The sequence below is a fragment of the Seriola aureovittata genome, chromosome 12, assembly GCF_021018895.1.
Source record: "Seriola aureovittata isolate HTS-2021-v1 ecotype China chromosome 12, ASM2101889v1, whole genome shotgun sequence".
Taxonomy (NCBI): domain Eukaryota; kingdom Metazoa; phylum Chordata; class Actinopteri; order Carangiformes; family Carangidae; genus Seriola; species Seriola aureovittata.
In genome coordinates, this window is record NC_079375.1 from 13693514 (window position 1) to 13837692 (window position 144179).

The window sequence follows — 144179 nt, forward strand, 5'->3', positions numbered from 1 at the left end:
TTTCTTTAAAATTGAACTGAGAAACAGGCACTCGGCAAGACTGACAAGCTTAACTGATAGGTGACAAGTGCCAAATCACTGAGCGAGTTAAGTTTGGAAATTCACGGCAGATTGTTCAAATATTCTTGAGTTGTGAAAATCCAAGTAGCATAAAGTACATAATGCCGAACCCCCTTCAGTCCAAGAACACATGCAGCCTTGTATGGCAAAGCTATTAACATAAACATTGATAATGACTTCTCACTGAGGAACAGGGGCCTACAATGTGTTTTCCATAACAGCTACACCATCCAATTATCTACAGATGTCAACTTCACAGAATGCTGGTTCACCACATCTGTTTGTTGGTGGGAGATCTCATTATAACAAGCCTGTTTCAGACCTCAGCATCAAGCGCTGTTTGGCACATTTTATTGCAGCATGTTAAGCATTTACGACAAACATTCCTGACTGCTGTAAAAGTTTGCATGTTAGACTAGATGCCCTCCAACAGTCAGTAAAATTCTCTTCATCGCTGCTGATTACAGTCAACAGTTTCCACGTCGACCTTTCCTCCATGATGTATCACTCCGTCTCAAATAGTCACACTGATTTTTTCCACAAATATTGTACTCCACAGGATATTTTTGTAAAAAGATATGAGGCTGAAATCCAACATGATGAATAAACTAGGGCTGCAACTAACAATTATTTCCATTATTGACAAATTCTTAATTGCTCAATTAATTGTTTAGTCTATAAAATGTCAAATGATAGTAAAAAGCCCATTACTACCTCCCAGAACCTGAGGTGATGTTTTCAAATTACTTGTTTTCTGCAACCAACAATACAAAATCAAGAAATATCCAGTTTAAAAAGGTTATAAAACATAAAAACACAACAATGGTAATGGCTGTTTATAACCTCGGGTTAAAATGTCTGTATTCTGTCTTAACAATCAAGCTTGTTTTTAGCAATGTTTCCAGACATCAGCTATTCACTGAGTGACTACATTGTTGTGGCTAACAATATGGTGACCAAACTCTCAGTAACGAACTGTAAACTCACAGTTATTATTTTGATTCAACAATAATGTAAAAAAAAAAAAAAAAAAATATATATATATATATATATATATATATATATGTCGTCATGGAGATTTAACTGATATTCAGAGAAACTCAACAACGAGTTTTGCAATGTCGAATACAACAGAGTCAACCCTTGAAATGGAAGCCAGGGTTGCCTGTCCCCAGTGGGGAACTTTCACCGCCATGGTATCTTTGAAAATACACTCCTCACCCAAATTACAGAAATTGCAAAGTAGACATTTCCAAACGTCAAGGACACAGTGGGAGCATGTGTGTGAAACCTCCTTTATTTCATTATACCATCAGGACATGTGATGTCAAGTGGAGGTCCCATGCTGATAATATAATTGGCTTCTTGTATGGCAGAAGCAAAAGCATGACACCGTGCACCCCATGAGAAAGATGAGGATATTGAAAAGGAGCAGGAAAACCTTGCTGACGTGCACACGTGCATACATCTGTGACAAGTTACACTGTTAGCAAGCAATTACTGTGTCTACAACACAAAGAAAGCGAGAGTAAGCAGTGAGACAAGAGTTAGAAGCTTGTACTCATTTACTCTAAAACACTTAATACTTGTAATGTCAGTGTAGTTTTAAGAGATCTCTCAACTTCTTACTGCAGATTCCACACACAGGACCTTGGAGACACCACGCTGCATTTTACACGCCCATTCTGAGTCAAAACCGAAGCCCCTCAGGTTCACGGCATAAATCACTGTTGAGTTGGAGGTTTGTGATGAATTTACACACTCGGTTTGCAAACGGTGCCCTCCATAAGGATCTTGTAGGCATGGCGGCAGCAAAAACATGACCTTTAAAAGCTGCTTTGTTGAGCAATCCATTCTTGCACACACTGCAGTACCCAGCCTCCGTGTCCCCTGTAGAATCAGGTTGATTGAGCATGGCCTAAATTGGATCAACCATATCTTGCAAGCCGGAGCCCAGGGCCCGTTAAATCGCCTGGGCTACGAGGCAGCCAAATACTTGGCTATTTAGTTGGCGGGACAGTTTCCAATCCAAAGGCTGGGAGAGTTATAAGCCCATGAGTCTCTGAGAATGCTTGCTGCCATATTGCATTGCTCATTTTAGGTATGATGTCTGGCTGCAGATCATACTCAGTCTATTGTTATTGTGCAATATTATTATGCTGTCAGAAAACTTTCTGTTCGGTGTGACTATCATCAAAAAAAAAAAAAAAAAAAAAAAAAAAACCCTCCAAATTTACATAGCAGCAGAATTAACAAGAATGATCTCATGCCCTGGAAAATTTGAAGCCCTTTCTTGGCCATCTGTCAAACAAATAGTCCGACAAATAAAGTTTGCCATTCCAGCAAAATTAGCTGCATTTTGTGTCTGTTTATGCAATTCAGGAAATTACTCATCTCATTAGTATTGGACATCCGCGGGGGAAGTGTAGATGGACAGCAGTGGTGTATCAAAAGCTCTAAGCCTAACCACCCTCAAGAGTCACATTACATGAAAGAGAGCCAAATTTACAATCGCACTTGGTGCCGCACTGACTACTAACTGTCTGCACCAATAAAATAGCCCCTTACCCTCCCTAAATGTAACCGTTGTAGAAGCTATTAGTATCAATCAGATCTCAGTGGAGAAGGCCATTTGTGAGAAAATGAGGCTCAAATCAGCTCTGCAAAATAAAATTGATGTGCAATATCAAGATTTATCGCTGCTCTTCAAACACCCCACCCCCCCCACCCCCACCCCACACACACACACACACACACCTCCTTCTTTCTGTCACTTTCTAAACGCTTCCCTCTCTTTTCTCCCACTCCTTCCCTAAGTGTGCCCCTGTACAGAGTGCTAGGCCTGGGTTGGGCAGACAGTTGCACAGCTGGGGGCTAATGCAGAGAGTGATGGATGATGATACAGGCTTCAGATGGAGATGTGCCATGGGAGATTAATCCCCAGCAAAGTCAGAGGGCTCCTGAGATTGTAATTATGCCCCAAAAAAGAAGAAAAACAAGGGGGGGAGAGAGAAGTGAAAATCCCTCCCACATTAATAATTTATAAGCAGCAACAGAGCAATGTTTTCTATCTCAGCTGAGGGACTGTCGTTTCCCAACTGCGTGGGACTTCTGTTCGACCTGTCCTCACTCTGACTGTGACTGGTGGAGGTTAATGTTGTAATGATGGCATTCAATATAATAGTAGAGGACAGAAAGGTGAGAGAAGAACATCACAGGAAAAAGTGATTTGGTGTATGAGGAGGTAATAGCTGCACATGAGCACCTCTTTTTTTTTTTTTCTTTCTTTAATGCTGTCTCCAAATGTGTGTCTGAGTTCCTAATGAATGACTCTTCCAATTTTCTAACCTGCCGACAGTATCCATCCATCCATTAGCTATGCCACTTATCCTTTGAGGGTCTGACATTTGGCGAGAGGTGGGGTAGATCATGGGCAGGTTTGCCAGTCTGACATATAGACACAAACAATATTCACACCTATGGGCAATTTAGAGTCGCCAATTAACCTAACCTGCATGTCTTTGTAGGAAGCCAGAGCACCCAGAGGAAACCCACACAGGCACGACCAGTGCACCACCCTGCCGCCCCTCGGACAGTAGAGACAGACAATTATGTGGTATACTGAAGACTCTCTGAAAGAGCATATTAATGTTGACCGTGTTTTATCCCACTTTGTTGTGTGTATCTGTTGGATCAGTGGAGAACTACTGAGCCCCCAGGTGGGTGTGTGGGCTACTTGTTTAGTTCACTTTGGGATTAATAATGGTAAGAAAAAAAGAAAAACTTTCTCCTTTTAGTTGACACAAAGTGAAGACAGGACCAAAGTAGTTTTTGGTCCTTAGAGAGTTTTGTTTGGAGAAAAAAGTGACTAATATGCAGTAATGAAGTTTAGAAAAAGGCAAAGATGTGTGCGTAATGGTGCATAACATAATTTGCAATGCAAAATTGTATATTACGGCTGTATACAAGTGCCTTGTGATATTCACTCTAATTGTTTCCACTATATGGTGTCTGATTACATTTTATTAAAACTAAATGCAAAATCATTTAAATGGGAAAACACTATATGCAGCACGGCTCATCCACTTATATGCTGTTTGGGAAAGGTTTGTGAAAGTATATTGCATCTCCATGTGGGATAAATGCATGAATAAGTGCTATTTTAACTCTGGTAATTTGTAATATTGGAAAGAGGCCTTCAAGTACAAACGAGCTCATTTGTTTTCCCATTGAAAAGTCACTGCAACTGCTGCTTACAGAAATAATTTTAGCATGCCTCTAGTCTTCGTGAGGCCATTTGAATCCATTTAGTTATATCTACTTGGTCAATTACCGATAACAATTATCTTTATTGTGTTAATAAACCATCACAATTTAGTCAATATGTATTGGAGATATGCCTCATTGTACAGTGTGTGGGTTGACTGCTTAACAGCCTTCTGCATGATTTATTCCAAAGGGCAATTATGGCAATAATGCTGTAATGGGCTGAAGACAAATAGACAAATAATGAGACAAAGAAATCAATAAATAAGAAATGGGCATGAAATGAGCACATACACACAATTACAGAGAAACACACACCCACACACACACACACACACACACACACACACACACACACACACACACACACCGGATAAAGAAAATCAGGAGTTGATGTTGGCAGACTGCCCTGTCCTGTATTCAGCAGTGTGATGTGCGGACTGACAAAGAGAGACAAAAAAAAAAGCCTTTAGTGTGTCTGACTCATGCAACTACACATCCCTGCCTAATGGGGGCCACCATTGTTCGACAAGAAAAGAAGGGTGAGACATAAGGAACAGTGTTGGCTTTTGAGATACCATGTGAGTAAGTCATCCTCACCGTCATCCTCTCAACAAAGCAGGCAGTGTTTGGTCATGTTAAGTCAGAGTTTCATTTATTTATTTTACTTTCAGTGCTGGGGGAAAAAAGAACACTTTCGGATTGAGAGTTTGAAAAAATGTGCACCATGAGGGTTTGAAAGTGGCAGTGAGAGTACAAAATGATCATTTCCTGTTTCCTAGGTTTATACAAGCAACTTAAGTTACTTTCTTTCAAAATGTCAAGTATATAATCTATAGAATGACAGAAAGTATAAAAAAATCGATTTTTCATTTTCTTATCTGCTGACACAGAGCAAATTTGACTTGAATTTAATGTACAGCTGCTTTTCAATTCTAATTTCACCTTGTTAGCCTGAGTGAGCAGTGACAGGCGGTGCAAAACTGCATGTTTGAAAAAGGAACAAACTATCAATCAAAGCTTCACTGGACAAAATGTGAAGATTAGGTCTACCAAGAAAAAACGACCCCCCCCCCCACACACACACACACACATTTTTGACACTGCAGCTGAAAAAAAGTCAAGTGTTCCGGCTCGTTTGCATAAAGGCTATCAAAGCGAAGCAGCAGGAAGCACATCTTTGTCCCTCTTTGCTTCGCCGATCCCTCTGATGTCACATGTAAAGGTAGCTGCTATTAATTTGACCGACTGGGATGATAAAAGGGCAGAGGACTCTGGCTAGTTAAAAGTGGAGCTCCAGAATTAAAATTGGTTGAGGGGTGATAGTATAGGGAGCAAAGCGATTGGTTGGAGAGATACGGTATAGGACCACTAGATTGGACAGAGTGAGGAGTCTGCAGTTCAGGATGACGGAGGTGATGGAGTGCTGTGCTGTGTATGATGGGGGTGGATATGTCACCTGCCCTGGCTTGACTCTCCACAGGGAAAAACCATTACTATGATCGATTCCTCTTTGGTATTGGTTCTCTTGTTGTTCTGTCTCCGAAGGAAGAGCCCTGATATTGTGGGAGGTGGTAAACAAAGACACAGTAGCTACTTAAACACATTGCCACCTTACGACCCCTGCTTAGCACTCAGTTGTGTAAAGATATTTCCCATATAGGGACAGCTATGAGACTATTATGGTGTTTGCATTTACTCTACATAGAAAACAGTGCTGTCACGAATATCATCATTACCCTCTTCATCATTAGCAAAAAAGCTGTCTTAAGCTCATTTTTTTTAAAAATCATCAGTGAAGTACATTTATTTCGCATCGTATTGTACAGCACTCTCTACGGCTTTAAAACATTCAGATTACTTTTTAATCTCAGTTGGACCTTGAATCGGTAAAGGATGAAAGTAAATGCTGCATTTTATTGTTGGTATGTCACAAAGATAACAATACAGAACTGAACATTGCCCAAGCAAGGCTCATATAGAAGCCTTAAAGGCAAGGTATTGTGCGCGGGGGTATTAGTCAAGGCCAGAATATTCTCCAGCTGAAAGGAAAAAGGAAACAAAGCATTCCTACAACTGGGTCAGACAGACTCGCGCTATCAATGAGAATGAATCACCGTCAGAAGTGACAAAAGAAAGGATTCAGAAACATCTATTGAGACAAACGCTATAATTGATCGCTCTGAGATTTTTTTTTTTTTTAAATTAGCCTTGTGACTTGAATAGTCACCTGGTTGTAGGCCCCTTTTAAAAGCACCCAACATTACATTTCACTCCTCACTTCATTACATTGTTGCCTCAATCAAAAATGAAAGCCTTTGTATTTAAGCACGGCCTCTCTTCATAATCCGCTGGGAGTTGCGTATCAAATATTGCTTGGCGTGAAGGTTCACTGACTCCCGGTGGGTTGTATGAACAGATAAATCCCTTACAGTATATTTGTTGTAATCCTCTGCTCGTGATCTTTCCTCTCTGGACCTCCGGCACCACTGGCCTGCTTCTGAGGAATGGTGGAAACGATCTGCGCAGCCCCCAAAAAAGACCAGAGGAGATCAGTCTCAACAATGCTCCGCTGCCTCTCACACCCAAAGCTCTCTGTGGGACCCACATATATCACTTTGTGTTATACAGCAGCCCCAGAGCAGTTCCTTTGAACCGTCAGAAATCTACTGCACATCTCTTCATGCGTTTGCCTCTCTTTTTGCCTCTCTATACATCTGTTACCTTACACATGTTCCTAAATGTTCTGGCTATGTTCAGATGACTTCTTTGCCTCATTTAATTAGGGCAGAAAATATTGCAGTTTTATCCTAAAGATCTCTTCACTATTTTCTACAAGGCTTGCTGTTGTGAGTTATCCAAGTCAGAATCAGCGAAACCCACTTAAAATTGTATCAATTTGTTTGTTTCAACATGATGAATGCCACCTGTTCTTGAGTAGGTGCACATTTGTGAGATGTGATCGTGAGCATAATGGACGCCCACAAACTGTTATGTATGGCTTCGGTTTGTGGGCAAGTTATCAAAGAGTAAAAAGAAGGAAAAAGAACTTCACGCCACGGAGATCCAAGCTCTGCTGTCAGAAATCAGCAGATAAAAAACACACCAGATTTAACAGTGTCAGCAGTCATATCAAAGGTCTCGACAGAATTAGAAAATATTAATAAGCTGGGAAGAATGTAATTGGAGCGGCGCCATACTGCCACAGAAATGAAAAAAGAGAATAATTTGACATAAGGGTTAGATGCTGAAATATGTCTCATGCAAGCAGTGGAGTCCATGACTGAAGAATGATGGTGGTCAAGTGGACATGCCAGTCACGCAGACAGAAGATGAGAAAGTCGTACAGAAGGTGATTCTATACTTTTGAGACTCTGAGCCAGCGGTCGGAGTAAGAGAATTTCACAACCTACTGAACTGTAACGTGCAAGTTGTTAGAGCAGAATATGCCAATAAAATCATAAAATTAAAGAAAAGCGCTGTCGACCCTCTCAGTAAATTGGCAAGCCCTGATGATGATGATAATCATGATGGTGATATGGTAAACAGAACATCCATCATTCATTCTAGTTGATTTCGGTGCCATGATTTAAACTGCAAATTTCATTCAGATGAAAGCGTTATGATTCTTAAATCAAACAAGTGTTTTGGAGAAAGGCAGAAGTGCGAGAAAACTGGTGAAAGCCAAACTCTCTTAAATCACTTTTATGTACCACTTAAAAACAAATGTGATCGAAGGAGAGGTTCTTGCATGAGGCCCATTGTCTCTGGTTAATGAGAGATTTTCTCTGCTTATGTGTACCACTGTTTTCACATTCTTTCATCACAGCATGTGGATTCCAGTGGGCCTCTCTGCTTTATTTTTCTTGGATAAAAACACAGGTTTGCTGTTTATCTGTACTATCAGCATCTGGCACTTATTACGGAGGGATGGGAGCGCAAGCTTAGATTATTAGGATTACGGGTGGATTGGTAGAAGGACGGGATTCATAGCAAGGTTAATAATAGCAAATTCTCCTTTTACCCGCAGAACAGCAGCTAGGTAGCCCTGCAGGCTTTCCCTACATTATATACGTCTGAGCCCCCCCCCCCGCCCCTTTAGGAATACAGTCCATGAGAAAAATCCCCCCTAGCAAACTGCTCTGCTGCCTAAGCGAAGACTACCACACCGCATGCACAAAGACCATGTACCTAGAGACTCACACAAAAAAAAGAAAGTGTACATTTTACATACACATTGTTTTCACATAGACACGAAGATGGCTCATAATTAACAGTAATTCCTTTTAAAAATAGAAAGATCTCACTGTTTGTGAAGCACATTTACAGCTCCAACACCTCGCTGTTATATTTTTACCATCTTGCTATCTTGTCAGCACGTTGGTCTCCCTACCAGCCATGGTGTGTGTGTGTGTGTGTGTGTGTGTGTGTGTGTGTGTGCGTGTGTGTGTGTACTGTATGCGCTATTCCCCAAGGCAGATATAAAAGAATCGCTAATCCAGAGCGACAGAGGAATAAACAAAAATCCCTAATCTCATTGATCCCTCACAAAATCATTCAATTATACTCCACCACTGAGTATGGCACAGTGCACAGAAGGAGAGGAAGCAAAGGTAACAATCTCTTTCTCTCATTACAGAAGGAGAGAACCGGAACTCAATGAAACATGATAATGAAATACCACACACGAGCAGACAGATAGGCAGCTCTATTCAAAAGAGGGCTGCCAAGCTGCTTTATGACCATGAAAACATGGCAGTCCCGACAATGTAATGTGCTCTATAACCAGTAGCAGTAATACTTTGTGGTATCACTCCAGAGGAATGTAGTTACTCTTATCAGGGGTGGGTGGTAGGTGGTGGTGGTGGTGGGGGCTGGGGCTACAGAGGAGTGCTCGGGGGGGTCGGCGCTCTTGTTGGAAGGGTAAGCATTTAAAAAAAGGTCTGTGAGGTGAGGAGTGAGGGAGAGGAGAGGAAAAATTTAGAAAGCTCCACAGATATATGCACCACTAAGTGACCCAGTTTAACAGCCTAAAGCGTGCTACCTATTATCACAGGGGAAGCGTGTTTTTCTCCTGCAGCCTCAGCACGGCGGGCAGACCCGCTCTGATATCAGTGTGACAGCTACAGGGTTGCTGCTGCCTGCACATTGATTTAAGGGGTTGTGTTTTTATCCTGTTCATTAGAGCTTTCTAAGCGGTTGAAGCGCTTGTAGGTTTGTGACATTTCAGCTAGTCACATCAAAGGCTTTGGAAAAGAGGGCATACGTGGAGCAGCTGGGGGCACGAGGGCTGGGAGCCTAAAGGTGGAATTGGTTACATACACGCACAAATAAAAAGAAAAAAAAAAAAAGGGATGAACAAGCATTCCTACGCACTCTTTTCAATATTTCCCCCCAAAACAGAAGTACAGTTGCACCTCCGGCAGCGAACTTTGAAAAACAGGTATAAGAACCTGTTCTGCATCTGGATCTTTGCAGTACCCCCCCCCCCCGTAAAGCAAATGTTAGTTTTAGAAGTTAAGTTTGATCAGGCCAACATTCAGTGTATGGGGCGTGGAACGTGGAGGAGCTAGCCTGATGTATGGCACCAGCTGCCCGCTGCCAGATGTTGTACAGGCTGACATGCAGGTCTGGCATGAGGCTAGCTTTCAGGGTTGGCCGCGAACTAATTAATCTACTCCCGCCCTGGATTCACAGAAGGTCACAGTGAAAATATGCGAGTCTGTGAATATCTGAATGTCTGGGTATGTATGAGACTGCATGCTACGAAATGCATACTTTAACAAAAGCTTTTGTGTCTGAGAATGCACCCATTTCCGAGCATGGCTCACCATCAATGCGTGATTGTACAAGCACATGCCTAGTATCCTCTTTGTGGGAGTATATTATGGCCAAAGAGCATGTCTGCCAGTGAGAGGATAAATTGAAACAAGATGTGCTGGCCCCTCGCTCCTTTGAAGGTGTTCCACATCATACCTCTGATTCTGTGGAGGGTAGGAGCACTACCATAAAAGGACACTCTGTTTACCTTAACCTGCTAGCGTCTGCTTGCCAGATGTTGCAAAGTTTTTCTTTCATCTCCTCACACGAACCTTATTTTTATTTTTACTGCAAGTTTTGTTACTCTACATTTTGCGCTGATGGGAAAAGAAGAAAAGTCAACTTTCTTCTGCTGGAGGGAGGAGAGGCTGAATTTGAACATTGTTTAATTTGCCTTAGAAAGCTTGTTGAGATTGAAGGATTTGGGTGGAGAGGCAGACAAGGTTCAATAAGTCTCTCCTTCAGCCTCCATGTACTGATGAAGACATTGATACCACGGAGATGAGAGGCTGGGGCCTATAAACATGGCCTTTGGCGAACTGACCTACACATGTCAGACTTTCCCGCAAAGTCCCTGTTATTCTTACAGAAATGTTGCTTTCGGGTCACTTACAGGCTGATTGCTGATGACTGCTAATAGCTATTTTAAAGGCGTTTTCTTTTCATTTAGCACAAGGACACATTGCATAAAGGAAGTGGAAAACGAATGGAAATATTTAGTATCAATGACACTTCGATCACTTGACTTAACTTAGAGTGCACCATGAATTAAATCCAGAATTTGTTTACGAGTATGTAACATCTCTTTAATGAATAATTTAGCAATGGCTTTTTGTGAATGAATATAGTGTAGAGAAGTCTTGCAGCGTTACTCCCTTCTAAAAGGTTGTTTTTTATATAACATTTCACAGAGTTGATGGTTTATGTTATGATGCACGACTTGGGTTACTTATGTTACTGCTAGAGGGATGACATTCTGATTCAAATTTTTCAATGGTTGCTTTTGAACTGAAGGAACATGTGGTTTGAGGTACTGTGCCCTCAATATTTTCCATATTGTTAGGCAGAAACATTGGCACAACCCAGGAGAAAAAAATCCAAGCTTGTTTGTTAGGCTGTTATTTCATATGTTCGACAGAAAAACTGTGACAAATGGGGAAATACCCCAAGACAAATATGCACTCAAGCTTAATGTAAAACAGATATACTTTACCAGAAAGCATATATTGTTCGGACTCAGACACAGTTTGACAGCGATCATTCTGCCAGAGTTCCAGCCTTTATCGGGCTGTTCAAACACTTTCTGCAAACCTCCTCTTTTTTAGTGTAATCAAGAAGAACACTTTTTATGGAATTGGTTTTAATGCAATTATTTATAATAAATTCTTAACCTTGGGCCTCCAGTTATTTTGATTTGAAAGAGCCATTGAAATTCAGTGGCAGTTAAGACCAGTAATTACAAGACCCTTAAATGGATAGAGCAAAAAAAGAAAAAAAAAAGAGCAAGAATAGAAGGTCATTCAGTCTGGCTGCCTCATTGTCATTGCCGCTACCAAAAAATGAAAACACTGATGGAATAAATGTTTTGCCTGAATGAAGGTCTAACAATAGAACTTGATTAATTGAAATAGCACAGAACAGGAATAGTTACAGTGTACTGTTGCAGGAACATGTTGTTTGTTGTTAGTTTTTATAAACTGCCTGGAAAATAGATTTAATCCAAAAATATTGGGGTTTGATATTTGTGTGTAACAGTACAAGGCTTTTTTTTTTTTCTTTATAAAAAAGGAATGCAGTTTTAACAGAGGCTTTCAACAAGACTTACAAGTAAAGTGTATGGATGCCTTGATGAGAAAGAAGTACTCGTCAAGTGCTGGAAATGAGCTCAAGTGCACAGATGAGTTTGGTAATCAGCCTCCATTACTAATGCAATGATGACATCTCAATGTGGTGTAACGCTTGAGATTGGGAAGGTAATGGTAAAATATTTTTCTTAAGTTGGAGATGAATTTTTTCTGTTCTCCGGTTGAAAGGTTCATCATTTTCTCATGTTTACAGAGAGGATACTTCAAAGAAAGGCATTTCTGGCTGTGATCATAAATACTTCTGCTTTGATCTAAGAGATAATAATTACAAGCTATTGTTTGGTGAACATAAAAACATGTCAGCTTTTAGAGTACATTTGGCCACCCGAGTTTGCTTTGAATTTTCAGAGCACTTGCTGCTGATTTGTTATCACTTAGACTTTATATAGCTGGTAGAGAGGTGTTAAGTCCATTTTAACTGAGCTATTCGGTGAAGTGTTTTTTTTCCTGCCAAGGTCAGAGAGAGACACTGTTAATTGCCTGCCATTCAGCGCCCATATGACCACACTCACTTATCAAAAAAATCTAAATACAGGCTCTGACAAATTGAATACAACCAGCGTTCACCTTGGTTATCACTTAGTGGTTGCTTAGATGTTTACATCAATGAATCATGTCCATTATTCTACAAGACAGCCTGTATCCGTGCTGCCTACGCACAGCACTCTGCTGTATTTTGTTCTTTTGCTACATTCTTTCGCACAAAAACCTAAAGAACGGCTACTCAAAATAAATAAATAAAAATGAGAAAAGGAATCTCATTCTGCTTTTGTATTCCTATTTTTTCCAATGCCACCTGAAACCCTACTCTCAACCTCCTCTTTTTGCCGGGATAAAAGTGACAATGTTTTCAAAAGGCTGCTTGATTAGGCAAGAGTGCGGTAGTCGCTGGGCCCTGCGGCTGTTGTCAGGCTTGTCTCTGCACCACTGCCTCTGCTGGTGAGATTTATCCTGTTTGTTTTGGTACAGTAGCAACATGTCTCTCTCTCTCTCTCTCTCTCTCTCTCTCTCTCTCTCTCTCTCTCTCTCTCTCTCTCTCTCTCTCTCTCTCTCTCTCTCTCTCTCTCTCTCTCTCTCTCTCTCTCTCTCTCTCTCTCTCTCTCTCTCTCTCTCTCTCTCTCTCTCTCTCTCTCTCTCTCTCTCTCTCTCTCTCTCTCTCTCTCTCTCTCTCTCTCTCTCTCTCTCTCTCTCTCTCACTCACTATCTCGCTCTGAGCTTATATGCACCTTCACTCCCTCGAAAGAAAGAAGAAAAAAAAAAAAAAAACCCCAACATTTTCACAGGAGAAGAGAGGCGCAGAGGCGTGTACCTGCACTGCTTCCAGGAAGGATTTCTCACTGGCAGATACAGTACATAACACTTACGGTGCTCTGCTTTGAAGACACTTCCACACCTTTATTTATGTGAACATTGATTTATCCAGTAACACCTGCTGTATGATTATACAGCACAAGCACGAAAATCTTACATTACAGCTTGCTCCATGATTTCAGTTAAGACCGTGGCACTGGAAGTTTTATTTTGGTGTGTGTGTCTGTGTGTGTGTGCGTGTGCGTGTGCGTGTCAGAAGTACCCACACATGTATCAAGGTTGTGACTGAATATGTTAAGTGTATGCTTGTTTTCCCTTATGTTCATTCATGTCTGCATTGATGTTCACATAGAATATCATTGTGTATACAGTATTTCTCTCACAATATGGACGAAAACAAGTCTCAGTGAAGCAGGCTGCTCATGTGCTTCTCACCTTCTCCAGTGACGACAGGTAATTAAAATAATGTTTGACTTGTTGAGCTCGGCTTCTTGTGTGGAAGCCCGCTGTTCATTTAAATCAGCCATTGCAAAAACAAATGAAAGACACACCAGGTAACAAACAAATGTGATTTTACTGTGCACAGGCAGCTTGTTTTGATGCAAGAGAATACAAACGCGGTTTAAAAAAGGCATCACTTTCTGTGTACTGGCTCTTTTGAACAGACTTTATTGGCACTGTCAACCAGGACGGGTGCAACCCAAAGATCTGTTGAACACTTCTCAATTGCAGAGTACGAAAGCATCTTAAACCATTACAAATGTAATTTTTCACTGTAAAAATCAGGACTGAATGATAAGCAAGAAAAATCATGGTGCGATTATTTTGACAGGTACTGCGATTGCGATATGAGTCACAATTTTAGTGGAAATTTCTGCATTTCATTTTCACTTCCGTCTTTACCACTGTCTGGGTTCTGCAGAAAACATGCAGGTTTCCATATATCTGATGAATATGCACCACAATGCTTTGCACCACTTCATTTATAATGGTATGTTGTGACACATTTTACCTTAATCAATAGAATTGCAGCTCCTGCAATTTGGATATGTGGGAGGGTCAACTGAATAGTCAAATAACTTGTTTCTATGTGAAAATAACAGCTTATGATATATTACATTTTGTGGTGATTTTTAAATTACAGGGATATATATGATATTTGTGACTTTCTTATTTCACTGTATGCAACTGCCTGTGCACATACAGCCCAGATTTGATGAGTTTCTAAGCATTATTTCCAGGGATATATGAAAAAGCAGAAACTTTCATGGAATACAAAATATCATCCAAACAAACTACTTTTGCAGTGAAATATTTCTATGCAACCATCCATTTTATAAAATAGACATGTCACAGATATGAAAAAATACGGTTGTGCTTTGTTCTACCTCGCGTGGAGGCATCTCAGCTTTTGAACGCTTTAGTTCCTCCACTATAACAATTTATCAACTCCAGAATATTAGAGATACAAGCTTTAGGTAGGACATAAATGTCGGAAAATAAGGACAGACATTTATCTGACTTCAGTATTAACCCAGAGCAGTAGCAACCCTGGAGATGGCTGGGCCAAAGTACTGGACTGAACATGTATTAACTCAGTCTGTCTGATTTCCAAACGGATTCAAATTTCTCAGGAAAATGTCAAACATGATAAAAGCTGTGGCTGAAATCAGCGAGAGGAACATTTATCTACCCTCTCTACCTGCCATTCATATTTTGGTGTGGTTGTATTAGAACAGGAAATTTCAGGTAACTGTTTTCACTTGTGACAGTTGCTCCTAACAGGGAATGCCTCAAGAGAAACCATCTGTCCAGGCTTTGTCTGACTTTCCTAATAATCATGAAAACACAGGCGCTCAGCACAGCATGGGAAAGCTACAGCATTCTCTGTGATTCACATCACACAAGGCCAGCGTCTCTCATTAACGGTGCCATCACAGCCGTTGATGTTGCACTTGCCAGGGTTACCTATGGGCCACTGCCTGCCTGTTTTCAACAGGGGTTCAACAAGCAGTTGAGGCCAAAGTACTGTTTCTATCCATTGGCACACTGATGAAAATGAATGAGAGTCACTTTAATGTGTGGCTTGCTCCAGGAAGTAAAGGCTGCTACTTAGCATAAAGCATAAAAGCAGAAGGTGTATTGCCTCTTTGCGTGCATTCACAAATCCAGGACAAAGCGTGAAAAGACTGGAACTGGGGAGCAAAGAAGACAGAGCTTATCGCTCTGTGTGGCTGATCTTGCAAGGCTGACAGTCTGTGCCCACAGAGTGTGAATTGTTATGGTGCAGAAAGCTTAGCAGCTGTTCGACACTAATTGTGGGCCTCAGGTGAGCTGGCAGCTGATACTTTCTAAGACACCTGAACAGCACAAGTCAGAGTAAAGTCATCATCAGAGTATTTACGTAGAACTCGGAACCAGCTTCAATAGCAAACATGTATCAGAACTTACTTGCACATCATATGATCTGTATGTCTCCTCATTGTGTGACATTTGGACATCTTCATTTATGTCCTGTCCAGTATCTGGGTCAGTAAGGTAGTACAGTTCTATTTATTTGTAGTACAAAGTACTATTCTACTATTTTTTTTTTTGCTGAAAACAGGATGTCAGACCAAAAATAGCTTTTAATACCTTAATGGCTCGTAATTGTTTTGTTGTTACAGCGGATACTACAATAAAGACTGAAAAGGAAAAGGCGAAAAGCAATGCAGACAAATAAAAGAAAGAATCATTAGATATATTGCAGACATAATGTAATGAAATTACACTATCAGATTTTAAAAGTCACATTAAAATAAAAAAATATAAAAAAGTGTAATAGCAAAAGTGTGTTCGCCTAAACCCAATCTGTGTGTACCTGTGGTACACCAAAAACCTTAAACACATATGCGGGTGTTTCCCAATGTCACACACGAGTCCATAAACATACAGCATCATACGCTCGAACACAGCTTTCAACCATTGTGTCAACTAATTTTCTGTTGCTGCCAAATAAATGGAATCTGACAGAGCAGTGTATGTGAGCGGGAGACAAAAAACATAATTGCTTATTTATTTTCAAATTACATAGAGTCAAATAAATTGCATATGCCAAAGACGGGAATAAGCTTTTTAATCGAGTATGACCTTTCCAGTGTGGGTGTGTTTTTTGTCTTTGCCAAAAAAAAAAGAAAAGAGGAACAGAGAGAGAGAGAGAGAGAGAGAAGTGGGGGGTAGGGGTGGGGTGTGTGTGTCTTTGTGTGTGTGTGTGTGTGTAGGGGGGGGGGGGGGGGGGGGGTGTAATACTGTTTTGTATCCGCTACCCTGTTGCCCTGTGGCGATGACATGGTCTGTAGGAGTTTCTCCATTAGTACGCGCTGACCTAATGTAATAAACATCCAGGGCTGATTCCTCCCAGACCATGGGTACTTTATCACAGATGATAAACCCTGTTCTGGTAAGGCTAGGGGGGAGGGATACAGGGGGGAGGGTTGGGTGGGGTGGGGGGATGTGGGTGGCGGGCTTAAAGGGTGAGCACAGCCGTTACAAAGGCCAGAGACGGACTGTCATGCTTTTGCGTCAGCCTCAAACCCCCTTTCTCTCTCTCTCTCTGTCTGCATTCTGCTTCAGTTGTCAGGAAAATTGGCAAGCAGTGAGAATGAAAAAAGCGGATCAAGTTGAGCAAGCTCCCAACTCAGAGGCCATGCCCAGGCATTGAAAAAAAAAGAAAAAAGAAAAAGTAAAGGTCCTCCTCCCACTTGACAAAACAAGTGGAGGAGAAGAGAAAGAGAGAAAACAGGAGGGTTATTTTTAGACCAGCCTTTACAGCTGTGAACATTTATACTGCACCCTTAAGTTGTCAGATTTGACTTTAATGGGATCAGCATCTGAGCGTTCATAACCACACAGGGAATCATACACGATGAGCAGCACACAGATTAGTTTCTGTCGAGAGAAGTTCAATTTCCGTCTTAACATCACTGCACTTCCAGCAGACGGAAAAGTACCGGCCGACGGTGGTTGGTTCTGTTCTGTCTCTGCACGTCAGAGCAAACTGTCCTTCACGTGAATGCCAAATGAGCTGTTGAACATTATCACTCTGCTCAACTCTTCTTAGCAGCTCTCACTTTGAGAAGTGAGGGTGCGATACAAAATGTTAGGTATCTGTCAGGAAGGAAGGTGTTTATCTTAGGAGAGATTTTGCCGGTGTGTGCACAGGAAGAAAGAGGTTTAAACTCACAAACCTGAGGCACAACCTTAATTTTACACATATACACACACACATATACACACACACACACACACACACACCACTACACTCATCCTTTGAGCGCTGTATCAATAAAAAACACTCTGCCTTGTGTTGCTTAAGACTGACTCTTAGTCCTATGAAAACTAGACAGGTGGGTTCAGTATAAAAGCAAAGGAGGATTTTGTGTCCCTGTGTGGCTACAGCAACACTGAGCTTTAGTGATTAATATACCTCCCACTGCGTGCTCTCTGCTAGTGAGAACCGTGGGAAGCTCCGCAATTTGGTCAAGTGCTGGGCTCTTACTCGTGTATTTTCACTCTTTCACCTCAAGTCCACTCTCAAGGAGTCATTAAACATCTGACTTTTTGAACTGTCACACGCAGTAACTTGGCTGCGTCAAGCAGTAATTCTCAGTATGACTGCACAGCCATTTCTTGCAGTTTTGTTTCCAATGCTGGAAGTTAACTTACGATAAAGTAATCCCGCTGGGGACGGCTCCTAACTATTGGAAAGCAGTGGAAAACTGTAATTCATACCACTGTAATGTAGTTACATGCGCAACTGGCTTGAAACAGAGCTGATTATATTGGTTGGATTGTCAGAAGTGGAGTCTTCGCTTATATAAAACTAGGAGCACTCTACAGCATTGCCGCTTCTCTGTACAATGAGGCTGCAGTGGAATGGAAAAACACTTGTTGGAGGTCTGCTTGGCAGCGATCCAGCCAACATCTGCTGACAAGGAAACTGGAGCTGACAGTGGACGTCCACACACTACACGCCAACACTTCCTGATGACACTTTACAGCACCAAATAAAAGTCCAGGAATGTTTTCCTTTCCAGTTTAAACCAGTTTGTACTGTTTCTTTTAATAGCTGGAGTGGGCCACTATAGTAGGATGGTGCCAGGTGATACACACTGCGGCAAACCCATTAGGAGCCCTTGGTAACTAATTGTCTGACAGGGGCGCAATGCTCTGGATGAGTTCACTCCAAATGGGATCAGCTGAGTTTTCTCTACCGTGTGTGTGTGCGTGTGTGTGTGTGTGTGTGTGTGTGTGTGTGTGTGTGTGTGTGTGTGTGTGTGTGTGTGTGTGTGTGTGTGTGTGCGCAGCTAACACTACACAGCCAAAGGTTGGCCACGAACTCTGGCTCCTTCAAACACAGTCAGCTGACAGGAGGGAGATTATGGAGGGAGGGATATAATTAAGTAGATTGCTTAGATGCAAAAGGTGGAGGAACAGTGCATGTTCAGATTTGTTGATTTATCGACCGTGTGGATGCGGACGTGGCGTTCAGTGTGAGAGCGTGCATGCATGTGTGCATGGGTGGGAAGATTTGTTTACCCCCTGAAAGGATAATACAATCCACAAACATCTGTGATTAAAAGTTCTCCGGGAAGTTACTTTGTGCTTTTCCACGGAAATATACACAAACAGACGCTTTAATCCAAAGAAAACAAATGCAAAACTATCAATTTCATTATTTGCACACGGTCTTACAATTTTAAGAAAATAGCCACACACCTTAATGGACATTGGAGAGCCAACTGAAACACAAGTTTGGAAAAAGCAACAGAAATTAATTTACTGCATAATTGGTGTGTGATCATTTCATACTACATCTACACAAATAGGTATGATATAAGAAAGCCAAGAGTAAACGCCGCCAAGAAGCAGCTAGAAATCCACTTCTGGAGGCGGTTTGAGACACACTCTAGCCAGATGTGTAAAAGCTGTAAATGCATCCGTCTACCCAAGATCCACATATAACCTTTACTCCTTCAAAGTGCAACTGCAGCCCAGTAGGTCAGTAAGCGGTCAGTGGAAGTAGCCACACACGACTGTCCCATGTAAAAATGGCAGCTGTGAGTGACGCTGAACTTACACTGAAATTTCCCATCATTCTTTCTGCCACATACAGGGCAACAGGAAGAGAGCAGCTCCAGCGAGCCGAGCTGTTATGGTGTTTATCTGATCCCTGATCAGCGCAAACACTGAATGATCTGTATGGATGAGGGAACGGCGTGAGTGATTGTCCATGAAAACTAAACAAAACTTCCATCCGCCATCCATCACCATCATCCCGTGGACTGGTGTGATTTGTATGTCGGCCAAGAAAACCAAGACAGATGGAATCAGATTCATGATCTTGCATAGAGAGATGCATGTAGCTGAGTTTAACTAAATCACACATGGATGGCATTGTAAAAAAAAAAGAAAAAGAGTAAGTCAGTTCTGATTTCAAGTATTTCTGTATTATTTACAACCTAGTTGAATCAATATAGAAGATTGAAAACATTTGACAATGTTATTACACTATTATAACACCTTATTAACACTGTCTATTAACTTGCTATTATATAATGCTTTCAAAATCCATCTTTTCAAAGTCTTTATCTTTGCTTAAAGTCTGGGAAACCAATATTGACACTATTATAATAACGTTTGACAGTGTAATAATAACACATTATTATCAAAGCCTGCCACAATAGATTATGGCTTCTTGACTGATGTCAAAATGTCATGCCAGAACTGTTACAGGGGAAGGTAAACTTTGCATTGACAGGGACATTATTAACCAAATGACACTTAATCACAACAGTCATAAACATTCATTAAGTTTAATTTACGTTCATGTCATTTTCCCTGACGTTGTTATGACAGTGGTATGGCAGCTTTATGCCTCAGTGTTACCCGAACGGTTCGGTGCTAAAAAACCAGCTAGAGGCTCCCACTTGAGCTAGAATTCTTGCTGCAATCCTATCAAATCCGTCTCCGTGCTGGGTGCAAGCTGGGTGCACATCCTGCTGACATATTTGCATTTTCATACATCTTTTGACAAATCCCGGGGGACACAGGCCATTAGGAACCTGGGCTAAAGGTACTATACATGAATGCTAAATGAGCTGTTAAATAAAATCACCGTCCTCATATTTCCTCTCTGCAGAGCCCTGTCCAACTGCTAGTAGTGACATATTGCTCCGATGTGACTGAGTGGAACACATAGTATGTCTCACTTGCAAAGTAGGGAGGCCATGTTGCTCATCTTAATGTTCCTCTGGTCAATGTATATTAAGTGCGCATGCATTATATGTTTAAAAAGAAAAAATCTATCCAACCATAGCTTCATTACAGGCTACATTATCTGTAAGGAGGATCCACAGACTTTTTTGTATTCACAAGGCATCTGAGGACATATCGCACTGCCTGCATTCTCATTTATTATTAGTGTGTGTGTGTTTTTGTGTGTAGGTCGATGCATAAAAGAGACATTGATATAGTCGTGCTCGTAACATTTTTTAAAAAGAAATATTTCAAATGAAAAAACTACCACGGGGTTCTCATAAAACTCCTAGTCAATATACTGTCTTTGCATCACCATCAGCATCCAAACCTCCGAACAACAACCAAAAAAGAATCATCTTTTTTTTTTTTTCTTCTTCTTAGGTCTGATGCATCCTTGTGTGCTTTACATTTGCAATAACTGTAAAGCTGCCCTTGCTTTCAGTGCGTTCAGAGTCAGTCGCTGAGAATCAATAATTAAAGGTTTATGAAAACGACCTTTAGCGTGATTAGCCACTTTTCATCAATGCCGTTCTCAACTTTGAAAAGCCGTGAAAACTGTAAATTCAAACTAACTCGGCCTTGAACTTAATTTTTGCTTGCTCCCCTCTCTGTGTCTCTCCCCTCTCGCTACATCTACCCATCTAACCACACATCAAAGCGTAGGCTGCTGGAGCCCTGTGGTAAGTGCTTTAGAGGCCCAGCCTAGTCCACATCCACTGAGGTGTCTGCATGTGAGGAAAGTTCAGAGAATCACCAGGACTCTCAACAACTTAAAATCTTTTAAAAGTAGGATTATGATTTCAGATTCTCTTTTATATCCCTGAGTCTGACAGCGCTGTTGGCCTAATACCAATCAAAACAACCAATTGTCGAGTAGACGGATGGCCTCAGTCTCCAGTCGGTATCAAGGCCTGCTAAGGAAACTGAATTTGACAGAATTTCAACAGAATAAAGCTATTCATACACCATTGCCAAGGGGTGCAGATTAATAGCAGCCAGGTTTATATCCTTACATTTCTGAAGAAGGTTAATAAAACATTTTTTTCCATCAATTCACATCGGCAGTGCGTTTTTTTGTTGATCAAGTACACGCATTCACACGTTTTTCGCAGGCTAAATGAGGACTGCGTATAGAGGGGTCTATACTGCAATGAAACATAACTCAAAAGAAATATTCGTTACATTATTTTATTTTGGCCTTCAGACAACTCAAAAATGCACATAGGTATAAGTAGCTTGAAGGCATCAAAACATAATGTGAGAAATGAACACTCCTAAAGAGACGACATGAGAATGTTTTCTTTTTGCAACACATTTAAGAGCCTTACTTTTGAGTAATAGGCATCATCTAATAACCGTCTAACTGTATGTTAGTCTAGGATATGTTACACTCTTCATTACATGGATGCTGACCATTATCGCACAGCACATACTGCACAAATAAGAGTGTAATATTTTAATTTTTCATGTACTCATTGTAATTATCTTGACATGGTGGGTATGAAAACATATACGGGTGAAACAAGAGAAACAAGGGAGGTATTAAAGCCAGCGTGTGTGTGCCTTGAGGCTTGCATAATTTCCAGCTCTTTTAAAATATTCTGTTAATTGTGTTTCATAGGCATTATTCTGCCAAGTGCACACTGGCAAAAGACACACTCTATTCCTCATAACATACAGTCCTGTTTATGATGCATTTGATAAATGTAAAGCCTGACCATATGGACACATACTACCACCTACAGCCATATTTATGTGGCCTTTTGCTACTGCAGCTACTGTGTAGCAGATTGTGGGTTTGTAGTTTGATGGGAGCCAGAACTGTGTGAGCTGGATTGATGTAATTTACCATATATTATAGTATAATAATATATATATTATTATATAGTATAATAACAGCTTTTGTGTAATGTCTTAGACCAACATTGTAGAAATTTCAGAAATCTATTATTGACAGTGATAAATAAGTTGACATACTAATAAAATATATACATATAAACAACATGCTGGCTATGAACCTGTGCTTGTGCTTGGTGACTCACACATTTCAAGTTGTTTCGCTGGATTTGTAGAGAAACACACCAGTCACTTGACTGCATTTTCCTGTATTTTTAGACAGACAAAAATAGCCCAAAAATGTTCCTTAAATCTTCAGAATGCCTTTCAGACCTTGAAAAGCCCCTGGGATTGGATTATATTTTTAGTAATATGAGATATGTTTTTTCTCTTGGGGGAATTCTGAGAAGTAACAAAAGGTAAATTATCTGAAAGACGCCAAGAGCAGGCATGGTTGGCTCCTATATTTTTCATCTGGTTATCTCAAGCTCATGTCTTAATGTTGAGGATGCTGCTCTTGTAGCGACCAGCTGCAGGTTTTTCAGTATCTGTCCGTGTGTTTTACTGCTCTGTGCTTCTGTGTTATTGATGTTTTGCTGTTGCTCTCAGATAAGGGACAATAATAGTGGGGTGTAGCGAGAAAAACTACTGAGCAGTATCTTGTTATCTTGACATTTTAATATTAACCTTTATAAAAAATGTTATTACAGCATGATGATAAAACTGTTTCCGTCAGATTAAAACATAGTTAAGAAGACCATTATGTGATACGACTTAAATAAAACACAATTCGTTGGTTCAAACTTCAAAAGAGGGAGCATCTGTCTCCTAAAACTGAGTTTTAATGAGTCAAAGTACCATTTTTGACTTTACAATCTGAGATTAAAATTTAATTCACTCTGTTTCTCAATATAACAAATAATTGTGTGTGTTAAAAAAAGAAACACACTTTCCCTACACCATTAGCCCATCAACAGTTTCCTTATTCACCCTGCAAATTTAAGTATTAAGGCCATGTTACGCAACATGTTCCCAATTTCCCTGCAGGCATTGTTAAAAGTTTAATCTAATTTAGTCTAAGACAATTAGGAGAATTGTGTATTTCGACAAAACTAAAACTCACCTTCCTTCAACAACATGTACAAAACTGGTCTTTTTGAGTTTAACAGTTAAATTCGCAATATGTTGATTATTGAAAGTTGTCTGTCCTGAAATTGCATTAGATCTGACAATTTCTGTTCCTTTAATGAGACTGGTTGCAGCAAATAAACAACAAAACAAACAACACAGAGAGATATGAACAGGCAAAGTGCTGTATAGACCTGCATTAAAAATAGCTGGGAGCAGATTGTTGAAAAAGGCAGAATGGCAGATAATCCCTTCTCATTAAGTCACTACATTAAAATTTTCCATAAGTATCACCTCTAAAGATTTGCAGTTGAAAATCAGAGCTTGATTTTTTTTTTTTCCTGATGCTGTCATCTCACTCTAAATGAAGACAGACAGATTCATTTATTTGCATAATTTATTTCCTATATTAATTTGTTATTCATGGGATACAGCAAATCGGCAGGAGTGTTTCCTCGTCTGTCTTCTTCAGATATCTGCTCAAGTGCTGCGGATGTATTCCACTTTCTGATTGAATGACAGCTTTTTATTTTAATTACTAGGTCTGTCACGACATTTGTCCACTCTTACCAGCATGTTTACTGCTGGAGGAATCATGCAAGATGCCTGTTTTTGGGTGCTTCCCTGAATCCTGTTTAGTGAACAGGGTGCTACAGACCTGTCACATCTGCATAATAACAATTCAGAGTTCATGAGGCTCAGCCAAGGAAGCTCGGATGTTTTTTTTTTTTTTTTTTACTCTGGTATTTTCTCACTTTGATTCCAGGGATTGGGCAGAGGAAAATGATAACTTTTAACAAAATAAGATTTGACTGGAGATGTGCTTGTCATGACTCAGTGCCAGTAGATATCACTCTGCTCAGGGGTGGCAACCTCCATGACTAAATCATAGTGACACAGAGGGAAATGTGTTTAGCAGAGCTTACATGAAACAAATTGTTTTTCTCTTTTGCCTTTGGGAAAAGAAAGCATAGCATTTACAAGGAGAATTAATATTAGTCTCTAAAGTTCCACGTCTGGTTCTCTGATTTATCAGACCAACAGTGAACTTGAGATAGCAAAAATCAAATCTGAGATAGCATTCACAAGACAATTTTAATGGAAGAAAGGGTGACATCATGCATTATGATTTACAAACAAAACTAAACTAAAATGCATGAATTCTGCTGTATGCTACATCTTTGCCTTCCACTTTCAAAAGGAGTTAGGATTAATAAAGGTGAACAAGTGTGAAGCCACAGGCAGAAACACCTCAGCCTTTGTGTGAGCTTATTTTCTTCTGTTCCGACTGATGCGCATCGACCTCATTATCCATCTCTGAAAAGGCTCTGAGAACTTGGTTAATGTGAGAAAGAGAAATTCAGTCTTCCCCCCTTCCTTTCCATTTTCATTTCAATGCAGACAAATACCAGCAGAACATAAAAAAATTAAAAAATGCACTGAAATCCAAGTACAGTAGGCAGGTGCCCATCTTATCTCACAATGATAATTCTTCAGCTCATCCACATCAGAACACTGCCTCAGGGGACGAGGATGGGAAACACAGATAGAGCCTGTGTAGTTCTTTGAGTGATGCGTAGGGAGAAGATGAAAATGTCACATCAATCATGGCTTGTTTTTGGGTGCACCAATATAAAGCAACAAAATTACATTTTCCACCCTCTAATGAGACACACTTGTATATCAACAATACGCGGGAAAAGGGTCACCAGGGTCTGAGTGGGGATTTCTCATACATGTAATATGTACACATGACATGCAGCAGTTCAGTTGGCAAAATTATAACAGTTCAAAATAAATTCTTCAACTTGTTAAAACATTAATCACACTTTTTGTAACAAAGTCGCATATTAATAAACCAATAGCTATTGCAGCAAGACTGCAGACCTGTCAACAGCATCATTAGCGGTCATCAGTCTCACATTAAAATATTAAAAGTATTCTATAATATTATTAAATTATACAGTTAGATATGACTTAAACTACCAAGAATTTGTCAAAATGGCAACTTAGCCACAATCAGTAACAGCACTTTTAAACTCCATGACGACATTTGAGCCTTAATAAGTAATGTTAAGTCTACCACTACTGTATTTTTTTGGTAAATGTGAGTTAAAGTGGAACATTATCCTTTGGGAAAACAAGTTTAAAGTTGACCTTTTCGCTTAAGGACGGTTTAAAACAAGAAAACTGTATAGAAAGATGTCTAAAGGGTGGTACTGCTAAGGCTGTTCCCTTTTTCAAAAGATCCTGTTCAAAAGAATTCAAACTAACCTATAATTTGTCCAAAATGATTCAAAGAAAATCCCCATAGCCTAATACCATACTATGATGTAGACTTGATATACTGTCAACGCAAGGTGCCTCTGCTGTTTCAATCAGTGACCAGCTAATGTTACAGTATAGCAAACAGCCTCATCTTTGTCCACAATTTCTCCATCTTTCTGTCAAATCCAAAAAGCATCCATATATTATTTCTCATATGGATTGATCTGTTCAGCGCGGCCTGGTAGTTTTCTCAATGTTACATTAGCAAAGAGAACAACAAAAGCCTTGTTTCGTTAAATTGCTCAGATGGTCAAACTCGAAAAAATCAAGTCAAACTCGAGCGGATCAGCATAGCTCATACTATTCAATTTTCTGAGACAGCCCTGGCAACTGCATGTTTTATCTGATTCTGTTCTTGCTTCAACATTAATCTGTTCATGTAGAAACCAGCTTGTGACAATGCTCGGTACAATCATATCTTGTTAATTACTATGTAGACACAAACACATGTCTGGGATTTATTTTTAAGAAAATTATCGCAAATCACAACGTTGGTCAGACAAAGCACAATTACATGTCATGCTCAAATTGTTCAGGCATAATTATAACTGTACAATACAACACAAACAACAGCTTGCAGGTTCTTTGATTCTCTCAAATGACACATTCATATTCTTGCAAAAGATAAATATCTATTACAATAACAATATATAATAGGAATTGTACTGCAAGGTAAAAGCTAAAATCAAACAACAAAGGATTAATTCTATGCTGAAGCGTCTACTCATTTGTGCCACACACACACATACACACACACGCACACACATTCACACACTGGAAATAAGACGTATACAGTGAACTACAGATTTTGATAAGAACTTCTGCAAACACTCTAATTTCAAAACAGACTAAATAAATTTGAATTTCATTTTTATAAACCTCTCATGACATCAACACAAGAGCTTCATGTAATTATTATCTAAATTTTGATTTTCTGTCGCTTTTTGTGATTTTTATTTTTTTCAACTCACTGATCACGAATAGAGGGGAATATCTGTGTCACTGTAGTCAAGGATTTAGCATTGAATACAATAAAAGATTCAACGAGCTGTTGCTGCTTCCTTAGATTTCCTTCAACGTCCCAATCAGAGCAATAGGCATCATGAGCACTGATTCAAGAATAATTGTTCCATATAGTAATCTCTGACTACTGGTTATACAGACCAGTGGTTTAATATCTAATCAATCTGAATGAATTATGAGCTCCTGTCAGCTCTATTAGAAATACAGACTTGACCATTACATTTTTAATTAACCCCAAGTACAACATATTGGAGAGCTGTCCCAGATGTCACCATGTATAACTCTGGCTAATAGAATGAAATGGCCTCACATATTTCACATACTGAATTTGAAATCACATTGGAAAGTGAATGTCTTTGGCCAGGAGACGAGAGCAGGGTTTGTACTACTTATCAAGTGATTAAGGCAATCTCTTTATTCGACTCTAGTTTCCATGGAGACGTGGCTTGATTTGACGAGCACAATGTGTGCGTGTGTGTATATGAGAATATGTTTGTGCGTGTGTGTGTGTGTGTGTGTGTGTGTGTGTGTGTGTGTGTGTGTGTGTGTGTGTGTGTGTGTGTTCTTTAATTTGCACGTAAGTCTGAAGTGGGAAAGAGATACAGCTGAAAGTAAAGCCCAAAAACCATGTTCTTAGTGTAAAATGCACAGCCTCTACTATAGACTTTAGGATCCTAGTAACCATGGCAACCAGAAGCCTATGACGAACAAATACTTTTGATGTTAAAGGCTGTGTGTCGACTCTAAAAATACAAGATTGGTTTTGTTCATCTATTTACCAGGAACATTGTAATTGACTAAAACTAAACACAGCCGAAATCAGACACATGGTGTAAGTGGCCTAAGGCAATATACAGTGTCTGGAAAGCCAGATGTGATTTTAAGTGATAGAGGTTTTCAGTGCAATATTACAAACAAAAAACAACTTGAAAAAGCTGCAGGGTTTGGGGTTTTACCAGAGGCAAGTCTTGTTTGATGAATAATGCAGTCATCTATGATCAACAAAACTGCAGAAATCCTTACAGCACGTTTGCACACGTCTCTCACTCTAGCTTTTAATATGCAAGGCTATATGTCCAAACCATTTCTAAAATGGGGTCCACCACTATTTTTTCACAGAGGAAAACAAACTAGTAGAAATACACAAATCCAATACAAACCCACAATAGCCTATAACCTTAAAAAAATTTAAATTAAAATAGAAAATCAACACCTCTGTGGCAGTGTCAACAAACACGTCTTATTATCAGTCTCACAAAGGAAGGATTTATTACAAAGCTGTTGTATTAGATTGCACTTTAGAAAAAAAGGTGATATCAGTGTTGGTTATGGTAAATTCCTTTTTTAATTAGTGAATTTCCAAGTATATACACCTAAAAACACACCTAAAAGTAAAGCATATTATGTTATATAAATGATAATACGGACTCATTCTCTCACACAAACACATAGTGCACATGTGCACACATGCACTGGCTCGGCTAAATAAACTGTGAGAGAAATGGGGTCTGCCTGAGGAGATCCTGAATTCGCTTGATCCTAATTGCACTGTCCTGCTGGGGAGAAAATGTACATCATTACAGCCATTAGTTCTAATCATAGCCGATTAAGGCCAGAGCTAGCATGCACATTGGCCAGCCCATATCAGCTAACGTGGGCTCATGGACTGGAGCTGGCTACGCAACCGTCATCACATGTGATGAGCAGCAGCTCCTTGGCCAGGGTAATGTGACTGCTTGCTTCGGTTCCTCCGCTTTCCATGTGGGAATTGTGTTGTAAGGTGCAGAAGACATGGTATTGTTTCATGGAGTGGAGTGATATAGATGGTCGCCATGTGCCACAGGTTAATGACCATGGGTGATGGATTGTGACAAAGCTGGGTCAAATTTCCAGATCTTACAATACCTTTGAAGAGTGAGGCTTTGTGCTCTTAACTTCTGTCCATTAATGACAGATATAGCTTTAAAAGAAGTTGGGTTTTTTTTTTGTAGCTTTCCTTTATTTTGCTCTGGTGTTATCTTCATAAATCACATCCGAGCTTTAGTTGCCACATGAGAGCCCAGACTAATCCTTTGAGCGCATCCTTTCTCTGTGGTACATCTATTACACCCTTCTCTCAGGGTATACACAGCAACAGAGCAGTAGAGGTCATCTGTAGTTCAGTCTGCAATTAACTCTACGCAATTAATTGCTGATTTCAGGAGAATAAACTGTTCTGAAAAATAAGGCACACTGTGGAATTTGGAAGGCTATGGTTTGATTGGCTTTCATGGTAGCTTAGGCTGAAACGGTTCATGCATAATAGCTAACACTGTGCATTAGTATGCCATTAGGTCCCCTTTTGCATATGGGGATGAGTATGCATTTGGCAGGAATATATAATCAAATAAGCCTTGTATGTTTGAATTACTGTGGAATAAGGGGTCTCTTATTGTATTATTTGTCCAGGCTGCCCATTAGTTATCCTTGACTTTCATACAAATTAATTTAGCCTTCAGACCCGAGAGGAAGACACAGCTATTCAGTATGCATTGCCTGTTACATTGTGATTGTACAGTTTGTGTACCATCACAGGTCAAAGGTGTAGGTCAATTACAACGTCCAGTGGCCAAGTGTAATCAGCCTTACATGAACCTAGGTTTGATCTCTAGAGGCATGAGGAAGACAGGGAAAGACAAGCAGACTGTCACAGTCAGGGCCGTGAACCGAAAAAGAGAATTAGGCCTCTTTGTCTATTGGAAGGAAAAGACTTTGAGACAGAGCCATCCCTTTACAATTAGTTCAAGATCTGGCCTTTTTTTTTTACTAGGAGAAGAAAGGACACTGTTGATTAATTTAGACAGAAAAGAGTTTGCGGCCTATGAACCATTTTAGAAATGACATGGAAGAAACTAATCAGAAAAAATCCAGCAGCCTCAAAGAAATAGAGATGACAGGCTAATTAGTTTGGTTCCAGCCTGGTTCAGGATTGAGAGTACTGATGCTGTGCTGTGAACCAGGGTGTAATGATGAGAGAGCTAGAGTGTGACTGCCAGCGTGGCCCTGAGACCCAGAAGTTTTCGGGAGGCGTGGGAGGCAAGGCAGCCAAGCTCTCCCCCGCGACTTGACAATGTTTGTTTCACCATCTGATATTTGACATAATGAGCAAAAGTGTGTGCATATGTGTGTGTGTGTGTATTCATCTGTGGGCTAGTACTTTCTCGTAAGCGTAAACTGGGCTGGTGGTAATAAATGGGGAAAAAGAGCGCTCCATCTGGTGCTAGGCACTACAACTTTCCCTGTCAACAATCCCTAATCACTGGAGACAGGCCCTATTAAAGGACACAGACTGAGATGTCCGGCCCTCACCAGAGCCCCCTCTGAGTGCAAATCATTACTCTCCATGTGTTAAATAAAGAGATAGCTGTGCCCCTTATTTCTTGTCAGCACAGGTCATTAGCCAGTGTAAATATGTAATGCTCTGACATTTAGGCTACGGGACGGGGCGTAATGTAAAAGCAAATTTAAACTTCGGCAATTAGGAAAAAGAGAAATGTGGGAAAATTAAATGAAAACGATCAAATACATCCATGTTTTCCTGTCCAATAGAGAGAACCTAATTTAGTACTAACCTTTAGCAATAACTGTCTTTCTAATACATTTGTGTTAAGGATCTGGGATGTATTTAATCAAATTCACTGAAGGTCAAATAGGATTCATGGTAAGTATTCCATTTCTTAGATAACGTTCCAGTGATGTTAGTGTATTAGGGTTTTTTTAAGCAATTTTTTAAGTGCCATATATGTTATATACTTTGTGGCAATTTCATTATAATAATCGGTTATATCATTTATTGAGAGAGAAGAGGTTTCTTGGGGTTTCTAATGATATATTGGTTTGCTACTTGCAACTTTGACTGTGCACTGCTCATTTTAAAAAGGTACTATATGTGAGAATGTGAACCAATATAAATGTATTAATCGCTTTATTTATTGCAGATGGAATGGATGGTAACGTAACTTAAAAATTTGATCTTCCTCAACTTTCTCAGTTGCCTATAACAGGAAAATTCAAAGGATGTGATGTTTATGCTCACTCCCAAATGCCTTGCTTCAATGCCTCTTTTCCCAAGTTTTATCTAGTGAAGCCCATCTGACCAAACAGTAATATGACCAACATCAGGGGAAAACTAGGGTCAACATTACCCGATAATGTTAATGTAACGCTTTATAAATGCTAGCCTATTTCAAAAAACATAACATTAGTTGGTCTCCCACACTTTGTCATAGTGCTGTTCCTGTGCCATTGACGCTCCTTCCATGCACTCACCGTTACATTGTCACTGGTGTCTCATCGGCAGTCCCAATTAACCCTATCAAAACTCCACATGGTCTGGAAGCAATGGAAGTGTAGACTGCTACTTCTTCTTCTCCTTATAATCCTTAAATTAGCACTATAGTCCAACCACCATACAGATCTGACTTTCTTTTCCAGTCCAACTATCACTCCGGCGCAAGCAACAGGATGCTGACTGCAGTTCACTCCACGGCCATGTGTTGTTAATAACAAGGGTTTTCTGAATATCACATATAGAACGTTTAATATTTTAGTGACTGAAATGGCAAGGCCACTTTTTAAGAAGATGAATATTTTATTGACTACGAGATCACCAAGTTTGTCTTCTCAGTGAGATATGGTATTGTGCAATGCAAAAACTTTCTTGTTAAGGGTAAAACCCACTACTGCAGGAGAAGAAAATGTAGTCAATAAGTTAGAGGTATTATTACATGTGAGTTAGTTGTCTCAAACATTAAGCTAATGCCTATTTAAAATATAAATATATTTAATTGATTGAATCTGTGATCAATGAAGAATTGTATTTCCCAAGGATCAAAATGGGTTTGTGTCTGTCGATGCCATATGCAGCCAGTTTTCTCCTCTCTCGATCAAGTCCTCCATTTAATCTAGAGAGCTTTTACTTCAGGTTAATGTGTGCTATTGAATGGGAGAGCTTATTGGGTTGTGTGTAAGTGGATTTGGCTGTGACGATGACCAAGGCTCAGCACAGGAGATCTCTCAGACAACACATTTGGGGCTTGAGAAAGCCAGCTCTGACCACCTGTCAACTTAAAAGCCATTTAAAACAAACAGCACAGTGAGAGATGCGGAGAGAATATTGACTTGTACTTTACCCAGGGGACGGCAGGGTAGAAGGAAATAGCAGCGTGTCAAAGAAATCTGAAGAGGTGGAGACACAGGTTGTTTGCAGCAACTGGAATACTTTGGTGAGTTGTAAGACAAGACTTCTGCAGGAAAATAGTGATAGTTTCTCCTCTGTGGGAAAAGTGCCAGCAACCTGGAAACTTCATAAGTCATTACAGCTTGTGGTAACAGCAGCTCTTGTGTATTGTAGTCCAGAGGATTTACCGTCCCACACCGTATCTGCTCTAGTCACTCACTGCATCCATCCTTTAATGTTAGCTTTGCAGGATAAGCAATTTAGAAGGACAAAAAGGGCAGCCTGTGTTAATTCCGCGAAGCTCCAAACTTTTAATTAGGACAAGCCACGAAACAACAACAACATTAACAATAGAATACAAAACAATAAAAGGGTAATTATCGTGAAGCCATACTGAGGCTGCCAAGAACACCATAAAACTAATTACCAGTGTCTGACGGCAGATGGTTTGGGGGTGGCAAGTAAAACTGGGAAGGTATATGTACATCAGAGGATATGCTTGTGCATGTGTGTAAAAAAAATAAAAGTTCTTGATTCCAAACAGAGCCTTATTTGTAGTTCTCCTGAGTATATCTTTATTGCAACAGCAATACAGTAGAGTGACAGAAAAGTAAAGTGATTGACAGTTTCTCTTTAGAATTTAATTAAGGCACCGGACTGGCAGGATGTTTAGCTGGCTCTAACAAGAAACTATTCTATTATATGGATAGGAGATGAGAGAACACACATTAGAGAATCACAGACAGGATGGGACACTCGTGAACTTTAAACTTCACTGGTCTTGTCCAGCCACATTTTTAATTGCCTTCAGATGTTATGAAAAGTGACCATTACTGCCTGTGGACCCGGCAGAACAAGTTCAAGTGGAGGTAAAAAAAAAAAAAAAGTTGAAGAAAGTTCAACTAATGTGTCACTTAAAGAGAAGAACAAGCAAACATGACCGGGGTCAAAGCAAACACCCAACATCCTGGGAGTGATTTCCAGTTGACATAAATCAGTTTGATGTACACCATGTCAAACTATTACGCCCCGGTCACCCATGCAGCTCAAAATCTCCTCTAATGCAGAAACGTATTTGTGTTCGTCAGCAGTAGACTAATATTACATTGGCAGGTTGGCAGCCATTTTAACAAAGCCTGTGTTTCATTTAGTTTAATACTGTTCAGATTTTATCTATCTTGCTTTTAAAAATCTGACTTTGGTCTTTATATGGCCATGTGAGGCCTGTCTGTAACCTGGAAAAGAGTGCTACTTATCGAATTTCAGGACTGATCGCTCAGCCCCATTTAAAAGTCTGAACCTGGAACATGTTGAGGACACCACTTTATATTCCTGAAAGCATCATGGCTGCATTCCAAAAGCACTGGAATAAATGTAATTAACAATTATGGTCTGCCCTGCTTGACATCTCATTATTTGAGCTTTCCTGGTGTCCTTCGCCTTTCCTGCCTGCATCTCTTTCTCTCTGCCACGGAAATGTTTTAGTCAGTCAAAACACACAATGACAGCTGGGGTTGAGACAGACAGGAGTCTAAGGGAATGCTTGTGTTTAAGTACATTTTTGGCTTGGGCTTCAAAACCAGGGGCTGAAAGAACTTGCAGCAAACAAGTGGATTAGAAAATCCATTTGTGAGCCCTGACACTGTGCTGCCTGCTGATATTCTGACATAAAAAGAGTAAGTGGGTATGTGGTATGCACACATCAAACACAGAGTCAAACATGCCTGTCTGCGGCAAGCCATTAGGCCCAGGTGAAGTCGCTGATGGATGATATCTCTGTCTGCCTCGAATCACTCACAACCAGCCCAGTCCAGAGCGTGACTGGATGAGGTCTTGTAAAACTTCTCAAAGTCATAGAGTGAGATGATTGTCTCAACTAGCTCACCTTCCGAGCTCGGTGACAGCAACATATCTTTTCTTCCTGACTTACTGAAAAGGCTTGAAGTTCATAATGACATGCTTGAATTTTACATATCAAACACGCTGAGGAGGCAAAAAGTGGATTCAAGCAGTCCAAGCATGTACATGTAAAGACGTGTCTTTGCTCTTCTTTATATATTTATCTTATTCATGTCTCTTCTCATTAACAGTCAAAAAATATGATCCGCTAAGACTGGAGGACATGGTACCAAAAGAAAAAAAAAAAAAAAAAAAACAGTATAAAAAATGTAAATTTAAGCTAGTAGGCTGCCTATCTAAGGTGTCTGCAAGCTAAGAAAAACCTTGTCACTCACTCAGCAATCCCACATTAACGTCAGACTACCATTACTCACCATCGCCAGCCATGTGCATCAAATAAAAATTATGCATTACTGATGAAACGCTTGCAAAATGACTTTTAAGCACACCACACAGGGCTGACAGAAAGAAGCTCTAACATGGTCATAGAGAAGGCACTTCAGCACTCCAGACAAGCGCACTCTTTGATTTTTGAGGGCAATCCCACTTAAAAACTAAATTATTCAGTCTGTTTTGGAAAAACGTGTGCCTTCAATGTGAGAAAGGAGTGGGCATTCAAAAGAGGCCACAAAACAAGAAACTGCTCACCCTTCATAGCCCCTGCATGCTGGATGAAAAAAAAAAAAAACATCTGTTAAGAGTAGTTTCAAAAAATGGTAAGTATTTGTAGCAACTGATGTAGCCAGTGATCCAATCTTCTAATCACTGAGATTTAGTGCTCATATTAAGCACCACACTATAAATATCTTATTGCAACTTATAAACAATTTTACTTAAAGCAAGAAAATAAATGGCATGGCAACAGTGCACCAGTACTAATCTTATGATGAAACACCATATTTTTACATTTAAGGTGTACCTGCATAAAAACAAGTCTTGAATGTGTTAAAGAAAAGAATCATCAAAGACAGACTTTCACTTCACTCTGATCAACACATGAGATCTCTTTTATATACAATCTAAGCATTTGTCAGAGTTTTTCATTATTTGCATGAAGCACATTTTCTTGAATTCTTCGCTGCATATGAAGATGGAGACAGCAAAGGCCCAGGCGTAATGAGAATTTGACAAAATAAACCATATCCTGTGAATACAAAGCCCCATATCCACTAAAGTATTATTAAGATAATTGGTGATTTCATCATCCTACTTCGGCGCACCAAATTTCACATTTCATGCATGTAAAGCTAACAACCACAACTATCAGATTTTCTTACAATGATGCTCAATAATCCAGCATTTTAAATAAGCAGCTACATTTACACATTTAATGTTGTTGTTTTTCATTGTCAAAAGCCTATTATTCTCCAAACTGTACATTTCCAACATGTACATATCAGGTTGTAGCAATCCTAGACAACACCGTTTTATAACATGGTATAATATTATCTAATCAAACTGAAGAAATTTTACTCTAATACTACTGCTGCGTTCTAATACTACTGCTACTAATTACTTGTACTGCCCTGGAGGTTATGTTTTCACTGAAGTCTGTCTGTCTGTTTGTTTATTTGTTTGTTTGTCAACAGGATTAGACAAAGAGAACTGAAGCTATTTGCACCAAACTTGTTGGAGCGATGATGGATGAGCGAGGGAAGAATCCATTAAGTTTAGGTGCAGGTCCATCATTTTCCTTAACTTTGCGCAATGAGAGCATTTTTGACACCTAATTTAATTTAAACAGTGAATTTCTCAAGAAATAATTTTTGTATCTTGATGTAAAAAAAAAAAAAAAAAAAAAAAAAAGGAAATATTTTTAGTGTTGACATCTATGATTTTGTACAGTTTGGTGGACCTGACGTATGTAGGCGTGTGTAGGATTGTTTATCCTTGGCAGAGGTATGCACTTTACTGAGGGCCATTGTAGTTATTATTAATTTTCTTAATCCATCCAAAATAAAAAAATTTTTAAAAAAAGTGCGTGAACAACAGCAACAAGAAATGCTTCTGTAAACACAGTGCTGGTCAGGCATTTCACCTGTGACAGATTTCACTGTGCTGGCATGCTGCAAAAATATTTACTTGCAGTGCATCAGCTTTTCACCATTCTGCTCCATCATATCAATGTTAACAGCTTGTCTGGATGTAAGACGTGTGGCGAGTGTGGCCCAGATAAGTAGGGAAAGGAGTGCTTTCTCTCACTGCTACAGAAATCCCTGCTAAGAGAGAAGAAGAAGCTACACTTTAGGAGAGATCGATACCAGCTCGGACCAAAGTAAAATGGATGACTCGACTGACCTGCTGAACTTGTTGGAACAAAAAGTCATCAGACGATTATCAGAGCATTCGTGCAAGATGCCCAAAACGGTGGAGAGAGCAAGGACAGACCTTCAAGAGCAGCTTGCTGAGGACACACAGACTGCACTCAGTAGTAAAGAAATATTGCTAGCCGCCAGGTAACAATGCTGATAATAATAATAATGTCAGAAGAGAAACTAACTGGAAAAAGTCCAACTCTGGAGTGAAGAGTTTTGTCAAACTCCTGTATGTTGCCACAACTTTCCTCCTGTCATATTAGGCTAATGCATTGCATTGCTGCCAGTCTGAGTAATTGTATCTTAATTGATTTGATGGAGCCTGTTCATGTACCTTTTATCAAACATCCTCACTGTATTGATCAGGTGAAAATGTACAATTGCCTTGCACTGCCATAAGAGAGTGGAATCACTCAGGGGAAACTGTCCTATAATTAAGAACCTGCCCAAAACCATTAAACTGCTCAGTAGCTCAAGCCTCTTTAGTTTGGAGTGCACAGCCTCCGATAGTCCATTACTCTGATCTACAGGTCACAGAGGAACAAAACTCAATACGCTGGCTTAGATGGTGTTATGAGCTATATCAAGTTCAGTTTGGTGTCGGTTGGAAATCCATGACTTTTCTACAGTATATCAGCTGTAATTTCTCAATACGATGGAGAAAGGAGATAAAAATAGCTTAAGACTGTCACAGTGCATCAATTCAGTAATACAGCTGAGCGGCTCAATAGTGACAGAATAAATGAATAGGAAGCCCCAACTCCAAACAGCTCCATCTAAATCCCCATAAAAAGATAACTGCATTTCACCACATTTGAATTTCAGTCAGTTATTTGCTGATGGCGTGCCACACTTCAAACGATAAACCAAGGTTCTTGAACAGCAAGGACATATTGGCAGAGCTCTCCATGCCATAAAAATTTTACCATCAACTTTGACCATGAGTGTAGGGAGCCAAAAGCTACAGGGCTACGGTGAGAAAGAATAGAAAATACCAACAATTTGCTACACTGACCGGGTTAGATTTTATAATATAAGATGCAGATGTTTCACCAAGACTTAAAAAACTATTAAATAAGGTTAGAGAACCTTTTGGGGTTGTTTCTTACAGGAGGAAGGTCTTGCTGCTTTCAATCGACAAATTTCATGGGTGCTGCTTATTTCAAAAAGGTCATTTCATAGAGACTCATGTCCAGAAATGCACAAACTGGAATATCTGGTGAGATTCTCCCATACATCCTGACCACACAGCTCTTTGGACAGAGCTGCCAAATTCCTGTCAATCCCACATGCACAGCTCAGTTTAGTCCATTGTTCTATGCCAGGGCAAGATATGGTTTCACTTTATATTCAACTGTAATGATTGTTATTGGCTCCAGAGTATCATTTCCTCAAAACATTTTCTAGTCACGCTGTGTACGCAATTGACTTACCAAACCTACGATTGGGTTCCAGTAGCAGTTTGCTAAGAAATTGGAACCTGTGGCACCAATGTTGACATTTACGATGGTCGTTCTGTAAAATATTTTTTTTGGGAGTCTGCATCTTTTCCTGACAAGAGCTGAAAGAGGTAGGAGGATAATAGCATGGTAGGTGGTACATTTTTACAAACTGAGTCATGTCTCAAAATTACCTCACTCGACATCTAACTGTGAGGGAAACACAGAGGGGTGATCAGAAGGGAGGGACTCTTCTGTTTGCTGCTCTGATGCTCTCAGCTCAGATGCTGAATGCTAATAAAGTCAACAAAACTTCTTTTGAACCAGATGCTGGTAAAATCCCCTCCACTTGTGTCCAGTTTGAGTGATTCAGCTGGAGAGAGACTCTTTGGTGCATTAAGATTTTGTATCTGAACTATGACCAGGGTGCATTTTTTGTGTGTGTGTCAGTGTTAAGAAATCTGATGTTTTCATATTACAGGTAATGAAAAATTGGATCAAAACATGAGGCTTAGAGCTTAAACGTCCGACTCCAGATGTCGGTCTGAAGTGCTGACTCTGAGTCGACTCTGAAAATCCAGACTTGGGTAATACCCTATCCCTTGCCAAATATGTCCTCTCCCTGAGCATACACTTGCATCTGTGCTTGCACCCAGATACAAGAAACTAGAGCCCAAGTCATGTACAGTATTCCCTGTGACATTCTCCTGCAGCTTATGGTTTCACATAATTATGCCTCTTTCGTTGCAATGCGTGTCTCATATAATGATTCTGTTAGGTCTTCTGTGCATAATTCTGTGTTTTGGTTTCAAATTTTAGTTGAGTTACATGACCAGGATGAGTCACAGTCTGGACATGAAAAAGAAGAATAAACCACAAAGGTTTACAAAAATCTTTTGGGGGAATTATTATATTAGAAATTAGAAACTCCTTTTATCATTGCCGGCATGTTTTTCCTGAAAGTTGTGGTTTGCATAACAATGACATCAAATTCGTTGTGTAGTGTTGTCCACACTGCTGGAAACTTGAAATAAAAGAGGAGTCAGGGCAGAGAGGAACAAAAGGTCCAAAGCGTTGCTTTGCTTCACAAAGAAAGGTGACGACAGTGCAGGTTGTAATGTCTCTAAAATGGTCATTTCATTTTCATTCACACCATTAACATGCTGAAACACCTCTCTATGCAACATGGGCTTAAATTCCAGGAAAGCCATGTATTTGACACTCTACGCACCAACCAAGCAGCACTTCCTTAATATCATATTCTATAATAACAGCACCACACAGGCAGCCTCAGCTTTTCTTTGACTTAGGAAAAATAAATGAAAACATTGGTTAAACAGTGAAGCTTTTGTACACCTGAGTTCCATTTCTTCTTCCTACTGTTTCTACATTGTGTTCAGACTCACAGTCAATAACACAGTTGCGTTGACAATGTATAGGCTACCTGTGTAGGCTTACTATTTTCTACACAGAAAATTGATCAACAAACATTAAGGGAATTGATAAAGAATCGAAGCATTTACGCAGAATTGGTGATCAATTCCCATTCCTTAATTCAGCCTGTTTCATATTTCTACCTTTGAATAAAAGAGGCTGAGGACAAGAAGTGATTTGGTGAAGTGAAAGCTTACCATATAACATAAAAGAAAAAAGCTCAGCCGAAAGATTTCACAGTCTACTTCCTTGAATTGGCTGCTGTTTCAAAAGAATTTCACTTTCACAACCAGTGGCATTGGTAACAAGTGTTGCGGACTCACACCCCTGCTGACTGCATAATGTCTGGATATGTCCTGAACATTCAGAAATAATAACAATGTTAACAAAAAAAGCACTCAAAGACTGGATTACTTGAACAAAATGTATTTTTAACAATAGATATTTCACAACATGTGACCAAAATCTATTGAATTTTAAACAAGAAAATCTACAAAGGAATAGGACTGAAAACATCTCGCCACTGATGGAAGTAAAAAGTAGAAGTAAAGGAAATATCAGCAGAATCCTGAGTGACACAGAGTGCCATGGGGCCATAAGTAATGATTAAGTAGTATAATTTAGGCTAATGCTATTTCAAGTGGGCGAATCCTGTAGTCTTGTAAGCACTGCTGAGTACTGCGGTTTACACTGGCCTGTCGTCTGATCAACCCTTGATTTTTTGTGTTTTTACAGCAAATTTGCCATGAAATTGCTCCAGTTAACCAAACATAAAACATAGCGTTCAAAAGCTGTCGCGGACTGTAAGTTAGCATACCAACAAGCATGATGTAATGCTTCTTTTCAACCTCTCAGCTCTTGCTCCGCGTTGACGAACAAGGTAATGCTCACAGCTGTACTTTGAATTTGAACCTGGGTTAAGTGTCCGAGCTGATTCAGGTCAAACTGTTTGAGTTGAGTTGTACTCAATTAAAAATGAAATTACTGATATTGAAACATACAACAAGGTGGCACAATTACAGTAATAAATAATACCACAAAAGTGTGTCATAAAACTACTAGAGAAATACCTATGATATTTTCCTATCAAATATCTATTATGAGTTTATCATCTGGCTGAAATATCTACAGGCAACGTATGCACTGAACTCCTTTACTGTTTTCCGAAATCGGTTTTCCACTTTTCCCGAAGTTGGAATTAAACCCAGGTGATTTGTCTCTACAATTACCATCGCAAATCTGCAGCGGCAGTCGGAAAATCATTCTTTGGCCTCCTGCACAGCAGTATCATTATAATATCTGATTTCAGTGGTCTTAACACACAGCTACAATAAGTGGTAAATGATGCAAAGTTAGTCTCCCTACAGAGACGAACACTCCGACTACTGCAATGAATTTGCAGAAACCCTTGTGAGCTAATTATGTTATATTTCAGGGTAAATTCATCTTCAGCACAAAAACAATAGCATCTAAGGCACAATTTCTACTCTCTTGTTCCATTAAAAAAAAAAAAAAAAAAGAAGCAAAACGCCTGCCATCCTTTCAGTATTATCAACATTCCTCCACAAAAAGGAGTCCACAATAATTCCCCTCTGTCTACCAAATGTTAAAATCCCCTTCCCTTTCCTTTTTAAGAAACATTAAACTGCCTTATTGTTCATTGTTTTGGAGAGGTGGGAACCTTTACATTTTAGAAATGCAAGTCTTGATTGAATGTTTCTTCTTTTAAGAAATTTAATTATATCGTTTATGAGGTGAGTAGATTTCCCATGTCAGGTGAACAGCAATATCCTTTTCATGCTAGCTCCCTCCAGATCCCACCTGTCATTGCATGTGACAACAGCACCAGTATCCACATTTTAGTCTGAAAACGTAGGTTTTTGTAACGTCGTAATCAGAACTGTTCAGTGACAGCTTGACACCAAAAGACTCTCTGTTTTTCTTATCAAAAAGCCCTTTTCAACAATCAGCCTCTTGTTTTTGTTTCCCGTATCAGAACGGCTTTAATGATAATCATGCTCAACTAAATTTAGGCATCAAAATGTTTTGCTGCTCCTTTGAATGAGCCGTGTATATCCATTAACTGCAAGAGGCAGTGGAGATGTACAATACAGTATATCTCTTGTATCCAATGGTGGTCGGTCCATTCTTTTCAAGTCTAATTCATTCCAAGTGCTGTGACATTTTATTAACCCCAGTCAATTCTTTGTGAAAACTGTATTTTAAACTTAATCTTTACTCGGAGAAATGAGAGGTCATAATCCCCAGGGCAGCATAAAAATTAAAACCACGGATCAAAAGCAAAACTCTACTGATTTGTTAATTAGCTTCTTCTGGCTGTTTTGTTGTCTTTGGAGTGTAATGAGGATAATGTTTGGTGTGAGAACAGAAGAAAGGCATTTTCATATAATCCTTAAATGGAAAAACATGGCTCTAAATATCCCTGCTGTTCTGTCTGTATCAGCTGCCTTGGTGTTGGGGTCTATTTTTTCATCACTGCTGCCATTATATTAGAGAGATCCTAAGAGCCTTCTAACATGCCGTATACACAATTTTTTTTTTACGAATGGTTTTCATCTGTCCTTGCTGTTTTATCCTCCTGAGGTCTCATGTTGGTTTCTATTTTATCTGAATACTTGAAAATTGATGTTGCATCTCCTATCAAATGAGTCAATTATGTGTCATTCAAAAGGCTACAGTTTCAGGTGATCATTGTGGTTACGTAAAAGCTAATCAAGAGATAGTAGTAGATAGTTAAAAATAAATTCAGACTGGTATTAATGTTAAGTTCATATCAAGGTTAGGATGGGTTACCAAATAATCTGTACAAATCAACCAACAACAGGTAATGAGGGTTTCATACTGTTCAACAAGAATTAACACACAAATATGCACTCAAAGTCACTGAGGCCAATGCTATTACTGGCAACACAACAAGGCCGAGCTCCAACATGCCGTTGCTCAACTGAACACTAGGAAAAGCCACAATGCCGACAAAACACACAAGAGCAAGCATAAATATACAGCATAGCAGCAGAGTGTGTGATAAACACATTTCCATACAGCAAAGCACAATCAAGCCAGAGGGAAAAAGTAAAAAAAAAAAAAAATAATAGCTTTACTCACGATTAGAAGAACTGAAGGATGTGGGGGTGGTCAGCGTAGAAACACGTCTTGGGATAACTGTCCTTAGACCTGACGTTATAGCTGCATCCTCATGGTGTGAAGAATGGCTGGAAATCCTCTTTAGTGCAGAAAAGTATATATTTTATATGTGGCAGTGGAGGCACGATGAAGGCTGGTTCCACTAATTCAGCAGGGAAAACAATATGCATCCTTGTCTCTGTTCTTATACCGTGCATCATTCACAAATCAGCACGTTTTGCCTTTTATTTTACACAAGGAGTGGGCAACACTGTTAATTGAATTGGTCTGGTGGTTTATCCGTCTCAAAATCATCCATGGCCTGCGGTGGAAGGCAGCGAGTCCTGGCAGAGCAGCCGAAGCTACCTGCGGGCACGGAGGAGGGGGTTGAAAGGGTGCACCTGATCAACGCCAGCCGGTGAGACGACACTTTGGCGGCCACAGGTGTGTGTCTGTGGAGCTTGGCTGAATGTCCTCACTTGTTGCACTCGCTTTGGCCACAACTTACTCCTCAGCTGCTGCAGTACCCGCTTTCACACGGTTCTTTCGTTTATGTTTATGTCTACTTTTCAGGTTAGCTAGCTAGCTCTTTTCATAATAGTCTAAGCTAGCTAAATTGTGGTATGTAGTGCTGTTACATTAATTATGGCCCTCCAGGGGACAAAATCCGCACGACCTTAGGTTCCGCAGTGCCACTCTGTCCCAGGTCATTCGTTAATTTAATAACTTAAGAAATTTAAGCAATCTTTAGCTCATGCTTTGTGTGTGTGTGTGTGTGTGTGTGTGTGTGTAACGTCTGTTATTTGTCACCAGTTCTTTGGTTAAGTGCTATCCAAATGTCATTTTCTATTCTATTTCTCAAAACAACATCGCTTTCATGAATCCAGTTTTTAAAGATAAAGGAGACTCCCTCACTTCTGAAGAATGTATTCTGTGATGAATTACGGCAACTCCCCTACTGTCATCACACTGAGCTAAAACACATGTGACTGTTGGCTGCAGGGGCAGTGCCAGGTCAGGGAGGATGTGTCACTGCTGGTCCAAGGCATCAATAAAAGTACTCAGGCCAAGGCCTTTAGAGATATCCCCGGGTGAAACTGAAGCGTTGCCAGCACCACAGTTAAGTCTCACAATCGCTGAAATAGTTTCAGCCGGAACTTGAGTCAAAACTCAAAGTCAGGCCAATAAGGTGTTGAACGTTTTCAGTGTTTATTCAGCTTATCTGACTGAGATTACTTCAGACATGTTTGTTTTATGACATATTCCCAAAAGCTGCACCATTTCAAAGCAGGTAAGCGGGATGTTAGACTGATATCTGCTGTTTAAATCTGGTGCTTGTGAGTATAAGAGCAACAGAGTAGTAAATGCATGCTGCAAAGGAATGTGCTTTCAATTTATGTGCTTTTTTCCACTTCCACTCCATTGTAAAGTGAGTGGTCATTTCAATTTTCCATCTAAACAAAGGGGGATGGAAAATGTTGCTATATTGATGCAGTGCTGAATTATTTTCTGTCTAATAGGCCTGTGAAGTCTGAGTGCAACTTTTTTTATTCCCCAACTGGGAAATAATCACCTGGAAGTCTGCTGTGCAGTTAAGTGCTTCACCTTTGAGCATTCCTATACGCTAAAAGAGGCCAAGCATGGGGCCACCTAATTTTTCTGTTTGTGGCATGTCTCACCACGAGAGCTTACAGAAAAAAAAAAATCAGCAGGCAAGTTTCACCCAGCAAAGGTTAAGCTCTCTCATTCAAGGGAAAACATTTGTATTGCTTCTCACTCTCTGATAAAGCTTTAATGTAGGTTATGTGAATGTGCAAGACACATTTTCATCAAATAAATAGTAGATCAAGCACATTGTTTGTGTGCATTTCAATTATGTTCTCATAATGTCTCCATCTGATGACCACATATAATTGCAAAAATATAGAGAGCTGCTATAATAGTCCATTAGCAAATCAGGGGTGATTAGCCCATTGGAAGTGGTGGTGTTAGCTGCAACAAACAGTATGCAAATTCTCCAGGTAATTTGTTATTGCACCAGCATTAGAGATATCCCATTTAACAGAGCAGTAGGGAGGAGCACAAACAACAAATAACCGCAGACCCTGGCATGCTCTGACTGGACAGGATCATCAACAGATCAGCATGATGTTGATAGCCTCTCAGCCACATCTCCACTAACAAGGATAGGCTGCTCTAATTTGCTTATAAAAAATGCGGAAACCTTGTTATTATTGCTTGGCCTGCAACATTGACAAACGTTCATTTTGCAAGTTTAGAGGAGGTGCATGGACTTGGGTGTCGGTTGATGATTCTAGAGATGTTAACTCATTTTTCAATTTTCCTCATATGTCCTGTCACCCTCTGCACAGTGGCCGTAGAAGATTTATTTTTCTATATAATGCTGGTTATTTGACATTGGAGGCAGAATTTGGGCACATGTTGCATTTAGTAAAAGAAAACCTTTTGAAATAAGATGTGGCATTTTATCATGTAATAATCAAGTGTATGCTGCTGGAACTAGTCTTTGTCTTTTTGACTGCACAGCAGTAGCATATGTTTATACCACTGATACTTATTAAAACATCTGTTTGGCCTGACTGCTTGAGCAAACAGCATTGTCTGCTAGTGGAAGAAAATCATACCTCATAACTTCAGCCCAAATGCTCAACATCAATAGATCAAGACAACAAATTATTTTTGATATGACTGCGGAACTGTCTGCCAGTACACAGACAGCAAGATGTTTTCCACTCTGTTGGCAGGATTAATGGTAATCATAAACATGAGTATGGCCCATGAAGGACATTGGTAGGAGAAGCCTATTTAACATGTCAGTATTCACATAAGAAATCTAATTAGCTATTATAAGATAACACATTTTTTCCTACTTTGCATGCAGGGAGATGTCGCATTGTCCTTTCAAATCATAACGTGGGAATACAAATTAAATTAACATCATAATATTGCAAGGGCAATTTTCAGCATCCTATTCATAGCGTTTGTTATTTTTACCCAGAGCAGGGCTGAACACATCTCAGATGTCTTTTGTGTTTGAGCAGGAGAGGGAACACAGTAATGCATATGATAGAATGAGGGGGGTGGGTGGGTGAGTGGGTGGGAGGGGGGGGGGGGTGATTCTTGCAAAACTTCAGCCACATTTTTGACCTATTTCTCTCTAACCCCCAGCATAGGTTGGGACAGGACAACAAAGCTGTCCAGCTCTTCGGCTCAAAGCTTTGGCAGGCGCCAGATGATGAACACAGGGAGCCACAAAGTTTCTCCTCTGCAGAGTCATCATCTCATCACTTTCCCTCAGTCATGAAAACAGCTTTCATAAATGACTGAAGGGGGTTAAGCCTCATTTCATCATTTCAATCCTGTAAGTAACAATACAGGTTGAAACAAGGTGATTCACAGCATATACAACAGCATTTTAATAGACTAAAATCAAATAGCATCAAATTAGTTAAAAATAAAATTTAATTAACGTTAATTAAACTGAGAAGATAAACTGCAGTTTAAGAGCAGAAGTATTTAAAAAGAAACAGTTTGTCAAGGACAACAACAGTGAGAGAGCCTGCAACAAAAACAGGCTATTGAAACAACTGAAGGAGAGATCAAAAGGGCAAGTGTTACATGGACGTTTTCTTCCAAGTTTCTTAAAAGCCGATACTAAATATAGTAGATCATATGAAAGAGGTGTCACAGTTTGGGGGCAATATAAGTATGAAGGCACAGTCACCTTTTAGTTGCTTTCCTAGTTCCAGAATCGCTCAAAGAATTGCTAAAAATAAAATGCAGGTAATGGGAGGTGGTAAATCTAAGCTGGGCTCCTTCTCTGTTCTGCCACCATATTTTGTGATTCCAACATGATGCTGCGGGGAGACTGGATGTTAGACCCGTTCCAAGTTTATACTGTGGAAAGGGAGGTTTGATAAGCACAGGAGCTTTTTGGCCTTTATCCGATTGTTTCTGTGTGACATAAAGGCGCTATGGGTTTGTTTTCAGATTTCCAACAAACATGGTACTTATATGTTTGTATCTATTTTTATTAAAAAAAAAAAAAAAAACCTAACTTAAAATTTCACTTGTGGTTCACAGTGAGCAGTGCAAAGCCCGGAAACTTACAAAAATCACTGGGCTACACCGGCTGTTCCTCTCAGCGCTTGAACAGCATAAGCTTGTCAGGAGTGAACAGTCTCATCTGCTGACTGCCTCTCTCCACCTCACTGCCACCTTGTTTAGCCTGATCCGCCAATCTTCAGTAAGCTAATGCAAGATGACACTTTGTCACCAGAATCCTAAACTCCTACCCACAATACAATTTGTCATCACATTCAGGAGCCCATGACATTCATAAGAGCTTCTCTGTCAGTATCAATTTCAGTCTTATTTTAAGGGTTGTGAGCCCTGACATTCTCACTAACAGATGCTCAAAAAGTGTCCCCAAGGTTCATTGCCACTGAGTAAGCCAAGAGTGCCCACATCCCAGAATAACAGCTGGTCATATCTGTAATATAATATCTACATTTCCTATGCATTTTTAGGTCTGCCCCTGATTAAAACAGTCGATTTGAAACAAAAAAACAAAACAAAGAACCCTCCTATGTCTCGTTTGTACGATGTTGCTTATGGCATTACAATAATATATACATGTCAAAACATGCAATTATAACTGCATATTGATTATTACTGCATGCCCCGACCTATGAAGCTGAAACTTTGGAACAGCAACCTCCAATCAAGGTGACATCTGTCTAATTTGGCCCTCAAGGCAGAACTGAAATTCAAGCGTAATGATGCGTTTATGAGAAGTAATTTCTGACCCTCAAGGAAACAAAGTAAATTAGGCACCAGGGCATTAACATTTCAGCTCTTGACCTAGCAGCCGTTAAACTAACATTTACATTACTGCTCTCCTTATAGTATGAGAAATGTGAAGAAGGTTTTAATTGAAGGTTGATGTAACCTTTTTATGTGTAAGGTTGGGCGATCAGTCTTAATGTAGGGGGTGCAATGCTCGGTTAACCTACTCAGGTTACATCACGTCTAATATATCTGCTGTTTGCAATCTGCCTGCATTAGAAAAGCAAAGTAATGAAGTGAACAGGGAACCTAATTAAAAGTTGACTGCGAATCTGTATGTCAAAAGGTCAGCAGTCTGTCTTACTGTACACTGGGCTGCACAAAATTAACCTTGTCAAGTCATATTAGGTTAAAAATACTTATGGCGAATCGAGAAACACAAATATGACCAACTCAATGAGATCGATGTGAATTTAAAAGGTGAAGTCTTAACCTTCTGTAAGTTACTGCCTCCCACAGCGAAGCCTGGCAAAGTGATTAATCTTTCTATTTTTAGATCAGTTTCCTACTTATTTATTTCTTTCCTTATTTTTTTTTTATTTTATGCAGAAGGGAGACGGCAGCTCTGCCAACAGAAATACTTTGTCAGCAACTTGATTGCATTTACATGGTAGAGTGAAGCCAAAGCTGGAGCAAATTAGAGAGCTCAGCCATGGGCTGTGCTGAAATAAAAGGCACTTCAAGAAATGCCATGTGAGGAGACTTCTCAAAAATCAACACCTCAGGAATGTGATTTTTTTTTTCTTTATTAATATGCCTTGAAATTATTACTATTCACCATGTTTGTTTTACACAGCATTTCTTTCAACATCTTTGCCCTTTGATTTCATTTTCTACCCTAAAAGTACTGCAACGGGAGATGAAAATTGGATGCTGAGAACTGTTTACACCAGCAGATGGTGGACCACTTTCCAATTCCTCTGTGAATGGGAACATGGTCTCAGACTGTTGGACCCCACTGAAAATTTTAAAGTGAAAATTCATTGTGAGATACCAGTACAGTACATACACTAGATACCAAATTGTGATGATCAGGATATCTGAAAACAATTATTTTACATTTTGAAATTTAGAAGTACCATACATACATTGCTTTATCCATTTCACAAATCACAATTTGGGGATTGTAGCCTGTGAGGCTATGAAGATGCCCTTGCTTTCAGATTTAGAAGAGTTGATGACAAACCACTGATGTTTTCTGTGAAGCATTTCCACTGTGATGTGATTCCACTACCAAACATGTGGCAGCGCTGGAAAAATGTCAAGGTGACCTCACTTCACATATTCACCAAGCAACAGGCCCAGGAAAGTATTGTACATTACCAATGACTGTTTCAGTGTGAATTTAGATTCAGCTTAAAGTAGAAGTAACTCATTAACTGATTCCTTTTTAGGCCTCTGACAGCATAACAAATCACTGACTATCATCACCATTATGGCTAATGTGCTAACAAACACTTCCCTATGTACATATCCTGCAGAGATAATGCAACTTTAGCATTCATTTGGAGTTGTGTCTTGCACACCCCAATGAATGTGGGTCCAGTACTGATTCTTCTTTATGCTCTGTTATGGTATCCACCAACCCCTGCAAAAATCTGTCCCTTTTGCTGCTAAATGCTTCTTATTGTGCACCAGGAAGTTGTCAACTTTGTCTGTCAGCTTTTGTGTTGCAGAAAATAGCAGCCTGTTGCAGGTGGAAATGAGGTTAATGAGCGTTGAGAGTCAACTGAAACTGTAAGCTAAAACACTCTGCAGAGCTAAGTGCAACTGGATGAGTGATGATTCTTCAGCGACGCTTTTGACATTACACGTATTCATTGGATCGATTGTTCATATAAAACTATTGATTAGTGCAGCTTTAAACATAAAATATGCTTAGCATGTGATGCATTCAATATTTGTACAATATCTTTTAGCAGAGCCCACATTCACAAATAATTACACAAGTCGAATATACTAATATAGGACATTTCTGCAGCACATGAGAGTACATATAATGTTTTGTCATGTCTTGTGGTCTCATGGCACTCTTTTGGATAGAAAATGCATTGTACGACCTGCTTTTCAGGCTGTCCTTACAATGTGCTCATCAGATGCAAATCTGCCCATTTTGTCCACTAACATGTAATAATGTGTCTAAAATTGAATAAATCTGAGTTCATGGAAACACCAGTCGCCCATAAAAATCTAAATCAGACAATAAAAGCCCAATTTAAACTGCGAATTTGGATCATAGCACTGTGAATACAACAGTTGTGTGAGGCTGATTCATGTAATATCCCCCTCTCTCTGGCTCCAGAGTCCCGCTGACACAGCAGCTGTGAGCAATACGTACGTGCGCGCGTGTGTGTGTGTGTGTGTGTGTGTGTGTGTGTGTGCATGCATGCGCCAGTGCAGGTGGTAAGAGGGAGGGACAGCAATGCCTGTGAGCTGAATAACAAATCTAGCATACTGCACACCTGAGGAGCTGTCACTGTCATAATCAGCCGTTTATAATGCATGGCAGAAGGGGGACAGGAGTCGAGAGGAGGAAACGAGGACACAGTTGGTATCAAAGCTCTGTCTGTATTACATCCTTTTCTTCTTATCCTCTCTATTGCTGTATGGAGAATTGAAAAGGTGAGTGTATTCTTTCCTTTTTTTTTTTTTTAATTTTCACTCTCCACTCAAATTTCCTTCAAGTTATTGCTTAGCTCTCCCTCATCCACTGAGCCACAGATGTCACATATGGAAAGCTGGATAGCCAGCTCCACTTCCTCTCTGCTTTCATCCTGCCTCCTTCTTCACACCCCGTCTGGCCGAGCAGGTTTGTGTCCGGACACCTCCTCCAGAGAGCTCAAGGTGACACATGGCTGCTCAGGCACAGATGAGTGGCTGTGTCCCCGGGCCTCTTGACGACCGCCATTTGGCCCCTCACTTTTACCCCCTCTACAACCGTATGAGAGTCCCTGAGCAGTGGGTGCAAACACCGCACCTCCCCACCCCACCCCTCTTGAGCCTTTTTGCTCAACGCTAATCTATGGTTCTGCTGTGGGGGCCACAGCAGCGGCAGGTTGACGCACTTCCAGCTCACTGAAACAATCATTCAGCACTTGCATTGGGAGTGCTGTGTGTGTGTGTGTGTGTGTGTGTGTGTGTGTGTGTGTGTGTGTGTGTGTGTGTGTGTATATATATATAGCCGGAACACTGCCTGTTAGACAGCCGGGCTGATATTTTTTTGCAGGGTCAGCAGAGAGTTGGCCAAGCCAGCATCATGGAGGAGTAAATCAATGAAACCCAATTAGACACCAAGGAAGGTGAGAGAGGAATTGAGCGGCTAAAAAAGCACAGACTGAGACAAAAAGTGATCCTTGATACTTTTTGTGAAAATACCAGAGAGTAAATAAAACATCTTGCCACAGTGACACATGTGAGGGTGTTCAAATGTGCAAAGCTTGATATTAAAAAAGACACATCTGAATACCGCTACGCTCGCGATTCATGGGAGTTTTGAAAAGTATTGCGTGGGACATGCTGGAGAGGTTTGGACTGTGTGAGTCACATTGATGCATCATTCTGCTTCACTTTAACCAAATAAAGCACAGCTATAAGGTTATATTGCCCATGAGGACCTTTTGATATCACATGAGATATTGTCGCTAAAAAACGGTTCATTTCAGCCTAATATTTAAGATATATGTATTTAAATTGCAACAACATAATAAACTTAATGTGATGCATGTTTGTCAGTCAAACGCAAATAAAAATAGTAAGAATGAGATTTATATAATAAAACCCAATGTGTTTTAAATGCACAATAACCAGGTTTAGATTTATATTGCATAAACCTTGTTTTTCAGCATTTTATATACAATCAGAATCCATAAATTTTAGATATTAGGATAAAATGTTTTTTTGAGAGTACTGACCCTTTGATATTAGTCTTGCTGAATTCCCCAGCGGGTGAAGAGTGCAGTCATGTGGCTGTGTGGAGGGCGAGAGTAAAGGCAATATGTCTCATGATCACCTCCTGAGCGAGCCAAATGAAGCACCCTTTGCTCTGAGCAACCTGCCACTAACATCTGCTGCTTTGGCCGCAAATGCCCTTCCAAGTTGTATAAATCCTGTCTGCTTATTGGTTTTCACCACTGTCTATACTACACAGGTAAAAAAAATAAAAATAAAAAATAAATACAACACAAATACAACAGCACACCACTTTCAAAGAATTCCTCTTTTCTCAATTTCAATTATTAGTTTTATGGATGGCAGGACTTTACTTTAATGAAAGTGAACGCAAGTGGAATGCATGCAGCAACAGTGAATTTTAAACACGCCATATTGTTGGCATGTAGGTGTTTTATATTGCAGCAATTATCTGATTCGGATCAAAAATACAGCATTATTATTTTCTGAATTAATGAAAGAAAAACATCATCTTAAGCTTCTGATAACCTGCTGACTGCTAATGAGCTGTGGAGATAGCAGTATGCACTAGATAATAATCCTGTTCACATTGACAGGGAAAAAAATAGATACTAATACCCACAGGCAAGTATGTTGGAATAGGCACTGAGGCAATTACCATGAATTCAGATCATATTTTAATCTCATTAAAACACAGTATCTTGTGTCAAATCAACACAATTGTCTACTGTAAAACGGATAATGTCCTTAATATAGTTGTTGTCTATTAAGAGCTTTGCCATCTACATTATTTAGATATTACATAAAGTATGTGTTAGATAAACTGGCTATAAAGAGAACATACAATAATAAGACATTCTTATAATCCATGTTTAGTAGATTGTCTTTTATCGTACATTTCATCATGATTATAATCCTTCTAATGAACACACGCTACCTTTTTATGCAATCTGACAAGGACGGCCATTTGCCACCTTCTTAAACCCACAGTAATTATTAACACATTTTTGTAATCAGGCCTCTCTGCCATTTGCATGAAAGCAATCTAATAAATGTGAAAACTAAACTCTCCCAGCTGAAAACATTAGGATAACCAAAAACTCAAGCATTTATAGAAGTAACCTCCAATCTCATTACCTCTGTGATTAGGAAAAAAAAAAAAAAAAAAAGTGACTCATTCCCTGACTGCCTCCAAAATTAAGCTCTTGATAAGAAAGCCCGGTCTGAGACAGAGGAGGGAGCAGTGGTGGATCAGCAGCAGAAACAGCCTTCATATAAATCCATCCAGGCTCCATGTGCTCAGACAGGCTGTTGGCCCACTCCTAAATCAGACAGGCCAGACTGTCACGACCAGAGACCTTGTCTTCTTGCAGATCAATGGTGATAAAGGGAAATAAATTTTGAGCTGCAAATACTGAAGACACCAAAGAGGCACTCGGGTGGCAAAGAGCTCCATAGGCATCTATACTGACTTCTTTTTTTATATTACGGAGGAAATATTTCACTCTGAAAGCTGTGATAATGATAATGTCGACTTTGTTCATGCTGAGGATAACAGCAAGGGAAGACTGGGAAAAAAGTGTGATAGGTCACTTGGTTGCTGAGGCATCATGGTTTTTCTGTACTTTGGTGTCATGTGGAATATGGCTCTGCACTGATTGAAAACATGTCTGATAATAAAAAGCTATTCTAAACAACTCTAAATTGTTTACTTGTAGGGTTACTTGTAAGTACAAGTGACTGTGTATGTGTGTGTGAATGCAAGCACTTGACTGATTCACTTATCACGTACGGAAGATAAAGCTATTTATTAAAACAAAACTTTCCAGTTTCTGAAAGCTCAGATAACAACACCACAGCCATTTATTATTTTCTCATTCCGTGCTGGAGAGAGAAAAACAAACTTCCTTTCTCTTACTGTGTCCTCAGCAATTTGTATGGTAAATATTTTAGGTCATACTAATGGCTTGGTTTTATGGATAGTAATACTGGTTTGTTGTTCATTCTGACACTGAGGTACAAACTGAAATTCCTCAACTATTAAAAAACAAACTGCCATTAAAGCTTATGGAGACATTCATGGTCCCCAGCCAACGTATCGTAATGACTTCTGTAATCCCCTGGCGTCTGCTATAGCGCCACCATGTGGTTGACATTTATTGTTTTAAGTAAAATATCTCAACAGCTGTTGTCCATTGTCACAAAATTTTGTAGAGACATTCATGTCTCCCTCAGAATAAACTGTAATCACTGGTTAGGCCCTGACCTTTCATAGCGCCATCATTCATCGGCCAATTTCATGTTAAGTGCTGACAAAGATCTGATGCTAATTACCGAATGTTAGCATGCTAACAAGCTAAACTATGCTAGTGAATGTGGTAAACATAATACTTGCTAGCATTGCTAACATTAGCATTTAGCTCAAAGTACAGTGGCGTCTAAGAACAGCCTCACAGAGCCACTGGCATGGCTCTACATTTTTACTACCGCTGTTGTTGACTGCTATATAATTGCTGTGTTTTTGTAAGGATGGTGCATACTTGGTCAAACTAAATGAGCCCAAAATATCCTGTTTTTGTCCAAAACAAATTCAGTGATTTTATGATATTCATTGATATAGTTTTGAATTGAAATGATGAACAGGAAAACATGCAAAGTAACCTTTTGGATGTGGTTTGCTTGAAAGAAAATACAGCATAACAAGTGAACAATAAATAATTAAGACAACTGCCATTTTGCACATGTGCCATAATCAATAGCCACACTTTTATTGCCTCAATAACTAAAGATGCTTTCTTCTCTCCTTGGGTTTTTTTCTGGAGTTTAACACAATTTGCTTTAATCAGGCAATCAATCACTATTAGATCTGTGTGCCACACCAGCACACAGCAGGCACATGTGGCCCCCAGCAAAAATTCCAGTCCCTAAATTGGGACAGACTCTTGCATGAGCCCTGTGACACAGCAGAGATTGCCAGAGCTGCTGCCAGAGCTTGCAAAGCAGCGTTTTGCCGTTATTCGTCGACAAGGGGGTGGCACCAAGCTGCTTCACTGACACGTCTTTTCACAAGAAATTACAGAGAAAATGCTCAGCGGAAATGCTCTTGCATGTCTTTGTCACCATTTGTCACTTTGCATACAGTACAATATAATCAGATCCCTTTTAAGGTTGCAGATTTTCAGTAAAGTAATCACGCAATATTTCATGTCTAAAACATGTCACACTTTATATTTGTGGAAGATGACATTCTGTGACCTTGCTATAAATTACTTGTGAAAGCCAGAAACAACTTCAAGTAAGCAGATAAGATTCATCCATACACAGATACACACAGTACATTTATACTTATGTGTGTATGTGCGCCCTAATACATGCACGACTCTATTTGGCTCTATTGTTCAAAGGATATAAAAGACTGAATGAGCCGATTTGGCATGAGAGGAGAATAATCAGAGCATTACTGTGGTCCTTAGAGATCCTTTATTGAATGCATCACAATGAAGCTTGATTGGAATTGATAATGGCTTCGAGGACTAGGTTGCTCCTTTCCACTGAATAATTTGTTCCAAAGCAACCTTTGACATGCAAGGGATTGGCAATGACAGGGTAATTAGCCGACTGTTGAGAGGGGTCAAAATATGTGTGTTTATACCAACAGAGAATACTTGATTCTCCCTTATTGATTGACTGTGGAGGCTCAGTGTCATTTCAAAATACTGCATTGGTGCCTCTGTCAATTTTATGAGCAGCCAATAAATTCAACAGAAATAGGCTGTGTGCATATGTGTCACTGAATATTGTCATCTATATTTGGCTTTGACTAGAAATGACTGCGCTCTGCATTACAGTACGTGGGAGAGGACGGCAAACTGTATGATATTCCTGTATCAACACAAAGTCAGCATGAAGAAGTGCGGTGGATGTGAAAGTGCTGCTGACCTGGTCCATTTTTCTTCCAGTGCCATCAAGGCCACCGTGCTGCAGTGCTCCACGCTGCATCCAATTGTGCAGAGTTAAAGGTGTAAAATCAAGGGCTCCTCCAGGCAAAGAGCCCTCGGACACCTGCATTTATGAGAGTCAACCGCAGTGTCAGCACCACGACCAACATGCATCATACAGCTGTGTCACACATGCCTGCAAAACAATGTTATCTGTCTACACACACCTAGCACAGACCTTAGAATATATTAAGCACAGACTGCACAGCGACCTTGATGGTAAATTTTCTCCTCTGAATGCACATTTTAGACCACGCAAAGAAATTCAGGTATATGCTGCGCAGAGAGTTCTCAGGGTTATCAGAGTAGTCTTATGAATTGTGCAACATGATATTGTTTGATTGAATGCACTAAGTCCAAATTGGATTCCCGCTAACGCCTCCTCCCCTCCCCTGCCTAGACAAGTACTGATGAAAGATAACCGCCTCTGCATTAATCAAAGAGATGAAGCATTTTGATCCCACTCTCAATTAGATTAGATTACATAAATTTAACAATTTGTACAAAATGCGATATCAATTATCAACAGGTCATTCAGTTTGATCTCTTGCCCAGTTCTGCCACAGCAAACAAAAGAAGCGCCCATTGAATTTGACTGCCTGTGGTAAAAACATGATTTTGTCATGTTTCTTAATAGCTGCGAGGAAAACTGGCAGCGGGAAACCACGTCCGCAAAAGACTTCTTTAAATGGGCTAAGTGTGTCATCTTAATTTTGTTACACTTTCTTTTTTTTGCCTTTTGTTAGTATTCTTTTCCACCAAAGAGACGAGTCTAATTATTTTAAAACACAGATGATAAGGCGTGCTAATCAATGACAAGAGTGTGAAGTGACATGAAGTGAGCACTTTCAAAAACTACTCAGCCCTCTCTTCCTGTGTATGTGTGCTGACTGTAAGTGGGATGTGATAGTGCTTACTGTTTGTTTAGGATTACAACACACTCTCAGGGGCGGATGGTTTGATTTGTAGGAGGAGGGGAGCAGCATCGCTCCCATCACATACTTGCCTGCACCTCAAAACGCCAATAACTTGGAAAACAACAGATTGCCCAGGAGGAGGTGAACCAAAAGTCAGCACTTGTTTATTATTTGGAGATGGAATAAGTATTTTTCTCATCTGCCGAACTGAAATATCTCTGTATCACAGATGCAATCTATTCCATAGAGCCTTCTCTTGATAGTTAATTAGGTGTCAGCAGCACAACCGAGGTAATTTAACCTTCATCAGGCTGTATCACATGAGAAGATAATGTAAGAGAATTATTCATTGCATATTTTAATGGTACATGAAAAAAAGCTTTACTTATGAATTCTAGACTTAAGTGAAGATGAATGAATAGAATGCAAAATTCAAAATTCCATAGTGATCGAGTCATTTGTGAAACAGTGAGCTTGTTAGGCAGCGGTAAGGGAGACTGTGTGGCTAAATATTCTGTATGTGTGTGTCAGAGACAGAGAGTGAGGGAAACACACACACACACACACACACACACACACACACACACGAACACACACGAACACACACACACAAAAAAGCATTGACAATTAATAATCCTTAAGATCAAACGTACGGTAAACAGCAGTTATCTGGGGGCAATGTGATCAAAATCCCTCACCTAATGATCAATAGAGAGTCTGGGCTCTTTATGCAAGATGAGAGACAACTGACTGAATCCTGAATGACTTGACATCTATGACATTCAAAAAGCATTTTTCTCAGAGGAATCTGGAGCTAATACACATAGAATTTAAATGAAAAACAATAGCTCATATATGTACATACAACCCAGTGTATAATGAGCTAAAATAACAGTGATACCATTTCAGCCGTAACTTCAAAATATTACAAGACTAACAATCTCCACCAAATGAACTATTGTAGATAATGGTGAGATTTATATACGTTTTATGATATTCACATACAGGAATGTCTGTTTTGTCATTTCTCTTTCTTTGTATTTCTGTCAGTCTCAGGTGAGAGTCTCGTTTAATATAAGGTGTATGAGTAAGTGAAACCAGACGATAAGCAAATAAATGGCGACCTCAAACTGACCTTAAAATGTTGAAGTACTGTAGGGCGTAGTTGTAATCAGCTGATAAGGTATTTTCCTTCAGAGTAAGGAAGTAAAAGTGGAGTTTTATTATTTTTTAAAATTCTGACTGGAAAGGTAGCTTATGGCTACATAGTATATAAGAGAGTAATATCATAATTGGATTGTATGGGTATTATAGGGTTTAAATCTGAATATTAAATCCCTGTTAGCAGTTTTGCAAGTACCTACCTTTTTAGGCTGACAATAAAATAAATTAATCATAAATGTTCTAAGATGCAATTACAGTCACATTTTAAATTACTTTACACGTCAAAGATAATAGGCAAGAAGAGGGAAATGGGAAAAAATATATATACCGTAATGTATGATAAAGCCAGCATAAACCAGCACTTACTACCCCGGACTGTGAACATACATTAATATTGCGTGTGAAAATTATAATACTTTGTCATTTGGGATGACGGTTAACACAGGAGACCCCCGCTCCGTCCCAGCAGTGAAATTGGCAGTGTGACCAGTAGGGAGAGACAGTGAGATGGGTGGTTTGTAGACTAGTGGCCGGGGCTTTCTTTTTTGTTTTTGTGTTGGACTGGATGGGAGGGAGCAGCAGCAACCTCAGTACCAGGCAGTGCTCTCTCTCTCAGTACTGACTGGGTAGACAGAGGAGGAGGCTGCTACATGCTGCCGCCGTCACCACCGCTCCTGCTGCCACTGCCGCTCCTGCCTTTGTCGTAGAGAGGGACGCTTTTCACCGCAGCCACACTTGAGCCAAAGGATATTCTTTTTTAAATTTTTCCTCATTTTTTTATTTATTTCTTCTTCTACACGGATTCCGAAGTGGGAAATTAAGCAGTTACGGGCGTACCAATGTACTCACTACACGAGGGTAGCGGTCTGCTTCTGCTCGCGGTCTTGGCAGGACTGCAGGTAATGTAACATCAGCGGTTTCGAGCAGAGTTACACCGGACAGTTTAGAGGCTTGTTTTTGCGGAGGCGATGCTGTTCGTTGAGTTACGAGCCCGCGGTCGAGCTGCTAGCCTTCCGACACGCACTTTACACGACATACTGTTTGTTTAACACTGCTTTGTATGTACAGAAAAATCACCAGAAAGTAGGACTAGCACGGGCTGTGATTACCAGCTAACGGCTCTTTTTTATCAAACGGTCACGAGATGCTGCGTTGTTTAAAAAAAAAAAAACCCAACTACGCACACTTAAATTAATCATTTTAGGTCGGATAATTGAAATTTACAATGACTTCGCCTTATTTAAGTTCATATAACTGAATTTTTTTATTGTGTGGAAGTTGGGTGATGCGGCCCCACATTAACCTAGTTCTTACTTGGTTATATTTAGTTTAGGTTTAATATTTATGTAGATTGCTGCAGCGTGTCCCCCCCTCCTGGCGAGCTAATTGCCTCTCTGGTAAAATCGCGGTATGAGCAACAATGAAAAGTAGCTTACTGTACATTATTGCTGTAGTACTGGTAAAATGTATAGCGTAAGTACACGTAGCAGTGATAGGATAATGATGATTGTTGTCCAACCATAAGAATGGAAGCTGTCTATGTAACCTAATGTAGTGCTTTTGTGGAAACAATTTATTTTCTTGACTATGTGGTTACTTTGTTAAAACTGTGTCCACTGAGCATCAGCGAATAGCGGCCACATACTTAAACAATGCCGCTGAAATAGTTGGTTAAAAGGATTTGACTTGTGTTTTGACACTTAAAACAAGAATATTGTAAATCCTGGTGCCATTGTTGTAACGTGCTAGAATTCCCAGAATCCCCCCTCCCCTCTGCATGCATTTTCCATTTAAATTCTTCTGATTAAGAATGGCAAGTGGCACGAATACCCACAATGCTCTTTTTCAGCAGGACTCCTCTCGTTTTACATTCTTTTGAGAGTGCATGCAAAGAAATAAGGCCAGGCCTCTGTTGCTAAGAGCCGAATCAATGCTGAGGTTGTGTGATTGAGTATATTTGGACATGTCTGGACACCAGAGTGTTTTCTTCAGATATGGTCCGTCTGTGATTTCTCACTGCCAGTGATTTCTTTCTTTCATGCTAGATCCTCGCTTTATGGAAACACTAGCCCCAGTGATTTAAAGAATTTTCTTTCTTTGCAAACTCCCTGTTATTCCATAAATCTTTTGTGTTGACACCCTGAGCACAGAGTTTTCCTTTTCAAAAGGAGGCATAAAAAGACACTGTATTGATCACAGTCATAGTCTTGCAGCTTCTTTAGACATCAGCAGTTGTTATTTCTTGTTTATTCAGACACTCACACATAGATGTTTATTCCCACAACAGTGGATCGTTAGCATTTACTTTTTATTCCCTTGTTCCTGCACTTCAAAGTGGAGTGTTTGTCCAGAGTAGTGTGTTGATCAGAGGGGCCGACCGAGAACATTGGTTATAACCCTACCCTGTGCCTGGGCCCCTCCAGGGGGACAAATGGAGCTTGTTCTTGCCTAGCCGTGCTTTTTGGCTAATGCTTAACCCTTTTGGCCTCATTATCCTAATTGCAGTCCCTGCTATAAAAACAACAGATGCTTTTGTACAACTGTGGGGACTTCAGAACGTGACCAAGAGGTTTTAGAGGCAACAGGGTGCATTTTTGAAGGTTGATTTATGACTCATTGTTGGACGCCCCCCCCCATCCCCCTTCTCTCTCTCCCCATCATCACAGATTGCAGCAGAGGGCAGGGGCACCACACCATGCAGGCCAGGCTTCTCTGAAGATGTATACAAGGTTGTTGTGCCAGATATCACAGAGAAAGGACAGCCCCTTTTCAACGGTGAGTGGAGAAATATTCCCAGTGCTGTTCTGTGGTGGATTCTTGTTATGTCTGTGTTTGATTGAGTGTGCGTATGTGTCGGCATGTGCATCAATTGTGCGTGCTAGCCTCCGTGTGTTACAATTCAGGGAGGATCAGAACAAGCTTGACATATTTAAACAATTAGCTCTGGTGTAGTTGTGTGGTATTGCAAGTTGTGTAGTTTTCCTTGTAAACCAACTCCAATGTGGTTCAGGTTTATAAAGCTCCAGTCCATTTTGCTTACATGTTGTTTTCTCTTTCAAAGCAGACACAAACATAAGCAGATTGTTACACCTAAACACTAGATCATGCGTTGCAGCTAAAAAGTTTTTGCAATTTGCATTTTGTTGCAATGAATATTAACGGCTGGCATTGTCATTAAAAGTAGGAAAACTTTGTTGATTGCACTGGGGACAATTCCTGTTGCAATGAATAAAAATCAATTACACACAGATTTGAATACTTATGCGACTTTAATCAAGCAAATAACTTGGCTATTAAACACTCCATGCCTGGTGCTGGAGCATTGGATTATTTCCATTATCATATAGCATAATTATGCATTTGTTTTGTCCTAATTTAACATCAGTACAGATTTAAGGCATATGCTAACTCTTTGTGTCTGTTACTTTTAACACTTAAATGTCTAAAGGTTCCTATGAGAATCATATAGTAATGTGCCCGAATGAAAGCATCTACAGCTAAGCCCACTCAGTGGCAGTAATAACAGCAATTTACGCATCTTTCAAAATGTTTGTTTTATCAGTAGTCCTTCTGATGGGAATCCAGTCGTAGTAGGTTTATTTTTTCTAACATATAACGTGGTGCAAACTAGAAAGTGAAAAATAATGATTTTTTTGCAGTAGTCCATTACATTGCCGCAGGCATGACCAATGCTCTTTGGAGTTTAATATTAGCAAAACGAGGATGCAGCTACCGTGAAACGGTATGCAAACCTACAGACGGTAATAAAACTGGAACATATCACCAGTGTGCCATTAGAGAGGTTAGAGCCTTGAGGTCATTTGGACCAGAAAACATTCTCACTTGTGTTAGATTTCACAGTGTGTGCCTAGAACTTGCACGCTGCCATCGGTGTGAGTCAGAGAGGTGGAGGGGGAGGTAGCAATGACGAGAGAAGAAAGGAGAGAGGGAAGAGAGTGCTTAGATGGGTGGGTACAGCTTTCACTGGGCTTTACCTTGTGCACAAGTTTCCGTTTGATCCTGCAGGTGATGGATTTCCCTCTGTTGGCTTGTGGATGAGCCGTGACCGGGGGTAATCAGGTTCCCTTTTGTTTGCCCCCCGCACTACCCCCTCTCCTTTTTTCTCTGGCTTCCCCTCCCCCAGCGAGCTGTTGCTCTGTGGAGATTTCCTTGATAGAGAGGGGCACTCCTGTGTCATTGTAATGCAGCAGGGCTCAGCAGCGTGGGATGATGTTAATGAAACTGCATTCTCTAATGAAAAGCTCCTGTGGCATGTTTTGAAAGACAAAGCCTCCACAGTGTGGAGAGTATGCCCAAAGTTTTTCAACTTTGCTTTCACCATGCTGTTAAGAATATTGTTTCTGACCAGGAGCAGAGGTTTTTTTTTCAAATGTATGCTTCTATAGCTGCATGTAGCTGCTAATACTTCACATTTCCTAGTATTTCATTAACTTGGTCAATTGTTCTCCTGAATAGTGAGTGAAGACATGTAGTAAATCTTGATGGAGTCATTTTATTAAACATACAAGTCTGAACATGTTAGAACAGAACACATAGGCTTGACCATGTTATAAATAACCAGGTCACTAATTCCAGTATGTAAACTTCTCCTTAGATTATTGATGAGTGGTCAACAGTTGTCTGTCGGGGGAAGTTATTTGAAAAAAGATCTGCAAGAGCATCAGCGTAATAATATCAGTAGATTGTGTAAGGTGTCAGTAATATGACTCCTTTGCTCATATTGTATTGCTTTTGACCCCAAATGTGCACAGAGATGCAGTGGGGGTGAGCTGTTACGATATCTTTGTCCCATCTAATTGCAGTATCTTCCTTGCTATTGATTAAGAGAATACACATCCTGAGGCTTGTAAAACCTGGAAATGGTGACAGTTAACATGTAAACAGCTCACATTGTATGCGCCAAATTAAAGACATCCTGTGGATTTGATAATGGCAATTGTGGCTAACTAGTTAACATAGCTATTTAATTGTAAGATTTAATCACATTCCTGGGGGCGTAAACTGGGCTTTAACTGTTAGCTGGCCAAGTGACGCCCCATTGATTTGCAATAGATTTGTTAAAATGCATTTCTTCAAAGTTGCTTGGCAGAGAGGCTCAGAGGAAAGCCAGGAAGGACAATTATTCTTCTATGAGAACTCCTCTCCAATGATCCATTAAAGGGAGGTTACGCTCATTGTTTGCAGATGCAAAACCACATCAGGCTTAGGAGGTTACCCACTGTCTAACTTCTGGGGGTCCATATGACCTTGATTTTAAGGTTGCAATATTTGCTCTGGCCTGATACTGAGTGAAAAGAAACAACCAAATATCAGTATTTGTTATCAGACTATCACACAGATGAAAGCAGCTAAATCGTTTAAACATTAGTCCCGTGTTTCCTCTTATCTTGTTTGGTTGCTTGATAAAGTCACTTGTTTTACTAAATTGCATTTAATTTCAGGTAGGCTGCAGCTGCGGGTGGTTTGCCCCTGGGTGTCTAATGGAATTCTGGTGGCTTTGGAGAGCTGACACACATTGTGCAGTTTTTTCCAGATGAGGCCTTTAAAGCAGGGTTGCAAAGTGAGTCAGTCGGAGCATTATTCAGCAGAGGTTTCCCTCACTAAAAACTGGGTTAATGAAAAGCCCAAAAGCCTAATTGAGCTTAATACACTCTCTTATGCTGCTGTTCTTCCTTCCCTACCCCCAACCATCTATTCTGCTTTCATTTTTCTTTCCTCCACCCCTTAGCCCTGTGTTTTACTTCTTTTCTCGACAATTATGTGAGCACTGGTGATGAAAGAGATGTATGTTTATAGTCTGCTTTAGCTTTGGTTCAAGTGCTTTGAATGTGAGCGTGTCAAGAGGGTCCAGTGAGCTGGCTCCATAGATGCGTTGGGGGGAGGGATTTACAGTTGACCAGTTTAATAATGTGATTAAAACAATTAGCGTCAACGTCTGCAATAAGGACATGAGCTCACTTGGACTAAACATATCTCAGAATTTTCAGTTAATCTATCATTAGGTGTAATTACTTCTCTTTTCTGTGTTTGTTTAAGACCAACCTTTAAAACAAACCAAGGGCCTCCCTTTTGACAAGAAACACATTGTATCACGAAATCCAAAACTGACTGCACAGACTGAACCCACTTTTATGTTGTTCTGGTTCTCTGCGCTCTGTTGAGATGCTGATGGCCCTGGGTACAGCTGGGGCCACTCAGATATGTTTAAGGGGCCCCAATGTTTTCTGAGACATGACCCTGCTCGACCCTCTCCTGTAAACTGGCCCAAGTACTCAGAAACATACTCAGCCCTTTTTCCTGCTCTCAGATTGGGAATGAGACTGGTGGGGGTTTCCTGGCAAGGTGCAGATGAATGGAACACAAGCCAAAGAGGTCCTGACCCGTCACCTGGGAGGCCACAAATGCATAGCACCCCTACCTCATGTTGTTCTGACCTACGAAGCTCGTTCATCACTCAGAGAAACAGACAAAGCCAAATTTCCCAAACCCAGGTTATGAGGCAGCCTGAATAGCAAGTTTCCAACAGCATTATGAACAATAAATGACCATTGTAGCATTTGTGGTGTGTGTCAAGGACTGTAAGGGGCCGTCTTTGGATCATTGCAGAATTACAGTTTTATATAGCCCTGGTATAGCCCACAGTGTCGAAAAAAGACAGTCTGCTCTGGAGGTCTTTGTGTTTGACGTATAGGAGGTCTGCATTGATGTCTGTGGTGGTGCTGAATAATTCAATAGTCAAACATGACTTTCTTAATATTTAAATCCCTACTTAAAACGAGATCCTTAAGCACAGAGGAGCCATCATGTAGCAGATGAGAAAAATGAAGAGCAACATGAGACACTATGAAACGCTTCCTTTTTAATAGTATAGGGGCTTCTGCACATTTCACATATTCTCTTTGTCATTGTGGGACATCAAGAGCAACCCCATGACCACAGTCATTTTGGTCCAGCTTTTTTCAAGTTAAGGCAGCACTTTCAGTGTAAGTTTGTTCGTAAGAGCAGTCTATTGCCCCCATCCCCCCTCTTTTTTTTTTTCTGGAAGTGGATCAATGAATCCAGGGTCTTTGTTTGCAGTGATCAATATGTTGTAATGAAGGCTGCGCTCCAATTCCCTGCTAAAGCATCACTGGTGGGTTGGAGTTGAATTTGTTTTATTCTTTATTGTTATCAGCCTGCATAAATTTATTTTCATCTCCCGTCACTGTCTTTTTTTTTTTTTTTTTTCCTGGGAGCGCCATGGCCTAGATAACCACCACATATTGCGACAACAGATTGAATCTTGGCAGTATATGGTTTTGGAAAATAACCTTTGATGCAGTTTGCCTACAATATAACAAGGATGCAGAGTTAGTCGAATGCTACTGCTAGGGGCAGGGCCACCATCGCTATTTGTCAGAAAATCATAGCTCCATTGCAGACCTAAGGCCATATCATAAAAATGAAATAATAATAATGTGAGCGTATTAGAGCAAGTGCACCCATTTGTGTCTAATTTGTGGTCGTGCTTTCTGAGCCTGCTGGGTGGCATGATGGGATAGGACATATTTTATTTATGTCTGACCTTTTTAGGCTCCAAGTTCTTAACCAAACCAAAGGAGGCAGACAGGCACTTGTGTAATGCCTAACTCTAGATAAAGTATTTTGTGGAGGGCTGACATTGCCCTGGTGGCTTCTCATCACCTCTGTTCATATCGCTCTTATCAGCTACAGGCCCTGCCCTCTGCTATTGGCACCTAACCGTGTGCCTCTGACATTGGGCAGCAGTTAAGGTGTCCCTCTCCCGTTAGTGTGTGTGGTTGGGGGGTTTGTCCTTGGCATATAATTAGATTGTTCTACCCAGACAGCTCTTAGTGGTGGTGGACAAATGCACCGGGCTGCTCCTGGTAGCAGAGACTACTATAACAAGCTTTTGGTAAAGGCTACTTGCCTACATGAAGACAAGATTGTCTCTCACAAGGTTGCATGTAATTATATTTGCCTGATCAAAATTTCATCGTGAATTATTATTATTATTCACAGTGATCGGATACAGATTTGAAAAGAAGACCTTTCACTGTATTGCTCCTTCACACGGTCATGTAAAGGTTTTATAGGTTATTTGGTTCTAGATCACACCTGGGCCCCTCCATTCAAGATGCCATATTGCTATGGTTTTAAAATTGATGTGCGTGCTTCCACCTGAAAGACTGTCAAAAGAGAACAGATTAATTTATCCTTATAAAACAATCCTTCCCTGTTTGACATGGAGGGGACCTGGGATCACTCTTGGTGAGTGTGGTGTGGCATGCCTGGCACACTGGTTCTGATAGGTTTTATTTAATGTGAAGAACACCCAGAGAGCACACAAGATGACCCCGCTATGTAATGAGGCCACGTATAAATAGCTGTATTGACCTGGCTTTCTGCATATATGCCTCCATATAACTAGGCTAGTGTTATTTTTCACTAGTGAAATGCTAGAACCATGTGTGGGAAAGCAAATGCCAGCTTGCACCTAGAAGACAATACATCAGCAGTATGGAGTGAATTGTTAACTTTTGAAGGGACTTATTTGTGGATTTCAGTGTCATTATTCTTCAGTGGGGCAGCCTTTTTTGGTTGGTAGAGAAAACAACTCCATATCTCTCTCAGAGATCCTGCTTATACATAGAAAGCGCTGTTTGCAGTGTTGCCGCAGCTGTTTATTGTGCAATACCGTCGTTAGATTTTTACCCAGTTTGACTCTCTGCTGTGCTTGTTTTTCTCATTATGTTAAGCTAGATGAGGGTATAGAGAGTCTTGTCAGATTTACCATCGGCAGGCATGTGAAGGGAAGCCACTCCCATTCCCCTCTACTTTCTCAAATCTTTTGTTCGTAAGGCAATACATTTAGCCTCAGCTTTGTTGCTTGTAGACAAGAGTGCATTCACAGACTGCCCAGATGCAAATTCAACAGCATTACCTGTCTCACGTAGCTGTGAGCAGACAGACAGCAGGCAGACACGGTGTCTTTGTGTGCAGGGTCAAAGAGGGAAGCTAATACTCAAATGAATATATTAATGAGAGTTTGAGCAAATGTAGAAAATAGAAGCAGCACTAGCCCCGAGTTTAGCCCTTTTCAGTATGCATGTGACACACATAGCACACATTTTCAAACTTCATGCTGTGTTCAAGAGGCTACATGAATTGGCACACTATTATTCCTCTGACAACAAAAGAGAAATTTGATGCAGAGGACACGTTAATTGACCCAGATACTCTAACCATGTTCACAAAGGCCAATATCCTGCCTGGGAAGGGACGACTACCTCCTGCGGGCCACGCCAACTATTGTGTTCCGGCAGAGGCTTCAGTTTCAACACACCAGCTCTTCTCTGGACACTAGCCTCTGATGAGTCGCTGGGTCGTATCTCGTGACATTCTCCATGCATGCTGCTTTTATCCAGCCCTCTTATCACCTCCACCACTCTCTTCCCAGCCTTCCCTTCCCCCGCTACCACACGTAATCTTTAAGATGGAGGAGCTCCCTTGGCTATACGTTATGATTGATGTGCCTTAATTGAGTAATGCAAAGGCTGTACTGAAGCATTTAGCTCCTTATTCTACAACTGAGTTCATTTCTTCTAGTCATCTTGGTTGCTTTGTGGCTGTCATGAATGTGATGTCCAATTTTAGTGGTGTTACAAATATTTTTGATTGGGGTTCTGTGAAGCATGTGATTTTTTTGATAGTTCCTCATGACAAGGTTTACACAGACTTGTGCTCTGTGTATTTGCACCTGTCGAGACAGGATGTGAATAAAGCCTTCCCATTCGCTATTGATTGATCACATCATTCCAGGGACCTCTTGGATGACAGTTATTTCTATTTTTTGCTTGTCTTACAAAATAAAGAATATCATTATTTTTATTTATAGCAAAGATTGGTGATTGGTAACATTACCCACGTATCCCCACCCCACCTCACCCCAAAGTGTTGGCTCATCAGATAACCACATATGGCTCACCATATTACTTGTGAGTAAGTGATCTACTGTTACCATGCCTTGCTGACACCAGTGTCTGCCATCACCACATGGATATTATGATTGACCTGCAGCAATTTCTAGTCTCCATTTGAGCGCACACTATGGCAGTAAGCAACATATCGCTCTGCGGCCTGCGTTGTCTGAGTTTGTTTTATCTCTTCCTCTGTCGATATTTACTGAGGCATTAAAGTATGTGCAGCATGTTGCCACTTTATTTCCTGTAGCACTGCCTGCTCAGCAGGGCAGGGGCTGGAGGGAGGTAGATTCTTACGGAAGGGTATAACTGCTGCTACAAACTGAAGGTCTGCTAATTTCTCCTAACATGTTGAGTTTGACTTTTATAAAATAACCTTGTGTGTTAGGCAAACATGCACCAGTGAGCTGGCTGAGACAAAGGCATATGGCGTAACAGTTTGAATATGATTTTGTTTTTAAATTTCTCTTGTAAATTCACTTTCTGCCTCACGTTGTGAGCACAATGAACCGGATTGTGGAGATAATCCAAAGGTTTTATCATCATTGGCTAGAAGTGGCTAAACCAAGAGTTGTCTGAAGTACCAGCAAGACTCCTTTGCAAACCTCACAACCATATTTATATTTTCATACAAAATAAGTTTTTACAGCTAGGATCTTTGCAAACACTTTTTTTATATAAATCTAGAAAAACTTGAAGCAGCATCAGCAATCCCAATAGACTCTTACCACCTGTCAAATGTAGGTTAGATATTCCCAGCTTTTTTAAATGTCTAGCTTATTCCAAGTCCTTAATAAAATATGTGGTCTTTTTACCTTGTGAGATGGTTAAAGTTCTTCACCAGTTTCTTGTTTTCTTTGGCTCCCTGCCATTTTATCCTCAGCAGGTAGAATCTATTTGTTAGGTTGTGAGCCGTGATCAGGTATCCATTAGAGCTGCTCGATTAATTTGATTAAAATCAATATTTATGTTTATAACTCTGAAATTTCATTCTTATGACAATGACTTTGCTGGTTTTGGATTAGCATGAGATCAATTGTATTAAGCCAAACACACCTAATTTCTCCTTAAATTGCAAATCGAGATCAAAAGGAGCCAGAAAAAAAAGGAAACCCTGCCCGTGATGGTGAGGAAGAGGAAATACATTTATCCAAGCCAATTCTGACATAAACATGCTTCTACCCAAGTGAGGGTCACATTCTTTTGCATAAAAAGCTTTTGGATTCGACAACAATGATAACAACCAAAAGCACACTGCAGGCAAATCACTTGCCACTTCATCCGAGAGATCGGTTATATTGCCATTAAGAAGACCCTTCATTATGCTGATTTTGCTTTTTTGCACGGAACCAAACAAAGCCGCCCCAGTATGTGATTTTAAGATAGCATGCAGGTGTTCTGGAGACATTGTAACACAACGTAATCTATGACTACTGCCGTGCCGGCTGAAAGGTTAAACCGCAATGCCTCCAGTTCCGTGTTCTTACCTTTTATACAGAGTGGCGAGGTGGAATAACGGCACAACATTCCTGCCTTGAACAGGTTTTGTAAAAGGGGCTGCACTTGCGGTATTGGAAGGTAACGCAACAAATTTATTCAAAATTATGAAGCAATCAAGGCCATAAAAACCACCAGAAAATCCCTGCTGCCTGCAGGTTCTAATCTCTTGGTGTTTGGAGGAGAAAAAGTAGTCTCAACAAAAACTTTCAAGGTAGTGCTTCTTGGAGGACTGATGCATTGCAATACACTGCCCAGGTGTTGCTGTTTTCTGGTCAACATTACTGTGGGTGTTAACCAAAAATAAATTAAGTGAATTAAGAGTATTTCTTTTCACATTCCAGATGTGATTCAGTATCGTCATAAGAATAGTTTAAAACTTAATACAGCAAATACATTTTGTTATGTAAACTGAAAGAAACACATCAGCCCTGTCTCTTGATCTTTGTGTTTTATCTCGTAACTGTGCACACTGTATCCTCTACAACCGTAACGCAGATTTCCAAATGCAGCGTCCCACCTACCTTTCATCTGATTGAGTGCAACACACTCAATCTTATATAGGTCCTGTGTCAGCCGCTCACTCTCACACTAAGTGTTCCAAGCACTGTGACCTTTGTAGAAGATAAGCTTCCTTCGGCTGACTTGAATAGTTTGGAATAACGGCCTCAACCATTAATTTATAGCGTTGCTAACCATATGAGGGCTATGAGCCAAGGTTATTGACCTTTCACGCCTGTCACTAGTGATAGAGGAAGCTAGACCCAGGAGGAAAATGAATTGGGCTTATTATACAGCTGGGCTTCGAATCAAACCTAGGGGGCAACTTTATTCTCCAGTTTTCTCTTTCATTTAATCATTACTTTTTTACACTGTTTGACCAATTGTCTTCTGCTAAAATAGAAACTGAGAGAACTGAGAGTTACACTGAATCATAATGTAATGCCCCCGCAAATGTGTCTGGAAGTGATCAGGGTGCAATGTGTGAACTGCCTGAAGGATTAACACTTGGAGCACAAAAACCATTACAGCAGCACATCTTGAACTGAGGTCATCATTATCAGATGAAGGATTTTGTGGATTCCGAATGACTAAATCAAAGTTTTTTTGCATAGGCAATTTGAACTTCTAGACAGACATCACAGTTTTATTTCAGTGACAAATCATTTGTCTTTGTGGGTCTTTGCTCGTGATTTACATTTGCAGCTGTAAGACAAAGGCGGAAAGCTGAACCGGCAGAAAACCGCTTGGATAAAATGAAGCATGTAAAGAATGTTGTGAGGACTGCGGAGAAACAGAGCCACGGATAGAGAAGATTGAGCACATGTTATTTCAGCCCCGTCCTCCCTCTGAGCTCCCAGTCTGTAAAACCTGGTGGGAGGCAAGGGAGGCATGCATTTATATTGGATCAACATGCTATGATGTTATTTTTCCAGCTCCAGTTCTTGTCTTTATAATCATACATGGTCCCTTATGGGGTTCAACTAAAACCATTTTTATTGACTCTGGAGAAGCTTATCTCCGCCTGATGCATTGTTTGTACATAGGACCACAATCACATCCCAGTGGAAATAAGCAATAGATAAAAACAGAGAACTTGTACCATAGATATGTTTTTGTTATTAGAGGACCCCCAGAGTGAGGTCCAGCTTAAAGGACATTTTTAATATTGTACATTTATTCCGTTTATACATTTACCTCAGATATTACAAGTGGGCTTAGCTATAACCTCATTTAGTTTGCAAGAATAGAGGCAGAATCACTGATGCTGCTTCAGCCATCCTCTGTAGTATTAATTTAGAGGAGCTTGTTGAATTTTTCAAGTGTTTGTTTATTTGCAATGAGACAACCAGAGGATGAGGTAAAAGGACTAATGCATGTGAATACTTGCAAATGGAATGCATGCTTGTGTGTTGCGGGGACTTATTTTTGTTTTCAGGTGTACTACTTATCGAAATGTACAGTATGTACAAAATGGAACAAATATTATCTTTGCCCAGGGGTTTCGTATAAGTGGTAGAGCTATTTTGGACTGGAAAAGCTCCATATCACAAAAGCTTATACCTCGAGCAGTGACTGTGGACAAGTGGGTGCCAGCTGAAGGAGAAATATGCACTTTGGGTATGATCACACTGCAGCTAAATATGGTTGTCATTCTAAATCTGAGGTTCATACACAGTTCAGCTATAAAAGAGGATGGCCACCAAATACTGAAAGTAAAGTGACAGCTGGAAATTTTCAGCTTAATTTTAATGTGCATTTATTTGAAATCTGCATTGGACAGTGAGACTTTGGCAATATCATAGTTATATCCCTTCTTTTTTTTACACTCTCTTCCTTCCTTTTTGAGGTGTGACTTCTCTTTTTTTATGTCCAAGATGCCAGTCACTCACAGAGATAGAGATGAGATGTAACATCGTCACTTTTTCAACCCAGACGCTGCCTTTCCACAGGGGTTGCTCTCACTGTGTGCTCTGGGACCAAATGCTGCACTTTGCATCGAGCACTTTCCTTACAGTTACTAAATTTGTCAGGTGGAAAAGCATATGAAATCACTGTCAGTTTATCACAACTTGATTGATAAAATTACACCTCTGGTTATTTGAGCAATCAAGTCAGGCCCCCACCTCATAAAGCAAGTGGAGACGCCATTTTGTTCTGTAGGAAGGTTGCTGCTGTTATGGGTGTTAGTAATGGATAACGGCACTAATTCCAGTTACCTGTTTATTCTCATCATGCTCTGATCTGATTTTGTATATAATTTCAAATCCCTGTCAGTGGTTGATAGAGCTGTCGATCATTAACAGTCAATATAAATACCTGCCCCCTTAGTCCATTAGTCATTAGGGTTTCCATCAACTGAGAAATTTTTAGACACTGAGTCAGTTTTTATGGAAAATTAGCAGTTGGCTGTTATTTATCCCTGGGACATTTTAGTGATGATTATGTTGGAAAAACACTTTATTAGATTGTGTAGTTAAAACAATAAATAGATTAACTTAAGAAATCCTATGAGTAGTGAACAAAGAATGTCTTCAGCTGAGAACAGTCCTAAACAAAGTATGCTGCAGATGGCTTGCCAAGAACATAAACTATCAGCATGACATGGCATTATTACTTGAGTATTTAGTGTTTGTTTAAAGCAGCTCTCCCACCCCCAGTACACACACACACACACACCTTGTCTTTTTAAAGGGGATCTTATTGGATAAATAGCGGAAAAACAACTGTGGTGAACCCGTCTGAATGTTTCCCCTCTGTCCTACCAAGAATGTGTTGTCTAGGAGAGCTGAGGTCAAAAGACACAAATAAGGCTTTGTTCTGCATTTACCCGGCTTACTCTGTTCAGAGCGACTGTAGTGGGCGACACTGGCACACATTGTTCTTTTCAATCTGTTGAAAGATCGGGTAGTATATTGCAAGAGAACATTTATATTCATGAGCTTTAATGCTGTATATTAATTTTATTTCTTTTTGACTGCCAAGATAGTCAAACATTCTTATTTCCTGAAATGGAATGTATTTTAGTTGTGCATTTAAGAGTTTTTTCATAGACAAAAGAACAATCTAAACAGAAAAGATTCATGACCTGCAGAAGGTTACATATTGATGTGTGGAAGAGATCTGTAGCTTTACAGTAATAGATATTTGATGATACAAGACGGAGTACAATAAAATCCACTTTTGTCTTTGAGATTTTAGACTACGGATGTAGTGCATGCAACCATGCAACGCTGCCACATATTTATGACTTCAGACTTTAATATTAGCCTACCAGTTATTCGTAGTGTTGAATCCAGAAGTTGATACCAAACTACATCTACATCAATGAATGTCCAGAGTGACAAGGTTGACAAATATTCCATTGTGAAGATTCATCCATGTTTTTGCATCACTTACAACTGTTATCAGTACATTCTCACAGGAAAACAGTGTGGCCGTTGTTGCTTTTAATGGTAGGCAAAGTAACAACTAAAGCCCTCTCACGCTGAGCACCTTATGAACAGGGCTGTTACAGGCATTAAAAGGTATGTGTGTGTGTGTGTGTGTGTGCAGCAGTAGGTGTTGGACCCTGCTGACAGCTGGAACAGCATTCTGTGAAACTTGGCCACAGCTAGTGCAGCGTCTAGCCTCTCCTCAGCCTATCGTCTGATCCCGGGCCTTCATTTATTGGTCCGTCTGCAATGCGCTTGGAAAATGCAATTGCCTGGCCATTGATTTGTGTCTGTTTGAAATAGGGCGGTCCAGTCAGTGGGCACATGCACAAGTGGGAGTACATTTTTTTTTTTTTGCTATTCCTTTTACGCTTTTCTACGCTTTCGTTTTCTCATTCGTGTCTCTCATTCTCTCCCCTCCACTTCGTGCGAATCCATTCTCAGCGTGCCACACAGGCGAGACGATGGTTCCTTAGCCGCTTATCATGCCTTCCACCAGACCACCAAGGGGTCTAAGCATGTGTACACAGGCAGCTGTGCACCACTGTTAAACTCCATTCTGTGCGGGATAAGTGGGGATTGGCATGTACTCTGCCCGTCAGAGCTGGTTCATCTGCTCAAAAGTGCGACAGCTGGACAGAGCTTTTTCACTCCTCCCATATGAGAAAGATGGATAGAAATGAGACATAGAGAGACAGAATGAGAGGAGGGACAGGGAGAGTGGGGTAGCCACAGCTTCCTGACTGTGGCTTGGAGCAAAGCAAATGTTGGCACATGTGTTATGAGTTAGCGCCGACATAACTGTTTTTAAGAGTGGCCTAACACATTAAAGATGTGTGGCTGGCTCATCTACTTTCTTCCTTCACTCTCTATGCTGTAAACACTGAGCAGTAATGGGAGGAAGGGCATAAGAAGAGTAATTTATGTGCGAAGGAGAAGCCTGAGATGAGCCCTCCCTCCGGGATTAATGGGAGTCTCTGTCTCTGTTCAGAGGAAATATGAAAGGCCCTTTGTTGGTAAAGGGCTTGCTGCTGCCAGCAAATAACTAGCCCCTGTCATATCGAAAATCCCGCAACCTCTAAATTCATTGCCTCCTCTGCTGCTCATCCTTCACCCCTTTTTTTTCTGTAAGCCTATGTGTTTTCTGTCAAAGTCGCTCATTTATGATTCTACATCGTGCCTGCTGTACAGAGGCCCAGGAGACACAAGCTTGCGTTGTTAGTATTCACTGTCACTTCTAGAGTTCCGGCCATTGGGTGAGCAGAAGGAAGACTGGGAGAAATAGCGCTGTACAGGTGGTGATTCATAGTTTCACCTCTGATATCATGTTCAGTATTTTTCCTCTCCTGTTTTCTGTCTGATGTGTTTAATTCCAAGACTCACTATCATATGAGGCAGGGAATAGCTAGTTTGCTGTGGTTAATGTGTGACCAGCGGGCTTTGCTGGTGGTAATGGTTTATTTTTAGTGTCAGTGCTGGTGTGTGTTGGTCTGCGTGATGGCTAAGCACACCTCCTTAGGCTACGCTAAATAAAGAATGGCCTATCAGTGAGGGGAAATGACTGTTTGGCACTACACTGGTAGTGTGTCTTTCATCAGGTCACACATTGGTCTCCTCACACCTGCGTCTCAGGACAGGAGGATGAAAGGCTGTTGGCAGGTGTTAATTGCTAAAAAAGGCTCTAGAAAATAAAGCAAGGTATTTTTGTAGCATCTTTTGCTGTCCCCTGAACTGATATTTTACACTGCTAAGATTATTGTCTCTGAACAGTGGTTTAGATTTTTTTTCATCCACACCAAAGTGGGAGGAATAACATGTTGTTCTGTTCTTTGTCTGCCTTACATTTGAATTTTCTGTTTGCTCAAGGAATTCTATAAAGTATACAGATTAAAGTGTTTGTACAAGAACTCTTTTCAGTTGTTCTGAGATTACCAGCCCTCTGAAAAGAGTTTCATTCTTTTCTCTCTCATGTCCAGTGTTTCATTTCAGCATGAGGGCTTTAAAAATGTTTGGTTTACTTGTACATTGCTTGGAAGAAAAATTGTTTACTCGAACATCCCTGTCGCACCTGAATAAATCTTGACTGAATGTGTGAAGAAATAGCATTTGAATTGTTGTTCCCAGTTTGAACCTAAAAATGTATATTCTTGCTTTAAATTCAAAAAAAGAATAGTTGTTCTGCTGGGCTGTCTGTGATAGTTTCAGCTGTGTTTGCCTTCCCTGCCTCAGGACTACCACAGTGAAAGCAGAGAATCTATTGGCTCCATTGACTTCCTCAGGCTGTCTCCAATGGATTTGACATGGATAACGCGGTTGTGTTTGTAACGAAAGGGGGAGGGGACTTAATAAAAGCAGGAGACCCCCAACTGACAAAAGAGGGAGGAAGAGTGAAATGAAGAAGACGGGAACTTAAATGAAGAGGGCTCAACTTGGCAAAAGCCATGGGTTGTCAGGGGCAACTAAAATGGCTCTGTGTAACCTGGCTCTGTGTAACCTGCCTCCCTCTCACCCTCTCTACAAGAAACTCTGATGCTAGCGTATACTAGGACTGAATATGAGCCTGACATTGAAAGGGTGAAACAAAATACACACATTGGATGTCTGCCTTATAAATGATTTATAATTGAGTTTTCCCGGGCTCTGCTTGGAGTGTAGATGGAGTAGAGCTTTAATGAGCTTCATAGTTTCATGTTATTCTATGCTTTAATTGTAATACTGAGGACGCCATTCATTTGTTTAATTTACTAGACTGGGAACTGATGGCTGGGCTGGCATAGTAGGGGGGAGTTTAATGGCCATCCTCTGGAAAGGATAAGGCTTATTAGGTCTGATGGGCCTCCTGTCTCACATAACCTAATGTGGCCATGATAGACAGAGGATTCTGGGTTTGGATACATTGGAACTATAAATCGAAGCATATTCCCAGGCCTTGGACTTTGTAATTGCCCATTAAGGGCCATGTTTGTAGATGGAGGGGCCAGATGTCCCTGATGTGGCTGAGGGTCCAATGTGGGCTTTGAGGCAGCATGCAGTTAAAGTGAGGAGGAGCATGGGGTGGACAATGCCCCTCATTAAAGTGACCTGTTCTCTGCTAGCAGACCCATAAAAAAAAAAAACCCTTTAATGTTCTTACCAGTGAAGCTCCACAACTTGCCCACAATTCCAGAGCTGTAAAAAAGGGAATGGGATTCCATACGAATTCTCTGCTGTCATAGCTCACGGCACCAGCTGTCTGTCCGTGTTTAAATCTAACCCTCGGGCGCCACTCCCTCTCAGTTTGGTGTGTTCCATATGTTACATTGATCCTTAAAAACTCGGCTCCCACTGGTCTACTTGAGCAGAAGACCTTAGCCTGATTGAGTGGGACATATGCAAGGACAACATCAAACATTTCAGTATTTGGTGTAATATCACATGACCCTGGTGATGTTATCCTTATTGATTTATGACGCAAATGGGGTTTCTCATGTTACCACTCGCTTCATTTCTCATCCCTATTCCCCCTCTCTTAGTAAATATACGTACATGTGTAATTTGGTTCCATGAAACCCTTTGTCATGAAACAGTAATTTAATTTACCCCAGGAACACTGTCAGGGATAGTGTATCAGTGTCATAGTGTACATGCATGGCAGCACCCATCCCTCTCTGAACACTCTATCTCTTGTTTGTGTTTGGGCTATAAACCCCCGTGCACAGCTGCCACCGGGGCATGTCTGGGGGGTTCTGTAATGCCACTGACCTCCTAATGTGAATTCCAGTGAGGCAGAAAGGCAAATGTTTGTGCTTCCAGGTCCTCCTGGTATCCTGGGTCGCTACAGCTGTCGTGTTATCCTGTTCCTGCACAAACCTTCCAGCTCAGAATGCAACACAATATCTGCTAGCGTCCCAGCTGCAGACACTCTAAGATATCTGCCGTTATCTTTGACAGAAGCCTGCATACTTAATCATTAGGCCTCTGGCACAATAGCCGACTTTGAGCCTCAAGTCCAAACTGGAAAACAACAAATATAGTTTTCGAGAAAGGAATCTGATTGAATTCCCTCATAATGCTATGCTGTCCTATTAGTGCTGAATGCACTTACAGTGAACTACACATTTTTAGGTAATCTACACTCTGGATGTTGTTCTGGGTAAAAGACAGTAAGCTCTGCTTAGCTACACTTAGTTAGTGTGCAAGAATCATAACCTCCCACCATGTCTTTAATTTTATTGTTTTCCTTTTTTGGGGGATGTTACGGCCTTGTTTGTATGCTGGTCACAATGAGTGCCAATGTAAATCTTATTTACACTAGCTGGGTTTAGGAGTTTTGGCCAGCACAGTGGAAAGTGTCCCCTCTTTGCCAGTCTGCAGGGACTTCACACAGCTCTGTTTCTGACGGATGGGTCTTTTAATGTGACAACTGAAAGAAGCCCCACAGTTTCCACCATAGACCTGGATACAATAAAACAGCTACTAGTACCACTATGCTTTTACCCCCTCCCTTTTCTCTTTGTTTCACAAGGTTTTTGTCTGCGTTATTCTGTTCCCTCTCTTACAGTTAAAAATGGATATGCAATAAACTGCTTCAGGTTTCAGTGTAGGATTCTTTTAAAATGATAAACTGGGAGAATAGCAAGATGAAGTAGAAGTGCGGGTATAGGAATGGAGAAACACAGCGCCAAGGGAGGAGCCACTCTCTTCTTTGCCGCTGGGCTAAAAGCATTCAGCTCCTGCCCATTGTGAGTCCTCACTCTAAGGGATTTGTGATGGGGATGATCTTTGACCCCTCTACACCCACATTATGTAAATGAGTATACAAAAATGAGGGATGATATAATTATTTTCCTACACACACATACTGACATTTGTGAGTTTGCATGAAATAAAGTGGCTGAAGTTAATGTGACACTTGCTTTACATGGAAAGTGGACCAAAATTTCAGTTGTGTTTTACAATACTACCGCCCTAACATTCTTCTTCTCTCTCCTCTGTGTGTGTGTGTGTGTGTGTGTGTGTGTGTGTGTGTGGGGGGGGGGGGGGGGTGGGGACGACAGCTAGACAGCATAGAGAGAAATACAGGAAGATGGACCTGGTCTCATGTCACTGAGCTTCTTCCATATGTTGTTATGGCAGTGGTTGGGAAGGTAACCAGATCCGACCCCCCCACCCCCATCAGCCCTGTAGCTCCCCCTCCCGAATGCTGTTATTGTCCCTGTGCACAAAGGATGGGGGATGTGTAACACAAGATGGAGCAGCATACTGAGGTTCATGGACAACGCCCTTTCCCAGACTGTATCAACTGACCATTTCGGGTCTTAGAAGTGTTACGTTTCACACCAAAGACACTATCTGGGAAAATGTTGGCTTCTTTGTTAGTGGGAATGGGTTCAACATGAGTCTTCTGACATGGGCCCATATTCTTGCTTCTGCCTGCTTTGGTATGAACCCGGTACAAGCTGATTATCATGCAACTACATTGTTGCAATATGGCTGCTGTAGTAAGCTGTTAGTTAACCTTACTGCAGTATATAGTGGTGACAACTTGTATTCATGTCAGCCAGAAAGGGAATAAATCGTAAGCCCCTTTTATACAGAGAACCCGCTGTATTGCTGTTAATCAGAGACCCCTCGTTATGCCTCCTTTGTTGTCGGCTTTGTTTAGTTCATTGTAAACAAGCAGTGTGTGATTTTCAGACTTTAGCATGCTAGTGGTCTGGAATCAGCCGCGTGATGTGTAACACGTCAGCGTCTGTCCCACCGTGCCGACTCTAACTTTTACACAGACGTAGATGCTGTGACTAACTCCACTGCATGCTTAAAGGAACTACAATGCCCCCTCATTTCAGGTTTGCACTTTTTTTACAGAATGGGGAGGTGGAATTAATGTGCAACATTCCCACCTTGAACAGGCTGCGTAAAAGGGGTTTCAGAAAACAGCTGAGTGACAGCGATGTGACAATGCTGTATAGCGCATTATAGGACATGATCAAAGGTGTTGTGTATAGTATATGGAATTAAGTCCAGAGCTGACCTGTGCTGATATGTATTAGATACCAGTCTTCACTCAGTGACTCATTAGTTTTTAACATTCTCCCATGAAAAGCAAGTTAACATTTATTTACCATTTTGTAGTGTTTGCTTTAACAAGAAACTGAAAACCCACCCTCCACTGCCTTTTGTGTACAGGGTTAATGAGTGTAACAGCACCCTCTTTGATACTAATGGAAGTTGCTGGACTTAATGAATTCAGTATTGTCTTTTTACACACTTTTTTCTGCTTTATGTTGATTTTTGCTCAGTACAATGATGTGCTTCAGAACAGAGTAATGCGTTTGAAAGAAAGGATGGCTTTCAAACCCCGTCAACTTAAGCAAAGTTTTACCTCTGTGTGATTGGCAACAGTGGGTTAATGTGTATCTCTTAGCTGAACATGTGCAGGAGGCGGCGGGGGGTTGTTGTTTTAAACTCTTAAAAGCCTGTAGTCTGACACTGTACAGTCTTATATACACAACAGCTGTGATAGCTGTATTTACTTTAAACCACTTTGATTTTTTTTTTTTTTTATGTTTCTCACCTGAACAAATTTTAAGGGTGAGAAAGGTGTCTATTATATAATCAGAAAACAGTCAAAGTTGAATCAGGATCACAGTGTCTGCAAAAAAAAGAGGTCATACTGGTTCGCTGAGTGTGGTTAACATTAGTAGTGCTAGCACAAGTAGCCCTCTTACATTGCAGGTTAATGTCCATATGTCTGTGCTGAATGTAGTTATGCATTGCTCCAGTCCAGTGGGTTATAGATTTATTCTGATGTAGCCTAAAAACAACCTTTTTTCATTTTCTAAATCAAAATACCCCCAAACTGATGGTTTTATGAGATGTCACCTGTCCCACTTTTCACCTAGCTTGTTTTCAACATCCGGACATTTGCACTGGGAAAGGGGGCTGCAGCCCTTGCCAGTGGCGGTTGGCTGCATAACATCTTAGAACCAACATTTAACTAGTGTTGTACATTAATAAAATATTAATTATTAACTAGTAAGGTAAGCAAAACAAAACTGTTTAGTCCACTAATCGCTAATATATAATATACACCAGCACTCCATTATAGACTTAAATCCTTGATTTTAAAGGGATAGGACAGTGAGCCTCTATGTGAAATGCTGTTTTTTAAAAAATTGAAAACAGTTGCTGGATTATACTGAAATACTTGGCCAAGTATTTTTTTTGTGCTTTTGAATTATGTGGTCACAAAAGTGCAGTGTCAGCATTTCTACACGTCAAGATTAATTTCATGATGTGTTTTTCAGTGTTTTTAATTAATACAGCATTTTCAAATGCATGGGACCTTTGCTTGTTTTTAAAACCCAGAATGACTCTGATGTACTTGATTCAAACCATATGTTGAAGGGGCTTGAAAGGGTTCCACAGCATCAACAGACACAGCTGGTTAGCAGTCTGTGATCTCATAGCATGCCATGTTTGCCTTATTTTGCTGCACTCGTCAGCCGTGCCAAAGCCTTACCTCTGCTAACTAATTATTTGCCCTCAGATGCCAAGTCACATGCTGATGAATAACCTTCAAAAGCGGTCAGTGTCATGCTTTCCTGAGGAAACAATAAGACCTGGGGAATATATTGTGGTGAGTTTTTTAGGGCTCCACAAGTACAACGCTGACGTCACAGAACTGGCAAGCCTGTAAAAACGTCAGCTGAATGTTGTTTATGGATGCTGTGTCTGCCTATTTTGGAGGGACATCTCGTTGACACTCACGTACAGTGTTAGTATGAGAATTACAGTCTGCATTGGTAGTGAGGTGGCAGTGGACAGTGAGTTACAGCCTGTCTGCCCTCAGCACTGATCATTAACAGTTCTAACACACTGGGATATTGCAGTTTGTTTTACTGCTCCTATCAACAACCATGCAGGGCTATAGACATGTGCTATTGAATTCATATAATGTGAGTTATTAGGCTGTACATCTTGAGTGTCCATGTATATTGCCAGATCTGTCCCGTGTGGTCCTAGAGGAAATAGAGTAGCGGAGGAGATCATATTGGTTAATAAGCAGCTGTGCCATACCCTGTCCACAGAAGATATCAACAAAAAATAAAAGGTTATTATTATTGTCATTATCATTATTATTATTATTATCACCCCTGGACTGCTTGTACACCCACCTGAACATGCTCACACATCTGGTGCAGATAGTCTTTGTTCAAAACAATAAATAATGAGGTTACTTTTAGCACAGAGTTTTATCAGCCAATGAAAGTAATGAGATTAAGCTAGTAAAAAAAAGACATATTTCTTGTGCCCACTCCAGTGAATCAGAGGTATGTGGATAAGTGGAGAGAACAGGCTTAGACGAGAAGCAATGTAAGTAATAAAACCAGCCACAGACCAAGTGATGCAGCTCCCACCATTCCCATTGGTCTGTTCATACGCTTTAAAAAATAGGATCAATTCCAGTCTCAAGAATTGCTATTCTTATACCTGCAGGCCTAGCAGAGGAGTTTAAAAGAAAATAGGGCCCCACCTGGAACAATTTAATCCTCTATTTCCAACAAAGAAGCAGTGCTGCATCATGTACCTGGTGGCCAGTTGTTGCCAACTTTACCCAACTTTGGCCTTTCCCAAGTAATGAAAAAGCAGATGAATGTCCATCAAAACCAAAATTTCTTTTTCTTCATTAAGTTATATGTAGCTTTTCTTGTTCGCATGTAAGCTGTAACAAAGGAAAATCTTCTCAGCTGTGTAAGAAAGTCTTACTGCCATTTCTCAAACACAACATCTTGCATTCAGGGATTAATCCTGAATAGTGTTAGGAATCAACTTGTCTGTACTTATGTATATGTGAAGGAAGAAAGCAAGACAAACAGGGCGGCACATCAGGAATTGGGTGGTGGATTAGGGTGCAACAGTGTGGTTTGATGTTTAATCACTCCTTACGCGTAAGCTGTTCTAAGGGGGATAGAAAGGCTTTTCAGTAAGCTTTAATGGCAGTGGGATGTCTTCCTGGTGAATCTTGCCTCTGTTGGCATAACACACTGTGAACCTGCATTTTTTGTTTGCCTGAGAGGTTCCAGTGAAGCAGAATGATAGGACAGCACAGACCAAACATAGCACCTCACTTCTCTCCCTCTCATCTGTCTCTCCCGCTCCCTCTCTGGGTTGGTTAGGGTGACTCACGTGGAGGCACCATGATCACTTGCATTTTTGAAGTTTAAAAGCCCACTTCACAACAGTGTAGATGCGCTGTCAGGCTTAGCCTGAAAGCATTGTGTAATTAGGCAACAATTACCCTGCTTAGTAACAGATCAGGCTGCTTTTGTGACATTCAAAATAAAGAAATAGACAAATGGAAACAGTAGGAAAACAGCACACACTCACTATAAAAGGGTCATGATTAAAAACACTACTGATTGTTTCCTTGAGTTACATGCAGAGACCACACGACAGCACCAGAAGCTGTCTACAGTGATTCACATGTATGTGCCACCTGCTTGTTTGCGCCACCACTGTCGATGTTAGTGTGACCCTGACGAACACCGCTATCACTGCGAGGCGACAGACTATTCCCACGAGTCCGCGTGTTAAAAACCCAAGGTCTGGAAACATTTCCGCAGGCGGCCTTTCCAAATGGAGACAGATTTGTACATGGCCATGCTTGTGGTTTGGTGTTATACTGCAGACAAACTGAGGACAGATGTGTTTGGAGTCATTTTCACCCCCCCTTCCTACTCCCCCATGATCCTCTATTCCCTCCCTCCCTCCTTCCAGTTCCCCTAATCTGGGAGTCATTGTGTCTGTAATAAAGCACAGCTGCACAGATCCTTCTCTGAACCCACTCAGTTCAGCTGATTACATGGGAGTAAGAGGGCTCTCCTCTCTCAGAGTCCAGTCACACTGCCATGCTCCCCACATGGTAATGCTCTACTGTTCCCTTAACACACATAATGCATGTGAGAGGAGACACTTCCTTGTGCTGGACTGATGCCAAGACTAATTGTTCACACCTGATGTTGCATTTGCACTGGGGAACCGTTACAGTGCAAGGACTGTAATATCCATTTCTATTTGTGATGTGTAACAGAGATCTTGCTCACATAAGGGAAATCATGTGCGTTCTTTATCTAAGCAGTATGAACTATTGCAGCTTTTTAGATTGAAGTTGTGTATACACATTTTTCAAATTTCTATAGGCCTTTTGGAGTAGAAAACTTTTTTTGAATCATCAAATAGTTTGTGTAGTTATAATGCCCCTCACACTGAATTATGTGAAGGCGAGACTCCAATGCAATATGTCAATTTGTCGGGGTGGATTGTGTTAAATTGCTTCTGCTGAGAAATAAAAAAGAAGTCATGCATATGAAAGTGGGCAGCCCTAATAGAAAGATGTGTCTCTCTTACAAATTGGTGCCACGTTGAGCATCAGAGGCTGAACCTTTTGCATTTAAGACAAAAAAAACAGTAACAGGGATCAATAACAGCTCTGAGTTGTGCACAAGATGCCTGTATCACAACATGGCAGCTTTCATCCATATCAGATAAACAACTCAAGTTCTCAAAGTCTACATAATGGAAGCATTCAAAAGAAAGCTTTTAAATGGATTCTTTGTGTACTGCGCGTATACAAGTTTGTGCCATCAATTTGAAAATATGATTCATTCAGCTTTAAGATACAGAAATTAATTGCTTTGCACAGATAGATGTTATACTTCCATCCATCCATACAACAACCTGCCTCCTCCCCCTTTTCTGTTCCACTCAGTTGATCTCTTTTGAGCTCAAACTATGTGTGGGGGAGGGTCAAGCAGGTCAAAGTAGGTTAGTAGCAAGATGCATTCAGCATTTCAGTTGTAGTTTGATAGCTCCAGGAACCAACGCAGTACAAAGGGATAAGCTTGGTTGACACATTAAGACAGCGTTTGTAAATTCATACAAACGCATGCTTTCCTCTCTGTTTGCTTTCTTCGACTGGAGCGGCACATAACAAGCTGTCATGTGTCTGAAAGGCTGTGTATGTGTTAGATATGAAAGCTTTTGAGAGGAACATTGGGCTTGTCTTTAATCTTCCTGCTGTGTATTTTCCGTCCTTTTCTTTAAGCAGGAGCTAATTGTGTTTCAAGCAGAATTTGACACGTATTGATTCAAACATGCAATGGCAAATGCGCACACCCTGCGTATTGGCAGCTGCCCTAATCCGTCTCTTTGAAGAAGCTTTATTTTCCTTGCTGTCACTGTTTTGAGAATGTACTTCTTTTCTTTTTCTTTTTTTTTTTTTTTTTTACATTCTCTTTTCTCCCCAACCTTTCAGAGGAGGCAGGTTTCTACACCCAGTGACTCAACAGCCTTGGGTTTTTCCATATGTTGCTTTGTTTTGCTCATATGAAGAGGTTTAAGAGAGAGATTTTCAAGACTCTCATGATGTGTGGCGTAGGGCAAGAGAGTAAAAAGAAGATAATGGTTTGTAGCTGTGACTATAACGGTCTACCCACCACAATGACTCATTTGCTTTGTTTAGTTTGAAAAAGAAGCACTAAAATGTCCTTATGGCCTCTACAGCATAAGACTGTGTTTTTCCCCTTGTCCTCCTCCTCTTTCTTCAATATTCTTTTGTTTTGTAATTTAAAAGATATATATTCTACCCCTTCCATCTAGGAACATTTTAACTGATTACCACCATAACTGAATGTAGATTTGTATAATGTTCTAGATGTTGTTGTAAGCGGTAAGGCAGAACATACAGTATATAGTTTGTATGTGTGCAAATGACTTAGTAAATCATTTTCCATTATTCCGAGAGCGATGCAGAAGCAGCGCCTATCTTATAGTATAGCAGTCTTCTCCAGAGGCTGTCAGCCTCGGCTTCCTTTGTCTGCCGCTTTGTTTCTCAGCCAAAGAGGATTCACATGCCTTCTCCTTTTTCTCCCCATGCCCCATCTACTCCAAAGGAAAAGGCAGAGAAGCAGGAATTCCATTAGCTTTGTTCTCAAAAACTCAGTGTGAACTTGTGTCTGTGCCACACATGACATAATGGCCCCAGAACTGGTCCCAGATCCCTATGCTTTTATTTTACATCTTATACTGTAGGTGAGTGCATCACATCTTTTTACAGACACTCGGTGTTGAATAAAATCCCTCACTTTTTGAATCTGGCTCAAATTGCTGCGCTCTTCTGTCTTGAGCACACAGTGGGATAAAGGGAAACCATATGAGTGTGTGTATGTGCGTGCATCCACGTCTGCATGTATAAAAAAAAAAGGAAAAAAAGGAAAAAATGTGAACAGAAATGGCATGTTTGTGTGTGTGGTTAGGTTTGTAATTGGATGCAGTGGACCGCATCAGTCTTTACCTGAGCTAGTCATTTGCATGGGATTGATTGACAACTGAGCTATGCAAAGCAGACACAAGTATTATTCCTTACGAGGGCAGAGAGGTTGCACAAATCAGGCCTTTTTCATTAGATATCTCTGTCTTGTTAATTAGTATTGAGTCATTATTGTTAAGAAAATGGTTGAGTTGTTATTTGCTTACAGGCATATCCACTCTATTCAGCCACGGTCCATCTACTGGAGTGTTTGAGTTTATATTGGCAGATTACGTCTCAGCTCAGGTTAAGCACAGTGGGAGGTTTCTTTAAATTTGCTGAAGTCATCATGTTCTCACAAGAATCATAAACAATCTACCTTAACAAGTAGAAGAATGGGGATCATCAGGAGGATATCAATCAAGAACAACATAAAGACACCAACGCAAAACTAAAAGGAGGTAGAATTAACAAAGAAAAAAAAAATCCAAACGTCCTTTGTGTGTGTGTCATGTATGCTGTGCCTCTAAACATAGAAATAAAACTGACTTCCTATTTTGCAGTGCACTTCTAATATTTTTCTATTATACAGGATGTTTTTTTTTACACCCACTGCAATAGGCTGCCTTGACTACCAGTCACTTGTGAATGTGTGAATATTACTCACTAAACAGACAGTGGGAAGTGGTACATGTAACTTGGACGTTTATTCATCTTATTCAGTTTTTTTCCTTGACTACCACATAATGTTCTTGCCTTTGTGTTTGTTCTGACTGGCAATTCTTGTGGCTTATTCAGCACCATGTAATGAAAATGTGTTTTAAATGTGGTGAGGCCATCAAGATGGCTACATTTATTACTAAACAGAGAGCATTGAAGACTGTAGAATTAGTATGTGCTGCACAGCTATGGATGGGGTGTGTCGCATATAAGCGCCTACCACCGTCACGCATGGTGGTTGTTATTATTATATACGGTGGCTGTATCCGCTTCAGTCCAGCATTAAACGAACGCCATGTCAAGCAATGACACAAGAGGTTAGACAATTTGTCAGGATTTAATCACATCCTAATATACAACCATGCTAATTTCATCAAAATTGATAACGTACAAATTGCATCCTTGGTGGTCAATCTCCCGGGAAATGGCTTTGTCTACTTGAACATTAATTTGCACAACCTTTGTCCAGTGCAAATCAAAAGTTTTAATGAACTGTGTGGTTTGTTGTCTCACATTTAATGTCTTTTAAATGTGTTGGAACATGTCCAATGTGGAATTTTATATTTGGAAAGATGCAGTGTATTAATGACTGACTTGAGTGTCATCCCATGCATTCCTGTAGCATAATAATTAATTTGTATGCCAAAATGTGGGTGAATGCAATCTTCCGTTTTACTCCTTCACTGCATGAATGATAAATATCTCAGTGGTCGGGATCTGATCAATGCAATATGTTTCCACACACTACTAAAGCATGCAATGTTTTAGAAGAGGGTGGTGATGGTGGTCCAACTGGTGTTGGAGTATTTCTGTCTGGCACCAGCCATCTTCAACCACACAGACGCCAGTAGTTCAGCAGTGATAACAGTTCTGTTCTCATTCTCAGTAAGTGAGTATCTTGTTGCACACCAACCTTAAGTGATTGTTGATATAATTTCCATAAACATGCACTTCTGACTCAGTTAAAACAGGAGAGATACAGTGCCAATGCTGAGCCATAGCATTGGCGGGCAGTGTTTGACGGATAATATTTACTACAGCCGGAGACAGTGGAGCTGGAGAGCACAGCCTAACTATGCATGATTTTAACACTATTAGTTTTCCACTCGGTGAAAGCCGAATGAGACATTGACATCATTGCACAAGTCACCTATTCTGCTTTTCCACTAAAAGCTCTGTCTCCCTGGAACAATGGCTGGTACAGCTCTGGCCAGAGAGATATATTTCTGTTTCTTCTCTTAGCAACAAATCAGAGACAGGAACCGCTCTGCTGGTGTGATTAAAAAGTCTTACAGGACTCAGTGAACATGCCAGCAGAGGTTACCTCATCACTGGTCACTGCCTCCTTCTTTGTCTCTTTGATTTTTATGATGGCATTTTGACAGAAATGATCAAGGGGAAGAACTAAATAGCTTTGAGTCTGTGCTTTTGAGATCAAAAGGACCTAATAATGTCACATTACAGGTTTCACTGAGGCAGTTTTAGTGCACAGCCCTCGTGATCAGCCTCTTCAGAAAATATCAGCTCAGCTTGCAACCGGGGGCACTGGGGCTACCAGTAATCAGCTGATGTAGCCATTGGCTGCAATACTTTTATACTTGTATTGTCTGTAACCCAAAATATATTTAAGAATAAATCCCCTATACCATCAGCTCTTTCATCTAATTCAAAATAGTCGTTAACTGCATGTATATACTATAGGCCACCGTTTGACTTACAAATGTGTAAAAGTGATGAAATGGATGTGGTTTTCTTATTTAAAAATGGATCCAGGTTTCTGGGTGGATCTGATTGTGCGTAATACTTCAGCTCTTTGTGTCTTTGTTTCCATCGCAATAAAATGCATAAAAAATGAAAGCGATCAATATCTGGTGTTTAATATTTATGGTTATTTCTCACCCAACCAGAGCCTCAGACATGAGTTTACTTTGTGTCCAGCTGAAAGTGCCTGAGACGCAGTAGCTCTGTAACAGCACCATGGCACAGCAAAGATGGATGCATGGTGCAGTGGAGCATTTACTAAAATGTGTATTACTGTGGTGTGCGGTCAGAGAATGACCTAGTAATACAGAAACAACAAAAAGTGATGCATGTGGACACCTTAAATGACTTATTATTCACAATCTTCTAAAAGGCATCCCAGTGTCTCGACCTGCCTTTGGCCTCCAACCTCACTGCTTTATTTAATTCTTACTTGCTTTTGTTCTTCATCTCCATCCCTCGCTACTTCCCCCCATTAATCATTAAGGCATTTGTAGAGTGAACAAAGTGACCAATGCCAGCAGTTCTAAGGTGAATAAGGGTATTTAGAGCAATTAAAACCCTGTGGCCTTCTATGAGAGGACATAGTGAGGTCAAAGAATATCTGTTATGGGCAGGAAATTCCAACACCTCATTTCATATAACTCTGATTTACATCTGAGAGGTTCTGCCAGCTGGGCGTTGTAGACTGTAGGCTTCAAGATTTAGAGACAGGAGGCTGTGTTTGTATAATTATGGTCACATTTACCTAACACTGAGCCCCACCATAGTCTACAGTAATTTTGAGTTTACTTCTGGAAAAAGCATCAATTATTGTCCTTTAAACTTCAAGGAGAAAGGACTGCTGAGCGTTTTTTTTTCTTTTTTCTACCTTGAATCTGTAAAGCATTTCTGATTTTAGTCGTTTCATTTACCAGTATATTAATGGAATGCTTTTCATAATGAGCTTCACCTGTAAGCATTTGCAGGGGGTCACAGAGCTTTGCTGAAAGACATCATAAAGAGCAAGCGTGTTTGACATCCTGGTAATGTGGTCAGTTTAATACCCCACTTAAACCTCTGTATCAAGCCGCTCGTCTCAATAACTCACAGAACAAAGTCCCAGTAGCTATGTGCTGATAACTGCAGAAGGATGTAGCTTAGCCTTATCAGCTCTTGGCTCCAGTGACACAGTAATCCACACAATGCTTGGCTGTCATTGTACTGGAAAACACAGAATCATTTCATTTACCCAACAAAGGCCCAAGAATAATTGTGATGTCCCCCTGTGCTCCCCCTTCACTACTAAGCCATTGAGATTGCGAATTTTCAAAGGCCAAATATTACTTATTCAAAAGAGCCGAGCTGTCATCATGCATTTTTTTTCTTTGCAGAGAAACCTGTTTTGCCACTGGAATAAGAGGCTCTTACTGAATGTCAGTTTATGAAGATCACAGCGGTCGGTTGCGTTCGGTTAGCTTTTGCTAAGAACCCAGCAGGTATCTACAAAGCATGAAGTTGATGTGTCGGCATGGGACAGCCAGTGGAGAGGGTGATGGTAGCTTCCTTGAGGCTAATCGTTGCTGAGACACAACATAGAACCTTTTGTGCTCAACAGTAACAGGGAGAAGCTTTGACACTCTAAAGGAAATGGAGGTGACTCTTGGTCTGGTGGGGAGTCTGCTTACCTTGTAATTGTCCTTTGAATACAGTAGTTGTCAAAGGGGGTTGCTGTACCCTGGGAGAGCGAATGACCATGTGCTAATTTGGTATAAATACAAGTGTTAAAAGAAAAGAAAAAACACATCAAAATGAAAGAAAATAGTTTCTCTCTCCTAAGGGCCAGTTAGCTAGATCAAGGCAGCTTAAAAGTCTCTGTGTTTGAGATTGAGTAAGCTCATATGGCTCTAGCCGCTTAGACATCCATGGTGCTTATGTTTCTCAGTGTGGGTACCAATGTGGGTATGTGTGATAAGGGAAGGTGGTATCAATACGTTTTTAGAGGGCCTCTTCATAATTCTATAATTGAGGCAGCAGTCTTTGGAAGGAAAAATAGCTCAAACAATATGCATAAACTACACAAAGCAAGTGCTAGGGGAATGGTCACTGCAATCAAGCTAGGAAAATGAGCCAGCTGCTTGTTAAACGTGTTTATGCTCTGATGCAATTCCTCTTTAGTTTTCTTAATTGCTAGAGACACTGAACAGAGTACAAACATTGCATGATTTTTTCATGCAAATCCCTTACATATTTTAGGAGCAGCTATAAATGCATGGAATGCTTTGCGCGTTTGAAGTGCAGTGCATTAGTAAAATGCCTTCAAGGGCTTTAGTCTGGTGAAAGGGAGTATCATCATTCCCAGATCCAAGCTTCAGCTAAAAACAGTTTACTTTCTCTGAAGAATAACCGATTTTCTAAAAACAGAAATATACCTCAATCTCATCTCTGCATCTCAGGTTCTGTGAATAAGTGGACATTTAGAAATGTCTTGATTCAGACAAGTAGTGGAACATTCCTCAAATACCAAGATTGCCCCTCTACCAGTGCTGGTTGTTTTTATTAAAAAAGAGCCGATGATGTTTTCACAACCCCAGATTTATTGACATAATTCCTGCCACAATTAAATGTAGTTTTGGATCATCAGTTTAAATGTGCATAGTGTATATATTTGTAATAAAATGGAAATGAATTTATTGATTGTCATTTTCCACTGGAAGATTTACGTAGAAAAATAGCCTTACATTTTAAGCATCTGCATGGAAATGGCTATAATTGAAGAATAGGATTTAATAAGTTGTATAATGGCGTTTGTTTACTTACCAGCCTTGAAGCTGTGAGTAGGCATTCATAATAATAGCATGAAAAAAAAAAATTCAGTTGAAAGAAAAAAACATGCATGCACAATTACACATAGCAAGCAGTCATCTTATTTTAAAAACATTAGTGTATAGTGCTTTTAGCAGTTTGTGCAATAATTGGGCAATTAGAATATGCTGTGAAGGATATTTTTGTGGTTGGGCACCAAGTCTGTACGCCATTGACCTTAATTTAGCGTATTCTCCCCAGTTTGGGATGGGATTAGAATTTCATATCACAGCAGTTTGAATTGAGGTACCAGAGTGCGAGCTCCACTGGGGCTTAACAGGATCTTATAAACAGTGGTGCTGGCATGGATGTCTCACACAGCACATTCAGTTGGAGCCTCCGCTTCATATTGCATTGTCTCATCGTCAGTGCAGGCCACTGTACTAAACCTGGTCACATTCATTTGTGAATAATGCATTTTGTCAGGGGTGTTGTATCGTTTGCCAGGGTTGGGGGTGGGGGGTGGGGGGGTTACCACTGGGGTATTTGCCTGGGTCTGCATTTATCTGCGGCTACTGATGAAACACCTATGCTGAGTATTTCTCAACTGTCAGTGACCTCACTTCTCAGAAATGAATGATGGTATATTGGGATGATCTCACATGAGAGGTTTCTGTCTTGTCACATTTAGAGGGACTTTCAGCCTGCTAATTTGCAGCCACTGTATTTGGCAGGCAGGCGTAAAAGCCTAGATTGTGGAACATTTTCTTTTCGTCTGTGCAGTCAGAGTCGACATTCCATGTTCCAAATTAAATGTATCTCTCTCTGCCTCTCCCTATCTCTCTCTCTAACTATTTGTGTCTGTCTGAGTTAGAGTTATCACGTGATGAAGCAGACAATAGCGAGGCACTCTGGCACTACGGAGAGGTTAGCCGAGGTTTTTGTGTTGCTTGTCAGTGAGGGGGGGCATCTAAGCCGTGAATAGGATCATTGAGTCGGAGATAATTTTGGGCCCCGGTGCAGGGCATTAGTTGGACAGGCCTTTCTGCTGACAGGCTTGTTTCTCCCTCTCCCTCTCTCCCCTTCTTTTTTTTTTTTTTTAACCCCAACCCCCAATTCCCCTCTGCTGCATCGGCATTTCTGTCCAAACCAAAGGCCTTTATCGTTGTGCCTATGACGACATGTCTGATAGGGCGTGGCAGCCAAGATCTCTTCTAGCCATATACCTTGGGGAGCCAATACATCTAGATATAGATAAGTTGAAGCAGCCAGGTTTAAAGCCAAGCCACACTAGACATTTCTGTGGTTTTGTAAGCCACCAGAGTCTGTCTGATAAATGAATAGGCACATGCTGGACATTCCTATTCATTATCATTGGAAATGGTCGAGCCTGCTGGGAGTTTTTGTTGCGATTGCCGTGGGGGCTGACTGTTGAAGGGTCTCCCAGAGGTGTCCTGATGGCTAAATTTCAGACAATGTTAAAGAGCGGCTTAGGCTAAAATAACCCACATGGGGAACACTGCTGTCAAGTACCCCAGAACACACACTCACAAAAAATGTAAAGTCAAAAATGCCAGCAGGACAGAAAATGAAAACACATGGGCTGCAGCTTCAAGGTGCAGAAAGGCAATATGTGTGAATCCAAAATTTGGCAGCAAGTGTTACATTACTGGTGTCCAGTTACTACGTATTGACAAATAGCTAACTGGAATGCCCTAAATACAATGAGGGAGGAGGAACAGGCCAAAGTAGTACAGCTGGAAAAATGCAGAAGTAAATATAAGCATCAGACAGTTCCTTTTAATCATTACGGCAACCCAAGCTCATTCCTGCCGGCAACATATATTTCAACTTCAGCTAATTTAAATAATCACTCAGTGTTTATTTTCAGTATATAATTCATTACAATTTCCTTGAGTCAAAAATGATGTCTTTTAATTGTTTGTTTTGACCAAACGACACTGAATACTACAGAAATTTACAATGATTTAAAAGACAAAATCTTGCAGCAAATCTTGGTATTTGAGAAGCTGGAACCATTTTTTTCAATTGAGTCATCTACTGATTGTTTCAGCCATACCTGCATTTGCTGGGTAACACTGTATGGTATTCTTAATCCGAGCATCTGAGTCAGAAATAGCGTGAGTGAGACTTTGCCCACCAGCAACAATGTGAAGCTTAAATCTATGGACTTTTCTTCTGCTGTACTGTGAGTTATTTTGACAGTCCCTTGCTCTGTATTCCACCTCTGTCTGAGTATCTGCTGACTTGGGCTGGCTAGGTTGATTGCCTGAAGGCTTTGAGTTTACAGGTGGCTGGCTTTGAGGCAAAACCTTCAGAAAGAGAAAGTCATCTATCTGATGTCAGCTTTGCCAGGCTCAAAGAGAAAAAAAAACTAATTGGTCAATAGTAATTGAACAAGAACATACAGGAAGGAGAAGGTCAATATCAAATGTATTCCAATGTAGAAGAAAGATATTGTCATCTTCTATCTTCATTATTGAAACCGCTGTCTCTCCGGCAATGCTACTTCACCTTGTAGGCAATATTTAGATGAATAGCAATTCTTCAGGTAAAAAAAAGTCCAGATTGCAGTGCTGCTTTCTTCTTTTGTCAGTGTTTAAATCTTTTAGCAGGCTGTAATGGAATGCAGCACATGGTCCTTGCAGAAATTTGTTCTCCCTGTTTGGGTTTTGATAAAGTAGAGTAAGATTGCATTTTCATTCATCAGGGTGAATACATTGTGAATACACTGCATGCCAATTTCCGAACTTTCCTTAGGCGACCTCATTTTTTCTCTCTCTCCCCCTCTCTTTCTGTCTTTTACATGCATTCTTCTTCTAACATTCAAAAACATGCTAGTTTGTATAGGATGCTTGCTGTGGTATTTGGTTTTTGCCACTCTTTTCTTTCCTTACATTCACTATTCTATAATAGTTTCTTTTTTTTTTTTTTAGAGTAAGATTCGCCATCCCTTTCCTGCTGCTGTCTTGCATTCAGCCATTGTACCTTTATTTGCTCAGGTTCATCTTTGTCAGTGCTGAAACCAAGGGTCTGAAACCACTTGCCCTGTTGGCTGTTATAAGAAAAGTGTCAAATTCACCCCTGTCATCATTTGAGAGATTTATTAGTTGTAGGTTGTGGTGCACTTTGGCAGAATTGATTGCAAGTGTGTGAGCGATAATATTAAATTAGGCCTTGGGGTAAATGTATGACTTCCTTTAGACCCCAAGCTGATCTACTGCATCCTCTCCCCAAGCCCAGAGGAACTCTATGCACTCAGACTGCAGATGATACTCTGAAGACATCAGTGGGTCCCCAAGGTAGCAGCACAAAGGAAGATTAGGCACCCTTCTTCAAGGCTTTTGTTAAGTAATTCCACATCTGCTTTAATAATTCAAAGCAGCACCAGCAGAGCCTCCACACAAACAATATATGGTAACGTTGTGATCTCTGAGGCCGGGAGGAATTTTTATCTTTCCCTTTATGCTGTTTCGTGTGCTATAAACATGAGGTGGGCCTGCCAGGGAAACATATCCACACAAAAGGATCACACAGCTAGGCTCTTAGGTGTTGAACTATGTTTGTGTGTGTGTACATGTTTGAGTTACGTAGGTTGTGCTGTACTGTCACTCACTTGTAACATGAACCAATGTTGTACCACTGCCACTGAGGCACCTGTGGGACTCAAGCCCCCATGAGCAGCCTGTCTGCAGTATCTGTATGTGTGCATGAGTTTCGGTGTGTTTTCTGTGTGAACATGCCGATGAAATAAACATCACATGCACTTACTTCTGTCTCTCGAGGTGCTGAGGATAGGTAGTCATCCGTGGAAGCCATCCCTGTATGTCATGGGGGACAAAGCTGGCATGCAATGGCCTTAGCTGGAAATAAAATAAGACTTATCTAGCCGAATTTAACATCTTTATACATACTGTATTTATTTTCTAAAATCCAAACACAGAGGGGCATTTAGAGAGTCTAATATACACATCAGGTTTTAAATGTATTGTTTAGGGTTTTTGGACTCTTCTTAATAGCCCTTAAGGGGAACACTTCCTTTTTTCTTTAGTTTTCTCTCCCTCTGACTCTCCTCCACTGCACCTGTTTTCAGCAATACCTTTGGGGCACAGCTTGAAGTGAATAATGTATGAGCGAGAAAGAGAATCAGAAAACCTTTGTGGACCTTCTGTCTGTCTCTCTGTCTGGCGGGCTGTCTGTCTGTCTTCCAACCCCTTTGTCTATGTATCTAAGTTTTTTTTCTCTCCCTAGGTTTCTCTCTCACTGGTAATTTTTAACTTGAATCTGTGTCTGTCTCTTGCAGTGAGGTTTCTTGACTGTGGCCGAGGTGGTCTGGTGCGGTTTGAATGCAGTAATCCCTCTGACTTCCGGATAGAGGCCGACGGAGTAGTTTATGCTGCCAGGAGTCTTCAGCACTCTACACTCCCTGTGTCACCGTTGCTGATCAAGGCCAGTGACTCCACCACGCTGCAGCAATGGGTGACCCAAGTCAGGCTGATGCCCTCCACTCAATCCAGCCAGCAGGTGACTACACCTCAAACACTACTATAACATTTCTGACTTGTTTTGTCGATGGTCTGACTGATGTTACTGCCATAGAAAGGTGGAATGATCAATACTTCCCTCGTATCAAATAACATACGCTTATTAGACACACAGCACATTCACAGATGACTAGATCCCGAATGCTGGCTCTACACTAGAGGATAATTGGGCAGATTTTGGGTCTCATTCACCCCTCCCAACTTTAGGGCGTTCCCAATTCCAGGCTGGTCTGAACCAGTTATCTGCCCAAACGATCCTGTAGTGTGAGGAGTTTACAGACATAATCTTAATGTTACTGACCTGATTTCCTGTAGCTTGAAAGAACAGAGATGGAATATTTAGCAGAAACCTGCAATAGCCAATAAGCAAGCTGATTGGGAAACATCACTACATAATATATTATTCTACCCAGCAATTGCCAGTAACTTCATACAAGCCCAGAGCACAGTAATATCAATATGGAACGGCGCTTGGAACGTCAGAGAATGTATGAAAATCACTAAATTTCTAATGAACACAGGTTTCACTTTCCCCTTGACCTGTATACAAATAACAATATAGTTAGCTTGCACTAGCCTCATTTGAGACTAACAACACTTTATTTCCAACTCACCTCCAGCTCCTGCTACAAAATATATAAGCCATGCAGATTTTTTGGTGCAAACCATAGCACAAACAAATTGAACCAGCTGATGACCACGGTAAACCTCCATGTTTGTTTTGTTTCGGTGAGACCTCAAGCCCCTGAAATTACCTCTGTGAAATCATTTAGTATATACACCAAGTGTGTGGTCTGGTGTCTGGTTGTCTGGTGTGTGTGCATTCTTACAATTAAAATATTAATATAAATTGGTTAAATGTGTTGTCATGTCTGTGGTCTCCCACATTATTAAAATTGGTTAAGATTTGAAAATTCTCTTGTGTGCACCAAGCCTAAATTGTAGCAGGTGTTCCAAGAGACTGGGTGGATGCTTGCTCATTAAAACTTAATGTGTCAATTTACTAGGGGCACAAACATATACTCAACACGGTCAGTGGGTATCAAGAGCAGATGCAAAATAGCTCCTCATAAAGTTGATTTCAGTGAACATGCCTTGTGATTGTGAGGTTATTGCTTTATCATCCAAAAAGGGACGCACCGCACCTCTTTCAGTACTTTGACGGGAAGCATCTGTCTGAGCTGTAGAGTGCCGCTCTAACCGTTCTGTTGGACGCGTTGTGCAGTCATCTGCAATTAGTTAGGATGACCGTGTGCTCATATGTCAACATTGTGGTTGGCCAAGGATCAGAGGAAGTGCACAAAAAAAGCCCTGCACATGTCCTATCCGTCTGCCTTGTAACCAGGAAATGAAAAGAAGCTCTAAAGGCTGTGTTATTGCTGAGGTTTTAACTTCAGTGCCAGTGGATTATGTGATCCTGCTCAATTAGATAATATCTGTTGCTTTAAACTTACAGGATGCTACACAGTGACGCTAAACACACACAGACACAGACACATACAAGCTATTCTCAACTGGGTGTGCTGCTCCCTATCCTGACCCATTATCTAGGGTTATAAGTGAGACTTAATGTGCATGTGTTTATATAACTGCGGGAAGATCTTAAATCATTAGCCGTCTGGTGTCTTAATGAACACCCCCAAATGTTAGTAATTGTGTTTGTTTTACAAAGACCAATGTGCTTTTTGTTTTAATCCCTGTAATACACTTAAACAAATGGCCACAAGTGGCCATTTCTAAATGTGTGGTGCAGCAGATAATCTCAGGAAAGACGGGCATCATATTTTATGTGGGTGCAGATTAAAAGTTAATGCCGACAGTTATGTGTGTTTACTGTCAGTGCTATGGGTGCAGTGGTCTGCTGGGCCGAAATTAAACTTGCAGCCGGTAATGATTTCATGGCTTTTCAAAACACCATCGTTAGCCAGTGACAGTCATTACTATAGGGGCTCCTGCAGGTATGTGATTTTAATGATACCATTAGTCACCGTTGTCGGTTGGTCAAAGGCAAATACATATGTGTCCCTAACAGGTAAACAAGACTTTCTACAGGTTTCTTTAGATGTTAAGTAAAAGTGAGAATCTCACATGGGTTCTACATGTGTAAACAAATTATCAACTGTATCATCAGTGTCTGATCTGTATCTGTTGAGAGTTGTTGAATTTGTCCTGATTTGTCCATAATGAAATCAGGGATTGACTTTTCTGTATCTTGCACATTTATGAGGTCCTGGGCGCTTTATCTTCCCCCCAGCACAATTATTGTCATGAATCATCATGCATCTCTTAATCACATAAGCGATTACATTTTTTTATTAGTGCTATGAATGCTGCAGCCTTGGGGAAACATTTTAATCAATGGCAGCCAAACAATATCCTCATTAACATGAGAGTGTCCTCGTCCACTATCATCACCTCTATCAGCACCTCAGCTCCACCGCAGTCCGTGAGTGGAAAATGTTTCAGAATCTGAAAGAGGCAATTTTTCTAAAAGGGCAAATACACACATGCGTAATCCTTTCCACACTCTCACACACACTCAGGCCGACACTCAGCCTAACACTCTCCTGGACTCTGAAGTAGACTAATAGTCAGAAGATGGAGGGGGTTCTGATAGTGTGGATGGGTGCAGGCCTCCAGTGCACCAGAGATAGATGTGCTTTGGGCTGGACAAACCCACCATGCCATTCATCATTCCAGATGCAGGTTGCAAATAATTACTGCTCTCACTCGCACCCATTTTAATAGGGTAATAGATATTTCTGAAGCATGCCCCTTCGTTATCTGTCCGCTTGCCTCTCTGCATTTCCAATGTGTGAAAGCAGTATAATCGGATTTCAAACATGATTAGTGGAAGCTCTCCGACAGCTCCCCAGATGTTAGAGGAGGGGGAACGTGGGATATGGGTCACGATACAAGGTGGCAAAGTGGTAATTAATTTCTGTGTTTGCACAGAACATTTTGTAGTAGTTTCCTGGCCTTGAGTACCGCATAACCAATCAACATTCAAATAATTACAGGCAATAGTAAGGAAGATACTTCAAGGGACGTGACAGTTCCATTGAAATCCCAGCTATCATTCACTGACATTGACGGATTTTACATATTGTTTTTCTGTTTTCCTTCCCGCTGTGTTTTGTTCAAGGTTATTTTAACTTTCTCTGGCACTACTTCAGTCTTCTCAGTCTCTGGAGCAGCATAGGCAATTTGAGCCATCTGTGTGTTTAGTGTCTGGCTTGCAGGTACCATCCTCCTTTGTTTCAAATCTCATTCATTACAGCCGAGGGAGGATGGCAGATCCATTATGGAAGCTGGTCTGTCTGTGTGGGTGCATTTTATCAGCACATAAGAAGAGGTCTGACATTTAAAGCAAACCAGCGCTGGTGCTGTGCGGCTGCCGCAGTAGCCACACCAAAGTGTTTCAAAGCATATCATCACATGTTGCACTGTGGATATTTTAAGCAACAAAGAAAGTTGTGAAAGAATGGATTGTTTGATTGAACAGACATTTAGAGTAGGTATTACATTTGGAAGAGCTTATTAGGTTTTGCAGAAAATGGCAGCATGTTTGCTTTTATCACCACATCAATTTAATTTTGTGTAACAAAAAGGGAAGGGTCATTGGTCAGTCTACCATTGCAATAAGGTGTTGTGCTGTTAACATGATGACTCTACAGCTACGCTAGCAACTCTGTGAGGCTGTACTTATACAGTGATTTGAGCAAAACGCTCATGTCAGCATGCCAACATGCTCACAGAGATAATGATAACATTCTGCTGTTTAGCAGGTATAATGTTTAACATGTTTACCATCTTGGTTCAGCACGTTAACATGCTAACATTTACAACCTGGCACTGAACACAAATTACATGACAAATCCAGCCACGTGAAGTCAGTGGATCAGCAAAGTCAGTAGGAATAATTATCTAGAAACCATGAACGTTTGCATTACATTTCATGGCCATCCATCAGATGGTCTTAGGTGGACCAACTAACATTGCCATCCATAGTGCCATGTTGCTAGCGTGGCTAAAAATGTACATTATTTACAGCATAGATGTGATCACCACCCAGCTCTTGAACTAAATCATTTCCTTTTCACAGGTCCAGGAAGTTGCCGTCCCTCCAGTCATGTCCAAGGATTTGAAGGAAATAGTGTTTCCGTCACGAAATACAGACAGCCAACTCAAACGCATGAAGAGAGACTGGGTCATCCCCCCAATCAATGTCCCAGAAAACTCACGAGGCCCATTCCCGCAAGAGCTTGTCCGGGTAACGTAGCTCACCCAAGCACATGCACACACACATGCACGAACGCACGCACGCACACACGCACGCACACACCACTCTCACAACTCCAAAGAAAATGCTTTTTGCTTGATTTGACAACCTTGTAGGCCCCTGCTGCCCCGAGCTCCCACTCAGAGGGTCACAGACATGAGTCTTATGCCTTCAACAAAATGCTTATATTTACAGCACTTTGCTAAAGGTCGGGGCTCTTTTTTACACTGTATTATTTATCTTTTCTTTCAGGGGGCAGTCGGTGCCAATGTAACATGGTATTATTTATAAGCAGAGAGAAATCTGAAGTGCTCACCAGTACAATTGTTCCTCAGTTGCCTGTTGAGATATTATAGTCCTTTTATCATGGCTCAAGGACACGCACGGCCCAGTTCATTTGCAACAATTCTCTGGTTGGGGCTGGGTGTGGGTAGCTGACAGAGGACAAGCAATACTTAAAGAAGCAATACTAAGAAGAAGTAGATCCCTTTTCAGCAAATTAAGTTGACTTCCTTACTGAATGATAAGTCCTGTACATGCCATTTGTGTGTATTATATTTAATCCGGCCATATTAGAAGGGATGTTTCTGGACTTTAGTGGATGATATCAGGATGAGGAAATACTTTGTTTGCTCAGCATGGATCTGGGGTGTAGGCACAGTGGGTCTCGGCTTACAGGGCAAACAGGATAGACAGCGCAGCCAAGACAGAACTTCAATACTACACAGACACACACACTCTTTATATGCACTCTTTTACTTACACAGCACCCTATTTTTAAACCAGTGCTGAAATGACAAGTCGTTAAATGAGTCAATCTACAGGACGTTATTGTCAATTTTAACAAATAACTGAATAATAAAGATTTGCTGGGTATAGCTTCTCAAAAGTCAGATCTGCTTTACTGTTTATTGTTGATATAATTGAATACTTCTAAAAATCTAAAGACATCTCTATGCAATCCAATGAAATTTCTAGAAAATTATAAACAATAAATAATAGTCAGAAAATAAAGATTAATAATGTAATTAAGTAGTAGCTGTAACTTTGATGCATTCTGTTATTGTGAATATTAGATAAATTAGCCAATTGAGCCAGTATAGTGACCAGTACTAGTTTACTGCAGTTTATTGTCAAATTTAAGGGATCTAAAACACATTCCTTTGTTTTCAGATTTTTCTTTACCTCTCTAATATTTGTATGAGCCTGAAAAATCTGGTATGTTTCAGGTTCTAGTTAACATTGTTGGGAGGCATTCATTAACAAATCTCAACATCCACAGATTCGGTCGGACCATGACAAAAACCGGTCCCTCAGATACAGTGTGACAGGCCCTGGCGCTGACCAGCCTCCCACTGGCATCTTCATCATCGACCCGATCTCTGGAGAGTTATCAGTGAACAAGCCCCTGGATCGAGAGCACATCCCCAGCTTCCATGTAAGTTAGACACAATGGCTCGTACTAAAAAAAACCTCGGTAATGATCTCTATTATTTGCAAATGGTTTTTCCAGCTTACTTCATCAAGAGAAATATGTTCTGTCTGGTGGTGCTGTACATTCCTGCCAGTTGGCATGTGCTCAAGGGTCATGTGTAGCCTAAACTGCCTCCTCAGACTCAATAAAGACTGGGGTCTCCCAGGAAATCTGACTTATCCGTCTGAGAATTTAAGGGATTTAACGTGATGTTTGACGAGTGATGTGATGAATGAATTGGGTGTGTGTGTGTGTGTTAAATACATTAGGAGAACCTCAGCTCCTTGTAAAGCTGCTTTATTCATTAGTGGTTCTTCCATGACATTGCTATGGTCTTTAAATTATATAGCTGTATTTTTAATCGTATATTTTCATGTGCTTTAACACAAACTGGTAGACATCAAGCAAGTAAAACAATGGAACATATTCATCTAAAGGAGTCTACTTGCGTTATATTTGAAAGTCACAAAAGACTCAACAAAAAATCTTCATAGATTTCCTAACTGGTTCAGTTTAAGTGAACTGTATGTGAACTGTAAACTGGAGAGCAACACAGGAGCATATCAGTATTGAGTGTGCTACTGATATGCGAGTTTGGCAATTAATTTTGCTGTAGGCAAGCAACACTGTAACATAGATTCATTGATTAATATGCACTTGAACTACACTATAAGGTAAACATGCACAGGCATATTATGTATACTGTACAGAGCCTGTAGATTTTTCAATATATACTACATTGCTTATATTCACTCTAGAGCACGAGTCCTGTGTCAGGCACCAAACCTGCAGTTTAGTGTCTGTAGGAAAAACATGTACTCGAGGTGCAAAAAGATTCAGCAGATCGGATTTGTTTTCGTAAAACACAACTGAACCTATGCTGAACCAGTGTTAGGCAACTGCACTGAGTGTATGTGTTTCAAGAGACAACTATAAAAATGCAGCTAGAATGCTTGTGTTGTTGTCAACTCTGGCGGGTATCAGACTAAATCTAATCTCTGTTTGTCTTTTTCCCTGCACGTGCTAGAGCTAGTAGAGGGAAAAACTTCTTCTTTACAAAGAGAGAATTCCTCACTTGGTCACACCGCTATGAAATAAAGAGGCTTTTCTGAACCTCTGCGCTTCTACATGCATTGAAAGATTTTAATTATGGTTTGCGGGGTTAATTATCACAGCAGTTTAATGGGTGATATTCAGTAAGTGGTTTCTCCCAACATATTGTTTGCACAGTTGATAACAGTCTTCGCTTGAACAGTTGTACAGTCCAGATGTGTTTGTGTTTTCCTCCAGCTGAGAGCTCATGCAGTGGACCTGAACGGCAACCAGGTAGAAAACCCTATTGACATTGTGATCAATGTAATCGACATGAACGACAACAGACCCGAGTTCACCCATCAGATCTGGAACGGCAGTGTCCCAGAGGGTTCCAAGCCAGGTAATATACCACATAAAGCCGCGCGCAGCACCGCACTGTATGAGCAAACGATTGGCTGTAGTCTGAGTCTCCATTTCCACATGATGCCATAGTGTTAGCAGATCAAAGGGCATTGATAACATTCCTGGGGTGGCCACTTTGTTAACTCTGCTTCTGCTGTATTAAAGCGATCAGTGGACTTTTGAGATCACCAAAAAGAACATTAGATGTCTATATTACAAAACTACAATTCCAACACTATTCAAATAGCACTGTTCGCTCAACTTCTACTGTCTTTTGATAGGCACAAAAAGAAAAGAAATAAATGGACACATAACATGTATTTCCATCTTCTCTCTGTCTTTCTATCCTGTAGGAACATTTGTTATGACAGTAACGTCCATTGACAAAGATGACCCCAAAACTGCTAATGGGATGCTGCGTTACAAGATCCTGTCTCAGACTCCAGAGAGTCCGACCTCCAATATGTTCACCATCAACAATAAAACTGGAGGCATCATCACGGTGGCAGCAGGCCTGGACAGAGAGGTGACTGACTCTTTTGTTTTTTTGTTGCCCTTCATTTCTTCACTCTTTCGCTTTACCTTCTCCTACATCTGTTTATGGGATAGCTTTCCCTTTCTTGATTTCATACACTTTAATGTGTTTGCCATTCTCTTCCCTATTTAATGTTTATGAACGTAGACTTATTATAAAATAGTCGGCATTTAAGTGAAACCTTCATTAGCAAGGCCATCCATTATATAAACTCATTTTCGTTCTGCATTTGCAGCTTGTTGTAGATGTAGATCAACATATCTATTTTCCATGTTTACATAAATGGGTTGTGCATTTTTTATATGATGACAAAACACAGCTTGAGTATCTTTGCTAATATCCAGACTGTCTGAGAGCTAATGAGCCAAAGTGAATTTTGCTGATTATCAGCTAAATGAGAAGTAGAAATGGACTTGGCTCTTTCACACTTATTTACTCTTACAAGGATGCAGCGTGCATCACTGAGCAGCTAAATGTTTCCCTTCCCTCATTCTCGCCTTCTGTGTTTTTTTTTTGTCTAAAGCAGAGGCTTTACTTTCATTTTCTTTCTCTCTATTTCCTGTGCTGTAAATGCTACCACTCTCTAATTTAATTGGATCGCATGGCTGTTTGAGAAAATAAATAAAATAGTATAGAAAGCTGGAGCCAGTTGGTGCAATTCTAGCGAGGGCAATCTGGCTAGGTGGCTGCTCAATCACTTCCGCCCTGGGGCCGCCGTTTTATGTCTGCCAGTTGCCACCATGAAAGTAATTTGCCCGACTCTCATTACCTAGCAACTGGGCCGTCACCTGAGTGGCTTTTAATGTGAAAAGAGTCATTTGTTAGCTTCATGATGGTGTACATAGCAGAGGTGTAAGTTTCACACATCCACTCGCAAACTCACATCCCCCCATAGGGAATAATCAGATTTATATAAAAAGCCACCATTAGCCATCATAATTAAGAAGCTATCCAATTCAGATTTGTTTCATTTTAGTTGAAAACATTAATACTCATGCACATTGAGTAACCAGCTTATTAGAGAGACTTGTAAAGTGTATCATAATCCAATACAATAGCCCAGAAATAAATCTTCATGGAGCTTATAATGCTCACTTTTTGCTGACACTGAGTCAAGAGAGGTGTTGATTCAACCATGGGGTCATTTTTGAGGCTGTAATTTGTGGTAGTTTTGTAGTGAACTGAATTATATACAACAGTGTTTCTAATCTTTTGCCTATCCTCATTTGCATACTTGACAGGGGGATTATATATTATCAAATGCTCAACATAATGTAGTTCACAATAACAACACATCTCACTTCACTGTTTAAATTGCTACATCATTGCCATACAAAAAATTATGTCTTAATCCTGTTATTGTTACTCTTCCCTCCCCCTCCAGAAAGTGCCCCAGTACACACTGATCATCCAGGCCACTGACATGGAAGGCAACCCCATGTACGGCCTCTCCAACACAGCCACTGCTGTCATCAGAGTCACTGACATTAATGACAATCCACCGGAGTTTACTGCTGAGACGGTAAGGAACAAACTCATATCTAAGGCAACACAGTAATCTTAGTGAGAGGGAAGCATCTCAAGGACCCTCATGTCACCCCAATGTAGATATATGCACTGAACCATCAGTTCTGCTCACTTAAATAGTTCTGCTTGCCCAGCATTTCCGAAGTCATACAGATACCCAAGAAGCCAGCCATGTGCAAAGTGTTATATCCCCCTCCAAATGTTGACACATACTGCTACGGGGATGTCTGCCCAAGTGAAGGAGGCACTTACCGTGCTTGCGAATCACTGAAATTTGTAATGCCACTGTTGTGCTATCAGGGGAGAGCAGGGAATGAGATGACCATGACGACATGATAAGTTACCTTAGATGTCTATTTACCCGAGATTGGTCCTGCTGTGCTGTGTAAGGCAAGGCCCAGTGTGTTTTCTGCTGCCACAGCAGTATCACTAACAGCTTGCTGTTCTGTACGTTCATGGTTTATTCATGCAGTTTTTCGGCGAGGTGCCTGAAAACCGTGTGAATGTCATTGTGGCCAACCTGACGGTGACTGACAAGGACCAGCCCAACACGCCAGCTTGGAATGCTGTCTACAAAATCACCGGGGGCGACCCCACTGGCAGGTTCTCTGTGCCCACTGATCCAACCACTAACGAGGGCCTGGTCACAGTCGTCAAGGTAAGGCCCCCTCTTCAAGCTCCGCCCTTTCCCTCGGAGATGAATAGTAAATTGTACTGTGTATGCTATACTGAGATGTCTGGGGGTGGTTGGCTCTGCATTATTTTTTGTCAGTTTGAATATTCTATCAGTATATCTATAACATTTCAGAATTTATTTTAATTACATTGAATTTGATAGAAGTGAAGATGTCGTGTTCAGTATGGCGTAAGAGCTACCAGCAAATTCTCAGCTTGAATTTTGTGTCAATTCGAATTCATTATTAAAACTTAGAACACAATTTTTAAAATTCAGAACACATTCCAGATGAATTTGGTTGGTTGCACACCTCTTACAGCAGCTCTCTTGCTGTTGTGTATCCTTGAACTGGCCACAAAAGGACACAGTCTCCTTATCTCATCTCACTATCTACAGTGAGCTTTCACAATAACAGCTTTTTAGCCAAGAGGAAGAAAAAGCCTTCATTCTTTGCATAGCTCTCTCACCAGTTTCACATAACCAAAAATGTAATGTGATATCATTTATCTTGCATTTTGATTTTGATTTTCTCTCTCTATTCTCTTTTTTACTGTTTTCCAGCCTATTGACTATGAAATCAGTAGGACATATGTGCTGACAGTGGAGGCGAAGAATGAGATCCCCCTGGCCAGAGGCATCCACTCTCCTCGTCAGTCCACTGCCACAGTCTCCATCAGAGTGATAGATGTCAATGAGAGCCCCTACTTTGAGCCCAACCCCAAACTCATTAAACTGGAAGAGGGATTGCTGCCTGAGTCAACTCTGACTACCTTCACTGCACAGGACCCTGATCGCTTCATGCAGCAAACCATCAGGTACTTTACAGTAAAACGAAAAAATAATAACACTGAGAAAGCTGTGCTTGAAAAATTACACATCTTAAGATGAATCAGGTCCAATGCCTTCCCACTTAAAAATATGGCACAGATGTTTAAATTATGTTTTTTTTTATGTTTGTTTTTTTTAAAAAGTGATAAGAACAATGGTGAATTACTGATTATGTAATGCCCAATATGTGACAGTAGAATGACAGGATGGATTAAGAGAACTGTACACTGCCATTTCCTCCATCATTCCTTCTGAAATAACCCTAAGCAGCCAGCATGTCTCCATCTGATTCTTGGTGAACAAGAATTTTTTTCCCTTTTCATCATCAGATGTCTTGCTGCACAGCTGTTTGGCTGTTGATGAGTTTATCTGCCTGAAAACAGCCATTAGAAATAATCTATCTTTGTAATGCCATAGTTTGTCCCACAAATTAGTTTGAGTTACTGATAACAACAAACCAGTTTGGTCTCCCCTGACAGGCTGTTCTCCAAAGTTAGAATAATTATGTAAAATGTATGACATCTAAAATATTTATTCTGTGTCAACAAATTTTAAAAAAAGCATGTGTTGAAGAAAGAGATGCCAAACTGGTAATAGAGACCACATTCATCAACTAGAGTTCCTTCTGCAGAAAACAAAATTGACCCTTTTTCAACTTTATCACTATTTTTAAAAAGAACTTCCAGATAACTCCCCACAGGAAATTCAGCTTAAAATGGATGAAGTGAGTGTTTAAACTTCTATTGTTCCTTCCCTCAGATACTCCAAACTCTCAGATCCAGCCAACTGGCTGAGGATTGACCCCAACACCGGCCGTATCTCAACAATTGCAATTTTGGACCGAGAGTCACCTTTTGTGAAGAACAGTTTGTACAACGCAACATTCCTGGCTTCTGACAGTGGTTAGTAACCATTGAAGTGATACTGCAGTTGCCAAAAATACCTTGTTGAGGTTCTGTGATGCACTGGTTACATGGTCTAGGTGTTTTAGCCAGGCTGTTACACAAGCACTCTATTCTAGGCCATTATTGTTAGAGCATTCAGGAGGAGATAATGCTGCCTTTTCGAAAGGAAGTCTAGCACATGTCTAATGTAGCCTCGCTCTCAAAGGTCAATCTTCCACCCAGCATCACTTTGACTACCACTGTGATGTTTTTCACCTGAAGCCAGTGCACAAACGCACTGTATTTCTTCAAAAAAAAAAACTACATCAGTTACAGCCACAATGACATCCTCCATGCTTGAAGGTCAACCAGGCGCTTGGCCCGTCTGGAACGCTGACCATCTTAGTTGAAGGTTAATGTGCTAGCAATCCCAGAACCATCCAGCATGGGGATATATTCACCTCTTCCCTGCACTGGTGGGATTTACCTCTGTTCAGGTTTACCCTGTTCTCCGGAGCATAGCTTAGGCCAATAGGCTTAAAAACTCTACCAATAAAGAGGTTTCTCAGCATTAATGGGTCAGGATTGGATGACTAGCTCCTTTGAGCGTGGCCTGAATGGTAAAAAAGCCTCTTAGCTGAGTGAATACATAGAGGAGCCTGAGAGAAGCGACAGTGGGCTCTGTTTGTCTGCTTTAGTATTCCCATCCTGTGTCCTTCGTCAGGAAGACGTTCTTCAGGCACACACACACACACACACACACACACACAGGCACACACACACACACACACACACACACACACACAGGCACACACACAGGCACACACACAGGCACACACACACACACACACACACACACACACACACACACACACACACACAACACACACACACACACACACACTTTAGCCAAATGTTCTGATATCTCCCTCTTTCTGTCTACCTCCTCACTTGAGATTAGATTCTCAGATCAGTATGCAGTTTGGATGGGTCTTCTCCCACTAGAGTAAATAGCTGTTTAGAGTGTCTTTATAGCATGAGGCCCAAAAAATAAACTTCATACTTCACTTTCCTCCGTCAAATGCATATTGAGTGCAAAATGAGGGCTGGAATTTCAATAATATATATATTGCTAACCATATGGAAATTTAAGAAAAAATCTTTTCTCATAAATATGTATGTGCTAAGTATGTGAGTCATTTTATGGTCCATGCAGGTGTACCTCCAGCAAGTGGCACAGGTACTCTCCAGATCTACCTGCTAGATATCAACGACAACGCTCCCAAGGTGTTCCCTCAGGAGGCGGAGATATGTGAAAAGCCAGAACCAAATGCCATCAACATCACTGCACTCGATGGAGACCTGAACCCGAACGCGGGGCCATTTGCCTTTGAGTTAGCCCACAGGCCCTCTGATGTTCGGAGAAACTGGACCATCACAAGAATCAGTGGTAAGACAAATAAGGCTAATTAGAATCATATCAGGCTACTTATACTGTACATATGAGCAAAACCCTGGGCTGCGAAATGCCTGAGATAACCTGTCAAGGACATTGATTCATCTTTTTGGAGCTGGCCTTCATTTATATTCATTACTGGAAAGTGAAAGGAGAGAAAGTGACCATTTTCAGCCTTTTTCAATCAGTGGCATTTAATAATCAGAAAGAAAACTGTAAAATATCTAGACCAATGTATGTATATATATATATATATATACACACACATATATATATATATACACACACATATATGTCTGTTGTTCAGTAATTAAAGCTTGAGACTTTGATCTGTGATCCCTGTTAGCAACAGTTAAAATTTTGTGTAAATAGCACACTGCAGAAGGGTCAGGTAGAGCTGGGATCCACAGTATAATATTATATTAACCTCACCAAACAGTCATTAATTGTTTATGGTAATTTCAAACAAAAATACATGAGTGGAAGAACTCATTTGTTGTATTTTCGCTATTAGATAGTGTGAGCTGAAATGCAGTGAATATATCTTAATAGGATAATGGCATTTGGATTATCGCAGCTAGGAATTTAGCCTAAGCAGCATTATCAAAAGGTATTCAGTAGATTTATAAGCTCCAAATCTAAATCCTGACCATGTTTTGGATTAGATATGCTGATGCAACTTCCAGGTAGGAATTTATGCTGCATATTTGTGGTAATAAGTGTGTAATCGTACTGTGAACATGGTCTATACAAACGACTATTCAGAGTTTTGGTTTAATCCCCTCTGAAAGAATTATCTGCTAAAGAAACATGATGTTATTTTATATTTAATCACATTAACTTGCACAATCTCTCAGTACTTCATATTTATGTCCTTTGAAAAGGAGCCATCATAGATCAGTCACCCACTCTTTTTTTTTTTTGTCTTTCTTCCTCTCCATCTCTCAGGTGACTACGCTCAGGTGAGCCTGAAGATCGGCTTCCTTGAAAGTGGTATCTATGAGATCCCCATCATAATCACGGACTCAGGCAACCTGCCCATGTCCAACACCTCCTACCTGCGGATTAAAGTGTGCCAGTGTGACATCAACGGGGACTGCACTGACCAGCAGCACATCATAGCCGCCGGTCTGGGCACAGGGGCCATCATATCCATCCTCCTCTGCATCATCATCCTCCTCAGTGAGTGTCTCAGTGCCTCTCTCAATCAGCACATCACACATACACACACAGGGATTATAAAGACAGCTAAACATTATCTGAGATACTACTAGATTACTGTAGGATTACCAAAAAGATCAGGGCCCCTATCCAAGCTCTAAAACATCGGATCCGATTACATCTGTACGAAAATATGTAAGTTATTATGTTTTGTAATATGAGATCCCTCTCTCTCTCTCTCTCTCTCTCTCTCTCTGTCTGTCTGTCAGTTCTCGTGCTGCTGTTTGTTGTGTGGATGAAGCGCCGTGACAAAGAGCGTCAAGCCAAGCAGCTCCTCATTGATCCCGAAGATGACGTGAGAGACAACATTCTCAAGTATGATGAGGAAGGTGGAGGAGAGGAGGATCAGGTAAGAATCATGTGTTAAACACACAAAGTGTAGACTCCGTTTAAAAATTCTTTGAGTTATTTTAAAGGCTCTGAAAACATATTTTCAGTCAGCTTCTTCCTGTTAGCGTACCCTACATCAACAGTTGCCAAATTAAGAACAGTTTTGATTTTCCAAATGAAAGATTTCGGTCTCTGCTTCTTTGTCTGTGTCCCGACTCATTGGTTCACAGGGTGATGCCAAACACTTAGATCACCAGTCAGGATTTAGCCACATGTAAATCAGAATCTGACTACGGTTGTGTGGGTGTTTGCTTTTTTCTTGCCACAGATCAAACTCCCACAGTCCTGGTGCAGCAGATAAGATGAATTTTTGAATGTTTAATTGGTGATGGATAATATTTTTCTGCCTGAAGTTACACTTTTAGTATCACTCATTTAGACATGAATGTTTACATGAATGGACAAATACTTCAGATCTGAAACCAGGTTTTCGGGATCTTTTAAGGTTTACTTTATTGCATTTTACCTACATGCAGTAGCTCAGTAGAGTGACATTTCTTTGAAAGGGTGACATGTGACGGCGTGTGTGGTCTTTGTCAGGGGGGAACATTCAGGTCACATCTACACAGCACAGTAGCAGTTTGTGTATAACTGAGGCAGCATAAGGACAATGAGGACCACCTAGTCTTTTTCTGCAAGCATACATACTGCATACTTTCTAGTGTTACTCCTGCTCATTATGCTGCTCTAAGATACACCTCGCAGTCATTCACAATGAGGAGTGAGACAGCTTTCACTGGAAATTGGAAATGGTAGGGTTTTTTTTTTTCTAGAGAGGAGCTGGGAATCGAAGCCTGGAGTCAATAAGGCAAACACATTTTGATCCAATCGGTTCTGGAAATATTGGAAATGTTTCCTCAGCTGGAACTGGTTCCCACTCAACCACCCTAACACACAAAAACACATATACTCAATAGAAATGCAGTGCCACAGGCATCAATAAAGTCACATCTCTGTAAAGTCACATCTCCCTGTGCACTGATCAGGCACATACAGACACAAATTCAATTGTCCTAATGACCCCTTGTTAGCAGAACGGAATCATTTCATAAAAAAAGGCAGTAATATACCAAATGGGCTGTTTTCTTGCTGCTAGCTGAAGTGCTCCAGTGGCCTAGGTATAGCAGAAATGAGTGGGAGACCCTGGTCTGACCCAGTGCAGTGCCAAATTAGCCTTGGAGACTCGTAATTGGTAAGCTGATGTCATTTGGAGACAGACATCTGCTGTGGCGCAATAATGAAGCTCTGTCTAAGGTAACAATATGACTGGAAAGCCATTATACATCTGCCAGTGATTAGGCAGGAGGGAGTACACCCACTTGTGTATTCACATCCTCACTTTCACACAAAATGCACAAACTTGTGGACCAGAACACTTTGTAAAGGAAACTGTTGCATGATATAACACTCCTCAAAGGCAAACAAACGGGTGCAGCAATTTATTGAGGGAAAACAAGCTTCCATTTTGACTGGCGCAGAGAAGTGCAGGGCGCCAGGAGAAAATGGTCTTGTCTGCAGAATCGGGGAAGTCAGTGTTGGGTAAAAAATGGGCCTGACTTTCCCGGCGATGTGGTCTTTATAATGCCCACCTCTGTTCTCCCTATCTCCCGCTGGGGAGGAAATTGAAGTGTCAGACCATTGGGCGCTCTCAGAGTATATGATTTTAGTTGCTGCTGCCATTGCCCTGGTTTGTATTGGTTTGTGAAGCACTCATTTCATCAAAGGCAGACAGCTGATCTCACTGCACTCTGTGGACATGGAAAATATAATGCAGAAATAAGAGTAAATTGAGAAGTTGTATACAGGTTTGCAGGTGAAAAAGATAAAATGTAAGGCAGAGATGAGTTATCTGCTTCTTCAAATGACCTCAGAATATTTTGATGCACATTAACCTAAGACAGTGTTGCTTTCGAGGCATGAATTGAAATATGTTCTGATTTGTTTTTCAATCTCATGTAATAAATAAAACAAAAAGAAATCAGACCTGTCTATGCAGATAGTATAACTGCTTCATGTATTTGTCACTGGAGATAAAGGGAAGTTTAATATGTCAGAGAACTGTAACATCTCTTACAGGATAATTTTACTAGAGCTAGTTTTTGCACTTTTGGCCATTATTTCAATTATGTTAACAGTGTAAAATATATGTAATTGCTAAGATTTGGGATCATGCACTATGTCCTACAGTGCAGGAAATACAAGATTTAAGAGAGTAGTTAGAAAAATTGGGATGTATGCTTATTCACCTTCTTGCCAAGAGTTAAATGAGATGATTAATACTATGCTCATGTCCTTATGGTAAATATGAAACTTAAATTAGCACAAAAACTGGAAAAAGAGGAAAACAGCTAGCTCAGCTTTGTCCAAAAGTGACTAAATCTACTTACCAGCACCTCTCTTTCCAGTCTTCATGCAAAGCTCAGCTAACTGGCTGCCTTTTTTTTTTTTTTTTTTTTTGGCACTGACAGACATGAGAGTGCAATGACTCTTCTGATTTAATTCTCAGTAAGAGAGTGAATAAGCATGAAGAATTTCCTAGAATGTCCAGCTATTCCCTTTTAAGCATGTTGTAAAGAAGCCAGCACTTAAGTTAAGCCAGAAAGTCGTTCTGTAAACTTCAGTGGATGTTTGGAACAAACTGTTTGGGTAATGGTTTTAATTGTTCTTCTCTATTTATTCGTACAAATAACCTGGGGTTTGTTAAAAACCTGTGATCATATGGCTGCTGCATGTTTCAGATCCTATTGCATTTAGTTTTAGAGATGTTGCTGATTTGTCAGATCTCTGATGAAATGAATTTGTGTTATCTTATTATTACCAGCAGGAATGATGGCAAATGATCTGAAAAGGAAGTACTGGACATCAAACTCACTGTTGGCATGATGATAAATAAACTCAGTTCTTTTTTAAATTGCTATAGCTATGTCTCACAACAGATTAAGTGTATAAGGCTTGGCAATGTTCAGTCTCCCATGTTTGAATGTGGGTCATGAGTGCCAGAGGCAGCCATTTCACCAGGCCAGTGTACGTGTGAGGAGTCAATTCCCTGAAGGGGGCCGGTATGTCATTAGACCTTCCTGCTTAGTTCAGCCATTATACGGCTCTGCTGCAATTCCTGTCACCAACTCCTGACCCCTCCGGTGTGCGCACTCAGGGAAGGTCAGGCGAGAGTCAGACTGAAATGGACCAAAGATGATGGATGGCATTATTGCATGATGTGTGATGACCATTGTTCCTCTGCAGCTAGCCTCAGGGTTGATTGTCATTCCCTACGAAATCAAATTACACATGAATAATCAATGTGCTTGTTTTATATTTGACATGATACTTAATAGTGTGGAGTTGAGAAGGTGTTTGTCAAGTGCCCGCTCGCTTTGTCGTGTTTGTATATCTGGGTTGTTTGTGCATCATCACAGGGTTTATATTTATTCTCACGTTTATTTTTACATCGGAACGTCTGCAGCCTTTTATTTATTTATTTATTTATTTCCCTGGTATTGAGCGTGCATGCGCCTGTGTGTGTAGGTACATGTGCAACTGAGCAAAGACAATTTTGAAGGGGGATATTAGAGATGGATGGATTACTGAAAATCTTCTAAAGAGGGACAATCCATCATGCACGCTTATTAGGCACACACCCTGATTCTCAAATGGCATTTTCTCTATCATATCTGCTGTCACCGTGATACCATCCAGACATTCAGCTCAGCTCAGCAAGGCTCTTTCTGTCTCTTAACTCCTTTTCTGTCTTTCTCTCTCTTTCTCCTCCTCCTTCCCTGCCCATGACTTTGCACAAACTGCAAGCCATTCAGGTTGCCTTGGTAATGTTAATAGGATTAGCAATGGCTTATGCATATCCACCATCCCGTGTCTGGGCATTGATTAGAGCAAAACAGTCGCCTGCACATCCTTCCTGCAGCACACTGCACAAGTACAAACACTCTGCAGCGTATGATGTGGTCCTCAGCTTGGCCCCCCTCACTGCTGGCTCTTTTAATGTGTCAAATTGTCCCTGGGCTTGTGCTTCACAGACAAGAAGATTAAAGTTTTCCTCGTGTTCCCTCAACTCTGCTCGCTGCATTCTGAACTTTAAAATCTTCCCTCGACTTAGCTGAACTCCTCTTTCCTCTGTACAGCACATGAATGTGTTTACCTATTTAAATAATCGCGCTTGGTTTGGGGTCTTGTCACACTGCTCAGCTAACTCCCATCTGTCTATGTGTTCCCCAGGATTACGACCTCAGTCAGCTCCAGCAGCCGGACACGTTAGAGCCTGATGCCATCAAGCCGGTCGGAATCCGCCGTCTAGACGAGAGACCCCTCCACCCCGAGCCACAGTACCCCATGAGGTCAGCAGCACCCCACCCTGGAGACATCGGAGACTTTATCAATGAGGTAAGAACACCAGCCAGCAACAGTTCTTGAAAACTGAAATCAAATCCCAGGATCCTGGAAGAGAGCTGAAATGAAAGGATCAGTGCTGTCACAAAGCTTGAATTTCATTTTCAAGTTGAATGACTTTCTTATAATAAATTTGTATCTAAATAAACAATTTGGCTCAGTATCGAGGAGTTAAGCACCGCCTTGTAGTGAGAGAAAAAAACTTTACTTTAAATTGAATCAATTATTATTAGAATTGTTTTCATCTTCTCCCAGCAGTAGCAGAAACTTTTCTCATCTCACATACATCCGATCAGACATGTACTAAGCCCAAAAAGTACATGATGCTAACTCACTTAGATATAATTGTTTTTCTCTTCACTTTCCGCCAAAGTAGTTATAGATGTGTCAGCATAGAAATAGGAGATGAGAGGAGCAATACATTGGCTTTCTATCGGAGTGCAGTGTTCAGAGTGCCCTCGTTTGCCTGAGGCCATCATTGACTCTAGCATGAAGGGAGAATGTAAAATGAAAAGAGCAGTCATGTATTTTTCACAAGCTCCAACAGACAAGAGTTTCACAGCATTACAAATGGAGTTCTCTCCTAGTTTTTGGATGGTGCCCATGTTTTTAGATTAGAACTTGCTCTTTCAGCTCTGCTCCCTGACCATCTATCTCTCAGATCCCTCTACCCAGACACTACTCATTTTCACTCTCACCGTTGTGAATACACCTAATACACTCGTCCAGCAGTTGTGGAGTGCAATTGCGCCTTCCAATAAAGAACAGCTCGACAATGTGCTCCATCCTTCATCAGACTTGTTATTTTAATATTCTCACAAGACCTTTGAGACTTTTCAAGTCTGAGCATCCTGACCCAGAAAACACTTGCTGCAACCAGGCAGTGTTGATCTGTTTTTAGTCCCAGATTTGACTGTCGCTAAAGCTCAGTCATGGTAGCTCCAGCGCTCACACGGAGCTGGAATCTGACCTAACTGATAAGGGCTAGCTGCCAGAGGAGCAATGAGATGAGTGGTGAGGGAGGGGAGAAGGGGGGTGGCGGGGGTCTGATCTTCATCCTGAAATGTGCACATGCCCCAGGAGCTTGTGGCTCTTAATTAAATTAGAGGGACAAAAAAATTAGGCATAGATTTAGCATAAGGACTTTAACCTCACAGTCGGACAAACAAAGATCTATTAGTCAACTCCTGGTCTGTTCCCACAGAGGGGGGGTAACATTAAATACATTATCGCCAACTTGACATGACCTCTGTTGGTCACAGGTGGACGCAGTGCCACGGAGGAAGACAAAGCTGAAATGATTGCATTCAGTGTTTTGCATAGTGCCTTGTTTCAGCCTGGGCAAAGTTGTCTGTGAATATAAATACCAGTGGGTTTCATTACACATCTCTCTTTGTTATCTGCAGGACAGAGCGACTCCAAAAAAGTTAGGACAGTTCACCATTTCACTAAGAGTTGTGATTGTCTGTAGCACAGCAGATGATTCAGTTCTAATGAAATTATGAAGCTGGGTTCTGTGATTGACTAATCGTATGAGACTGCCGGTGGGGTTTTGGTCGCAGATAGAGGGGGCTATAACCAGCAGAGCGATTATGGTTGTAATTGTAATGAACGATCCATCTGTCATATTTCCCACCAAATTATCAGCACCACGGCCCTGAGCAAAATACTTAACGAAAGCTAACAAGTGGAAAATAATCGTTAAGTGCCCAGGCACTTTAATTCAATCCATCTTTTTATTTGAGAGCATTTCAGCGCTATAACGGCAGCATAAAGGAAACAATAAATCTTTGACAAGTTCCCAATGAGCTGAGGTCTCGTTTCTCTTGTGTTATGTTGCTCTACTTCTTTTAATTCATTTATTATCTGTTGGGTGTCCTCACTTGTGGCCGTACGAGGGAGAAAGCAGGCTTGGATCCAAAGTGGTTCATGGCCAAAGCACATCTTAACTCCTAGATTAGCAATCCATCAAGTCTCCTGAGTCCCATTAAGGAATGAGGCTGGAAATCAATAACAATCCATAAGGACCTCTCATGACGCTGTGAGGATTTCTGGGAATGTCCAGCACAATCTTCAAAATAGACCAAACCCAACCAGCACCACGAGCGTCAAGTTAACAAACAGAGAGACACGTTTTCGGCAAACACACACATGCTTCTCTCATTTCTGCCTCAGTTGAGTCTTGTGCTTACTGCTGCTGTTTAGGCAGGAGACAGATAAAAATGAAATATTTAAAGATATCGCTATCTAGATTATAGATGTATCAGTGCTGGAGTTGTACTGCCTGTGCAAAGGCCTTTGAAGAGAGAGGGGGGCCTTGCACAAGGGTCAGTGGGGGAGGGGGTGATGATTCCACTCAACTGAGGCTTCTGGTCACGCTCAATCTTGGCTTTTGATCAAGCAGCGGATAATCCTACATCCCAGAAACATCAGGAGAATGCCAACCAAAACAGAGGAAACTCACAGGAACACCAGAGCCTGATTTCCTGAACAAGTGGAGGCAGAACCACTGACTGGTTTTAGGATAGATTAGCCTGTTCGTGTGCAGCAGTAGGGGGGAGGGAGCAGCGTTCACGTGGCTCATCCCCTTGTTGCAGACGACGTCGGCATGCAGACACCGCCTAATCTTTTCATCTAACCGTGGTTTTATTTCCTTCTGTACAGGGACTCAAGGCAGCAGACAACGACCCCACCGCTCCTCCCTACGACTCCCTGCTAGTGTTCGACTACGAAGGCAGCGGCTCCACAGCTGGGTCCCTAAGCTCCCTCAACTCCTCCAGCAGCGGGGGCGACCAAGACTACGATTACCTCAACGACTGGGGCCCTCGCTTTAGAAAACTGGCGGACATGTACGGTGGAAGTGACGACTAGGACACACAGCCACTCCTTGAATGATGATGAAAAGATGGAGAAAAAAAAATGAAGAAAAGGAAAGATTTCCTGTTGATGGACATCTACAGCTTCTGATATTCCCCCGAGAAAGTGACGGAACTGTGACAGAAAAGAAACAAAAAATAAACATTGATTCAGAAATTTTTTCAAAAACCAACCTAGGCTTATTGTTGTAGTCTACGCATACATATGCTTGTTGAAAGCTTAGGCATAGGCTGTGGTCCAGTTATGGTGGATGTGGGAGGGAACACTGGTGGACTGTCGCCACTCGGATTGTTGGTATTGAATGCGCTCAGTTACACTTGAATTTCACAGTACAGAAGCACTGGGATATAATGTGCCTTTTTGTACATTTTTTTGGATCTAAATGATTAGTTTTATGTTCAAGGCTTTAATGGTACTGACTTTTGGAGTGATTTCAAACAAAGTATGTTACACTCTGGTATGCTTCTACATGCTTTTTTTCTTTGGTTACACAATGCTCCTGTTTGTTGAAGATTATTTAAATAAACTACAAAGAAAATGAAGGATCATCTGTTAGCTTGGATGGAAGGAAAAACAATTAAGAGCAGCACTGTACAGTACGCTAGACTTGTAGACTTTTTCACTAAAAAATTAAAATTATGCAGCTGGTTGCAAATAAAGGGAGTTATGAATCATACTTTTGTAGCAGATTTTTTTTCCTTTTTTTTTTTGAAGTGATGTAGTATTTTACAAAAACAACAAAAAAACTGTTTTGGTCTAATCTATGTACACTTCATATGCCTTAGTCATCATCTGATATTTTCAAGTTTTACTTCACTGTAAAAAGATGTGTGTACATAATGTTTTTTTTCTTTATCTTTTTCTTTTGATGTAGTATATGAAGAAGTGCAAAAAGTTCCAAACTTGTAAATGTATAATTTGGACTACAAATTCAAGTTTTTTGCATGTTTTTATCAACAAAAATGAAAAATGTTGTTTCCCAAATTTATTTACAAAGTGAAAAAATAAAAAATCTGGGTGACATTAAATGTGTAGAAGTTAAGAGAGTTTTTTGTATAAAAAAAAAAAAAAAAAAAAAACAAAAAAAACACATTGATAAAAATTGAAAAGTAGTGATCTTGTCAGCACAACTGTTGAATTTGTACCAAAAAGGGGGGGTGGGGCGGGATGACATGCTAGGCACTAATTAATGATTCAGCTTTAAGACTGGAAAAGGTTTTGGACTTAAGCCTTGTGGATAACCATGTGTACTGGAAAACAAATTATACATCTCTGACCCCAACCATCCAAATAAAATGCTAATTTTGGAGCTAAAAACTGCCTCTTTATTTATTTGTTTTTACTCAAACTCAGCATTGTTGCAGAGGCTTAATTAGATTGCGAATTGTGCAATCTATCTCAAAGGACAAGAGCTTTAAACAAAAAATAGTTCGTCGGACAATATTTTACCAGAGGCGAGAATAAATAATTTATACCGTTATTCATTTGTTGCTTGCACCCATTGTATAAAAACCAAAATGCTTTAGGCTCATAGAAGTCTGTGGATGATAAGTTGTTTGACTTGCAGGCTAAGAAGAAAACAATAGGCTCATTCTGTAACAATATCTGTGTGTCCCTAAGCCAAGTCAAGGTCAAAAGCTCATTGAAAAGCCAAATCCATCCAGCACCTGCCTGCTATCAGGGATTTGTACTGTAAAATACTGTAAGTCAGATTGGACTTGGACTTCAAAATGAAGAACGCCTCCAAAAAAACTGCCTCTGGGGACATGGCATGTATCTGGGCTCCTGGGACATATGGAAGGACATCTGTGTGTGTGTGTGTGTGTGTGTGTGTGTATATACTGTATGCGGGGTGGAAGCAGCGGTAACGATCCGTACAGTTGTCACGTGCACGGTGTCTTGGGATGATGAAAGTCACAGAGCGTCAGCCGTTTAGCCTTCACCTGCCCTTCCTTTCCTCTCCTGCCTCTATTACTGTGGGACTTGTAATTCACACAGCCACCACTTGCACCTAGTTGAATAGATGTGGACATGGCTTATTAATTCAACCAAATTATAGTGGAGCAAGTTTGGTTTTGTAGTCCTCGCACAAAGCGCAATGAATGTCTATTAGAGAGTAACCAGTGAACCGTACTTGCCTTTTGTTTTTCAGCTGGTGTAATCAGTGTAGCTGGTCTGTGTTAATCAGTTCCACATCCTGTACCTCTTGAGAACACCAGTAGTTTTTCATACCACCTCCTGAATGAACCTGAATGAGGAGTTATTCTTGCAGAGGTGTTTTCAAATGACCTCGTCTGGTGCATATCACTTATCTTTGAGTATACATAGCTTTTCACTCCATCTGCCAGAAGCAACATGAAATTTTACAGTGCCCAGTCAGATGAGAGAACCTCGAGGTGTTGTTTCAACTGCGACGGGAATCAGATTTGTTTCGCCAAATCGCTTCCTCTGACTTTGAGTTTTTCAAACCAGATGGTTGGTTTTAATGTACCGTACTTCTTTTTGTTTCTGCTTTCCTAATAAAGGGGGTTATACCGCTTCAATCTTTGCCTAACTACATTCTCTGCTTTGATCTTGGGCAGGCACAGATGTGCTTAGTGACTCACCATCTGAAAAGGGCTTCATCAAATCCTTTTTATGGCTTAGATGTACCCAGAGTTAACAACTGTGCAGCCAAGCAGGACATTGTTTCAGAGGAAGGTTTTTACACCATTAAAGGAATAGTTTGACATTTTTGTAAATTTCTTGCAGAGAGGTAGTTAGGGAGATCAATTCCACTCTTATCTCATGCATATCTGTCCTCCATTTTAAGACTGAGGCTAAGCCAGTTAGCTGAGCTTAGCAAAAAGACTAAACAAAAATGGAAATGAAGAAAAGGCAAGTCTATCTTTGTCTGAAGATAACAAAACATGCCTAACATTACCAGCAGTTCAAAGCTCACAAATTAACACGACTGTTTAATCCCTGCAAAAACAGAAACGTAAAAAAGGACAATTCACTGTTATTGTTGGGTTGTGTTTTAAACGATCTCTTAGCTCGGAGCAGTTTATCGTTTTTACACTTCAGTTTGGATAGATAAAACTAATGCGATACAGCGAGGCTAGCTGTTTCCACCCTGATACCAGCCTCTGTGCTAAGCTAAGCTAACAGACTGCTGGCTGTAGCCTTATATTTAAGGGACAGATATGGGAGCAGTATCAGTCTCCTTATCTAATTCTCCACTGGAGAGCAAATTGGTAATTTCCCAAAATGTCAAACTTTTTCTTCCGATAGCCGCAACACAAACAACAGTGTATATTAGTTCAGTTCTTAATGCCTCCTCTTCCCCAGCTTCAAGTCCTTTAAAGGCTCTCCCACCCTGCTGTATTGTCATCTGATGATGTCAATTTATATTCCGGCACTGCACTTCAATTTCACAACATGGATTATCCCTGAAGGAATGCTGGCAATCTGTGAGAGCCCAGGACATAAAGGCAGCCACTATACAGCGCCTTCACTATCCACAGCCGAAATATACAGTTCTGTACCATTTATAGACATGTAGCGTTAGAGACTGCTAAACAATGCAATGAATATATTATGAAAGGAATATATTATATGGGAAATTAAAGGACAATATGTTTGAGGATTCTAATCATTAACATTGACTGACTGAACAGCAATTGGAATGACTTATGTGAGAAGCATTTTTTTATTTTTTTTAATCATTTATTTGCCATATGGCTCAACAAGGATGGGTGAAATAATTGCTCAAAACAGTATCTCATTTGCACATTTTAGCTAGCTGACAAATGGAAAAAAAATAGTAATGCAAGGGAATTTAAATATACAGAAAATTATGTGCAAAGCTAATTAAGTTGGATTTAAATGACACTGGTTTCATCTGCCAGTTTATGTGAATGTCTTTAACATACAAAATGCACGTATTAAAAAAAAAAAAAAAAGCAAACACCTCAGGAATGCAAAACAATAAATAGATAATCAATGTGCTATCATTTGTTGGCTTGCACTGTGGTCCTTGTTGTCTATTCTGAACTGAAACCTGGCTCTCATGTGCACATTTCATTCCAGTGACTCCCATATCCTTTCTCCCATTAGATACTGCAATATGTGCCGGGCAGATTATTGTTTTAGTTTTTATTCTCGATATTAACTCCAAATACGAGAAGGAACTCAACTTATAACCCCCCGAGTACTCCCAAGATGTTCTATTTGGAAAATGGCTGCAGATTGCTGTTCTTACAAGCACCCTGGGGCCCCTTTTATTGACTGTGAAACAATGCTTTCACCAACACCCCCTCACCATCTCAGATTTACAAGACAGCCATCCTCAGCTCCTCAGTGTGTGTGTGTGTGTGTGCAAGTGTCACAGAGCTACCCAGCCTCCATGGGGGGACTGTCAGTAAACATGCAGAATACAGACTAGAATCCGATGCAAACCAGCTTCTAAGTTATGCTGCTCGTGACCTTTGGTGGACTTTGGGAAGATGGATGCTACCCAGGCTATCGATAGAAATTTCTGGCCTGCAGCAGCAAGAGCATATTTCTTATGGCCTCCCAGTCCCTGCATACTACCTTCGAATGAATAAGTAAGCAGGCCTGATGACAGGAAGCGCGCACACTTGTGCACATGCAGTCTTTAATGTATTTGTGTATAGACCTAGTGACTTGTGTAAAATCAATCAATTTCATTTCTACTCCGTTACCCTCTAAGTAGAATATTTGATCCTTTTTTTTGGATTGCTTCACCCACAGAGAGTGAAAGGGACCTGCTCTTGAGTCCCAGGGTTTTTTGCAATCACACCAGCATCCAGCCTTGATCTACAGCTCCCTGCGTTCTCACTGACTGCAGGCAGATATCTGTCGAACGGCTCACCCTCTGTTTCAGCAGATATTCTGCTACTTCTCTTCACGACGCTGATTTATCAGCTCTCATTTATCAGGCCCCATCCTGCCATTATTCTCAGTCCACACACAGCCGTGACACCGTGGTCACAGAATTGGGGAAGGGGGAGGTGGGATGGTGGTGGTGGTGGGGGTGGCGCACTGAGACGAAAATGATGAGCGCTGTGTCTCTCGTAAGATGCATATCGGCTGAGCATGAGATTTTCAGCTTGTATATGAACGTTCAATGTCACTTTCCGCTGCCTGCGAGTGCATGGAAGGCATTTCTCATCTCGCTGTGGTTTCTCTTGCATGAATGGTTGATGTGTTCCACAAAGGACATGTAATCATAAACGGTGCGCACGCATTTACAGACACCCAGGCCCTCTCTTCCTGTTTCTGCTTCCGTCTCTGTTCGTCTCTACCTCTCTTTGTCTATCACACTCGCACATTACAGTTAACCTTCTTTATCACAACCTGAAAATGACAAAAAAAACCAACAAAAACAATTGCATTAAAGCTATATTATGTAACAATTCCAAATTAAAATGTCTAAAAATGACTAGACATACGTTATATATTTTGTGGAGTTGTGTTCTTCCATTATCCCAAATGTTTCCAGCAATTTTCCAGACCTAGTTAAATCTGTGATTTTTATTTGGCCGTCTGTCAGTGGTCTTGTTTGTTTGTGGTTGTCTGCATGAAGTGGTCAAAATGGACTTTTTATCCAGTTTTAAAAGGAGCTAGATGTATACTTTTTCTACCGGCAAACTTCTACCGGTTTCTTACAGGGAGCGGGTGGTGGAGATTGTCGTTTGACTTGAAGTTCGGCCATGTTTACAATACTAGAGGTTATAATACGCCCTCTGAGCAGCGGTGCTTCCTCAAGGCAGACTGGAGGCTACAGTGAGTCGCTATCGGAGATGATGAAAATAGCCGGAGCTAGCTGGTTAGCATGCTAACTTCGGTAGAAGAAAATACGCGACAGAGACAAGAGTCAACATTGGCGTTGCTTTCCACTATTAGAGACAGCTCTTGGCGAGTAAAGGAATAAAGTTTGATGCTGAACTTGCAACGTTTCTTGTGGACTGTAAATAAACTGTTGATGATGCTAATGTTGGCTATGTAACAATAGCAAAACATGCAAATAGCTCCTTTAAGACACTTTTTACAATACACTTCTTAGATCTTGGTCGGTTTCAACCACATATTTTAATCGAATGAAGAATTTTAGTCACTGGATGTCTAGATGGAAAGATATCAGAGGGGCAAGCTGAGCAAAAATTAGCGGCAGCTCGGCTCCCAGACCCTCTAAGATTGAGTCAGCTGTACAGCAAGTGAAACTACCTTATTCAGTGTTTTTTTATTAGATTTAATCACCTGGTTCATTTGTTTGGGAGAAGAGGACACCTCTGTGGATAAAAGCCTCCTGAACGATTGACACCGAAGGAATCCTAACTGGGATAAGCTGCCTGAAGTGATGGTGACAGTAGTGAAGACAACAACTCCCACGATCCCTCGCTACCTCATGACATCACCAAACTCTGTTTTGATTGAGAGCCCCCTAGCAGCAGCAACTACACACTCTGGAGAAATACTTTTTTCATTTTTTTTCGTTCTCCTGTGAAATAAAACAGGCAAAAGTGGAGTGAGGGAAAAAGAACGACAAGGGAAAAAGAGGGGAAACAAAGACTCCCTGGAGAGCCTTTAGATTTATTCATGCTTTTAAACACTTGACATTCCATCACCCGCTTGTCATTAAGGCTTTATTTCCCTTGGCCACATCCACACCATAACTGGATTTTTTCTTCCAATAAGAGCAACTCTGTTACTTGTGGTCTTGCTGCTGACTAGCGAGGGGCTTCCATGATCAGCGGCTAATAAAATGTGCCGAAGGCCAGACGGCCCTGAGATCAATGTGCTGCTGATTGTACAATGAGGTCGTTATATTACTGTCTACTGTATATGGAACGGAAAAGAGGCCACTGGGTAGGCCAGTCTTTCCTGTCTACTGACTCTGTTGTAGTCCCCCCATTCGTATGGATAGCTGAGGGCTAGAGTGACAAGACTGACAAGCCATCACCCAGGCTGGAACAAAACTCCAGAGAATAATTCAGTCTAAAGAACATCAGTTTTCATTCACCACATTGTCAGAGAATGCTAGATGTGATATGATCGTGCACATCAGTTCAAGTATGTTTTAATCAGCCTATTATTCATTTGACATCTGTAAAATGTCATGATATTACACGAATTACCTCTCATTACTGTAACAAAGCAATAGATTAGGTACAGAAAATCATTAGCTCTGACATATATGTCAAACCATCGTCTGTGATTGGCTAAACACAATGATTATGAGCAACCTATGATTATTTTTACACTTTCATGATATAATAAATACTTTTAACTGGTAGTTCATACTAATATGACATTGCCCCAGCTACTTTCAAAAGGTGTTAAACAGATTTACATGACGACTAGATGATGTTAAATGAGTTTTCACCCTACGCTGACTAATCTCTCTTCAGGCCATCCATTTTTTTTTTTTTTTTAAACAAATTCTTCCTTTTTTTTGATTTGGCCCTTTAACCTCAATTCTAAGTGGAGAGAAGCTTCAAAAGCAGAGTGGCTTATGGTGTGAAAGTCTTTGCTGTCTATCGTAGAAAGTTTTTACAAGCTGTCTCCTTTAGAAGTCCAAAGTCCAAGTGCAGATTTTACTCAGGGGGGATTTCAGAAGTGTCACATTGGGCCTTATTGCTAACCTGGAGTCACTGGTTCATTTGCAAGTCTCTTGTGGATGGAAGAGATAAAAAAAAAAAAAGAAAAAAAAAACATGAAGAAAAAAAAATAAAACACCATCCAGTTATTGCAGCATGAGATGAAATGTTCAGATAGGTTGATCTATGTTGGTATACAGCCCACACATTATCCAGCTAAATGACTTTTTATGTTGCATCCATGAAATACCTTTCCTGTTTTATTACAGCTATAATAACACTTTAATAACTCCTACACTGACTGGCGTATGAGAGCAGAAATAACTGTGGTGGCTCCACGGTTCTGAATATTTTAAAATATTTCTTGGTATCCAGCTCCAGAATATATATTTCTTTCTCTTTTCTTTTGTTTTCTGTTTGTCCACACAAGTATTTTTAGCACACACACACACACACACACACACACACACACACACACACACACACACACACACACACACAAACACACAGAAAAAAAAAAGAACAGGACTGACTTGCAGCACAAAGAAAGATCCTTAACCAAAGCAGTGAGAGGACTGCCTCACTCAACTTGTTTATAGCACAGAAAAATTGTATTATGGGCAAACAAATACACAGACAGACCAGATGCTACCCAATCCCACAGTGCTGGGGTAGGTGTTCAGTATAACACTGTAGCTGAAGTTATTACAGCAGGATTTCACAACATTGATCAAAAGATCAACATTTAGATTTCTTAGGTTATCTATGTTTACAGTTTGCGTTATATTATCTTCTTTATCAAACTGTTTTGTCTTGTTTCCTGTTTTTTTGGTACATCAACCCCATTCTCGTCATCTGCGAGAGAGAACTGCAGCCATCTCAGTCTGGTTGTATCTTAAAGCTCCTACACGCATACAGGCTTTAAGATACAGAGTTTAGATGGTTTGTTTTCTCCTGCAGTATAGAGACTGTTTCCTCTGTAAATGAAAAGCACTGTGACCGAAAGACAGATGAAGACAGCAGTGCCAAAGCTAAGAGCCCCATAAACTCTTCAGTTTATAAACAAGCAGAAATGCATGCCTGCCAAGATGGATAAATCACCCTCACAGCTTTAAAGCCACAAACACAGAACTCAGAACTCTGAAACCGCTTTATTATCAGTATGTAGAGTATACTGGCAGTGGTTTTGGTCAGACACACAATAGCAGCAATAACAATGCACATGACAAAGAAACAACAATGCCTGCATGCCTTTTCATATTGCTGTTTGACTGTTGTTGTTTCTGGCAGCAGTTTACAGTGTAAGTAACACCCATCAAGTACAAATATGCAGTGAAAATATACAGTCAATGTAGAATGCGCAGTACACGCAGCATGTGAACAGCGATAGCTCCGCAGTGTGGTGCCAAAACATTCAACGGTTGGTTAAATGGAGTTAAATAAACAAATTGAACTATTTATTCATCTGTTAATTAATTTAATTCCCTGCCTCAGAAATTTGTGACATCATTTACATGATGTTATGAGACCTCATGAATCCCTTTACATCCACAATTCCTTGTTCAATTAGAAAGGCAACGCTGCAACAATAACACAAATTCATTCTAATTAAGAGTAAAACATGGTGGGCATGACGCCCGACATCAACGCAGGACATAACAACTTCAACTCATTATCCCCGTCTATCAACCGCACAGCCGGGCTGCTCATCGTACATGCAACCCTACATGTATGTTTATTGATTTCCCTCATTTCAATATGGACTTCAAATTGCATCATTGCAGCTGAAAACGTCTTTTACATGTTGTTGTTGTGTGTCTGTAAGGACGCTCCATACCCTGATGTGTTTCGACTCCAGGCATGCATTACAGACTCAGTGAAAATGCATCAATAATAAGGTAACCTAGGACTGAGACATCAATCGCATATGAGGCCCAGATCAATAATTAATTTAATATAACACACCACAGTTTGAGATCTGTTACTGCCCATTAGTGTCTTAAGTAGGAACTGTGGAGATGTCATTAGTAGACACATTAGTTATGAAATGACTATGCAAAGCCAATAACTCCATGGTTACAGTTGGCTGGGAGAGACTCATTAAACATTCACATACAAAATAGCCTTTAAAAGAGTTCTAACAGCATTCTCATACAGCAGAAAAATCCAAATTTGTAATAAAAACACAAGTCAAGCTGCATGAAAGATTGTGAAGTGTGAGCCAGAAGCTGGGGATATTGCCACCCTGTCAAAGAACAGCACTGCACAATAATGTGGTAGCATGAACTTGTTATCCCGGCGTCTCGATGTGAGCTCCAACACCATTAATGGCATAATACTGTGATCGATCACACCTTATAATAAGAGAGAGGTGAAGCTTGTGTCAGTCCTTCACCTGATTCCCCCTTTTACCTGTTCTATTCTTCCTGTCTGCTTTCTGACACATCCAGATGGTTTTATAGTTCTACTGTACTGCAGAGAGTTTTTAAAAAAAAAAAAAAAAGAAAAAAAAAGTCGATATTTCTTACCCCTGTTTTTTTTTTTGTTTTTTTTAATGGGTGGAGGTGCTGGTGTCATTCTGAGACCAAGAGCAGCCTGTCATAGTGTAGCTCTTCAGGCCTGCCGTACAGCTTCCTGTAGTAGGTCACTTAAATTTGGTACTAACGAGAGTTTGGAAGGAAATATGACACTCATCAAATTTTATAGAAACTGGGAATATCCAAAAAAGGAAGAAAAAAAAAGTGGTCAAATATTGTATAATACATGAAAATATCATTTAACTTACCTGTGCAGTGGAGTTTAAGTGTATAGGGGAAAAAAATTCATAGACATAAGAACCTAACATGGGTAAAAAATCAGCTTGTTTCATATTGTCAGCACACAAACATGTATATTATGTTTATTTAGTATATTTTACGGAAGAAGAGAGACAGAAAAAGGATTACCACTATAATCATATAATCTCTTTTGACAAAATATCCACCAGCTCTAAAATGAGCCATCGTACAAAACCAAGGATAATCACACAGTAAAATTCCTTTAAGACCACTGTAAGAATTCCATTTCCAATAAAGCGCATAGTACGCATGAGTGATCCTGGAGTCATAACCAAACAACATCCAACAGGTACTTGTTTATTTATGCGTTTACCTGCATATTTGCATATGTATTTAATATTTCGTGGAGCCTCTGCTCTCTGTCCTGGCACACAGAGAAGAAGGACCTGAGCAGAATGGTAATCCCCCCCGCAGCTGATGAGCACGCTCGGAGGAAGCACTGGTGGCTCATTGGCCATCTATCATCATTGCTGGACTACTGGCCACAACCTTATCAAGGACGACATTCATGTTTACACATTGGAAATTACCTCGGATGAATATCTGATATGGCTTTCTCTGGTGTATTAGTCCACACGCTTCACTGATAATCAAGTGTTACTGCGATAGATTACATCAGAGAAAACATTTTCTTGAACATATGACACAATGTCACGAGGAGAAAAGAACACAATGCATCATTAAAAATTATTGGAGTTATGACTGCGGCTTCCTCCCACAGCCCAAAGACATGCAGGTTAGGTTAATTGGTGAATCTATATTGCTCAGAGGTGTGAATGATTGTTGGACTCTCAGCCCTGTGATAGACTTGTGACCTGTCCAGGGTGTATCCTCCCTCTCACCCAATGTCAGCTGGGACCCTCAAAAATACTTTTTTTGCAACTGGGTGAATGGATGGATGACTGCATGTAAAAAACACATAAGAACTTTACTAAAATGGATTGTGCGTTTTTCTACCTAGTAAGTGTTGGAGGTTTAAGGTTAAAGGTTTTCAATAATCATATGGAGACACCCACACACTTTCAGTGGAGTGACGGTTCATGACGGGCCACTTATGTTGTCTATGCTAATGATGGTACTGCACAAACAAAAAAATCCTTTCAACATATTTTAGATTGAAGGTGCCATATTTTACACTTTTACCTGAAGTGTTGATATCAATAAGGCCAGGAACACACTGGATGCGTTGCGTGAGCGTGGCGGCTGCGGAATGTGTCGCCGCACATTTACAGGTTAGAGCAGACACAGGACTCATGCGTCGCGCGTGCATGGCTTGTCCTAGAGATTCGGACACACTAGACATTAAACTGACATTTTCTGTCAAAAATAAATAAAGAAATTAACTTATAAAAATATTAAATCCAACATTCCAGTAACCTGCAAATTCTGTAGAGAGATAGAGCTGCAGCAGAGACGCAGCCGGTGTGAACACGCGTGATTCTCCGTAGCAGTTTAGTGATGTCAGCCGCCACGCTCTCGCCACGCATCCATTCCAAGTAAGAAGATACATTTGCAGTCTTAAGTTCCAAAATCCATCTCAATGTAGTTTTACGTCTCCTCTCTTTTCTCTGGAGCTCTAGTAACAACAGTCCGATGAACCAATCAGAAGAGGCTGTGACATCAGCTTTGTTGTGACATCACAAAGTTACAGAAGTACTGACGGCTGGTTTTAAGGCTCTGTTTCTGAATACAGGCTGGGTGCATTTCTCTGTGGACTGAGGCTTTGATACTTTCACAGTATTAATATAGAACCTAGACATGCTTTATAATCAAACAACACATGGAAATCTCACTTTATACAATATGGGACCCTTAAATTAAGACTATAGAATAAGAACAGAATGAGACGAGATGAGATGAGTTTTAGTAAAAGTGCACCCTTATGAAAATGATAAAATAACATATCGTTATAAGGAGTTGACACGAGTGAAATGATTTCCCAAATTAGTGGTTCGTTTATACATTTTACACAATTTCTTCATATGATAATTTATTTCATATTTATTTATTTGTTTAGTCATTTTTCGGGGCTCCATGGAGAGCATAATTGGACATGAAGGACTTTCTACAGTCTATTATTTAAATGGCCTAATTGATGTGAGAATATGACTGGCTACATTCCACCAGAAACCCTGCAGTGTTTGGCAGGAAAAAGCCATTGTCTTCTAAGCACTTGACTTGAATCTTCCTCTGAGGTTTGATCATCCACCATATGAAGGAAAGAGGGGGACTGGGGGCCCTTAAACACAAAACAGAGGCACTGTTCTCTTTTCGCCAATACCAACACTCTGCATCTCTCAGCACCCAGGGACAGTATTAAGGTGAACACGTTTCTTTTGTGTTTCAGACACACTGAGGGCTGGCAGGATTTGGAGGGACTGATTGGCGAACAGAGGGGAACCTTTGGATGTGTGTGGGTAGGATGCAGGAGGAAAACCAATAGGAGCTCCTTTTTCTTGAGAGGACACCCACAGACTCCAGTGGGAGATGTTCTGACTGAGCTGCCTACAAAGCTGGAGGTGGAAAGAAGAAGAAGAAGAAAATATAATAAAAGAAAAGGAAATAAAAAAAAATTAAAAAAAAGTGAAATATTTTCCCAAGCTACAGAGGACAAACTGCGGGATACTGGGTATTAAAGAATCTGCTCATTCCCTGCTTAGCTTTCTCAAAATAACCCAATTTAGACAATATTATACAGCATGAGGGAATTAACTGTTCCCAGGGCCCTGCAGGTAAATTAGTGGGACACTTGTACCTGCATGGCAATGCTTACAGGGATACTGCTCAGCATTCAGAGCACAGGGAAACACATTAAACAAATGAACAATTTGTGACTTTGGTATGAATGCCAGTTTTAACACTTTGACTCAGCTTTCTATAAAACAAGTGAAAAAGTGTGAAAAAAAACCTGTGTTTCTTGAATTCTGTCTGATACGTGTAGTGTATATATTTCCACATTCTTCTAATTAAGAATGGCCCCGGGGTATGATGTCCAAATATTTTAGAATTTAATGCAATGGTAATTAGCAGGAATCATTGCACATTGTAATGTATGTTTATATTAATGTTCACATCATTTTGTAGATGCTGTAAACAGTCACATGTTTGTTAGCGCCGTTCCTACAACCACAGAGGAACACATTACCAAGCCGTTTTGTTCATACAGAGCCAGTTTCCAGGACAAAAACAAAACATAAACCTATATTTATGGTAGGATATGTTTGCAGCGAAGGTCTTTCCTGCTTTATGAGGGCATTAATATTGCAGGTCTCCCACATGTTTTTCTACAGGTGAGCAGGGAGGTGATGAGGCACTGACCCATTTCAATAATGAGGAACAATGAGATCCATCCAAAAGCAAGCGAGGGTTTGACCGTCCCTCGTGCACAGTCTATATTTTATTCATATGGATATTAACACTGTGCTGGGGGTGGGGATAAAGACAATAATTAATATCAATATCTTGACAAAGAAAGTGTCTCTAAAATGGTTGCCCAATTTGTGCTCTTCAGAAACACTTTTGTAGAAAAGACAAAAGCCGGGTGATTAGTTAGGGCTCATTGGTCTCGGGGCTTTGAAACAAATGAGTAATGCTTTATACACCCTGTCCCCTTGTAAGCCCCCAACCCAACACACACACACACACACACACACACACACACACACACACACACATCCCTCCATCCCGCCCAAGAAGTGGTACCAGCGATCAGAGCGCCATTAGTTGAGCACAGGGGAGTTTCAGCTCTGGACTGCACCAGATTTATGATGGCGGGGGCCCACGCACCAGTGACCCTCTTCAAGCTGGCCCTTTGTAAGGTTCCACCATAGATACAGTTAATGGATGCACACAATGAGCCTCAATGGCCCTGCAATGATGGATCTGGGGCATTGTGAAAAGCTCTACAGACAAACCAGGTATTTCACATGCCTGTCACCCAAACTTAGAAGTGGGAGGAGTGGGAGCAGAGCGCACACTGCAGAAATGTTGCCGGGAACATTTGGAGAAATATAATTGGGACACAGTGCCGTATTCCTAAGCGGTATTTTAATTGTACAAAGAGGAAACAGATTGGATTAAAATCTTGCCAAGGAACTGACCCAGAAGTGTCCACTGAGTAAGAGCTTATACGCATATATGTAAAGACTGGTATACATAACACACACACACACACACACACACACATAACACACACACATAACACACACACATACACATAACACACACATAACACACACATAACACACACATAACACACACACATAACACACACACACACACACACACACATTTTAAACCAGTATGCATAATGTACAGTCAATATAAGGCACATAATTCTCTTAAATACAGAACACAAACAAAAATGCAGCAACGTGTTGATGTAGGATTAAGTCTATATTTTATGAATATAAACAATAATTTGCCACTATCATATGTGATATACTATAACAGGTATGTTGTCATTTCTTAATTTGTGATATAATAATGTGAAATATTTGTTGTTTTCATATCACTGTTGTTAATATTTTGGGTTTCATTGCTTCTGTATTGTAAAGTTTTCTCAACTTGCCATGAATCAAATTTTCAGGTAACTACTGTAAATCGTTTTTTTTTTTCTATTTTCCACACTGTTTTTTACAATAAAACAAATAAACAAGAGTCTGAAATATACATACAATAGACAGATTTCCATCTTGAAGCCAGTCTTCCATAACTTTTTGACCATAACATATTCAGTGAGTTCACACACATATACACTTTGTGTTTCTCAGCAGATTGCAATAAAAATGTTTTAAAAAAAGCCTATTTTTGTCCTTTGGTTAACAACAAACCTTTAACAGGCGAGAAGATTAGACTTAGTTGTTGTCCAGTGTCAGTGTAGTTATCAACACAGCTTTTAATCAATTTTGGAATAATAGCAAGATACTTTGCTGTGTTTTGAATTTAATTTTAATTCGATTCAAGATTGTTTTGCCTTTAACAAAACCATATCAGTCCAACCCCTAATTGATCTGAGTGACAAATACACACACACACACACACACCAAAACAAACGGTGTGGCTCGTGTAATGATCACAAAAGCCTTGAGGTGCTGTATCACGAGGACGGAGGATGACATCATGCAGTTGGATTGAAATCACCGAGCATTATTTACAGCTTTACAGTCTCCCACACAAATTGGCTAACTCTAAATCACGCCCACCCCACTACCCTTGCTTAATTCCACCACCCCATTACACGTTTTGTACTCGCTCTGTCCCCAATCAGCTTCTCATCCCAATGGGCGACCATTAAGCCTGATGCAGGAGTCGTCTGCTGAACTTTGCCTCCACTCAGTGTCTAATGACTGTGCTGGTGGGTGTGGATGTCACATGTCTTTCTCCCTCTACAGGGATGCAGCTCCTACCGGCAATGCTCACTGCAGGGGAGAGATGTGGTAATTATTGTGCAAGTAGGCAGATTGTGAACATGACACAGAATGCAGGTTGTTACCTTGTCAGGTTGATTACAATGTAAGGTGATGACCAGACCTCACACTCTGACATGTGTTTTGTTGTTATCGTTATTGTCACACCTCAGGTAACGATATGATAACAGAAGAAAGAAAGGCTGCTCTTTAATCATGTGCAGTTGCAGCTATCACGTCCACGGCTCGCTGTGAGTTTACACGAGTCAGTGTATGACTGCAAAGCTATTGCTTGACATTAGCATGGTACTTATGATTAATGGATTGTAACTGCACCCCCATTCCATCCCATGAAGTGCAGTGTCAGAGAAACTTTGTGTTGAGGTGCTGTGTTTCACTACAGTGCCCTCCCCCTGGCCCTCTCCAATCATTGTACACAGTGTTCTCCCCCACTCAGCAGCTTTGATCATGCAGAGATTGTTTGCTCAAGCCTGTCACTGCTGTCTTTCTTTCCTTCCAATCATTCTCAGTGCCAACAGTGTTGTCCCGAGTTTTGGTGACATGTAGAAAAAAGGAAATCAACAATGAGCCTCATTTGCCAAACAAGAGACACAGAAAAGTGCACTGTGAGCCCTGCTAATAATGTGCGATCAAAAATAATTAAACTGCCAGTTAGACTGTGGCTAATCTTTACAAACATTTGGCAAGAAGGTTTTGTGCTATGAATCTGTTTTGGCTCAGGATCCTGATGCCTGTCAAGACATTAAACAAATGTTTGTCTTCCCAAACATTATGTAAACATAGATAAACTGGGTGTAATAAAACAGTCAGAGTATCATTATATTACCTCGGGTATTACATTATTTATCATTTGTTGTTTCTGATAATTTAAAGCATGAGCTGCGAGACTTTCCACAGAGACAATTTTAGCAGGAATCTCATTTTTTCTTATCTCCTCTATATTTATTACATTTAGGGATGACAGGCTTAAGCAAACAAATACTAGAAAAAGTAGATGCATAGTTTCCAAAGTGTAACCACTCTCATATGCATGTGCAATGATAAGTGTATTTTTTAATTAGGTTAAGTAAACACCGGCAGCAATCAGCTCCTTCCTGAAGCCATTTTCCAAATGTGCTTTTCCAAGGCACCGGATCAAGTAGACACACTTTCTCTTTTGAGATTGCTCTCTCTTTTTTTTTTTTTTTTTTGTCATCGTACAGAAACACAGCTGCTGCTGCCAAGGACCTTCCCTAATCCAAGTTCATGGTCACTCTGTGCACGCAGTCTGAGAAAAATACCCAAGCATGGCGCAACAGATAGTGAGAAGCAAAGAGGAATGACAGACAGAAAGGTCACATTGACTCCACAGCTAATCTCCATCCTCTCCAGTCAAGTATACGTGCTGACAGACAAATGAGCTCCTCTCTAATACGTTAACACCATAAATAAATGTGCATTTATGCATCCCATTTCAACGCTCAGGTGCCACCGTAACCTCGTACAACAATATCTCTCCTTTGTATCCCACTGGGCGATCTCTCCATTAGCCCTGTGATTTGGAGTCTGATGAGTCTATCACAGGTGACAGTGACAAGGAGGTCCCTCATTATATTTCATATAGAACTGATATGAGCACAGCTGTGCACTTCAAAAGAATTCCTGGATGTCCTTTTAGCTGCTTTCAGTCACTTTATCATCCAGGCACATTGACACCATGTGGCCAATGAATTACAAGCCAAGGCGGATAATATAAAAGTGTGTCTCATGAATTATTCTTTACATATATTTAGCCTAAAGAGGAGAAATTGTTCCATTTAACAAGGAAAATATTCCCATCTTATTTTGTGGGCCAAGGGAGCTGGCAGCCAGAAACCAGAAAACAAGAATGCAATTTGTAATGTCAGAGCAATTAAGCACCTGGAGCTAAAGTAGATTGATAAGCTACACATCTGAACTTAAACATCTACATGACCTTCATATTAATATTATGTTATTATAACTGTGTGAAACCTAACCTAGATACTGTCGTCTATATGTTTTTCATTCCATATCAAACTGCAGGTTTGCCTGGCATTAAAACTAGAGGACATGAAGCAGTGGATGTTCATATTTAAAAGCAGGAAATCAATCATATTTCCCCTAAATAATTGTGAGTGTGTGTGTGTGTCCGTGCGCGTTGTGTTTGTGCAGCAAGAAGGATCTGGCACAGAGCATACAGTTGCTCTGCCAGTCCTACTTTAACAGTTTGGTAGGTGCCAGAGTAATCAAACTGATTCCTCACATGCCATGTGTTCCAATTGTTCTCAATGTGCAGTTAGTGAAACACAATGAGCAAAAAGGTAAAAATCAGGGAGAAAATGTGTTGCCAGCACATTATCCCGTTCGTCTATCTTTGCCTAACTCAGATTTGTTTAGCTAAGCAGCTTAAATTGCACGGAGGGAAAACGTGTTCTACAGCAAGAGCTGTTCGGTACTGAGGTATTCTGACAATCCATCTATCTCTGCCTCTCCATTTGGCTGCAGCTTTGTGCTGACCTGATGCTTCTCCCTGTTGCACAGAGACCCAGTGGAGATAAACGGTAATTCTCTTCCAGTTCACTGGACCCACACTTAAATTAAACAGCTAATGTTTAAAAGAAATCAGTGGAGTTTCTGCCCTGCAGGGATCCTAAGAAACTCACAGGCTCAACTTAACTTCTGTCAGGTCAGGTATTGCTTTTTTGTGTTTTTTCTTTTCTTTGGATTGATTTTTGTACCAGAGAAACACGGCTACTGGCCTTTCCCCATATGACATGTACTCCATTTTCAGTTGTGTTGTGTGTGTACGAGACAGAGTTGTATGTGAGGGTGTATGTTTTTTCTTTTCTGACATCTTGAATTTTTTTTTTTTTTTTTTTTTTTTTTTTTTTTTTAAAACAGAGATGCCACAGTAGCAGTCAAACATATATTTGTGCACCAAGAAGTGCCACCAAAACATCTCTCTCTCTCTTCTATTCTGACCATATAGCTAACACTCACATGATGATGTCTTCATATACTTCACATAGGCAATATGTTTATTCACTTTCTTGCTGATGGCTAGATGAGAAGAATGATACCACTGATGTGTGAATATGAAGAATGAATCATCAAGAGTGGATCATCAGCAGCCAGTTAGCTTAACTTAGCTAAGCACAAATCTACAACTGGGGGAAGCAGCTAGCTTGGCTTGAAGATAGCTAAAACTCACTTATAAACACACTTTTTTTAAATTTTATTTGTACAAAAACTGAAGAATAAAAACAACAGATTTTGGTTGTACAAGGCATTATGTGCTGAACGATTTATTAGCTTGGAAGCACTTAGTTATTGGACTCTCCACTGATTACCTTGCAGCCTTAAGGTGACCAAGCTAGCTGTAGCCTTGTTCTAAGCTAAGCTAATCAGCTATAGTTTCACGTTTACCGACAGATGTGAGAGAACAAATTAATCTTCTTATCCAACTCTCAGCAAGAAAGCAAATAAGTGTATTTCCCAAAATGTTGAACTTGTCTTTTAATGAGACTAATTCAATTTTTTTTTCTCCAAGCACGAAATATATCACACAACTAATTCATTTGACACCGAACTGTGTCTTAATCACTACTAAGCTGATCTCAAATATACCCAATGTCAGCTCGACTTCAAGCAATTCTGAAGTGGTTTGTGGAGATGTGAGCTATAGCACGTTGCTGCAGTGTGATGATGTGGGAGTGCAGGCTAAGACCAGAAGATCACTGGCTGAGCTTCAGGAGTGGCTACATGTCTCTCTGGAAAGTGGTCGTGTGAGCACAGAATGAAATTTTCAGAAAATGAATGTGTATATAACAAAGCATAGTCAGGTCACATGAGAGTATTGCTGTACTGTGAGGTTGTGTGTGTGTGTGTGTGTGTGTGTGTGTGTGTGTGTGTGTGTGTGTGTGTGTGTGTGTGTGTGTGTGTATGTACATGTCTATATAGCACTTTGTATATAGGTGCTTTTGCACAGAGGTGTATGCATAATGATTCTCTTTCCCTCTCTCGCTCTGGCTGCTCAGCGGAGATCAGCGGAGTGTCACAGGGGAAATAAACAGCAGCAGCTCAGCAGGATGGGCCTAATTAAACAGGGCGCCTTAGCACTGCAGTCTGCAGACTATACTGCAGCTTGAACCGGTCTAGACATGACTGGTCCTGCCAAAGACCCGCCGTTGCCATGATCACCGGCTGCCACTGCAAGTGAATGCCAGGGAGGAGCAGGAGGAGGAAGTGCACGGCACCTACAGTTGCTCATCCCTGGTCTGTGCAGCAGCTATACAGTATTGAGCTGGACAGCACACAGTCAGCACAACAATGAGGTAGTCCTTAGGAAATTGACTAAGATCCTTTTCATCCTTTACAAATGGGAACGAATCATTAGAGGCAGAAAGATAATTGATTATGGGGCTGAGGAACCTCACAAGAAGCTTTGCCAAGACCTTTTAAAGCTCATTTTTAAGCCAAATTAATACAGGGATCACAATGTGGCGACTTTTGAACAATTTTTCAAAAGATTCAGTATAGTTTGAAGTATTCAGATGTTTTACTTAACCCCTTACCCTTCAAACCCATGAAGCACAGCCAAATACTGTTCCAATCCACAGTGCTTTATTTTAATTCTATTGGAGATCCCACAGTTTCCCAAAATACCAAGCATGTCAAGTTGAATTTTGGAAAATGTGTATAAAGTCTATCACTCAGTGAAAACATCGTATAGCTTCAGTGAAGCGCTGGAGCAAGCTGATACAGAATATACATTAGATTTTGACACACAACCATCCATTCCAACCAAAAGGTTACTTCAGTTCAAGAAGTCCATTCAAAATAGATATTGTAGTGATAGATTATTATTCCTGATGCATTTATGTGCGTGCTGTAGATGTTGTAGATGGTCAAGGAGAAGCTACTGTTTTATCCACTTTATATATTTATATATATAACATCATTTCTAATAAGTTGATCAAAGGTATCATGTGTGAAAATATTGATCAGCAAAGTATCGTGCAACTATAGATGTTAAATAAATGTATAAAAGTATTAAGTAGCATAATGTGAAAATCATTGAGTGAAGTTCAAGTTCCTCAGAAAGTCCTTGTGTAAATGTACTTCCAACGCTGCGTATTACCTTTGAAGTCAGGGGATTTTTATTTTTTATATCCAGTACTTTAACAAGTAAAAAACTAATATATCTGACAAAATGTTACATGGTGTAAGTCCCACTTGCAGTACAACACAGAGTTTGTGTAATATGTCATGAAACTGGAAGAGATGTTTCACAGTCTACGTTCTCCCACTGGTCGATGAACAGATGAAATATCAGAGCTGCCGTCATGTGATTTACAGCCTGCACTGAGAGCTGTTCCTGACTGTGTTCTTTAAGGTCTCACAGGAAATTACGACAAGCTTTTTGTGAATGTTTGTGAGAAGGTGTGAATTGGATGGTTGAGAGCAGGCCAAGTCCCAGATCAGAGTCCTAACGCAGCGTTTGTGCTGCAGAACTCGAAGCACTGACTCAGGTTTCAGTTCCTCCCTGTTTCCCACGGACTTCCTTCCTCCTTTGTTGCTTAGTACATAATAGAGGATGACAGCGGAGATGTTGGTGAGGCAGAATAACACGCGGCATAGCGTTTGAATCAGAGCAAAACCCACAACACACCCTGGCATGTACCTCAGTCATCTGATCTACTCAGCACCGTGTTCGCCTGTTCTAACCTTGTAAATTTCATTTGACCTCTTGACTCTCATGGTGTCACTTAAAATAAGCAGCTCCATCTCTATTGCTATTCTTAAACCACTTATACAGCCAGAGAGAGGGAGAGGGAGGAAGCTCATTCCCAGTGTGATGTTTATCTGACATTTTCCACTGGCCCGTGACTCAGTGGGCTGTGATTGCTAGCAGAGCACATCGGGCTGGCAGGGGCTCTCCCAGCGTTGGCTACAGGGCACCACTTACTGGATGCTGCATTCTTGCATCCGCGATCCTACAAGAGCCAGTAATGACAAAATATTCCACCAGGATTAGGGGGTGTATTCAGACCCATTTGTGGCACTTGTTTGCTGCATCTGCATTGTGTGTCCATTTGTTTTGAGAACATTCACATTCATCTGTAATTTTATTGTCCTGGCAAGTGCACTGTGAATGCTGCGGTGTCTGAATCCAGGAACAAAATGGTTGCTTTTTCTCTTAATTAATAATTCACATCATCAAATGACTTTTCCTCCCCCCCAAAAAACAGCCCTCTCTAGGTACTTATAGTGTTTAGCATAGTAAAAGGATTATAGGAATGAGGTGGCCATGCAGTGAGTTGCATATAGTCCATCAATCTCCTGCACACTAACAATGCCCTTGTGTGGAGAGATGCAGACGAGTCTGAGCTCCCTCTGCGGAAACTTAAAAGTTATAGAGTGATGATAATTATTCCAAGATTTTAGCTTTCATTCTAACTCTTCTGATCCTCTCACTGCTCGCCTGTTTAATGATGGGCAGTAAGAAGTTGCACATCCCCTGAGATTATTCTAAATCAAACAAAATATATAAAAATGACGTTTTTTATTTTATCATATTTTCCTTTTATTTTTCTTATTTATTTTTTTAAATTTCAGCCACTGGCTTATGTGTCAGTACAAATAAGGAGCATCTCCTGCTGTGCTGTATAATGAACATATCTCTCAAAGCAGATCCTGAAGAAGGACAGATTCCTTACGCTTCGTGCTTTAGTGATCTTAAATGTGAAATGAAGACGTGCAGCCTGCGAGAACAGGTTTAGCAAAGAAGCTTTATGGAAGAAACTTTTCTGAGTGGCAGCGTAATGGCCAGGTGTCCTGAAACAGCAGGCACGGATGGCCCTCCTCCATATTCATATTTCACATTCATTCATGTTTCGCAGTGGAGGAGTTATTAGCATACACAGTATATCATGTCACAGCCACCTGCCAAGTTATCACAAGTTTTATACCGCACTGGTTACTTTAACAACTCTTTCACCAAACCCCCCCAAAAGTAAAAGTTTAATGATTCCAGATGTTTGCGCACTAATGTATTCAGTAACTGTATCTGCCGTGTGGGTTTCAGAGCATCTTGATGACCATATTAAGATATTTCAGAACAGGCTGCGCAGCAAATGTAAAATAAACATTTTGGGAAGGATATTCCCATGTCCTTGATTCAGAACAGCTTTTAAGCAGTTAGGGTCATTGCTTTTCAAAACCACACGGCCGCTTATAATCAGAGCCACATGTTGACTGGGGGGCAGAGTCTGGTCACCAAACTCAGCAGTGTTAACAACCCAAAGCATTACCTTTGACACTTTTTCGATCAGCTCGCTCTAATTGTATTTGTCTGCTTTCAGAAGAATGTTCTCAGATGATTTTTCACAGCAATGAACAGAACATTGCCCCGATTCATTCCTGTGGCTCGCTCTCTGAGGACACAAATTACCTGACCACATCCGCGCAGGGCTGCCCGCGTGCACTCTGGGACTGTGAATGTAAAGTGCAGCGAGAGTCAATGATGAATAGATAATACAAATGACGCGCTGTATAACTTCTCTCCAATGCAAAGATAATTCCCCAACAGGAACGATCAAAGAGGAGCTATGGATGCAGACTGGCCTCACTAGATGACAACAAATCAATAATCAATTGAGACAGTGGAGTAAGAACATGATGAAACCACCAAGAAAGCTCAACATCTAGTATAGGAGCATCCTATACAATCTGCAATCAAGGATACAAACTTATTAACTACATTATAGACCCACTTCAAATAACATCAATTAAAGTTCTAATACTTTATTTTGATTTCAATTAATAAATGGTCTGCACACACAGACCCATAATACCTTACATGATTTACCATTAACAGAGCTACTAATAAGGCTACTCCACTGTATTTCTAAATCCTTTTTAAAAATAAAAAAAAGAGTAGGTTTGATGAAAAGACATCTGAATTAAACTGAACCACATGCATCAGTTCATACTTAGAGGTAAGGGGCAAGTATCTGTCTCCAAGCAACCATTTCAATTTGTAAATACAAACTGCATATTTCTTGAAGTAAGAAGGAAAAAAATGTAACATTAGTGAGCTTGAATTACATCGATAAGTGCAAGAACAACTTTGTAAACTCAGAGATGTTTACCAGAGAGCTTAGCACCTCCTGCTGCTCTGTCCATTAGCACAGAAATCTGCTTAGGTAACATCATCTGGGGTTATTACACCGTCTACAATTTTCTCTGTCACTTACTTCACAGGCCTAAGACATTGTTCCTATAAAGACATTTTCAACTGGCTTCCTTTCACTGGTAGTCTTCCCTCCCTTGAGCTACTAGTGTAAAATGAAAACACTCAGGACACTTTCAAAATATAAAAACCAACGAAATTCTGCTGAACGACACAGCTGTTCACATCTCTGCTTTTAACCCAACTTTCTATTCCACATACCCTATACTTTATTTTTCCCCTAGGGGATAAATAAAGTAACTATCTCTCTACATTATTGTGAATTTTTCAATGGTCTAAGAGACCTTATGTAATCTGTCTTCAGTAGGACGCATTGACCACTTGCTTTCTAGCATCAAGCTGTAAAATAAGAGGAAGAGCTTGAACTGTCAAGCTCCATGATAGTAGCGTCAGTCTATGCTTTTGATGGATTAAACGAATAATTCATAGCTAGCAACAGCAAGCGTGAGCGCATAAACCGGGGAAAAAATTATGAACATATTTAGTTATCAATTATGGATGTTTGAGAAAATGTAAGCCGTATGTTTTTCAACCAAAAAAAATGTTGAACTGAGGAGAATAATTTTGTGGGATCTTCATCCTTTTATCACATGCGCACGATATGATGTCCATACATACAGCATATATACACATTATAAATGTATAGACTGTATATCCATGTTGTTATTGTGGCGGTGAAGCTTGTAGTAACCTCTCAAAAATGTCTCTTTTGTGCATCGCTTGGTTTGCATTTAACTCCCCATTGTCCTCCTATGACATTTGTTATCTCGTCCTCCATGTTTAATTCAGGAAGACGTAGTGTGACCTGCCCTCAGCTGAACCTCCACCACTATTTTACTTTTGTGGTGAATTTCTATTTATTCAGTCGTCTGATGGCACAGAGTCAACTGAGGCTTTAGTCTGTCTGGAAGCTAATATCCAATTTATGAATAGTTGAAGTTGCCATGTTGGAAGTATATATAACCTTTGGGGTGCATTTTAACACATACCTAACAATATTGATTAACATGCAGAGTCCCTGTCGAATACGCTAATGATGTAAGATATGTTGACTCCAGTTAACGTTGTAAGACAACTGCAACTGCAGATTCTACTAAGTCAAGTATCTATTGTTGTGGAGAGTTGTTTAATCTCAGCAGACTGTACTCAGTTCCCTCCCATGTTGCCTAATGGGGTTCACAGTGTTTTTATATTTTCATTTTCTGTTTTATTGATTTATTTATTGTGGAAGCCGCTATGGTAGAAATTATCTGATATGATCAAAAAAGCAAAGGGAAGCCCTGGCTCTTGCAGTATTAATCATAGTCGCGAGGGAGGTTTTTTGGATTGCCTTTGTCCCCGGCTCTGGTGTAATCAAAGGGTCAGGCCTTGTTGTTCACAGCCAGAAACGTAGCATTTAATGAGGATGTTGTGCTCCCTCAGTCACACTAACACTGCGCTGATTACAGCGCTTTATTTTCTAGTTTTCACAGACCTTTGATAGTAAGATCTCTCATTGTTAGATGGCTAAATCCAAATACCTGGATATTTCTCACATGGTGCAAGAGTGGGTCTTTCGAAACGACTTAACAGCACAAGCATGTTAAGCCCAATACAATTACAATAAAATTAAACAAATGTCCAAAATAGCAAACCTCATGTGGATACTGCAAAAAATGAATAAATAAATAAAGGAGCCAGTAAATCAGTTTCTTAGTGAGAATGTGGACAACATTAAGCTCAGACATGGTTGTGACTCATGGTAAATAAATGAGCCTATACCCACAGCAAATTGCTCTTTTTCTAAAATTGGAACAATTCCATTCACGTTTTTCTCTATCAGTTGAGAAACCTGTGAGCCTGTTCAGGCAGACTACTTAAATTGCAGTGCCACTCGTGACTTACTCTACTCACTGAAATATACATACACCCTTTGCTGTAGTGGGTTTTATTTCAAGTTTCAGGTTATTGGGCTGCACTGCTCATTTGCTAAGACTGCTGTAACACTTGCTGCTACCGCTACTGCTCTTGCTGCTTTTCATGAAAAAACGTACCTGCTAAGAGTTCAATCGTGTCGCTTCAGGGTGGCTTTGTGAAGGAAATAATTGAGCTTTGTGGAGAAAAAATAGTGTTTGCAAATTGTTGCTACGCAGAGCTCCTCGACTCCAGGTGTTGGTTGTTCTCTCTATCACTTCCCTGCCTCTGCCTCCAAAGATGCACTTCAATGCCAGGAGACAGATTCCTCTCCACGCTGTGGCAGTTTGAGATCACATTCAAATTCTCTGCTGAGGTGGCAGGGATCACTACTTCACATCGCAGAGCACACTTCACTTCACCAAACTATTTCCTGCTTTTGTTAACATGCATGCATCATTGTCCTGGCTCTGGTCCAGTGTATGTGTGGTTGGCAACTTACAAAGCTGCCATCACTGCTGACCATGCTATGCACTGTAGATCTGCTCCAAACTAGACAGCTGTCTTTATCAAACATCCTTCATACACAAACATGCACACTTTATATTTGGGAATGACCACGGCCATACACACAGGTAAAAATATATTGCCTGTCATTCTCATAACAGGTAGTGCACATCTTCTCTCCAGGGAGACTCCACTGCATCCAGCCATCCATCCATTTTCTATAGCTGCTCATCCTGTTTAGGATCCCAGTGGGGCTGAATCCTGTCCCAGCATGCATTGGCCAAGAGTAGCGTATACCCAAAGCAGCTCTATCACAAGGGTCTAAAAATATACGGGTGGAAACACAAACAACAGCCATGGACATCTGCCGTGCATGCACTAATGTTAAAAATATAAAAACATAGGCTACATATCTTTTATGTAATGCTATTCCACTTACCAGGTCACACAGAACTGCATCCATAGCTTTTGACATGCTTTATTCAAAGTTATGATTATTTCTTTCCAACATTATTTTTTTGCCTCTTGGTATTGGCAAATATTTCTGCAGATCCACTCAGTGATAGTAGCTGTTCTTCACTGTGTGTTGACCTTGCTGTGTTAGATTGAGACTTAAGCCACGGTACATTCAAAGCAAGCTGCTGTTTGGACTGAGAAGTGGAAAAGGTGGTTTGAGGAGTGACCTTCCACTGCTCAGAAATTGGAAATTGTCTGATTTAAAGTTTAAAAACAAGCAAAACATCTTATTATTACGACTTCCTCAAACTTGTACATCTCAATACTGAAACAATCACCCATGGCTGCCCTTATGGAGACCATGAGAATAAAGAAATGCTGTATTGTAAGTGCTAGTTAGGCTATAGATTT

At 40.5% G+C, this 144179-nt stretch overlaps 1 protein-coding gene across 1 annotated transcript; it reads left to right on the forward strand.

Moving 5' to 3' along the window:
* The first annotated feature begins 57836 nt into the window (after positions 1–57836).
* cdh2 (cadherin 2, type 1, N-cadherin (neuronal)) lies at positions 57837–117816 on the forward strand. The gene is made up of 16 exons (XM_056391260.1): positions 57837–58141; positions 59909–60017; positions 94560–94780; positions 98906–99073; positions 100365–100520; positions 101847–101991; positions 102347–102519; positions 103913–104050; positions 104528–104713; positions 105293–105546; positions 106319–106461; positions 107660–107893; positions 108848–109081; positions 109330–109469; positions 113741–113905; positions 116576–117816. Exons 1-16 carry the CDS (start codon positions 58082–58084, stop codon positions 116780–116782), a joined length of 2733 nt encoding a protein of 910 aa, XP_056247235.1. The 5' UTR covers positions 57837–58081; the 3' UTR covers positions 116783–117816.
* Positions 117817–144179: the final 26363 nt, after the last annotated feature.

Coding starts and splice junctions, on each gene's coding strand:
- cdh2 (XM_056391260.1), top strand. CDS start 58,082: ATGTACTCACTACACGAGGGTAGCGGTCTGCTTCTGCTCGCGGTCTTG. Junction 105,547..106,318: donor TTCATGCAGCAAACCATCAG/GTACTTTACAGT, acceptor TCCTTCCCTCAG/ATACTCCAAACTCTCAGATC. Junction 107,894..108,847: donor GACCATCACAAGAATCAGTG/GTAAGACAAATA, acceptor TCCATCTCTCAG/GTGACTACGCTCAGGTGAGC.